The sequence below is a fragment of the Dromaius novaehollandiae genome, chromosome 1 (genome assembly GCF_036370855.1).
Source record: "Dromaius novaehollandiae isolate bDroNov1 chromosome 1, bDroNov1.hap1, whole genome shotgun sequence".
Lineage (NCBI taxonomy): Eukaryota > Metazoa > Chordata > Aves > Casuariiformes > Dromaiidae > Dromaius > Dromaius novaehollandiae.
Window position 1 is genome coordinate 229,185 of NC_088098.1, and position 137,644 is coordinate 366,828.

Here is a 137,644-nt window from a genome sequence, read left to right on the forward strand (position 1 = left end):
CGTGCTGCAAGAAACATTTTGCCTTCCAGGCAGAACTTTCTGCTCCCCGGGGGTTAAAAGGAAACCTTTTAGTCATTCACTACTGTCTGTCAAAACGTACCGGAAGCCCTTGAGTACAGGACAAGACACCTTCTCTAAGGAAACCGACTACTAGGTTTCCTTCGCTGCAGGTTTTTCTTAGTATCACGGTCCATTCAATAAACAAAACAGTACGATAAATGTTTTAATCTGCTCTTAAGTGCTTTTGTATAAGAGAACAACATCAAAATGAGTTATTATTGGATCTAGTCTCCACTACATGTGCTACCCCACCAGTGCCATGCACTTGCTTTAAAAGATCAGTAACACATGCATTCCGGCAGTAATACTCACGGAATGAATATGCACTTGATCAAGTATGATTGTTCATAAAGAACTTTGACAATGTGTTGTCTAGGTAACAAACCTGGACAAGCAGCTATTTACTTTGATCCTTCGGCTTACATTTCTTCGGCTGGATGTAGTTAAAGGTGTCTTTCTCATGTCCCATGGTCAGGGCCCCCCCAGCAATTCATGCAGCAACTGCTCCCTCAGAAGAAACAACTGAAGAACACAGATAATCTTGTTAAAAGAATGGGGAAACCAACGCATGCTGTGCATGACACTTGGAGACCCAATTTTTAGGTCAAAACCAAAACTCTCTAAAGCAGATTGTGGCACAAAGAAGTTACCTCTTTGGCCCACCTAATGTTCCTTGCACATATGTAGGCTGTCTCTCCCTGCTATAATGGCATCCAGTACCAGCAAGGACACAGTGAAAAATGTAGGAAACTACAGTATTTACCAGAAGCATTTCCAGTACCTTGAGAAAACAGCTGAGGGAGAGGCTCACGCTGGGCATGTAATTAGAAAGAATACTCTGCACGAAGGCCTAAAATGACCAGCCCAGAGCATGGATCCTGTGGTTATTGATTATGAAGCCCACTGCAGAGCAGGAGTTCTCATGCCCTCATTGAATATATCGCTGCCTGTGAAACACAATACGCCATAGTAATACTGATCGTTGGAGGTAAGCCTGGAATAAGAGTGAAAGAAAAGTATACATTGAAGACGAATACGAAGTTACAAGCCACTTGGAATTCAGACACGCCTCTAGATTTACCGCCTATTTAAAGGCGCACCTTCTGGAATTCTGTACCATTTATTTTCCCAGAAGCCTGATACAAAGATGAAATGCATATCAAAGAAAGGTGCAGCATAACTCCTCTGGCCTATAAATTACTGGTGTCAACCACTGCACAGTTAAAGCGCTAGCATTCCTGCTAAGAAATAACGTCAAAGCAGATTGATGAAGTAGATCGTAATTCTGAAACTGGACATAAAGGAGCCTGTTTTGCAGTCATGAGTTGAAATGCAGCATTTTCATTCTCTCTGATAACCTGTTGTAGAGATCGGCAGCTGTACGCAGTGGCTTCTACACTACACAAAGGAATTAGATACTTGGGCAAACGCCACGTTCCGAATGTGGAACTATAAATTTGAATGCACAGATTTAAACAAACGCCTGGGACGTACCAGAGGTCTAGCGTATTTACATTAACTGTATGTCAGTCCTCCTATGTGGAATGTGGATAGGCTGCTCCATCTTCTTTATTTGTTAGCTGACAGACGCCCCACGAGAAAGCAAAGGAAGGAAGAAATTCACAGTGAAATTAAACAGAGTAGAGGTAGCCTCAAAAGGTTGGACTGATCTCCCCCAACCCAGCCAAACCACCCTTGGAAAGGCACATCTCAAAATACACATAGTTCTGTGATCACTGCATTCCTGAGAGCCTAACAGTAGATGATGGTTGATAAACATCTATTTTACAATTTCATTGCTGTTTAACAGTCTCAAAGAGACTGTTTATGGCATGTACATATTATGATAAACCAAAAAGGAAAAAAAAGATACTTTGAAAAAAAATCCTTAAAGCTTTCAACAACAGCATCTTAATATGGCTTATCTGCACCTTAATTCTGTCCTGTGGGCTTTGAGCGGAAGGCTGCATTTCACAAGTTACTGAAATCACACATCCATTGCTCACGATAACTGTGCTAAGAAGAGTTCAAGGGAATACAGGTGTCCACCACCACATGCCCCCTGGCAGAGAGAACTCTGCGACAGACAGAACCAAGAAAAGTAATTAATAACACCTTTAGTTTACACACGCAAAAAACCTGTTTTAGAAACAGCAGGACCTGGAGACTTTGTACAGCAGATTATGGAGAAGATACACAATTAAAACTCAAAGAAATAAAAGAAATGGTTCATAAAAGAAATGGTTCAGGCTTTTGTAAAAGATGAATGTAGCTGTAAGTCATCTCAGATGAAATTGCTTCATCAGTCACAGTTAAAGCTCAGGAAAAGTCCTTCAAAAATATAACCACCTCGTGGTGGTTATATTGCCTTTCTAAATTGAGTTCCTTGTCTTTTTAAATTAAGTTTCAGGGATGGCGTAAGGATGACAGAGGAGAGCAACTCAAAGAGAAGCTGCTAGATCTAGTGATAGCACTATTGCTTGCGATTTTCACATGACTGTGTAAGCATAGCTGGAATCTGGGGGAAGTGAATAATGAACAGTAGAATATTATGATTGCACCAGAATAAAAGTCATGTTGAAGGAAGACAGCAAGAGACGAGTACTGGAGAACACTGAGTATTGGAAATACATTTCATAGACAAAGCTTAACCAGTGTGTTTTATGTTTCCAAAAGGTAACCCTACACTGCACGAATTTTACTCAGACATTGCACCCAGCATTTCTTTTAAAAGTAACAAAGAAAAAGAGGATGAAAATCTATACCTCCATGTAGCAATTCTTAAGTCTGTCAGTTTCTTTTAAGGAGTGGATGGAATTGATCAGTAACATGCACAGATGGAGAACTGCCAAATTACTGATTAAGAATAATGAGATAGGTTAAAAAATTAAAAAGAAAAGGAAAAATGCTACCAGTTGGGACCCTTAAAATCAACAAAAGTAGGAGGAGACGTTCTAACAGGAATCGCAAAGTCACTATTAATAGCAATTGCTAGTTATTTTTGCCTCCCAGGAGTAGCATGGAAGTAATCCATTCCAGCACTGTGGATACTGTTAGCTGTATTTTGCTTTGGTTTGCTTTTGTTGGGTTTTGCTCTATTTTGTTACCATATACACATACATGAAAAGGGAAAGATGCAATACTTTCTTTGAAGATTAATTTCCCTAGCTGAAGTTAGAGAGAGGTGCAAAATGTAAACAAACTGAGAGCAAAAGCAAGAAATGGATCCAATTTAAAGCCGCCTCCCCCTCCAAATCAGAGAAACTCCACTTCTCTCCCTAAGGACAGATGTCCCTCCCATTATTGGCTACGGTGATGAACAGATTACTAACATACAAAGCATGGAATCAAGAATCATATACACACACACAGAGACAGAACTCAGCTTTCTGAGAGCTATGAGAAACCCGGGTGAATCTGTTACGCTTCAAAAAGCTTTCTGCAGCACACTGTACTTTAACGTATCGTATGCCATTAAACACAGCTTTACAGCACTGGGACTGGGAGGACTGCACCTGCGTACAGCCTTGCTCTGCAAGGAGCAGATTTATTCACACACAGCTATAAATTACAAACAGCAGAAGCCGAGTTCCTTGATTACAGGCACTGCAAAACACAGCACATGTATGGTATGTATTCATGCATCAAGTTGATGACAAAGGGATTTTTGGTACTGATGAGATGACCTGAATTGTAAAAATGTGCAACTACAGCATTCCTGTCTTGGGAAAACAGCACTAGATATCCATCACTGCAAAGAAGTTGTCTGATCTGAGGACCATCTTTTTAAGTATGGAAAAATCATAGGCAGTATGCAGTATCTTTGCAAAAAGGAACACGCTTTGAGTTTGAAAGTCCCTCTTTACCAAAAGGAACTTGGTGTTTGTTTGCACACCCAGTCAGAAAGACCCGGGTGCATATTGGCCTATTTCAAAAATTATATTTTGCAATTTTTAATGCAGCCAACTAATTCTCAGTCCTACAACACCAAAGTTGTTACTGTTCTTCCAATTAGCAGGCTACCAGTACTGTAGCTTATGTTTTTACTGTGTACTATGGTGCTGTTGCTCATATAGGCATAACCCCATTTCTCTGCTACAGCAAAGTTACAGTTTCTTTCAGGAGCCAGCTACAAAAGTAACTTGCAAAAGCAAAAATCCAGGGTAAAACAGTTGCACACTTAAGACATCAGCACTGAAGGACCTTTACTCTCAAAGTAAAAACAACACTGGAGCCCCTGGAACCCCTTGACTCAAAGAAGGAAGCTCTGGAAGGTTTACGGCCCAACTAGAAGCAGAAATTGTTTGGAGAGACCAGAATAGCAAAGAGAAAGGACTTCCAAGAAAGAAAGGAGCCAGATTCTATGTAAACTATCGCACTTGCTAAGATAAACTCAAAGCGTTCTTCGCCAGGAAGCGGTGGGGGGGGGTGGTGGCGTTGGCAGCACAGCATGGCCCCTCAGGAGGCACTAAATCAACGACACAGGTTGAGCTGTAGACGTAGGGAAGACACCACTTTGCATAAAGGCAGACCTGACAGAAAAGGGGGCTCGATACCAGGGTCGCGATCGTGAGTCAAGCTGCACCACGTGACAGCCCTGGCTGCGCGCAGGCAGACAAGAGGCAGTGACTGCAGACCGCGCTGACGAGCAGGACAGACAGCAGCAGCAGCTCCAGACCGCCCTACTGCGAGCGCCTGTCCTAACGCCCGAGGACTCGGAGCCTCTGCTGCTCTCTGCCTCCGCGACACCTTTCCCGGGAGCCTCTTCGCTGTCGACTACACACCCCACGGCATCTCTAGCCCACTAGCGCTCCCCCGCTGCACACCCGCAGCCCCGCGCCTCCGCAGCCAGAACCACCGCGGAGGTGTCTGACGTGACCCGAACCAGGCCGATCGATGGCACCCTCCGGGCACTGCCAATCACCATCTCTGCTGAGCGCCGACCGCCTCTCGCCACCCGCCGCACCAGCCAAAACACACAGCAAAGACGGACCTCCAGCTGGACACGGGGACAGGGGGCAGAACAGAAGAAAAGAGGGGTAGAGAGCTTGGCAGAGGGATGGAGAAAGAAAGAGAAGGACAGAGACCTGGCCCCAGGGTCAGGGCGCTGGACAAAGGAATAGGAAGAGAGGGATAGAGAACCAGACAGATGGATGAAGGGCTGCACAGAAGACCGAGGAGCAGAAGAGAGAAAAAGAGGGAAGGGGAGGCGGGCAGAGGGAGAGGGAGCAAAAGAGAAGGAGGGAGAACCAGACAGAGGAATGGGGTGTTAGCAGATACTAGCACCCTGGACCGCGGTTCAAAAGTTTCTGCTCCACCCTATACGCCTGATGATCTGTCATTACTTCTCCTCCTCCTCCACCTTCTCCCTCTACTCTACCAGCTGCCAGACTCTATCCTACGATCTCCAATGTGCTGAGTAACCCTGCCGCTTTACAGCCCGGAGGGATGGGAGGGGTCGACCCCCCACTGCAGGTCTTTACTAATCAACCTTACAATGGAACCCTAGCCATCTTGCCTTATGGGGTAGTAAAATGTCAAGATTAAGAGAAGATGCAGAGCAATATGTCCAGTTATTTTCTAATATATGCACCGGGCACAACCCAAACTGGAGTGACACCCAAATTCTTTTGAGGGAATTATTTTGACCAAATGAACGGGATAAGATAATTAACAAAGATGTGGAAGTAGTGCAGCAAGCTGGGGGAAACAGAAACCCCTGGCTAGCAAATGATCCAAATTGGGATTATAATAATGCAGGAGATAGAGCCGTGTGTCAAACAGGACTTTGAAACTTAGTAGAAGCAATTAGAGCATGCAGAGAGTTAGGAGTAAATTGGACTAAAGTGCAAGAATGCAGACAGTAATTAGATGAACACCCCTGTGACTTTTGGAGGCGGCTCTGGTAAGCCCTGCTAAAATATGGAGGAATGACCCCAAAAAAGTTCAGTGATGCACTCGCAATTAGTGTTTTTAAAGATCAAACAGCCCCTGATACACAAAAGTATTTTAAAGAGCATATACCAGGCTGACAAGGGGAGACTTTACAAAAGATTTTAAGTGTAGTAGTATTTGTATATTTAGTATGTAGATGATTTACTGATAGCAAGTAAAAATGAACATACCTGTATAACAGACTCCGTACATCTATGTACTACTTTAGCAGAAAAAGGGTCACCGGGCATCTCTGTCTAAACTCCAGCTGTGTCAAAAAGAGGTAAAATACCTGGGGTTCATTCTAAGAGAAGGGTAATGACTAGTAAATCCAGAAAGAGTAGATGCTATAATAAAACTCCCCCGTCGAGTAACACAGAAACAATTACAAGGATTCCTTGGAGCTGTGGGATTTTTCAGACCATGAATTCCTGGGCTGGGAGAATTAACAAAACCACTGAGACAGGCAACTAGAAATGAAAAAGCAGAACCCATTGCATGGGGCCCTGAAAGAGAACAAGCTTTTAGAAGCATAAAAAGAGCTTTGGCATCTGCACCTACTCTCAGGCTCCCAGATTATACAAAGCCCTTCGATTTGTATGTACACGAACGTAAGGGGATTGCCAGCGGAGTAATAATGCAAAAATTAGGACCCCACCAGAAACCAGTGGCATATTATTCTGCTCAACTAAATTCGATTGCAGCAGGGGCACCAGCCTGCATCAAATCGGTGGCAGCAGCAGCGGCAATAGTAGAAAGAAGCCGCCCTCTCATTCTGGGACACCCTGTAACAGTTTATGTGCTGCATGAAGTGGAGATACTGCTAAAGCAATATGCAATCCAAACATTATCGCCACAACAGGCACACAGATACAAACTGATCCTCCTAATGGCAGATAATGCAGTCCTGAAAAGATGCAATACCTTGAATCCAACCACTCTAATACCTCTGCCTGAGGATGGAGAAAAACATCACCAATGTGAGCCAGTAATGCACACTTCAAGAAAGCTGAGAACTGATTTAATTGATGTTCCTTAGCAAAACCTAGATCTAATTCTATTTGTAAACAACTCATCCTAATACCTGCAGGGACAACGATGAACTAGGTATGCTGTAGTCAGCCAAAACGAGTAATAGAGACCGAACTGCTTCCCACACGAATGAATGCGCAAGGAACAGAACTAGTAGCCTTGACAAGTGCAGCGCACCTAGGAAAAGGAAAGCGAGTTAACATCTACACTGACTCTCAATATGCCTTTGGGGTATGGCATGCAACTGGGATGTGATGGAAAGAACGAGGATTTTTTACGTCACCAGGAAAGAAAATAGCTAATGGAGAAGAAATATGTAGTTTGCTGGAAGCAGTCCAACTGCCCAAAGAAATTGCTGTAATACACTGCCCAGCCCATGCTAAAGACATTACAGAAATTGGTAAAGGAAATGCTTTAGCTGATGCCGCTGTGAAGGCTGCAGCCCGGCAACCTCTGGGAGAATGTATGGGGGCAGTTCCAAGGATGAACCAAAGTGAGCGGCCAAATTTAATAGACCCCGAAACCTTGTATAAAAAGGACTGCTCCATGGAAAAGCAAAAATGATGGGAACAGTGCAAAGCAAAACAAAATGATGATGAAATATGGACAATTGGGGGAAAACCAATTCTACCAAAAAATACCTAATTACTATAGCTAGGTGGTTTCATGATAAAGCTCATGGGGGGGCCGAGGTGGTAGCTAACCAAGTACAGAAAGTATGGGCTGCTCCAGTAATTTATATGGCTGCAAAAAGAATAACGAATAACTGTCTGACCTTCCAAAAGTTTACAAGCAGCAAACCAAGCTCAGGGTTAGGGGGACGACCATGGGCCCACTTCCTTTTCCAAAGGCTACAAATACATTATGCAGATATGCCATCCGCCCATGGCCCCCAGCGTTTTCAGTTACCTCCAGACCATTCAGAAAGCAGCGTCCAGCCAAGATAAGACAAAGACTAAGGCCTCCAAAAACTCCAAACAGTAGAGTGGCTGAGCTACTGGGAAACTGACTCTGTCCTGAACGACGATGGAAGCAGGGTTTTGTTTTACTTGCTTAGACTGCCTAACAGACAACACAAGTGGCCCAAGTTACACAGACCCTGCTGGAAAGCCCTGTGACACGACAGCACACCAGAAAGCAGTTGAGAGCAGGCTGCTACTAGACAGGAGGTGGAAGAGCAGAGTGAGGCCAATGCAGGAAAGACACCAGTTTATGCAAAGACAAATCAGACACCAAATTGCGCTCAAAGCCAGTGTCACCATCTTGACTCAAGCTGCACTGTTCAGCAGCCCTGTCTGTGCACAGGTGGACAAGACACAGCAGTGGATGTGCTGACGAGGACAGACCACAGCAGCAGCTCCAGACTGCCTTAGCACAAGCACCTGCCCTAACACCCGGGTACTCGGAGCCTCTGCTGATCTGCGCCTCCACGACACCTTCCCCAGGAGCCTCTTCACTGTCAGCCACATCCCCAGCAGTGTCTTTGGCCCATCAGTGCTCCCCGACTGCACATCCACAGCCCCGCGCCTCAGCGTGCAGTTACTGCAGAGGCGTCTGACGTGACCTGAACCAGGCAGACTGAAGGGACCCTCTGGGTGCTGCTGGTCATCTCTGCTGAGTGCCAACCACCTCCTGCCACCTGCAAAACCAGACAAAGCACAAGGAATGACAGACCTTCAGCTGCACAGAGGGCCAAGGAGCCAGACAAAGGAGGGGGAGCAGAAGAAAGGAAAAGAGGGATAGAGAAACTGACAGAGGGATGAAGAAAGAAAGAAAAAGTTGAGACCTGGACACAGCAGCAGAGGAAAAGAGGGGTGAAAAAGTGGACAGAAGAATAAAGAGGAAAAGAGGGAGACAGAGCTTGACAGATGAATGGGGAGCTAGAAGGATGGGGAGACGGACGGATGGAAAAGAAAAAGAAAGAAGTAGAGAGAGGGACGGGGAGACAAACAGATGCACAGCGAGAGGGACAGAGTGACAGGGAGTGAAAGAGAAGGATGGAAAATGGGATAGAAGGACAGGGAGCAGAGGAGAAGGATGGGGAGGTAGACAGAGGGATGGAAAGGAAAAGAGAGGGAGGTAGAGGCAGATAAAGGGATGGGCAAAAGAAGAGAGGAATGGAAAAAGAAATAAAAGACTGGAGAGTGGATAGAGAGATGGAAAGGGAAAGAGAGACATGGAGAAGCAACAGAGGGATGGTGAAAGAAACAGGGAGACAGCAGGCTGGGTAGTGTGACAGGGAGAGACCGGAGGATGGAGAGCCAGATACAGTGATAGGAAGCCAGTCAGAGGAATGGGGAGCGGATGTGAAAAGAGGGCTGGGGAAGCAGACAGAGGGAAGTACAGATGGACAGGGGGTACAGACAGACAGGGGGATGGAAAAAAGTAAAAGATGGACAGAGGGCCAGACAGAGCGATGGGGAGAGAAAGAGAAGGATGAAAAGCTGGACAGAGGAACAAGGAGTGGAAGAGAAGGCTGCAGACGCAGACAGAGAGATGGGGAGCTGGACAAAGGGAAAGAAAGAGGAGAGGCATGGCAGGCCAGACAGATGAGCAGACGGACAGACAGGGAGACAAGGAGTGGGAGAGCGTAAGCGAGGGATGGAGAGCTGGGCAGCTCGGTGACTTGACTACCAGGCTTTCAGCATGACTGATAGAACCATTTCTCTTCGGGCTACTGAAAGCTACATTCAACTATTAGTTAAGTCTAAACTGTTTTTTTTTAACTCGGTTTTATTTTGTTGTTCTGTTATTTTTATTTTGTTTTTCTAACTTTACATATGCCGTATAATCTGCCGTGCCACACTGCTAGTCCCTTCTGCTTTTATAACAGTTTTGACAACTAAAGGTAGTAATTAAAACATCCATTGTCCTATGGGCTGGAGTAACACATTTGTCTTTCCCCAACGACTTGCCTAAAACCTGTGCTGTTTCCTGCAGCATGGTTGGGGTTTCTCATAGCCCATCAGTATTCTCTTTGGCTTTTCCTGAACCTCCCTTTTTTAGCCTACTCTTTACCTTCAATTTTTTTTTCTTAATATTCTGCTTAAGCTTTGTGCACAGTGCTATTATCCAAGACTGGCCACATTTAGAGAGTTGTTTTGCACATACAGATGGCTCTGAAAGGTGGCTCAGAAGAAAAGGCAAAGAAATATGGGTGTCCTTGATGCAATCATCCACCACATTCTTCACCAAAAGACAGAGAAAATTCCTTTTTCTCTAAAAGAGGACTAAGTCAAGGTGGAGACGAAGATCAAACCTCATATTTATCAGAATACCTTTTTATAAATTCATCTGCTATCACAAATAAAATCAAGCTGCTATTAACAATAGCAGATGACTGCTTACACAATGCTTCAGGTCAGGTGGAGCTCTGAGACCAGATCTGGGAACCCTAGCACAGGGTTTATGGGTGTTTCACATCTGTGGGGTTGCTGCAGCCTTATTTCAGGTGGCAAGGAGGATCCCAGTGTTAGGACAGAGTCTGGAAGCATTCTGGGGTCTGCTGCATCAGGGTTTAGGGGCTCTGGAGCAGGATTTGTGGGTCATTAGGGGGCTTTTGGGGGGCTGGTTTTGGGGAGCATTCAACAGGGCTCTAAGTAGGGGAGCAGGTTTGTGCAGTGGAAGAAGGGGGGTTGCAGGCAGGGGACAGGATGGGGGTCCCATCCTAAAGAGCTTCTGAGTGTGCCTGGGTGCTATGCATAGCTGTTGGCATAACAGGAGGAGCCATGAGTGACCACAGAGAAGGAGCCAGAGAAGGTCTGGGGGGACTCCAGAGAAGTCTTGCATCAGGCTCCTGCGCCAGAACTGGAGACATTCAGGTCCTGGTGTAGTGCATGGGTGCCTGGGGAGAAGCTGAAGGCGATGTGGGACCCGGCACCATGTATGGGATCGGGGAACCCCATGGCTTTGCGGCAGCTGAACAGCATGAGCAGGACGCGGGGAGGCTTAGTCAGCCAAACTGTTGTTGCTCTTGCTGGGTGGCCCCCACAGTCAGTGCCTGGGGGCAGAGGTGGCCTCAGCAGGCCCGGGGGGTGTCTTTTTTCCATCATCTTCTTGTTTCCTCAGCTATAGTTCTCAAGTAATTTACTTGGCACCGCACTAATTGCGCCTTACTCAAAACAGTCTCAAGTCCGTATGGTTCGCAGGTTTTAAACCTACCAGCAGCGCCAGGCATGCGCCCCAGCTGTCCTCCCAGGGACGCCGTGCCAAAACCCTGCTCCAGGGCCGGTCTGCCTCCCCGCAGCTCCAGGGTCTCCGCATCCGCAGAAACGAGCGCAAGCACCGGCCCACGCTGAGAAGGAGCCTGGGACCTAACGGCGCGACGCGGAAACGGGGGAAGTCAAACGCGGCTCCCGGCACGGAGCAGGCAGCCGCGAGCCACCTCCCCCCTTTCCCCGCTCCTCCGCCTCCAGGCAGCGGCACGCTGCGACACGAAGGACACACTCACCTCACCGATAACCTCCAGCCCTCAGCGCCGGGCAGCCCTGGCCTTCACCCGCCGCCGGCCCCCGCCATGCTGCTCTACTCACAGCGCATGCGCCACGCACGGGGAGCCACGCCGGGGAGGGGGGGCGCGCGGGAGGAAGGGGCGCGGGGCAATGGCGCCCCCGCGTGCTCACGGACCGGTGCTGCACTCGGCCGCACCCTGCCGCCCCCGGGTGAGCGCCGCACTGAGGCGGCAGCTCCCGGCGATACCGAGGGGGACAAACGTCAAAGACACGCTGTGCTCACAGGAAGCTGCGGCTTTGCTCACCTGCGACAGAAACACCGGAGAACAACCCCGAACGCGACGAGCAGCAGTCCCCATGCGCAAGCCAGCTGCCGGCAGTACGGCGGGGTGCAGGGCGCACGGCAGGAAGCACTGCGCATGCGCGATCTGGCTCGTTCTGCGGGGTAGTCAACAGCAGGAAGGCGTGAGGCACACCGGTGCACTGCGCATGCGTCAGCGGCCTCCCTGCTTCGGCGTGATCAAACGAGCGCCGCAGTGATCGTGGCGTGTCACTGCGCATGCGTAGGGTGGCTTCTTGCAGTATTGCGGTGTGACCACGGGGGCAGCACTGAGCCAGCAGTTCCGCACTGCGCATGCGCAGACCCCCGGTTCAGCCCGGGCGGGGAGCTGTGCCCTGTGCTGCGAGCTGGGGCTTCGGTCTCCCGGGGTTGTGGGGCTGCCCTCCTGCCTGTGCTGCTGCCCTCCTGCCTGTGCTGCTGCCCTCCTGCCTGTGCTGCTGCCCGGCCGTGGTTCAGGCTTCAGCACAGCAGTGAGGGTGAACAGCCACTGGGGTCAGCGGTGACCTTTCTGTCTTCTGCCGTTCCCACAGGAAGAAAACGCTGCTAAGAGTTGGGCTGCCTGGCGGGACTGCAGGGCCCTCTGGACTGCGACTTGCTGCCCACATCCTGCCAGCGAGCAGGAGCCGGCCTCAGCCACCTTCTCCAAATACAACATGAGGAGAGCAGGCACTTCCCAGCCTTGGTCAGCCTGATATTCCCTCCCTTTTCTGCCCAGCGACACCAGGACATGCAGGGCCTGGGCTCCATCCCCAGAAGAGAAAGGGATAAACATCAAGCTTGTCTGGTCTCTTACACAAATCCTTTTAATCTTCTCCTTTCTCTTCCATGTCTCAAGGGAACTCTGGGAGAAGGTTGTTGAGTCCCACCTCCCTGGGGATATTTCCTGCTGTGGTGGGGAGTCAGGGCTGTTCGCTGCTGCTCTCTGAGAGCAGGACACTGTAACGAGCGTCAGGGATTGTTAGTGCTAGTGGAGGATGTCTCCTGCAAAGGACAAGAGAGGAAATCCATTCAGTGCTCAAGCAGTTAGAAGGAATCTGAGCTGAAGATCCAGATCTTGATTTGAAGGATTTTTAAAGCCCATTTCCAGGGAATGTACATTGGCTTGGGCTGGGGCTGGGGAATGTGGGTCAGCATCACCCTGCCTGTGGCTGGATGCGAGGCAGATTTTTTCCATGATCCTTCAGGATGGGGCCAGTCCTCCATGCTGGGTTCTTCCACCATCGCCCACATGGTGATCTGAGGAAGGGGACACAGGCAAAAGAATTCAAAGGCTCACAGGACACCCCCTCACTCCACCAACCCACAATCGCAGGGCATGTCCCCAATCCATTACAAGAGCAGGAGGCCGCCTCTCCCACCCTCGCTGCACAAGTCCTTGCCCACCTGCAGCTCCCATGTGCCAACACCTGGCCCTTGGCCAGGGCCATGGCCTTGGCACAGGTCCCAGCGCTGCACCTCCTGAGACAGGATGCTCAAGAACTGCTCCAGCACCATCAGCTCTTTGGTGTGGCTCTCAGGCTCCAACCAGTACTGGCACAGCTCCTACGGGACAGCTGTCATTTCCTAAGTCCCCTCTGCCTCCTGGTACTTTAACCCCTAACCTAACCCCTAGCCCTTAACCCTAACTTCAAATCCTAATCCTAACTCTATAAATCCTAATCCTAACTCTAACCCCCACCCCCCAAACCAAATTCCTAAACCCTAATCTGAACTCTAATTCCTAACCCCTAACTACCAACTCTAACCCAAATCCCAAACCTGAACGCCATCCCAAACCCAAGCTCCTAAACCTAACCCAACCTGAACCCTAACCCTTGACCCAGTTCCAAATGCTGACTTCAGCCCCCACCATCCCAGCCCTGTTCCCTAATTTTAAGCCCCTAGCTCCAAACCTTACCCTAACCCTAATCCGAATCCAAGCCATATTCTCCTCCTCATAATTCTCCTAGTAAAGGGAACACTCCCAAGATAGGTTTATTTAACATATTTTATTCTTAACTGTACAAAGAAAGCCAAATAGTTCAGAAAAAAATGATCTTCCCATTTTGCAGGGATTTCCTACTCACCCACTCCCCACAGTCTCCCTTCCCAAAGCTCGTGATGAAGGCACATACACTATCAGCTTGGTCTCTCAAAGAACGCTCTGGCTGCAGAGCCAGAAAGCAGTGAAATTGTCCAATAGTAGAAGAACAGAAACATTAAGAACAAAACAGCACCTCACTGTAGCGACAGCATAATGCATTTTTTGGCCATTACAAGTGTCATGACTGCATTTTAGCTGGGGCATGTTCCAGCATCATCAGCAATGATGGCGAAGGAAGTAGCAGTTTGCTATAGCATGTATTAAAAAAAACCCCAAACCTACCTTACACATACTCGGGATTGCTGTTGAGGATGTAGTGTGTACGTGCCCTTCTGCTCTGATTTACATCAAAAAGATTCATGCAGCATGTATAGCAGCTTGTCACAGCACTGCAGGCAGCTGCAACTACTTGGTGACTTCCTTAGTACATCAGCTGCACTTAGGAAAATTCTTTACTTTCCCAAAAGCTAAAATTACATTTTTCTCTGTATGTTGCATGATATCACAAATGCTGTTTTACATTTAGCTGATCCACAAAGCTGCAAGAGAGTCATGACTTGTAACAGGCACAGAACAGGTTCAGCAGAGTCTAAAACAGAAACCTCTGCCTTCCCCAGTCCCAAGGGACAGCAGAATCTGTCAGCATCGCCGGTAATAATCCTCTGGAGAACTGAGCAATATTTGCCAATACCCAATGACTCTTCTCAGCAACTTTAAGATTGCAGATGTGTAAAATGTGTATTTGGTGTTTAAGCTTAAGTTACAGTCCATGGAGATCTAGCCAGCACAGTCAGTGGGACCTAGAGTGATTCCTCTGGCAAAGTGTTGGCATCTACTCTAAATAAGATCAACCACTCTCTCAAGTGCCAGTGACCACGCTGACTAGATCTCCCCTGACTTTAATGAAAGCCTAGACACTTTGCTCAAAATATATGCTTCCATCACTGAAGCCTAAATATAAATGAGATTAATCCCACTCCTAATGTCTAAAGTCATCTTTTTTTAGGTCCCCAAGTTCTTCCTCCTGCACAGGAAAAACATGCCCAACTATGGTATAAGCACTCTGCTGAACTTTTCCTGCATTCTTACTCTCTGGTGCTCTCTTTCCAGTTTCACAAGAGCCTCTGATTCTTGGGACCTGAGCTACAGATAGTGAACAAGACACAGTTTTCCTAGTTTATATCCATGCTATGTCGCTCTTTCCATCAAGTACAAAGACACACAGCCATTTGTGGCAGGACTGATCTAGAGTACCAGCTTCACTTCAGAAATCATATGATCAACAGAATTCACAAATTACCTCGCTGAGTTGTTTCTTTTGCTTCTTAGCTTTTCTTCTGAAGAATAAAAAAGAGAGACCAATGGAGAATGTGTGAAACAGTAATACTTAAGGTCATCTCCACATAGGTCATTTATTCAGTTGTATGAGAGCAGAGCAGTAGGACAAGGAGTGTTAAAAAGACTTGATGTTTCAGATAATTGTTCTGCCTTAGGAAATAGTAGCATATTTTCTGTAGCTACTGAAGCTGCTCCTAAACTGCTTATTTGGTAAAGAGTTCTTTGATCACAGAAAACTGAAACAGGAGCATTGGTGATGAGTGTAGCAGGGAACAGAATAGTCACTGTCAGCCTTACGAACTGATATTTCTTTCAGCTCTTTGAGATCTTATGAATAAAGCTGCTTCTGTACGGGCTGCCAAATCTGAGCACATCAGGAACAAACAAGCCCACTGGTGTTTATGATCTAATACTATGACAAAAGCAGTGGAAGTTACATTCTGTTGGCAGCTCTCTACATTGATAACAATTTGAAGCTCTTTTCCACATCAAAGATTTTTCACATTCCATCATCCAGTTCTCCTAGCACTCTTCATAAAGTTACCCTCAGTCCATGACAAACTGATTATCTGGGGCACAGAATAAGCAAGAAATTTGTGCCTTGAAACTTGGCCTTTGCATTTTAGGAAGTTAAATCAAATAGTGCCACACAGATCCAGTTTTTCTGAACCAATTCTGCATGTATATGTCCGAGCGTCAGCATTTGTGCAGGACCACACACTCAGATACACACATGCAGTAATATCTTTCTGTTCCTACTTTCATATACGAATTTTTGGAAAATTTGTATGTTTGTAAGAACATTGTCCTTTCTTTTTTTGTGTGCGCACATTCTTCTGTCTGTTGGCACACCATTTTCTCCTGGCTTGATTTACACGCTGTGCCGGCGGTTGTTGATCATGGCCACAATGTGGGACAGGTCCAAACTTTTCATCATAACCTCCATGAACTCCTCGTCTTTCCTGGCTCCTTCCACAAATTCATCCAGAGAAAGTTCACCTGTGTCAGACACAGACAGACGATATCAGAGCAGGAAAAGGAGTACCGTAATCCAATTTTAGAGACGGTTCACTAAAGATTCACTGCTCTGAATTACCAAAAGGCCTCAGATAGTTTTTTTTTACATTATCTGAAACTTTCCTGATATCTCTTCAACTCTGGCTTCCTTATTTTTCCCAGGCAAGGGTTAAATCACAGGAGTCTAGCTATTCTGAAGATGGGTTTCTCACAGGTCCATTGCAAAGGGTATATCACAAAGAATAGAGGAAATATGTGGCTAAGGAGCAAGATCATAACTTCCTACTTAATAAGGCTGGATTAACCTGCTTCTTTTTCGCCTAGCCTGTCCTACTGGTAGGCCTCCTCTGTAACTGCTGGTTTTCCTTAAACTGCTGCTTTTAACAGTTTAAACTGTTGAAAGAAGTAACAGAAGGAAACTATGCCAGGCAGAGCAAGGTTTTCTGTCCTGGGCCAAAAAGGCTCCATGAGAACAAAAAGCAGAAAACACAGGCATGGAGTGCAGAAAACCACGATTGCGGCTAGCCCTTGTGCAGGGAAGCAGCTCAGCAGAGAGCTGCTGGAATAACAAAAGAGCACAACAGAGGGTAATGAGCACGTGAAGTAATCGGGAAAGAAGTATCTTGCAGGGACGTACAGTAACTACAGTGGCATCCAGCAGCTTTTGCCTGACCGGTCCACAGCACCTAATGGGGTGCCATACACCCGGGAGCAGGCTCGGTGCAGTAACTCAGAACTTCAACACGAAATGTGAATTCCTCCTTTCCTAGTTGCTGAAGGATTTAGCAGCAGCTGAGGCCACCTGAGAAACTGTTTGTCATTCCCACTTCTAACCCTGACATAAGCTACATAGAAACATCCAAAAAGGAAAAAAAAAATCCTACAAAACTCATATGGACAAAATATAGCTGAGAGTTAGCGCCGGGGTACAAATCCTATGGTTATGTACTATGCAAGGAGAAAAGTGTCTCAGCAAAATTAAAGGAGAATGGATTGCTGGGAGGGACTTCATTTCACCAACAAATAAAAAACGAAGAGGCATAAAGTTCAAGCAGGAAAGGAAAACATGGGTATTCTTCTGTAGCACTGAGTGCTCAAGTGAATTGGGTGACATAGATAGGAATCTTACCATCTCCATTCACATCAATTTTATTAAAGACTCGATTGGTGAACTCTTCTGCACTAGTTTCATGGTCACCACCATTGATAGCTCGAATAGCCTAAAAAAAAGAACAAGGATGGGAAGGTGACCTGGAACAACAGACTGATGCTACTGCAGCCTGTCAGAGGAGATCCAGCGCATGGGAGTCCTGCCTGGCACCCTCCTCACGCAAAAACGCACCAGCACCACGGGAAAACAGAGCAGAAATCCTGAGGCCTTACAGTTGGCACCGAAGGGTACAAAGGGAGCACGGTTCTGAAGCCAGGAATGGACAATAAAACCCAGAGGACTCCCCTAAATCTGCTCAGGTGGTGCTTATGTACTATAGAAATAGCAGAATCCAGGCCAGTTTCCCAGATCAAACTCGTCTGACTTCAGCCATCTGCAAGCTGGATCCACAAGTCTAAGCTGACCATCTGTGTTTCCTTTAAACTGAATGAGCAGACACGTTTCCAGAGAGCAATTTGCTCCATCCTGAGAACTGTCAGAGAGGTATCATGAACGTCTCTCCACAGGTGCCCATTTTTATCCACGTTCTGCAGTGGAACCTCGCCAACTCTAAAACTGGACTATCATCTTGCAGGCGTGAAGTGGAGAAAGGATAAATCACACCTTCAGAAACCAACAGGTTAAAGGTAAAAGCTTCAGTTTTACCTGTGAAGCACTGGGTACAAAAGACAAAGCCCTGTGAGATCTCATGCTCCACACAGAAAATCTTGTTGAATAACAATTCATGTTACTTAGTGTAATCGCTAATGTTAATCCATTTTTACAGTGGTCTGCGCATGAACTGGTTAACAAAGGAAAATGGAAAACTAGACTTTCTGTGTGTATCTTCCCAGATTCCTCTGTAGCTAAACATAATACAAAGACACGATTTAACTTCCTTACTTGCCTTGTTCTTTTGATGGCTTCTAGTACCCTATGGTCCACCGAGCCCCATAATCCCATCAAACGCTCTCTCCATTTGACATCCTGATAATCCCTTCGTTATATGTTGTAGTCATTTATTTCTCACATCTCTGCTTGCTTTCCCTGTTTTCAACTTAAATGCTGCTCCCTGTGTGTCCTGCCTCTCCCTAAAGCTCCTTGGAGATTCATTTTCAACTTAAGAACATTTAAGTATTATTCACTACCATTTGTCCTATTCATTACTATATAGACAGGGTTTTCTTTTCTTTTCCATGCCCAATTCTTTCGTTTGTTTAAGGATGGCCATGAAATATGTGATTCCAGAGCCATCATATTGATTCTAAGACTATTAACTTTTTAGCTTTTATCTTTGGATATTTAATAAGTTTGTTTATTCTTTCTCAAATGTCCTTCTACTAAAACTCAGTATTGCCTCAGCACCCTCCTAAGGCCCCCAGCAAAGAGACTGAACTGTACCTACAGAATGTGAAGGGCAGTAAATTGACCACCACCAATTATCACCCACAGGACTAGTTTCCCAAGAGTTGTGTGTGTTGAACAGTTACTACCTGTTGCTGCACTGTGATGTCTGACTATTTCTTTCACAAGTCATTTGTCGGAGGCTGCATATTATTACAGTTATTATTGACTTTTTTTGTCTCTGATCTCTTTCAATGTCCTGCACTAAAACTCATATCCACATGAGGAATCCATTACTACAGTCTTATAAGTGGCTTTATTTGTGGACAACCCTGATTTCCAATCCTATCAAATCCATTTTCTGACCGTCCTTATTCAGAAATGCAAATTATTTAGGGTCATTGAATCTTTCCTGCGTTCTTGTAGTTTCCCAATCTCTGTGGAGTAATCTGACCTTCCAGAATAAGTCATTCTGAGATATTCATGTGGTCCTATTTATGTCTGTAATTCCAACATCTCCCATAACAGCTATTTGCACTCAGTCTTTTCTACTGGCAGTCATACTTCTGCCACCTATTTAGCAGAGTCAGAAATGTATTATTACATTGCAGAGACTGCAGCTGACAGTCACGGAGTGTGAAATCTGGGAAAGTTCAGGGTAGGTCCTGGACGAGTAAAACAATTTTACAGAATTATCTGTGCTGTAGCATATGTTATGGTGGTAGCGAAAAGTCTATCAAGCCTGCTGACTGAACCATGTGGCTGTGGGGAAACCTGCTAAAAGAAAAAAATGCTGTTATGGCAGGTATCATCCATGATCATCCACGCGGGAAATAGTGGAAGTCTCAGCCGTGAGGTGGGATTTGTCTTTAAGGAAAGAGGAAGGAACACAGACCCCTGGAGACTCACCTTAATGATGTTGAGTAATTCGTGTCGATCGATGCAGCCGTTGCCATCCACATCATAGAGTTTGAAATACCACCGCAGTTTCTGTTCCATCTTCCCACGGAGAACGAGGCTGAGGGCAGCCACGTATTCCATGAAGTCAATATATCCATCCTGTGGGAAAACGAAAACCAAATTGTGACAGGAACAAAGCGAGGGAGTTATGGCTCTAGAAGTGCTTTACCTTTTTGCTCTTTAGATCCACAGCTGAAGGAGATATAACCAGTCCTCCTTCGAAATGCATGGCACAGAGGCTTGGCTTTAGGGAAAAGCTTGGAAATGGCATGTTCAGCTGTTTAGCGAGCACACACTGTATTTTGGCTACCTTTAAGATCTCCAAAATTCCTGGATTTCTGCAGTTCTGATTTTAGAGCACTCTGTTCGCCACTCGCAGAAATGAAACCTGTCCCTCCTCACGGCCAGCGTGAATGAACCCTCCCGCTCTGCCCACCCGAGCTGACTGACTAGGGCCTGTTCGGGAAGAAAACTGATCCAGAGCCCTGGCTTGGAAGAAGAGTGGACGATAACTCCACCTTAGGTTTTCTGTGCTAGCCTGTTCTGTCTCTGTGGGAAAGTACTGCTCTTTCAATAAGCCATAGATCTGTTCTCCATTCTCTAAAAAAGGAGTAACTGAACATATTTTTAAAAGGCATGCAATATGACATGACAGCTGGAGAAAGTGTTCTGTATTTGTTTTTTTAAACCTTTAATTTATTGAATTTATGAAGAAACTCGAGAAGCTCTTGGTTCCTTTGCAAGAAAAATGCTAGATACTAAAGACTCATAATGTAGGGGAAAAGACTTAATATTGACTAAAATCTAAAGCAGATAAATAGAAACAACAAATAAAGTACATATGTCCACTGATGATTCTGAATAACTACTTCAACACCTTACAAAGGGAAACAAACTTCCATTTACTGAGGAATTCAAACAAGATCAGATGCCTTTCTGAAACATATGTAAAAGGCAAAGGTAGCTGGACTAGCAGAGCACTACTGTTGGACAGCGAGGATCACAGTATTTTAAAATATTTTTTTCAGGATCATGGCAGTACTCCCACTATGTGAGATTTTTCATTATTAGGGTGAGCGAAGTACCAGGAAATACAGACGAACAGTGTTAAACATGGGAAGGAGGGGCATGACGGCAATGTATAAAATAACTATTGAAAAATTGTCCTCTTTGCCCTCAGCAGAGTTCTCAGAATCTGAAGGTCCAGAGGACAGATGATCCCATCCGTCTTAGACACCTGTATTACTGCAGGGTGACTCTTCCTCCTGGTGCTCTCGTTCCTTGCCATTGATTATGAAAGGAGCTGAGATTAAGTGGCTAACTATTAACAGGCTAAAATTAACTGATGTAGGTCCACCTCCCCTGGCTGCCATACTCTTACTTCATTCCTCTTGAGATTACTCCTGCTTTATTTGATAGATCAGCTTTTTGTCTTAGTGTGAACAGATCTGAATATTATAGATCAGCTTTTTATCTTAGTGTGAACAAATCTGAATTTGAGAGTTGCCTTAAAGCATTTACTGCATAACCTGGAGCTCACACAAGCACTTTGAAATGCATAACAGCCCTTAACAATTTTTAAAGTCCTTAAATATCTCAAAAAATGACAGAGAGAAAGAAAAAGCTTCTCCAAGCAATGTAAACATTTTGGTTTAACTGGTAAAACTTTGCTTCTTATGACTATCATCATCCTGGGCAAAGTTGTGGACTGAGAGCTTTAGGGAGAGGAAGAAGATTTTTTGAGATTTGCAGCCATTACATCCATCACGAGACCTCGGCTACCCTAACGGAGCCTGGGTGCTCCTGTCTTACCATTAAACATTCCGTAATATTCCTTAGCACTCCTTAACTCTTCACACCTTCTCACGTGTTGTCCCAGTGACCTGTGATTTCCCACCCATATCACTTGTCCTCCCTGACTCACAGACATGTGCTGCTTCTCGTTTCAGAACCCTGGAGCAGAGATCAAAGCTGAATTTTCCTAGGCTGCCACAAGACCAAATTTATCTGCCGTTCATATTACAGACCAGCAAGCACAGGCTTACATATATATGGAAAAAAACAGGCAGAAGTGAGAGGCATGTCCTCCTTAAAGGTACTAAGGGGGTTACTGTTGCTTACACTAGAGACAGCAAGGGGCTGCCTGTCACAGTGAATGATACTACCTGCTTCCTAACCTCTGCCATATGCTATACCTCCCGCTTCTGAGGAGAGCCATATGGATTGTCTGCCCAAGCAAGATTAATTTCAGCTACCAACTACCTGGAAATCGCTTCCTCTGCACATGTTATAAATATTTCTATTTAATTTGGTTTCTGTATTCTCTAATACCTAATACAGATAAATTTTTGAAGAATAATAAAAGCCTTAAAAAAGCTCTAGATTCCAACCTCATCTTCTTTCACTAGCATTTTGCTGGCCAAGCAAGGCCAAGTCAATTAATACATAATAAAGGATTCTCAAAATTCAACGGTGAACTTGCAGAAAGCATTTAGATGATGAAGTGTTATTGCCTACGGTTGTGTTATCTATGTTATTGTCTATGCACATTAATTTGTCCCTGCATTTAGCTACTTTATATTGGTGTCCCTCAACAGCTTCCCACACCAGCGCTTGTAAGAGAAAACCAAGGACTCCAGAAGTTGCAGGAGCTGGTTTCCTCTTAATCCACACAAGGCAGCTAATTTCCTTGCTGGAGAACTCACCTTATTCATGTCAAACGTGCGGAACATCTGCTCGATGTACTCATTGGCCTCTGGATCCAGCCCTCGAAGCCCGAAGAACTGTTTGAATTCGTGCTCCGTCAGCTGTCCGGAAGGACATTCCGTCATGAACTTTTTGTACCAGTGGTGGATCTCAACAGTCTGCAGATCATCCACCGTGGAGCTGCTGTTGTTCCCCATGCGTACGGCCGGTCGGAAGGAGGAACACGCCAGGACTCACCCTCTTCCCCCTGCGGCTCTCGCAGGACTGCCCATCTGTTCCCCTCCACATTCAGCCTTAGTCTCGGTCGAGTGAGGGATCTAACTTTCCAGAAGCCAATTATAAATTTTAATCTGCTTAGGGGCTGATTTAGAAACCTGAAAGTTTCAATGATATAAACAGCTTCCTTAAAATGGAAAGAAGGTACAAGATAATCTACCAAATCACTGCTATTTCAGGAGCCAAATCAGAAAGGGTGAGAAGGTTAGTCAGATGCTGGCATCAGGGACTACGCTGGTTTTACACACTACTCTGTTTTTAACTTTGATGTAGTTATGCATGAAGATGCGGGGAAAAGGCTACAAGCTGTGGGATTTAAGGTGGAATAAAATTATGATCTACTCCTCTAATCGTATTTGAGAGTCTGTCTTCTCAGGCAGAGATCATTTTGCGTCCAGGACCAGACCATATCGCAGAAATTACACAGGACTGTAGATATCAGGTAATGCAATAAAAAGCTTGTCTCCACTCACACAAAGGAGCACGGAAGAACAACGGCAGGTGGGGAAACTGAACAATGCCCTGCCCTGGCTGCTGCCAGGCCATCGCAGGAGAGCGACCAGCCCCGGAGAGGCTCATCTGCACATGCACAAGGAGCAGAGACACGCGCGGGCCGGCGGCAGATCCCCAATAACCCGGTCAGGGAAAGGGGGCCCCTGGCCTGGCCCCTCAGGAGACCATCAGCCCCATGGGCCCTGTGAGACCCCCATTACGGCGAGTCAAGGGGAGAGGATCTCCAGGGGAAAGGGAGGGATCACGGTGGTTTTGGTAGTAATAAACGTGGGAAAATAGAGGGATAAGGGGATAAAAGGGGCTGGTTGCCTGTAAACAGGTTGCTGGTCAGTATGCGTGCCTGGCCATGCTCTGCACCTGATCAGCACGGTCTGTCTCTTCTTCTCATTAAACTCCGTTTCTAACTGTTTTCTGGGGTGAGGAGCTCTCTGTTCTGTGTGCATACGTACGGAGGTCTGAGTGCCAGCAGCTGCAGAGGGACCACGGCTCACGTGGACCCGCGCGTCCAGGGTGCCGGCAGCTGGAGCGAGGGAGCGAGGGAGCGTGCACGTGTCAGTGTGCGATCGCTAGCGAGTATCAAGCCAAACTAGCCAGCAAGCAGGTTAAGCGGCTTGGGAGCCAGGTGTGTCTGTGTGTCTTGGAGTGAGACGACTGGAAGAACCGACCACTGGAGGGACCGGAGGGTCCCAGGCAGCTGCTCCAGAGACCCTAAGTTCTGGGGATGAGCTGACAGACCCGCTTGTGTGCATGGTCTGCGCAGGAGGCAACTGGGGAGAGCAGGGATCCAGGGCCAGCTACCGGAGGGACTGAGAATCTGATCCCAGTTACTGGAGGGACCCACAGTGTGTGTGCTGGTGTGTGCAAGGGGATCTGCACCAGCAAACGGAGAGGGGCCGCTGGCTTGGGGGCTCACAGGCAGCTGAGGAGACCGAGGATCCAGGGGCAGGCACTGGACAGACTGAGGGTCCAAGCCCAGCTACAGGAGGGATCCACATTGCACATATATACATATATATATGTGTGTGTATATATATATATATATATATATATATATGTTTCCTACTAGCAGACATTCATCCTGATCAGAGAGAGAACAAAAATGAGGCTGTCAGTGCTGCTTGTGTTGGGTGAGTTCTCAGTGTTTCTGTATCTGTGGATGTGTGTGGCTGGCCATGTGTATACTGCAGAATCACGGAAGGGTTGAGGTTGGCAGGGACCTCGGGAGATCATCCAGTCCATCCCCCCTGCTCAAGCAGGGTCCCCTAGAGCAGGTTGCCCAGAACTGTGTCCAGTCATATTTTGAATATCTCCAAGGATGGAGACTCCACATCCTCTCTGGGCAGCCTGTTCCGGTGCTCTGTCACCCTCATAGTGGAAAAAGTGTTTTCTTACGTTCAGATGGAATTGCCTGTGTTTCGGTGTGTGCCCATTGCCTCTCATCTATCACTGGGCACCGCTGAAAAGAGCCTGGCTCCCTTGTCTCTGCGCTGCCCTTTCAGATATTAACACACACAGATAAGGTCCCCTCCCGAGCCTTCTCCTCTCTGGGCTGAACAGGCCCAGTTCTCCCAGTCTCCCCTCACACGACAGATGCTCCAGTCCCTTCATCATCTCGGTGGCTCTTCGCTGGACTCCCTCCAGCAGCTCCATCTCTCCCTGGCTCTGCCGAGCCCAGCGCCGCACCCAGCACTGCTGATGCGGCCTCCCCAGGGCTGCGCAGAGGGGAAGGATCACCTCCCTCGACCTGCTGCCAACGCGCTGCCCGGCGCAGCCCCGAGCACCGTGGCCGCCTCGGCCACCAGGGCACGTTGCCGGCTCGCGGTCGGCTTCTCGTCCGCCGGGACTCCCAGGTCCTTCTCTGCAGAGCTGCTCCCCAGCCCGTGGCCCCAGCCTGTGCCGGTGCGTGCGGCTGTTCCTGCCCGGCTGCAGCACTCTGCGCTTCCCTGTGCTGAACTCCATGAGGTTCCTCTCTGCCCGTCCGTCTCTCCAGCCTGTCCGGGTCCCTCTGAAGGGCAGCACGGCCCTCCGGGGTGTCAGCCGCTCTGCCCAGCCTGCCATCACCAGCAGACTTGCTGCGGGCGCCCTGTCCCATCAGCCGCGTCACTGATGAAGAGATTGAACAGGACTGGACCCAGTATTGACCCCTGGGGTATATCACTAGTTACTGGCCTCCAAATGGACTTTGGCCCCCAATTCACACATTTTCATCTGAAATAAAAGTGTTTTAGTGCGCCCGGGGGCGGGGCGTCCAGATAAGGGGCGGGACGGTCCTGCCCGGGGGCGGGGCGGGGCGGGGAGGCCACGCCCCCTGCCACCTGGTCAGGAGCACGGTCCCGCCCCCCGTCTCATCACCCACCCCCCCCCTTGGGGGACCTTTGCTGATTGGCTGCTTGCATGTTATTGGGCGGGTCCCGACGTCCTACTCGAGATTGGTGATTTCGCGCCATGTGTCAGCGTGACCGTGGTGCCCAGACAGCTGCCGCGCGGCGATTAGCTCGGTGCCGCGTCTATCTCCTGGGCGCTGTAGCTGATTGGCTATTCCCCGCAAGGAGGCGGGAGCGGCGCGGAAGGCGGAAGCTGTGGCGGCGTGTTCCGGTGCTGAGGTGGCTGGGGGCGGGGCCGGCTCCGCGGTGCCGGAGCCCTGGCCGGGGCTGGAGGGCGCGGGGTGCCGGCAGGTCAGTGCCTCCTTCCCGCCTCCCCCCGGTCCGGTCCGGTCCGGTCCGGTCCGGTCCCGTCCCGTCCCTCGGCTGCGCGGCTCGCGGCCCTGGCTCTGCCGCCCGGCTGTCGGCGGCGCGGGCTCGGTCGGCAGCCGCGGCGGGAGCGGGCCTGGCGGGCGGGGGCAGGCGCGGCAGCGCGGCCGGCCAGCAGGGCGCTGGGAGCCGGGGCGGGCTCGCGGCGCTGGGCGGCAGGGAGCCGGCGGGGTCGCCCCCTCGCCCGGCCTTGGCGGTGCCGCCTGGCCCCGCTGGTGCCTGCGCTGCGCCGGGGCCGCCGCGTCGCTTGTGCCGACGGTCCGAGCGCGGTGCCGGGGCGGCGTCCGGGGTGGGGAGCGCGGCCCGGCCGGGCGGAGCTGTGCCCCGTGAGGGCCCCGGCGGCGCCGGGGTGCGCGGACTCCCCCCTCGCCGGGCGGAGGCTGCTCCGCGCTCTCTGGGGCCGGGATTGCGGGGGGGCCGCGCGGTAGAGGCCTGTGGGTCTCCCGCAGCCCCTGCGGCTTTCGCAGCCCCTCTGCTTCGTGCGAGGGGTTCGGCCCTGGGCTTCTCCGCAGCGACAGTGCCTTCAGCGCCTGTTTGCCTCCCAAGGAAAGGAAATGCAGGGTTAAGTGAGATGGTGGGAAAGAAATGCTATGGTAGAGCTGGTATCCGAGAGGTAGGGCTGCTGCCTAGAGATAAAAGCACATCAATTTATGCTCCTCTTGTTTGCTGTGTGCAGACTGTCCTGTAACTAGCAACAGACTTAGACTTTTTGGATCAATAAAGGGAAATCTATTTCCACGTAAAGGAGACACTGCTAGGAACGCTGCTTGGACTGCAGCCTGAGTACTTACTGAAGTTAAGGTCTGATGAGCAAAAGCCCGTTAATCATGGGAATGTCTGGCAAAACTTTATTTTAAAGTACAATTAGAGTACAAACTATACTGACTTAAAACATGGGCAGAACACTGTTCCTTGTGTGTTCTGCTATTAATTACAAAAATGGAAGTCCGTCCCAAAGTCACACTGACTTGGGTATAACCTTGGAAGTGCAATGTGCCTGTCTCTGCCAGCTGTACTGTGTATTTATTTGGGTGAGGCAGGAGAGCGCAGAATAACCCCTGTCCTTTCGTGTTTGCCTACTTGTGTTTATAAGGAAGTTGGCCAATGTTGTAGAATGCTTTCCTGACCTAAGCTCAGAAGTAAATGCAAAATGCAAGTTTCAGGGTAACCCTGCAACAAGTCCCTGAGGCTAGTGGAGAAGACAGATATCACCTTGTGTCCCGACTGTTAGCTTTGTAACAGTATTTAAGCTATGTTATGTTTGTTCCTGGGATTCAATATAACAGTGATAAAGTTGCAGTGAGATCTGTAAATGGAATCTTTATGTTGGAAAGGGTAACTTCAGTGGTTGTGTTGCTAATGGAGAAGAAAACGGAGGGATAAAAACATGCTGTGTCCCCAAATCACTGACAAAAGTGACTTCCTCCCTTTTTTATGGAGGAAGGCATCTCCAAACTATCTAGGTGCTTCTGCCAAACAAATTGCTTGATTCATCTGGATTCGGTCTTAGATGAGTGACCTTGCTGCAAGTCAGGCTGCGTTTGGCATGGGGGGGGTGGTGTGGGGGGAGTTTCAGATGTCTTGATCTGATAAGAGGCCTGAAGTGGTGTGTCATCTGTGCATTTTTGGTACAAGTTTCCAATCAATTTCCTAAGATTTTTTTTTCTGCTGTCTCTCCAACCCAAAGAGCTTTTTGTTGACCGATAAATAAACCGTCTGCAGTCCCAAATGAGAATATCATATATGTGAAATAACAGCTCGGTATGTTCTCTGTGTGACTTTGGACAAATCACTGGATTTTTCCTCTTTCCGTTTTTTTTGTAAAACAGAATTTCAGAGTAATGTTTTCTCCCTCATTTGTCTGTCATCTCTCTTTCAGACTGAGAGATCTTGCTGCGAAGAGTATCTCTTCCTGTTAGCTTGTACTGTGCTACAAGGCCTTGATCTTAATTGCGATCTCTAAGCTTATTCTTTTATATAGTATTAAGGAGATCAAAATATAACTATTGTGAAAATTACAGACTCACATGAGAGCATGATTTTTTTTGACTCACTTTAACAGACTATAAAAGACTTGAGTTCAGGTTATTAAAGTCCATGTCTGTGCAAACAGATGCAGGCAGGCCTAAGTTCCTCTAAGCCCAGCAATGCATATTAGTTTGAGTTCAGTATCAGGTTAATGAAGCCAGCCTGGACAAAGGCCAGGGAATCTTAGGTTTCTCCACATAGTCCGTGTATACCTGCCTGAAATGGCAGTGCCTGTAGATATGCAGATATGTGCTGACCCCCATGATATTTTTTGGTTACACCGGATGTCTGTAATGGCTAGATTCTGCTTTTTCCCATATTGCGAATGTTATCTTGTTATGTCATGTTATCATGTTGTCTCACTTCATCTCTCAACCACGTATTGTGTGTTTGTACCTTTGAGAAGCTATGGGCTAACGCATAATAAGATCAGATGCATCTTGTTCGAATATTGGTGACGGGCAGAAAGAGGCATTTTTGCCTTTTGACTGGTTGGTTTCTAAAATGTGTTTTTACCACTGTCAAGGCAGCAGGGCCTGGTCTTCACTAGAGCATTGTGGGTGGGTGGCTTACAAAACTATAAACACTTTATTACTCTTATATAATGATTCCAGGTCTTGAAATCAGTCTTTCAGTATTACCAACTTCATGAATAGTTAATCATGGAAAAATAAACTTCTCTGGTAATTGTAAAGCCTGTATTAGAGTTCTGTGCCTCAGGCTGACCCAGGGCCAGCGGAGAAGTAAGATAAGTACTGGTACTTTTTCACTGTCCATTATATGGATATAGAACATGCACGATTTCAGCTTTGTGACAGTGTGCTTCTCCGGTAGCTTCATCCTCTAGAATACTTTGTAAGAGAAACTGCCTGAGGCCTGGCTTCTTGCCTCATGTCTTCTCACTTCACGAAGAGCTTCTCAAGCATTTTATTCTGTAAGCTGCAGAGACCAAGAGTTCCTGCAGGTATCGTATCATGAGAAGTCAGGGCATGTCCCTGCAAGAACAGAAGAAATCAAGCTTCCCAAATAGGAAAGACTTCACTTTTTGTATTTATTGCAAATAACTGATTGTAGCAATCAATCCCAGAGAGTGGTGTGTAGACTGGAGAATGGTTTTATTCTTCCTTTCCTGTTGGATAAATCGTTTCCCTCTCCCTCCCTCCTTCCCCCCCTTCTTTTTTTTTTTTTTTTTTTTTTTTTTTTTTTTTTTTTTTCATTTCGTGCCACCTGTCAGTACTCAAGAGATGAACGAGAAGGACCTGCGTGTGGCCAAGAGCACTGCCTTGCAGACCTCTGTACTACTGAGCAAGCAGACCTATGAGCCACTCGGTGCATAGAAGAGGTTGGCATTCGTATGAATTAATGACCTTTTCTGCTATTGATATTATGTGCATTATGACATTTTCTACTTCTGTAAAATTGGGTGGCTGAAAGGCGTGGCTATTAGACAATCAAAAATAACGCACTGCTGTTCTCTCCATAGCTAATATTTGCAGGCGTGAACTGGAGGTGTCGGAGGAAAGGTTTGCTTACTAAGATAAAGGAGGTCAGGCGTGAGCTGATTGTTGTAGCCAGCTCTAGAAGCCTGCTTCCAACTGAACAGAGGCACCTTGTTTGTATCGAAAGATTTCATTTGATGGAGGTTTTTCTAGATAAATTAAACCATTAGTTAATTATTCTAACTTAAACTTGAGCTTGTATCTAGTATGAGTTTGTCTAGTTTCAGTTCGTACTGTTGGAGCTACTTTTACATTTGTACTAATTATTATGCCTTTTACAGATGTGGACTTACAGGTGGGACAAATAGATCTATAGCTGTTCTTTTAAGAGATATATCAAGTGTCATACTTCACCTCACCTTCTTACCATACTAGAATAATTCGGGTCATATAAGGGACCTGGGGAGTTCGTTTGGTCCAACCCTCTGCTCATAGCAGGGCTAACTTCAAAGTTTGATTGGGTTACTATGGGCTTCATGCACTTCAGTTTTGAATATCTCTAAGGATGAAGAATATCACAACTGCTCTGGGCAATCTGTTCCAGTATTTTTATCACTTTCCTTTTGCATTATCTTTTTCTCTGATTGAAGTGTCTTATGCTGCAACTCGTATCAGTTGCCCCTTATCCTTCTGCTGTGCACCTCCAAGAAGAATCTGGCTTTGCTTTTTAACTGCCTAACAGGGGGCTATAGTGAAGATACCACTTATATCCCCCTCCTTATCTTTCTGTTCTCAAAACTGAACAAACCCAGCATTCTCAGCCTCTCCTTATGTCCAGACATATATTGGGCATATCTCTGTATATCCAGCCTCTGTTTATCTTGGGGGCTTTCTGCTGGACTTGCTCTAGTTTGTCCCTGTCTTGTGCACCAGGGAGCCTGGAAGTGGACACTGTAGTTCAAATGTGGCTTACAAGTGCTAAATGGAAGGGAATGATCAATTCTTTCAACCTGACGGCTACAGTCTTGCTAATGCAATACAGTATGTAGTGGGCTGTCTCTGCTGTGAGAGCATGCTGCTGACTTGTGTTCAGCTTGCCCATGAGAATCCCTAGGTCTGCTGCAAAGCTGTTTCCCAGCCCGTTGGTCCTGTGTGCATTTGTTCCATTGCAGGTGCAGGGCTCTCTGCTGAACTCCAGAAGGTTTCTGTCCATCCATTTATCTGGCTTGTTGAGATCCCTCTGATTGACAGCTCTATCCTCTGGCAAATCAGCAGCTCCTCATAATTTGGTGAACTTGCTGAGGGCGCATTGCATCCCACTGTCCAGAGGGTTAATGAAGAATTTAGTCTGCTACTCTTCCCCAAATGGAAAGTACTGCTGGCCAGTATTGCTGGGTTTTTTCCTCCTCTTTCTTGAGCTCTCTATGCTGGTTCAGTTTGGCTTCTGAGTTTCAAGAAAAGGAGAAGAAGGTCTGCTAAGGAGCAAAAGGTCTGCTAAGCAGCCAGGGAATGTCTGCCATCTCCAGACTGCATCCCAAAGTTGAGGTCCTGTCTTGTCACGCGTGTAGCATGCAGGGGTCTCCTAACCTCATATAATGTACTTCTGTTTAGTGCACAGCAGTGCTGAGTCCGCCACCCCCGCTGCTTATTACCAGAAGTCTTCTTTTGTAGGTATTTACAGGCCCTGTTTGGGTGTATATTCTTTTCAGTAAGCTGAACAGATCGCAGTTCTGCAATCTCATTGTTAAGGAGGTGGCAAATGAACTATGAGAGTGGCTTGAAATCTAGTATAAATGTCTGTTTTGCAATCATACATATACAGTGGTAAAGGTATCTCCTTGTTTCTTACAAATACATCCTCTGCTCGTGTGTTCAAAGAGTCTGTCTATTTTAAGATGATCATGTATTTATTTGTGAGATTTTTCTTTGTCAGCAGAGGAGATGTGTTCCCTCTAAGCCTGGTCTCCTCCATAACATTAGAGGTCAGCATGAAGGATAACTTATTTTTCCTGGCAGTTTTGACTCTAACTGTATTGTGATTCTTTGTTTTGTTTCAGGCCCAAGATGCTGAGCCGTTTGTCGGGTTTAGCAAATACTGTTTTACAAGAGCTGTCAGGTGATGGTGCAGATGGAGTTACTGAATCCTCTACCACAGTAAGTACATTATGGAAAGACTTTCAGATCTTACTGAGAGAGTGTTTGGGGGGGTGTCAGTCATTTGACTGCAGTGACAACTGTTTTCTGATTCTTCATGGCTGAGCATCAGACTGAACTATCATTCCACTTGCTTTTCCTGTATTCCTGACCGCTTTCTTAAGCCAGCGCTTTTGCGGGACAGACCGTAATCTGCTTAGTTTCCACATCTCAAGGTGATTTGAGAAAGGAAATTAGAGTTATAGTGAGGAAAACTAATGATTCCATTTATTAGAAAGGGAAGTTCTGAGTGATTGGGGAACATGAGGAAGCTTGATCTGCATGTTGCCCTTTGGTGCTTAGGGCAGTGGATAGTCTGTGAGCAGTGGCATCTCCTTTATGCCATTCACTTTAGAATTACTGATGTTGTGTTACTGCAAAGGTACTTTTTTTCTGTAATTTTTTTCAAAGGTATCTTGAACTTTCCTCTTGATTTCAGCTAAATGTGAGTAGCTCTATAGGCTAGATGAAATGCTTGCCAGGAGCAAGAGCATAGCACTTAAGAGTGGAGCTGAAGATACCTTTGAACACTATGCTGCAGTCTGTTCAGACTTTTTCCTCCAGAGGACTCATTTCACTATTTCAGGTACAAGCTTTAGAACCAGGAACAGAAAGCATGGAGGAGACACCTGAGGACGTGCTAGAGCGCCTAGCTCAGACAGAAAAACTAGTTGTCCATCTGAAGGATTTGGTACGAGAAAAGGATTCCCTGCTCCAGCAAAAAGAAACTGTACTCAAGGTATCATTTTCTTGCTCCTGGGCCCCTGGTGAAAGAGTGAAATGATCATGCAGCTTTCTATGCAATCGGGTTGCCGGTTTCTTTTGAGCCTTACAGACAGCTACACTACTAAATGCATCAGTTCTGGAGAAGAATTATTGCATCCTAAGCCAAGAGATGTAGGATGGCTTCTGTCCACTCTGCTTATGGGTAGTTCCCCCTAGTTACTAGCACTAGTTCCCTCTAGTGCGTCTAGTACTACTCTACTGTGTTACATCCGTGTTGCATAGTATTTTTGTCTTGGAGCTCCTCTAGGCCCAGGCAGATTCCAGCAGCTCTGAGACATACTAGCATCTTCTGTGGGCTCTTTCTTTCCCTGGTTCAGAGTGTCTGAGATAAGTGGGGCTGTGCTGTAGCCACCGAGCAGTCCAGTGGTTTTCTGGCAGGTAATCAAAGATAGGTACTGCATACCCTGAGGCATGACATGAGAGAATGTGCAGTTAATTGAGGATGCAATGCCTTCTGAGATAGTGTTGGGGGGGTCTGCATATAGTAAGGAAAATCAAGCTTAGTTTGTACTAACTACTAGGAAAGGTCACTTGCATGAGCTATCCCCTGAAATACACTCAGTTTCTCTTTAGAAGAGAAACAGCCGGAGCAAAAGAAGCTAACTATTTTGCTGTGTATAGTGGTTCGGAGCAAATCTGTTTCCTGGACATCTTTTGCTTAGCACTCTTAGTTGGGGGACAGGTTCTGACAAAAAAGAAGTGGACTGTTTCACGAAGTTTTTAACTTTTCCTAGTGGTGTTTTCGGGGAGATGGATAGCACTGGAATCTTAAGTATATCTGTTTGTCTCCTTTCACAGAAAGAGCGGGAGGCTGCAGATGCTAAACTGATGAAGCTGAAACTTCAGGCCAAAGCCAAACTGGCATCTCTGAACAAACGCATTGAGGAGTTGACAGAGAAAGGATCGCCACTGTCTGCACAGACACTGTCGGAAGAGGAGATCTGTCCCAAGGTAGGGAGAACAAGGCTATGTGAAAGGTGTTAGCCTATACTGAAAGTCTGGTGCCACCTTACATTTTAGGTCCCAGTGAGCTAGTAGCTCCTGTCTGTCTTATGAGCAGGACATCTATAGTTCCAGCAAGGATGTCTATGCACAAGTAAGCCCGTCTGTCCAGCTTCTTTGTGCTGCAGAGGCCCTTAGAGTGCACAGCTTAATCTCCTGAGGGTGTGGGCCAATTTCACTTTGCATATCTTCAGTTATTTGTAGTAAAGTTCTTTCCTGCAGAATTCACATGTCTGTCAGAGCTTTGTTTCAGTATGTAATCTGTGATGTGAGTACAGCAGAGGAAAGGGAAGGCTGACTGGAATACAAGAACAAGGAGGTAAGGAGTTCATTAAAATTGAAAGGCAGTAACTTAGTAAACATTTGCAAGCATGTATTTTCTAGACATGTAGCTTCCTGTGCCACCACATGTGATCAAGACCAAAGTTTTATTGCTAAGAAGCTATATTTCTGTAAAATCAGATAAAAATAAGGGGAAAATGTCCTATATTGCGTCATTAAGAAACTGTTAGCTGCTAGGTAGAAACTTCCATGGTAGTTGCTGATTTCTGAAATTGTTCTCAGTTATTATTCTGCTGGCGATAAGCTCTGATGTTCTCCCCCACCCTTTTTCTTTTTTTAAGTTAAATTAGGCAAGGTATTAGTGATCAAAGTCCAAACAGATCAAGTGATCAAGCTCTGCTTTTTAAAAAAGAGCTGATATCAGGACATCAGATGATATTCATTAAACCAAAAAAGATAAGGTATGTTAGAAGCATTAAGGAAAAGATTAAAAGATCATAGGAAACATTAAAAGATTAAATGTGAGTGATGTTTAAAGGTGAAGTGTCAGATGAGAAGTGCTACTAATGGAGTGAAGATTAGTCTTATGACTCTTAATATTTTGATTGGCATCACAAAATCATGGAAACTTGCTACTGTAATTCACCTTACTTATATTCCTTATCTTGGGAATAGTTTTCAATGCAAAGGAGAACTTGATTTTCATACTAGAAGAACTGCATGATCTTGAGGACAGACACAATGTAAAAATGAGACAAAACTTACTAAGTGCAAGGTCAAGCCCTTGTAGTATGCTGCCATCCATTATGTTATGCAAGGCCAGGAAAAAATACCCAAGGTATTTTGTCTGCAGAGGCTGTGAAGGCCCTGGAGGCTGTGTAGCTGTGTCACTCAGCGTTGCTCTCCGGCTGCTGAGGCTTTGTGTAGCTTATTCAGACATAGCACGTATAGGTCTGTTACATTACTTCGTAGGCTCACTTTTATGGACTAATGAGCATTCTTGCTGCAAAATTCAAGTTAAAAGAAAAATCGAGAGCTTTTGTATTAGTTGATCACTGGATTAGTGCAATGTAGGTTTAAAAAGGCCTGCTTTTTTAATTTAAGGTAAACAGTTGTCCTTCCAACTATTGTACCAAGAGTGGCAAGGCCTCGTGTGGATTGTTGTCATGTTCTGCTTGCCTGGAGTCAGGAAAGATGAATTCTGAGCAGCAAAATACCTTCCATTCCCCAGTCCCTTTAGTAACTGCTTTTACTAGTCACTCAAAATAGCTTGGCTGTTTAGCCAACAAAGGCTGAGAGGAAACATAACTTTCTTCTGAAATTATATGAGGTAAGTAAACATCAAGAAAGTGGAAAAACTGTGGAAGTAAAAGGGCAGTATGTCAGGTGAATGAATGGGTGTAAGTTATCCATTAAGGAAAATGGTTTAGAAAAAGTTTAATCAGAGGAACTCTTGGTATGGCCTCCAGTGGGAACGGTGTGGACAAGAGCCTTGCTAGTTTTAGGGTAGAACAGCAGTTCAGAGAAATGATTTTTAGGATGATTACACACAACATTATGTGATTGTGTTTGACCTGGAAAGCACTTAGATATATTCTTGTAAGGTTGGACCCTCTGAGGATCTATGGATTCCTTTGCTTGTTTTTTATTTATTTCCCCAAGTAGATGCTGCCTTGAGTAATGGTGATATTTCCTAGACAGATATCCTATCATTTGAAGAAAAAAAGATTTGGATTAGGGTTAGATGTTGTGCTGAGATATTGGCCATTACTGGTTCCTTTTGGTAATCATGAGGAATAAATATAGCAAATGGATTTTTCTTCTCTCTTATGATGGGGGCCCCATGGGAAGGCTGTATTTTGAATATCTTGTTGGCACCATTACTTTCTGGGCTTAAGAGGGTGCCTCATTTTCAGGAGAATCCATATATTGGTCTACATCTGGTAAGTAACTAATAGGTATTTGTATGCGGAATGATTAAGATTCCTCTTAAGTGGGTAAACACAAATTACATTTGAGATATAATAGTTTATACCTCATGGGAAAACATGACATTTGAAAGCTTGAGCGCTGGGAACCCTGGGGCTGTGCTCCCGTCCTTAATTGTGGTATTCCCTGTAGTGACTAGGGTGCAAAGAGTTGATCTTGATCAGAAGCTTTTCCAAATCCTACTGTAAATATAAATCCTGAAAACTAATCCCAAGTAAACACACTAATCCACCCTTCTTTCCCACCCAGAACCTGCTTTGCCCCTGCCTTAGAAATGATTTATATGCCTGGCTTCTGAAAAGCTTCCTGGACTTTGTTTGATCCTTACCCCCGCCCCCTTCTACCTCTGAATTCAAGTGCAGTTAAAACCATTTCCATGTCTATTTACTCTGCCAGCTTCTAAAGCCCCTTTCTGTAGGTGACACATCTCTGAGGAACAGCAGCTGCTTACTCATCGTATTACACTGACATACAAATCCTTATAAATGCCCTCATAAATTTTCAGAATGGGTTTACAGCACCTCAATACTCTCTACATTCATATGCCATTAGTGATCTTCATCCAGTACCTGTAGCAAGGAATAGGAATGATACATTTTATATACATTTAGCCAAAAGTCCTCAGCACTAAGGGCTTGAGAAAGTTAGGAGTGCTGATATAGTAACAATAGAAGACTGTTTTTCCTGCTTCTCAGTGACAATGTTGGTTTGCTGGACTTGGTATGTGACGGTGTGTTAAGTAGGTGTAAAACCGTGGTATTAGAGAATTGCCTGCCATACGTATGGCCTTTATAGGAGAGAAAAAAGGGTGCAGGTTCAGTGTGCTGATATGTCCGAGTAGACATAGTTTGAGCCCATGTTTTATGAGAAATGTTGTCTGAATTTGGATTTCATAGCCATAGGCAGAGAATTTTAGTACCTCAGAGTAGAGCAGAACCGATGCTTACTTGTCGTGCTTCCTTTTTCTATCTGGTTCATTGCTATAAATCCCTTTATTCTAAACAGATATTTTATGTAGGCATTTTCTCCCTTGGTGGATATTCTGTTACTAACTAACAAATGTTTTATTTCTGGTATCAGAGAAATTAGTGAAATTCAACAGCCTCACAAATCAAGCCAGTCATATCTTAGGTTATGTTGTTCTATTTGCTTGAGTAATATGATTTAGCATAGGTTATATGATAAAAGGAACTATCATGGGTAATTAGCCATTCCAAAATGATTGAATAAATACTGGTGAATCACTTCCATATTAGTGAGGTCATCTTGTACATATCTAGACAGAAATAGGGAAATTAGGTAGTTAGGCTAACTTCATTTTTAAGAAACAAAATTATAGTTAAGAAATTAGGTAGTCTAGAAATAAACATATGGTGAGGAGTCAAGAGCATGACAAGATTCTACGGTGCTGTGCCCCCTGACACCCCAACGGCAGGTAATACTGATCAGTTTATTTTCTTCTGTTACTTCCTCCCCTTCTTTCCTTTTGCAGTGTCAGAACAACCAGAATACAGATGAAGGACTTAAAGAGGAAACTGAAACACTGAAACAACAGCTCAGGGAGCAAGAGAAGACTGTTAAGGATCTGAAGGAACAGCTGGCTCTAGCCAAAGTGAATCTGAAAGATGTTGAAATCAAGTATGCAACACAGGTATGGAAGATGATTTCCAGTCATCCATTTGTGTATGTGTCTGTATTTCCCACCGCGTACCTCTACTGACACAGTTTAAGACAGACAGTCATTCTGCAGGATATACTGCTGTGTTATGTTACATTGGCTTTATTAATGGAATGTTTTTTGTTAATATTACAGAAGTCAATTTTAGATGTTGATCTTTGGGTGGGGCTATATGCTGTGCAACTATAGAACCAGAAGTTTGTGAATTTGTGATTATATGGTAACTATATCTTTTATCATTCTGCATATTTGTAAATGAAATTTCTATACCTTCTACTTTCTGGTGTCTGAAATGGTGTCAGTTAATACGTAGGTATTAGTAGAATACAGATATCATTTTGACCTAAGTGACACAGAGGATTACCATGCAGAAGATGGTCCGGTGTGCTGTTGCATATTGAAAGCAGGCCTGCATGTAGGCCAGGCTCATAACCTTCTCAGTTCTTCTATTTTCTGGCTTACGTTTTCAGCTGAGCTCCCTGCAGGAGGTGATTCAGGAGAAAGAAGCTCTCCTAGAGGAGCAGGTTCACCACCAAGCTGAATTGCTCAAGACAGTGGCCCAGTCAGATCTGGAAGTGGAGATGCAGCAGGTAGGTTTGGAATATAATCTTGTGGAGCGTGCGGAAGGAGAGAGGCAAGTTTACTTTTCTGAAGACACTCTGAGAGAGCAGTTCTCAGAAAAGTATTTCAAAAAGGGTAAGAAGAGAGATGATTTGATTTCTTTGGTTTTTGGTTTTTTGTTTTGTTATTTTTTCAGGTTGCTAGTTTAGACTTCCAGATCCCCACTTCAATCTGCTGACCTGCTATAGACTTTTTATGTGACAGTTAAAACAGTGTTAATTTAGTGTGCTCTTGCTCCCTATTTGTGAGACAGTGGTGAGCTTTTCCTAGTGCACAGGGGCTCCAGAATAGATATCAACAAAAATCATGTTATTTAGGCTGTTAAAGTAAATGCATTATGAAAAGTAGGTGCATGGATGAAAATAGGGAAAGTAGACCTCTTATGTTAGCCTCTTGGATACTGATATACCACGGTGTGTCTCACAGAACCTGCGTACGCTTCAGAGGAAGCTAGAGGAACAGGAAGCAGCGTTGCTAGGAAGGACTCAGGTGATAGAATTGCTGGAGCAGGAATTGCATAATGCTGAACAACAAAAGCAGGTATCTGTTCTTGATTTGCTTATTGCCTTACTGTCATGTATCTTCACTGCTAGAAGTTGACCTTGTCAGTAGCCCAGAAGCACAGCTGCTAATTTCTAGAACCAAGTTTCCAGCACGAAATCAGCTAGAGACTCCCTCAGCTCAGAGATGAAAACTGTAAATTCTTTAATAGAGGGTAATTTAGCCTGAATGGGGAATCCGATAATTCATGGGGTTTTATCTCAAATGTAAGGTAATCCTACCTTTCAAAGAAGAGAAAGTAAGCTTAAAAAAACCAAAAAACAAAAAACACCACCACCCAAAAAAAAACCCCTAAAACATTAAACTTGACTGTCTTTCCACTGTTTGATATGTGGCCATCCAAAGTCCTACTTTCTCTAACCCCTGACATGTCTCCCCATAGCTGTTACACTCAAAATCTTATTATGGGGACCCCCCCTTATATGTAAAGCCAAGAATTTATTAGTATAATTGAAGTCTTAACAGTTTTAATTAAAGAATTCTTATTAGACCAGATGTAGAAAAGGGAGGGGGGAAGACTACTACTATACAGAAGAGATTTCAATAACAAGAATATAGCTAACGTTGTTATACCTACGCTTTCTAGTATCTATCTGTTTTTCTGCTATGGCCTCTCAAAGTCAATGGCCTCGGGCAGGGAAGCGGGTACAGTGAATTGTCAGCATTGCAAGTCTTTAGACGAGGAATTTGATGTTCACATTGATGGCTTCTTCCTCACCCCAGGATGCACTCAGAGTCATTTTTATGCTTTTATCCCTTGCATTTTCTTCATTGATCTGCAAGTTCACATTATATCTGATTTTACGATATATGGTGTGTTTAATGTCTGTTAGATACTGTTTCTTTGTTCACTTTTTTAGCCCTACCTCTTTTTCTCTAGCTCCAGGACTGTATTTTTTAACTAACTTTTGGTGAATTGTTTATAGCCTTTGGGTCTCTGGTGCCAGTGTGTGCCCTATCTCTTATCCCCTACCTCCATGTATTTCCTCACGCCACATCCTGGGTCCCCATTTCAAGGCCTTTGCTATTATAACAGACCTGTATTTCTCTATGCTGCATCATTATACTGGTCCTAAACGTTTAGGATTGTGATCAGTGGCACAGAGTCTAGTTGGAGGCCAGTAACTAGTGATATACCCCAGGGGTCAATACTGGGTCCAGTCCTGTTCAATCTCTTCATCAGTGACGTGGCTGATGGGACAGGGCGCCCGCAGCAAGTCTGCTGGTGATGGCAGGCTGGGCAGAGCGGCTGATACCCCGGAGGGCCGTGCTGCCCTTCAGAGGGACCCGGACAGGCTGGAGAGACGGACGGGCAGAGAGGAACCTCATGGAGTTCAGCACAGGGAAGCGCAGAGTGCTGCAGCCGGGCAGGAACAGCCGCACGCACCGGCACAGGCTGGGGCCACGGGCTGGGGAGCAGCTCTGCAGAGAAGGACCTGGGAGTCCCGGCGGACGAGAAGCCGACCGCGAGCCGGCAACGTGCCCTGGTGGCCGAGGCGGCCACGGTGCTCGGGGCTGCGCCGGGCAGCGCGTTGGCAGCAGGTCGAGGGAGGTGATCCTTCCCCTCTGCGCAGCCCTGGGGAGGCCGCATCAGCAGTGCTGGGTGCGGCGCTGGGCTCGGCAGAGCCAGGGAGAGATGGAGCTGCTGGAGTGAGTCCAGCGAAGAGCCACCGAGATGATGAAGGGACTGGAGCATCTGTCGTGTGAGGGGAGACTGGGAGAACTGGGCCTGTTCAGCCCAGAGAGGAGAAGGCTCGGGAGGGGACCTTATCTGTGTGTGTTAATATCTGAAAGGGCAGCGCAGAGACAAGGGAGCCAGGCTCTTTTCAGCGGTGCCCAGTGATAGATGAGAGGCAATGGGCACACACCGAAACACAGGCAATTCCATCTGAACGTAAGAAAACACTTTTTTTTTTTCCCCCCACTGTTGCTTTTAAAGCCAAACAACAGAGATAGGGATGCTGCAGCAGCCATCTCTAGTGACCCAGGTTCTGGACAGGTGCAGGGGGACAAAATCCATCCATTCTCCACACTGCTGACAGGTGTATTCAAAGCAGTTAAATACAAAGTGCTTGACTGAAGCCAAAAGTGCCTAACACCATGCCAACACAGTTAAACTGTTTTTGGAGTACAGTGTCAGAGCACAGGCAATATGCTTTGATGTGCTTTACTGAGAACTTGCTAATGTGATGACACAGCTTCTGGAGTGGTATTTGCTCTCAAACATTTTGGAGCACGAACAGAATGAGATCAAGGCTGTGCATGCATGACTGTATATATCCCCTCGGGGTTTTAGCATGCAGTATCTAACAGGCTTGCTTGCAAATATGTGATGAATGCATTTTAATTTTTCCTAATTTCACAACTTCTGAAAAAAAAATTCTCCATTCCTTTCAAAGAGACTCATACTCTAACATTCTCGTGGACAGTGGTCCAACCCAGCAGCTAGGCTTTTGTTCAGTCATCCAAGCAGTTGTACTGCCAGCTCACTTTTATGCTCAAATCATCATCGTTCCTATTCCCAAGCAAAATGGACCTCTACTGCAATTGCTAGTTGTCCTGTCCTCCAGTGTCCCTGGTTTGTTCAGGATGCAAACACCAAGGCTCTTCTTCCTAGAGAAGTGCTAGCTCTAAATACTACCACCTTGATTTTTTTTTTAATGTACTTTTTCAGAACAGAACAGATCTACATTCAGGTTTGTTGGTCAGGCTTTGAAAGACTTGAGGGTATTTGTAGGGAGCAAATGTGACCTCATCACTATCTTATAAGATTGGAGATGAGCAGAAGGAAACTGATTTCTGGCTGAACTGCTGGAAACTACTTGCATATCTGTGAAATGAACCAGTTTCACCTTGTTTATAGCTTCAGGACAAGGAACAGAGCAGCATATCTTCATTTTTGGGGACTCTTGCTGATAATATGCAAGTATTTCATTATTGTCATTATTATGAAAGTTTTATAAGATGTTGTTTAGTGGACAACGTTTAATTTTGAGGAGGCAAAAGCTGCTTTTTGTTCATTTCATATATATTGTTTGAAAAGCTCTGATTCTTTTTTTTTTTTTTTCTTCAATAGCTTTTGTAATCAAAATTTGGAGCTTTTTCATGATAGCTGTCCCCCTTCCCCTGGTGATAGAGTAAGGCTAGGTTACGCTGTGGGTTACAAGTAAGCAAAACTCTAGAGGCCTCTTCTTGTAAGAGGATCCATCCTGGGTTAGGTCAGAGTTTCACCCTAGCCAGTACTTTCTGCAGCAATGGCAATGAGTCCTGTCTTGCCTCAGGCATGTGCTGGGAGAAAATCTCCCCCATCTGGACTCAGAGAACCCCTCCTTGGACATCTATTCTGCCAGTCTCCCCAGTTTCTCCACACGCACCATGTTAGGCTGCACAATATCCAGCCAGTCCAGTGCTGAATCTTGCTTTGGAAACTTTCTTACGCACTTATTTCCATGTCCCAACCAAGCACGGTGGTGGAATCTTTTACTGTCGAGAAGAGGAGAGGAACCTCAGTGAGCCAACTCGTACTCAGTGCTGACTATATTGCCCACGAGGGTGTTTACTGGAGTGGGAGCATGAGTATCCTCATGGCTCCCTTGGCTCCTCTGTGCTGTTGACTCCCCTCATGCCTATTCTGTGGTCAGAGGGAGAGCCTAGTACACACAGACACTGAGATCATGGGGTTGAAGCATCTCTTCCAGCTCCAAACTCCCTCATAGAGATTCTGGCTGTGCTTTTCCACTCACCCTTCTTATTTACACCCTCTGCACAGAATAATGGGGTCTCCTTCTCAACCTGCTCCTGACCGCAGCCAGGCTGGCTGTCCACAGCTGCAGGAGGAAGAAGCTTGGCAAGGGGAATTCTGGCAACTGTGGGATCTGTTTCTGTTCCCTGGTTGTCTTGCGTCCCTGGTCCGTGTCCCTCAGCTTTTGGGGTTTCTCATGGAGCAGCGGGCATTGTGTGGGACATTCTTTGTGCCCTTTGGTTCCCTATTTCTGCTTTTTTTTTCCTTTTTTTTCCCCTTTTTTTCTTTTTTTGACTCCTTTCTCATATACATACTTCTGTTGTTTGCTTGTTAATTGTCCCCTGTAATTGTTCGAGTTTTCCCTATTTTCTTTTGTTGTAGTGCTTCCTCCCTTTTTTGGGAGGAAAGTTTTCTCTTTCCTCCAAAAAAGAACTCATGGCCACTGTTCTGTTGTTTCCTTCCTTTCTGTTCCCTGCTCTAAACTTAAGATTTCTCTTTTTCTTAATCAAATTGAGAATTCTTGTTTCTCCCAGCATTGTTCCTTGCAAGTTGCAAATAACAGGGCAATTTCTAATTAATTGGTATTTCTGCCACATTTATTTCCTCCCTTCTACTACTCAGATATTTGAAAAGGCACGTTTAAGATACGATTCAGATATTTTGCTTGGTATGGTGTTGCTGTTGATGAGACTTAAACTCATTTCCCTATCCTTCTACAGGCACTCCTAGAACAGTGCCAGAAGATGGAAGTGGATCTAAGCTCCCTGAAGGATGTGCTAGATGCAGAGAGACAAGAGTCGCAGAACCTCAAGGAGAAGATGGAGCTGGAACTAGCTGAGAGGAAGCTGTCCTCCCATCGCTTGCAGGAGGAGGTGCAGAGTCTCTCAGGAGAGCTGGAACAGGCAAGAGGAGTGCAAGCTGAATTAGAGATGAAGTATAGAGACCTAGAGCAGAAACAGAGGCTGGAAGTAGAAGAGAAAAACCTGCAGATCAGTTGTCTTCGGGTGGCTGAGCAAGAGCTGCAGTCTAGCCATGCTGCCCTTGTAGCTGAAAATGATCAGCTGAAACAAGATGTTGACCGGTTGCTGGTTCTTTCTGCTGAAAACTGTACTACAATACAGAAACTGCAAGGTGAGTAAGTGCGGATGTTGGGTGTAGCAGGTTCTCAGGAGCCGAAGGATCACTGGGTTGCTTTCTGCTTGGCTTTGTTTTTATGATAGCTCATAAGAAAGTCTTGTTGTAACTCTTCCTAATTCCATAGCAACATAAGAGTGGTTCTACTGTATCAAGCTAATGGCCTCTCTGGTGTGACTGTACCTTTCTGTCTTTAGCAGTGACCAAAACCAGGAAAAAGAGCCTAAGGATATGGCAGAGTATCTGCAGATTTCCTTGTGTACCAACCCAGTTTATAAGCTTACGGGGCTTGTAGATTTCCTGAGCCATCTGTATTTTTTTAATGAACTTTAATAACTTACTGGATTTTTTTCTTCCATGAACTTACGTAAGCTTTTTTAGATGCGTCATATTGTGGGGCAAGGAGATCTGCATCTTAACTGCTTGTTAGATGAAGAACCACCTTTTGTTTTGAGCCTTTCTCCTGCAGGTCTCTCTTATGGGGATAGACAATTTATAGTAATTGTAGTTAACATCAAATTTTAGCGTTGTTCTCTTCTACAAAAGGAAAAAAAAAGGCGTATTTAATCTACCAACCTTTCTTCTTGTAATGACTTCTTTTCCCTGTGCTAAAAATACCGCTATAGCTGCATTAATTTCTCTTTTTCCAGTGTTCTTATTCTTGTGTAATCTGGTTTACAGTTCTCAAAAGTTGAGTTTCCTGTGTTGGAAAAATGAGATATTAGGACTGCAAAATCTCAGAGGCATTATCTGATCTACAGACTCCCTAAGATGAAGATTTTCGCATTTCTTTTTAATGACTCTTCTACCGAAACTTAAAATAAAAGAACCAAGGGAAGCAAGCTGTTTGTACTGTTTTCTCTGTAGATTTATACTGAATTAGACCCAATAACATTGACCTTACCTAAAGCTGTTATTTCAAAAAGACATTCTTCTAGCTACTTAAAGGACCCAAAATTGAAGTGGAGACTGAGAGAAAAAGGATTTCATATACTAGTGTGTATACATGTAAACTGCATATATTTCAGCAGAAAAGGTAAGAACCCCTTTTAACTGCTTTTCTTTCTGCTCCCCAGATGAACTGATACAAAAATCTGAGGAATTTGTCTGCTGTCAGAATAAGCTAAAATCCCAGCCAGTAGTGCAGGTCTCCGAGTTGCAGAAACAGGTATGGTCTTTGTATATGAGTCTTCTAAAGCTTTTTAATATGTTGAGGAACTGAAACAGAATGGAGCCTTTTGAAATCCTTTCTTTTACTGAATTGATTAAGAAAGGCTGTTTCAGGTTCTCTCAGTTTAAGTCTGGGCAGACATGTTATAACACTGGGAGCCTGAAAAGAATAGGAGTCAACTTGAGTAGTTTAGAAGTTGTCAACTGATTTGTTAAAAAGGTTAATGGAAAGATCAAAGGCTAATGCTTATGTAAAAAAAATGTATGTAAACTTATCTTTCTACCTGCCATCCTATTTTTAAACAGGATGGAACAACCTCACAGGGAAAAATGATAGAGCAGAAAGATGAGGTTGGGACTTCGCTTCTACCCACAGAAACTTTGGAAAGACAGAAATCTGAAGGTGGTATAGTTATCCTTCTTCTTACCCTTTTTTAGGTAGTAAATATGTCCACAGTTACTGGATCATTATGCATTCCTTGTCAAGAGCTTCAAAAATATTCTCTAGTTCTTTCCAGTAGTTAAAAGGAGAATTTAAAGGGAAAAGGAAAAGCAAACCATCTGAAATTATTCAAAAGACTGGGTTGCGGATCGTAGGTCTGCCTGCATAGTAGTGTTATCTTGTGATGTAAAGCAATGGTTGATGTTTTGGCCCTGGGAATCGGTGGGTAGCGTTTGTCATTGCCTGTACAGTGCACATGTGTTGTATTCCTGCTCTTATGATCTATGGCAGTAGGGGCAAAGAATGTGGAGGAGACATGAAAAAACTAAGACAAAGGCAAGGATGGTAATATTATGTGATTGCTGACTTTTTGAGAAAAGGGATGCCAGAGTTAATTAGATAGTGATAGGGCATATTTAGTTCAATTAATAGTTCTGTTTTATTAGGTTTTTTGTTCTGTTAATATAAATTATGCCTAAGGATAGAAGAATAAATTTTGTATTCCAATACAATGTGCACTCGTGCCCTCTTGAGAGGTACAAAGTAATATATAGCTGAAGCAGTAGCTTCTCCCTCATACAGAGTGCTGACAATCTGTAGATGATACTTCCGGGGAGTTATTTTTGATAGCTCTTACTGAAAGAGTAAAGGACCCATACACCTCTCTCACAAAAATGGAACAATAAATTTGGTTTTGAGTGTCTAAGAATGTAGACTAGTAGAAGTAATAATTCTGACAGAGTGGTGATGTAGTATAAAAAGATGGGTTCCAACAGCTTTTGACTTTAAGGTATGGTTGACTGGATTAAAAAAAAAAAAAAAAGTAAACTTGGATTGAGAGCTAGAGATGCCCCCCCCACCCTGAGTCACTGTATAGATAACTAACAGTATGTGTAGGCTTTCTCTGGTTCACTTAATGGAACAAAAAACTTGCTGAAAGACCACAGTATGATATGAATCAGTGAAAGAAAGCCATTAACATGCTTTCCAGATGTTAGATTTCACAAATACTATTCATCTCAGCATCCTCAAGATATATACTACTTTTCAACTTGGCAAATACTGCTTTGTAAATACAATTCTGTATAGAGAAAAGGTTTAAAGGGGGACTAGAGGAAAACCCTGTTTCATATGTTAATGCTATGTCAAGTCTGCATGTTCAGAATTGGAAAGTAGAAAAAGCCGTGCCCCTAACAGAACTACTTAACTTGGTCCCGAATTTGATTTTGTGTCTGTGTTAATATTTGTTTTATATCATTGATAGCTATGTGTTTGCAAAAATGGAGCCTGTTTTTTAATGCATCTAGGCTGATGTCGCTGGGCAAGAAAAAAATCTTGTATAAGTTGTTTTACTGGCTCTTATACTAAAACATTGAGGTAGCATCTCTAGAACTAGCTAGAACTGAAATGAATCATGGAATCACAGAATAATTTAGGTTGGAAGGGATCTCAGGAGGTGTCTTGTTCAACCTCCTGCTCAAAGCAGAATCAGCTGTGAGATCAGACCAGGTTTATCCAGTCTGGTCTTGAAAACCTCCAAGATTGGTGACTATACAGCCTCCCTGGGTAGCCTGTTCTAAATGTTTATCTTCATAGCTTGACTGTCTTCATAGCGAAAAATTGTTTTCCTTTCATCAAGCTGGAACCTCTTCTGTTTCAGTATATGCCTGTTGCCTTTTGTCTTCTCACCATGCACCACTGTAAAGAGCCTGGCTCTGTCTTCTTGATAACTTCCTTGCATTAGAAGTGTTAGAAGGCTGGTTTTTAGGTCTCCAAGGCCTTCTCTTCTCCAGGCTGAACACGTGCTGTTTCCTCAAGTCTTTCCTTATGGGGCAAGTACTTCAGCCCCGTGACCATCTTGGTGGCCTTTTGCTGATCTTGCTTCAGTTTCTCAGTGTATTTCCTGTACTCAGTCCAAAACTGAATGCATTAGTCTAGATGTAATCTTAGTGAGTGCCCAGTAGAGGTGGATAATCACTTTTTTGATCAGCTGTCTACATTGTTCATACAACCCAGGATGCTGTTGGCCTTCTTTGCTGCCAGGCATACTGCTGGCTCACGTTTAGCCTGTTGTCCACCAGGACCTCCTGGATCCTTTCTGCAGAGCTAGTGCCCATGTTCCCAGGGCAGGACTCTGCATTTGTCCTTGTTGGATGTCGTGAGGTTCCCATTGACCCATTCTTCCACGCTGACTGGGTCACTCTGAACAGCAGCCCTGCCCATATCAATTGCTTCCCCCCCCCCCCCCCCCCCCCCCAAGTTTGGTGTCATCTGCAAACTTGATGAGTGTGTGCTCTGCCACCTCCAGGTCATTGATAAAGATGTTAAACAGGAGAGGTGACAGGATAGACCCCTGTGATGCTCCACTAGTTAAGAGCTTCCAGATAGAGTACAACCCATTAATTGCTACTCTTTGAGCCTGATCATATCCAATCAGTTTTTTTTACCTATTGAGGTGTCCTCCAATCCAGACCATAGCTTTGTGTCTTGCATACAAGAATATGGGAGACACTGTCAACAGCCTCGCTGAAGTCAAGGCAGCTGACACCCACTGCTCTCCCCTCGCCCACAAATCCAGTCGTTTTATCACAGAAGGCAATTGGGTAGGTCAGGAATGATTTACCCTTGGTAAATCCATGCTGACTGTTTCTCAGTCACAACCTCCTCTTCCAAGTACCTAGAAATGTGTTCCAGGAGGACTCTGCAATTTTCCTGGGGACCGAAGGTGAGGCAGACCCTCCTGCAGTTTCTCGGATTGTCCTTTTAGCCTTTTTCTGAAGATGGACACAATGTTTGTCTTTCTGCAGTCATCACAGGCTTCCTCCAATTCATAACCTTTCAAGTATGGTAGCAGCCTTGCAAGGACGTTGGCCAGCTCTCTTGGAACTCTTGGATGCGGGGCAACCCATCTGCTCCCATGAATTTTTATTGGTCAAGTTCTCACAAGTAATCCCTGACTTGGTCCTCATCCACTGCTGGTGGTAGATCTCCTTGAATACTGTCTCTAAGCACAGGCTTGGAAGATCTTGTTAGTGGATACTGAGTCAGAGAAGGAGCTGAACCTCAGCCTTACCTGCTTCTGCTGTCAATGAATCTCACACTCCATTCAGTCCCACATTTTCCTTGTTCAGCCTTCTATTACTAACGTAGTGGTAGAAGCTATTCTTGTTGCCCTTTACATCCCTTGTATGCCTCCACCCTAGTTGAGTTCTGGCTTTTCTAACATTGTCCCTAAATGTTGCTAAATTCTTTCTTTGTTGGCTGTCCCTGTTTCCATTTCCTGCACAGTGCTTTTTTGCATCAGAGCTCTGTCATGGGCTGCTTAGCCAAGCCAACCTCCTGATATGTCTGCTTGTTTTCCTCAATATTGTGACGAATTGTTCTTGTGCTTAGAGGGTGCTATCTTTACACACCTGCCAGCTTTCCTGAGCTCCTTTGCCCTTCAGAGCTGTTTCCCATGGGATCCCACCTACTCAGGTCCCTGAATAAGGTGAAGTTTTCTGTCCTGATGTCCAGAATCTGTATGTTGCTCCCCAAGGCTGCTATTATCCCATACCCAGCCAGTTCCTCCTTGCTCGTGAATAGCAGATCCAGCTGTGTGTCACCTTTGGTTGGTGCATCTAGTACCTGTAGCAAGAATTTATCCCTGACACTTTACAGAAATCTGGATTTCTTGCATTCTGCCATGTTGCCCTTCCAGCAGAAGTCAGGGAGATTAAAGTCTTCCATGAGATTGTAAGATCCGGGGTCTGTGACACAGAGACTTCCTCAAGGTGTTTAAAGAAAGATGCTTGCTGACAAATAGCCAGCCTGGTAAGGAACAAGTTCAGTATTTGTTTTCTCAGGTAGTTAGTAGCTCTGATAGAATGTAATGCTAAAGATACACATTTAAAATTAGGTCATGATTGATATGGTATCTGTTGGTATCAAATCTGAATGGAATTATATTTCTTGTAATAATCAGGAAGCTAACTAACTGAAATTACTACTTTCAAACATGAAAGTCTAGATGTGGTACAGGACACTTCTTTTGCCTATCTGCTGCGTTTGCCTGTCTACAGTAACATACCTATCATAAATGTTATTTATACCGGTTTACAGAAGTACAAATGTAAAGAAAAATATACTGAGCCAAACAGCAACTGAATTCTTTTAGCATTCTTGACTTAGACTGTAGCCCTTGGACTCCTGTTTTTATACAGTCTTAACGATTTCTCATTCCATTTTTATACAAATGAAATTTGAAGCCTTATGCCACAATGACTCCTCTCTTTTCTTTTTCTCTCCTTTATAAGTGTTTCTCAAAAATTGATGCTCTGTCAGCTGTCCTTTAACTTCAGTCTGAGTAACAGTAATTGTTCTGTTCTGAAGGGTGCTTATACCAGTACTTTGTTTTGGTGGTTTGACTCTTTTAGGAAAAATGATTGAATGAACACATCATCCAAAGGCAATATTATATATCTTCACTACAAAAGTGTTGCTAAATGCCATGTACCCTGTTCTCTAAAGTGTCTAGAAGAGAATCCTGTTAGTCTCTAAATCAGAGTTTTAATTTTAGAAGAAATCATTTCACATTTATGTGGTTTTGAATGTTTCAGAGATGCTACACTTGCAACTTGTTCCACTGGAACCTCAGCAGGAAGCTGTGTTTAATGCAGAAAACTCAAAACAGGTAATGAATAATTAAGCAGCTGAAATAAGCCAGAACTAAAACAGGTCAAGGACTAGCCTTAAAACTGCTAAGCTGTTGTGGCCTTTTTTAGCAATCCTCTTTAGAAGGTTATTATTAACTGGATTAATGATGAAAGACAGAAATAGCTTGCAAATACTGCTTGTAGTGTGTTCTTATCAGACTGTATTTCCCTTTGTTGCTTGTGTGGAATTCTTGTCCTTCATTCGCCCAATCCATGTTCATGCTATTTTTTCTCTTGTGAGTTAGTTCTTCAGCAAAGCCACAAGCTACTCTGAGGCAAGTCTCAGGAAATGTGGCTCCAAAGGCTTGGCTGTTGTTACAGGATGCCTTTCAAGCTCTGTTCATTCCCACTGTCCTGATGGGGAGTCTTGCAGACTGCCTGGAGGAAGCTGAGTTCTCTCTGTCAAGCAGGGGACAAGTAGGCTCTGTTTTTTATGCTTTTCCACTATGAACAGCTGCAGGTACAACTTCCATGCAAACTGTAGATGTTAAGAATGCAGGTTTAGACACCTGTTGCTTTGCTTTTTACTCAGTTGGCAAGGAGATTGAGAACCATTGCCTCTGCGTCTCTGCCTCTGTATCTATACAAGAATTCATTGTAGAATTGTTCTTTAGCTTACGGCAAGCCTCTTTCCGGACTTCTCTGCTCTATTTCAGCCTGCCAGCAGGGGAAAGAGGATGATGCAGTGTTTCCCTCTCACACTTACTGATTTCTGAATTGGCTATTAATTTTAAAATGAGGGTGGGGAGTGATACATAATAATGTGCCAAAGCCAGTTTTTAAGGTTTTTTGTTACTGCTAAGTCGTCATAGCAAAGGCTGAAGTTTGGGACTCATGATGGAGATGGAGGAGGCATTTCAAATGAGTTCATCTTGTTTGACTTGAGGCCTTTACATTCCAAGCTAGTGGATCAACAGGTAGACATGCACTCAGACACACGTGTGCACGCACAGATTCTTTTCAAGGACAGGTATAACCACTGAGCCATTGTCTAGAGCCCCAGTGTAGACAATGGAGAGGAACAGGTGCTTTAGCATATGATTCACCTTGACCAAGGTAGGTGTTTAAAATGGATCAATGAATCCAGCCCCAGAAGCATCCATTTTTATCACTTAATTATAAAAGGAGTCCAGATAAATAACCTTTATGTAAGCATTTACGTTTGGGCAAGTGAATGTTGCTGCTTATGCATCTGACCCATTACTTCAGGTGACGATATGTATGAATCCAAACCCAGTACAGGGGTTTGGGTCATGTGCAGGGATTATTTGGATACATCCTGTCCATCTCACGTGAGTGCTTGGAGCTTGTTAAGGCAAAAGAGCTCTATAACTTGGAGCTGGAGATTGTTTCTGTGTGGTTGGGTGACCTGCTAGTGGTCTGTGCTTCCATCCTAGGTAGTGACAACACACACGAATTCTATTCGCCTAATTTTATTTTCATTCTCTCCATTGTTCCTATTCGCCTAATTTTATTTTCATTCTCTCTATTGTTGGGCAGATTTTGGTGGTTTTTTTTGGCTGGGGGTAGCTTTCTTTAAAGGCTTTTTACTCTGTTGTCTTAGTTCTGACTCATTGTTCCTTTATACTCCAGTTCAAACCCTTTTGCTTCCCAGAAGTAGTACTAACAGTGCTAGTTGTTTGTTGTGGTAGATGTATTTTGGGAGCTAGTCTGGGATACTGCAAATCGTTATGGGTGCATGTTAACTTGTATGTGGACTTTCTAGAATGAAAAATCCAGGAGATGAAGGCCTAATTCTTTTAGGGATGTCAACAGCAAACAAAGCAATTTTCTGGGTTTTATTCAGCATCTTTGTGTGTGAGGGGAAAAGAGTTTGTGTCTGTGAAATGGCAAAATCTGCTTTTGCTTTCCATAGCACATTCCATCTTCTTCTGCAGTCAGTTTTTTTCCTGTCTGACAGAGCAGCAGGAGAGGTGTAACAGTTAATAGAGTGTATGTGGTTTCTTTGTTTGTTTGTTTTGTTTTATGGAGCTTAGTGAAACTTTCCTACAGAGAGTGCAGGCGCTTTAGCTGGAGCGGGGGGCATGGGATAATGATGCGCACACAACTTCTCACCTTCTCTGCTTGGGTGATTCAGTGGGAAGTTATTAAGCTGTAGTTAGTCCCTTTGAAGCAGTGAAGATGGAAAAATAAGCATCTTGAGGTGGAAAAGAAGTTACTAGAATAGCTGCATTCCTTGATATCCTACAACTAATCTGATCTGAGATCTGTCTTAATCTCTTTGTTAATATCATAACCTTTTTACATTTTCATTAGGCATTTGAGCTGGGTCTAAAGCAGGGAGTGACAGTTCTTACTAAAAGTTTGGCAGGCGAGCACATAGCTAGGATAACCGTCTTCTAATGCAGAGATCATGGCTCAAAACTAAGTATGTTTTCTTCAACCAACAGACTCAGAATGCTGGATCGGAGGTGGAATTGCAAGACTTCCAGACTCTGGAAGATTCAGCCTCTTCTGTAGACTGCTCTTCTAGATCTAGAGGTAAGGACTCAGAATGAGGCATGTTAACCACGAAATTGTGGGAGTTTGAGAACCTTCGGAGAAAAATCTGAGGTGGTATGGAGATTTGGAAAGAGGAGCTTTGAGGTCAGAAACTGAAGATGTACAGGAGGTAGTAAAGATGTACGGGAGGTAGAAGAGAAGATTCTAACATGTGATAGCGAGGTCATCAGAAGAGAAAAGAGAAGAAGCGGTTCCTGAGATGATAAGGGGAGAAGAGTTTGAAGGGGAGATGAACACTTGTTTAATTACTGAAATGCTTATGCTCTTGCCATTAAAAAAGAGTGAAACTAAGACTGAGTGGGCAACTATAAACTGGTGTTTCCTAACGTTTAAGAGCTTAACTTTGTAACCTTGATTTTCTTAATGTATTTATTTATAATTTTCTAAAAAGTAGAAAACAAAGTTTCAGGCAATTTGTTTTAATGACAGGTATAGCTCCCCAGTCTATCTTGTATCACCTGTAGGTTTTGAACTTCAATCTTTTAGCACTGCAACAGAGTTAGGTGTTAGTTCTCAGAAAAAGGTTATTTTCTTACCAAAGAGGTAAAGGTACCCTTACTAAAGGGTACCTATGTTCAATCCTGTTTGTTTGGAAGGGGATAAGCATCCTAGTTCTCTTATCTCTTCACTCTTCTGTGGAGGTTAGATATAGTATGGACTTAAGTGGGGCCAGCATGCAGTAGATGGAGAAAGCTTCTGCATCTGCAGGGCTATTGGGGATGTTTGGGCCCCACGCGTAAGCTCAAACTCTTGATCTTGTGCCTTTCCCACTTTGGAAACTGGAGAAGCTCCAGTGCCATGTGTTGTCCCTCCTCTTGCTTACCGACTTTGTGTGACTGGTTATGTTGATGCTGACAAGTGTGTGTTTTATCACTAGGTGTGTCAGGAGAGCCAGTGAATTCTGAAGCGCCGAAGCCTTTTGATGACACTTTGCTCCCTCAGGTACAAACCTGGTCCAGTATTTGTTTCCTTACAGTATTGCATACATCTGTGGATATAGTAACTTTAGTTTAAAAGGCCCAAAGAATAGGTCTTTTAACATCCCATAACTTAAAGTGACTGTTGCAACACTGAGATAGGCTCTTTAACAGTTCATCATACATTGGTTCTGCCCTCCAACCTGGTGAATGTACAGCCTTTGCAACACAGAAAGCTGACTTCTTGTTGAACTGGTGACCCATGGTCTCTTCTCCTTTCACCTGTATTGGGGGGTGGGAGGAAACCTTAGGACTGACACTTGGAAAAAGCTGAGCACTTTGGTCCAGATGTTTTGTCTGGTCTTCTCACTTTGGAGTCAGACAGACTGGAATGTGGTCTTCTATACTATCTCTTTGCCACGTTAAATTAGTCAGATAAAATAGTGGACAAAACCTCCTTATTCAGAGACTATGGATAGGAGGCCAGGAAAATGTGTCTGGAAGTCTAGTAGAAGGCTTGTGAGAATCACAGGAAAAAGAAGACACTTCAGAATCATACTGTACTGTAATCAAGAGACAATGGGAAATAAGAGAACAAGCACTTACATTTGTGATGTAATTCTAAAGCCAGTCCTTTATGCTACAACTTTAGAAACTGGAATGAACTGAAGTGACCTGGGGAGTTCTTCCTTTGTTAGTAAAGTTACTATCTATTGCAATAGGCAGCACAAGTAAAGGGTAACTTTATTAGACTACGAAATGTGGAAAACAGATACTTCAGGGACAGTGAAAAACGACCCTTTGACAGGATCTAAAGGAAAATTGAAACCTCTTATTTTGTTTTAGACAACAGATGGATTTGGAAGCAAGCAGTTTGCTGAGGAAAATGGTCCATCTGGAATTCTGGGTTATCTTGCTGCACAGAAACACAAAGAGCTGTCAGTTTTGCTTCTGGAACTGAATGAAGCCCAGGAAGAAATAGCATTTCTGAAAGGACAGCTCAAGGGCCCAGAAAGCCAAACTCCTGCAGTTCTCCAAAAAACAGAAGAAACTAACCAGCTGGAAGATGGATCCCAGACATTGTTCCTTGAGAGGGAGGAGCAAAAGGCTTCAGATATACAAAGTGAGTTGGGCAATAGCTCATTATTGACAGAAACAGAAATGCTGCAAATTGGTGTACTTCAGGAAAACAGGACCAGTCTTAAAGAAATTCCCCAGGGGAGCACTGTCCCCTCCAGACGGGAGATGGAGGTGATGCGAGAAGTCCTTGCAGCAGATCTAGAGCCTGGCAGCTCTCAATCTCCAGAGCTGATAAGGTTGCAAAACCAAATTATGGAACTGCAAATAATTCTGCAGAGATCAGAAGAATCCCATAAGAAAGATCTGGAAGAAAAAGTTGCAGAAATAAATAGGCTAAACTGCTTGGCAGAGGAATACAGAAAAAAGGTAGAGGATTCTGATGGTGCCTTTTGTGCTTTGGCTGAAGAAAGAGATCAGCTTCTGTTTCAGATGAAGGAGCTTTCTACCATAACAGAACTGAAAGATCAAGTGAAGCAACTGGAGGAAAATCTAGCTCTTTCAGAAAAGCAGAGGCTATCAGACAGTCAGAGCAGTCTTCTGAGAGAACAAATCCAGAGCCTTAAAAATGAATTTAAATCCAAAGAGATAAAAATTGAAGCTTTGCAAAAAGACTTGGATGAAGCACAACTTCAGCTTTCTGAGCAGGACACTCAACTAAAAGGGCTAAGAAGCCAGATTCAGAAGAAGGAATGTGAAGTACTTGGTCTGGAACAACTTCTGACGAAGAACACAGCTGAGATAGAGGAGCTTTCCCAAAGCTTAGCCTCAAAGGGACTCGAAGCAGCAAGCCTAGAACAGCTTGTTGCTGAACACAAGAGGTGTATTGAGAACCTGCAACAAACCTTGCTGGAGAAAGACCAACAAATGACAGAGATCAGTGTCAGCATGTCTGAGAAAATGGTCCTGCTGAATGAAGAGAAGTTTTGTCTAGGAAACGAGCTCAAGAGTCTTAAAGAGCAAATGAGTCTGTTAAAAGCCAAAGAGGAAAAAGACCAAAACATAGAAGAAGCAAAGGATGCGTATCTGAAATGTGGGGAATCTGAGCAGCAGTATGACATGCAGGTAGCATGTAAGGAGAGAGAGTTGTCAGGAAGTGAACTTGAACTTCTGAAAAAAGAAAATGAGCAAGTCAAGCGGAAGCTGCAAGCGGCACTTATCAACAGGAAGGAGCTTCTGAAGAAGGTTAGCAAATTGGAGAATGAATTAGTACAATTGAGAAGGGAGCCTGAATCGGAGACCTCAGTGGCTCAAGAACCTGAAGGGGAAGAAAATATAACAAGCAGGATAAGTGGAGAAGTGAATCCTGAAAGCCAGCCCAGGGAGGAGTATCTGATTCAACTGCTTTCTGAAAAGGAATCTGAGTTGCAGAGCATCCGGAGGGACTTGCTGGATAAAGAAACAAATGAAGCACAGTTACAGGCAGTGATTGAGGAAATGAGGCAAAGCTTGCAAGATAAGACAAACATTACTGATTCAATGAAAGCTGAAATCATGGAAAGTCAGACAGTTGCTGACAGACTAACTAAAACCAGTAAGAGCCTAAATGATTATGAAGAAAATGAAAAAACTAGTTTAGCAGCTACAAATCATGAAGAAAAACAGAAAACTGCTCTGAAAGAGAGAATTTCAACTCTTGAACAAGAAAAAGAACAACTTCAAAAAAAACTCCAGGAAGCCCTGGTATCTCGCAAAGACACTATAAAAAAGGCTCAAGAAAAAGATAGGCATCACAGAGAACAGCTTAAACAGCAGAAAGATGATTACAACATCCTACAAGAACAGTTTGATAAGCAAAGCAAAGAGAAGGAAAGCATCCAAGCTCAGCTCAGACAACTCCAAGAACAGAGAGGGTCAACAGAGAGTATCCCTTGTGGGAGTCAAGGTTGGCTGGATTCTTCATGCTCGGAAGCGGAAAATACTGCAAACAGCAAGCTTGTACAAGTTACAGATGTTTCTGAGGAAGAGTTAAAGTTTGAGAAATTGCAGACAAAGAAAGAAGAATTGGAATATAAGGTCAGCCATAGGGAAAATGAACTTGCTTGCAAATCAGAAGAGCACGTGGCACAGTTGCTTCTGGAGATAGAACAGCTGAAGAGAACCTGTGACCAAGCTGAAGCTAAGGCAGCAAGCCTTCAGATAGAATTGGAAGAAAGCCAAGCAGAAGTTTCTAGAAAAAGCAGTCTGGAAGACCTTATGCACCAAAAAGATGAAGAAGTTGAATTCCTTAAGTTGCAGCTAAGCGAGAAAAGTGAAGCTCTCATTACTGTTCAGGCACAGTTGCTGGAAAAAGAAGATTCTGTCAAGACACTGTGTAGTCAGTTGGAAGCTCAAGCTCGGGTACATGAGGAACAAAGCAAGCGACTGCAAACTGAACTGCTTGATATTCAGCAGAAACACGATGATGGTGCAGAAGAAACTAAACAAAAGAATCAAATGCAGAGGAAGTTGCAGGCTGCACTTATCTCTAGAAAAGAGGCAATGAAGGAGAGCAAATCTCTAAAAGAGGAACTGGCTAACGCTAAAGCAACTATCGAAGATCTTTCTGTCAAGCTGATGAACATGGAAAGCCAAATATGTGGCCATGCTAAAGAAACAGATAATTTAACAGAGAAGTTAGCAAGTCTCACAAAAGAGCGAGAAAAACTTATTTCAGAAGTTGAAAAGGCACTTACAGATAATCAAAATCTTGATGGATGTTGTAAAAACCTGAGGCTGACTCTAGAAGGAGTTGCTCAAGAGAAGGAGCACCTGGAGAAGGAGATGGAATTGTTGAAATGTTCTCAGGCTGCCGAGAGTTCCGAGTGGCATGAGAAACACATGGAACTTCAGAAAGAATATGAAACTCTGCTGCAGTCCTATGAGAATGTAAGTAATGAGGCTGAGCGGATTCAGCGTGTTTTGGAAACTGTTAGGCAGGAAAAGCAGGAAATTTTCATTAAGCTGAAAAGTGTTGAAGCAAAAAAAGAAGAAACAGATAAGCAGCTGCAGGAGGCTGGACAGGAGATAGACGGAATGAAGGAGAAAATGAGAAAATTTGCAAAATCAAAGCAACAAAAGATCCTGGAGCTAGAGGAAGAGAATGAGAAGCTCAGAGCAGAGATGCATTTTACAGATGGAGACCTACGCAGGACTGGAAATGTAGCTTTCTTGACAGATGCTAGCCTGAAAGAAGATTTGGAGAGTTCTAGAAGAGATTACCAGTCTCTTTCTACTCAGCTTGAGACAGTAATGGCAGAAAAGGAATCTCTTGCTCAAGAGATCAAAGACTTAAAGGATCACTTGCAGTTCACAGAATCTAAGCTGAAGGAAAGCAGAGAAATGGTAGACAAGTATGTTGCCCGAAAGACAGCAGAGGAAGAAAACAATCAGGCAATTGCCATGACATCAGCAGTGGAAGGGACTGAAAATCAGGTGGACTTAAGTGTTAGTCTGGAGTCCCATACTGCAGAGCTAGAGCAAAAAGCATTTGAAGGTAGCAGCCCATATGGAGATCTCGATACTTGCATACAACAGATAGCGCAGCTCACAGAGCAAATTGCAGAACTGGAAGAGAACAGGAGGGCTTCAGAGCAACAGCTCAGCAGCATTCACATGAGTGTTGAGACTTTAGCAGATGAGAAAAGGGCTTTAGAGGCCCAAATGGAAGTCAAAGTCCATGAACTGAATGCTCTCCAGGACACAGTAGCAAAGATGGAACAAACACTACAAAAAACCAAAGAGGAGCTCCTCAGAATGACAGAACAGAAGAATACCTTAGAGGCGGAGAAGGATGACTTGGAAGAAAGACTCATGAATCAGCTAGCAGAACTTAATGGAAGCATTGGAAACTATCAACAAGATGCAACAGACTTCCAGATCAAAAATGAGCAATTGAAACAGGAGCTCCAGAGTCTGCAGAGAATGATGCATGAACTGGAGGAGGAGAAATGTCAGATGGCAAAGGAGGAAAGTAAAGCTAGTTCAGAAAAGCAAAAGGAATTTATAGAAAAGCTAAAATGCACTTGGAAGGGAGACAACAGCACACATGTAAAGGAGCTTCAGGAACTGCTGAAACAGAAACAGCAGGAGATCAAGCAGCTGCAAAAGGACTGTATTAAAAGCCAGGAAAAGATCAGTAGTCTAGAAAGAACTGTTAAAGCTCTGGAATTTGTCCAAAGTGAGTCTCAGAAAGAGTTAGAAGCAGCCAAAGAGAATTTAGCTAAAGCAGTTGAAGACACCAAGAAAGCCCAAGCAGAGCTTGCTTTCTGCAAAGTAGTACTGGATGACACTCAGAGCGAGGCAGCAAGGGTTCTAGCAGAGAATGTCAAAATGAAAGAGGAGTTGCAGGCAAACAAAGAGAATATCAAAATTCAAATAAAGAAGAAGGATGAGGACTTTGAGAGAAGACTGGAACAGGAGAAAGACAAGCACTCAAAGGAAATTAAAAACCTGGAAGAAAAGCTGTCAACTTTGCAGAGGGAGAAAGACTATCTGGAAAAAACTGTTCGTGATGTTCAAGACTCCTTGCAGACAAAGGATCAAGAAGCCAAAAAATTGGAAGGCAGCCTAACCAAAACACTAGCCCAGCTTGCAGCCTTCACCAGGAGCATGTCTTCTCTTCAGGATGATAGGGATAGAGTGATAGATGAATCCAAAACATGGGAGAAGAAATTCACTGAGACTATTCAAAAGAAAGAAGAAGAAATACGTTCAAAAGAAGAGACTTGTGTTGTTCTAAAGGACCAGATGAAGCAGATGACCATACATGTCGAAGAACTTCAGATTCATATATCCAGGTAAAGGGAAGAAGGTGATGATGATTAAGCTGGTATTATTGTATGTCCTTTGGACAAGGCAGCAGCTAGTGGTGAGACGGGACAGAATCGCAGAATAGCTGAAGGTAGAAGAGACCTCTGGAGCTAATCTAGTCCAACGCCCCTGCTCAGGTAGGGTCCCCTAGAGCAGGTTGCCCAGAACTGTGTCCAGTCATATTTTGAATATCTCCAAGGATGGAGACTCCACATCCTCTCTGGGCAACCTGTTCCGGTGCTCTGTCACCCTCGTAGTGAAAAGAAGTGTTTTCTTACGTTCAGATGGAATTGCCTGTGTTTCGGTGTGTGCCCATTGCCTCTCATCTATCACTGGGCACTGCTGAAAAGAGCCTGGCTCCCTTGTCTCTGCGCTACCCTTTCAGATATTAACACACACAGATAAGGTCCCCTCCCGAGCCTTCTCCTCTCTGGGCTGAACAGGCCCAGTTCTCCCAGTCTCCCCTCACACGACAGATGCTCCAGTCCCTTCATCATCTCGGTGGCTCTTCGCTGGACTCCCTCCAGCAGCTCCATCTCTCCCTGGCTCTGCCGAGCCCAGCGCCGCACCCAGCACTGCTGATGCGGCCTCCCCAGGGCTGCGCAGAGGGGAAGGATCACCTCCCTCGACCTGCTGCCAACGCGCTGCCCGGCGCAGCCCCGAGCACCGTGGCCGCCTCGGCCACCAGGGCACGTTGCCGGCTCGCGGTCGGCTTCTCGTCCGCCGGGACTCCCAGGTCCTTCTCTGCAGAGCTGCTCCCCAGCCCGTGGCCCCAGCCTGTGCCGGTGCGTGCGGCTGTTCCTGCCCGGCTGCAGCACTCTGCGCTTCCCTGTGCTGAACTCCATGAGGTTCCTCTCTGCCCGTCCGTCTCTCCAGCCTGTCCGGGTCCCTCTGAAGGGCAGAGCAAGCATCTTCCCCCTTCCTTTCTCAATATATCAGAAAGAAAGAATTTTGAGTATGTAATAACCAAATGTGATTTGTGATTGGTAAAGCTAACATTTGTCTAACATGGAGTACAGAATCAGTCTTCCTAATAAAGCCATAAACATAAGACTCATCTCCTGCATCCCTTATGCTTGGGTAGAAAAGAGCTCTGGAGTTACGTTGTAGGGAATTACTGCTGAATGCACAAGGATACGGAGAGATTAACACTGTAACATATTTCTCCTTATTGTTAGCATACTCCCATTAAATCAGTTCTGTGTAACAGGCAGTAGCCAGCTGAATGCTACCTAGAGTCTTTTAGTCTGAAATTTAAAAAAGATTTGTTGGTATAGAGCTGTTACATGTAGAGATTAAACCTGGCAGGCCAAGAGAGCACTGAGATACAAAATTCTGATTTAATCCCAAATTAAACTTTGAGGGAAAGATGAAACTATGGAAATGTACCAAAATGTACATCTTAATTTCAAAAATTCAAAACCAAAGTGTTCTCACATGAATAAAATTGTTCTATAAAGCTTATGATCAAATGCCGCATCTTTGCAAACTGGAAAGTAAAATGAGCATCAAACATGTAAGAACAGTGACTTTACTGTTTTTTTTTTTTTATTAGTTAAGGTGGGTGAGAGAAAATATGTATTCAACATTCAACTTCTAACCTTCTCCAGTTTTTCAGTACTGACACTTAACATTTATAAAAAGATTTATCTTGCTAAACATCTTTTTTAAAATGTTGCTGTTCCCTGCCCTCCCTCTTGAGACAATAGCAGAGTTGGAACTTTAAAAGATGCTTTGAATTTTAAATTGAGGGGAACTAATCATGTGGATGCTCCTATTTTCCTCTTTTTTTGTTTTTTGCAAAACTAATTCTGTGGAGTTTTTTCTAAATTAATAGCATCAGTGAAAACTTACCAGTGTGGATTTGGATACTGAGCTACTTCATTGATTTGTCTGACTTTTTCTTTTCTGTTTTCAGGCTGGAACGCAACAAGCAAGACTGTGAGTCTGATTCCAAGAGGGAGATTCAGCATTATCAGAAGACATGTGAAATATTGCAGGAGGAAAAAAAAGAGCTTTTGACTCAGCTAGAAGGGTCTCAGAAACTGTACAAAGAGTCGCAGAATGAACAGCAGAAACTGGAGTCAGAAATCAGGACCCTGAGAGAGCAGCTTGCTGACTTACAGAATTCCTTCGCCAAATGTGATTTAGTCAGAGAAGAGCTGGAGAGTATGGTCAAGCAGCAAGAGAGTTGTATCCAAAATTTTAAATTCAGCTGTGAACAGCTTAAGACTGATCTGCAGGCTTCCAAGGACCTGACAAACAAGCTGCATGAAGAAATTAGTGCCAAGGATCAAAAGATCATTAGTTTGCTGTCTGCCAAGGAAGAAGCAGTTATGGCTGCCCTATCTGAATTACAGCAGCAACATTCTGAAGAGGTGAAAGAATTGGAGCAGAGGCTAAGCAAGGAAGAAGAAGATAAAAAAGCCTTGGAAAATGAGAAGAAAACATTCCTGGACAAGCTTGATCAAATCACTGAAAAGATGAAAAAAAGTAGAGAGGAATGTAAGCAGCAGAAGGCACAACTGGACTCCTTCACCAAGTCCATGTCATCTTTGCAAGATGATAGGGACCGTGTACTGAGAGACTACAAGCAACTTGAGGAACGTCATCTTGTTATAATCTTGGAGAAAGATCAGCTAATTCAAGAGGCTGCTTCTGAAAACAATAAGCTCAAGGAAGAAATTAGAAGTTTTCATAGTCAGATGGATGACCTCCACTCAGAGAATGCCAAGCTGGATGCAGAGTTGGTGCGCTATAGAGAAGACCTGAACCAAGTGATTTCAATAAAGGACTCTCAGCAGAAACAGCTTCTTAAAACACAGCTTCAGCGGATCCAAACTCTGGAAAAGGAGAAGGCAATTGTAGAAGCACAGCTGAAAGAGTCTGAGCATACTCAGGACAATCTCAGGAAGTGCATGGAAGTCTTGAAAGAGGATAAAGCCAGTATGTCTCAAAAGGTTGAGACTCTTACATCCTCTCTATCTCAGGTGCAGAGTGAGATGACAGCGTTATGTGAGGGGGGTCCTATCCTGGAGTGTCAAGCACAGCTGAAGGACCGAGAGGAAGAGGCACAAGAACTGAGTCATAAGCTTGCTCTCTCGCAGAAAAGGATAACAGAACTTGAGGGGGAACTAGCATGTGTTCAAAGGGATGCAACAAGAAGGGTGGAAGAGGCTGAGGACAGGCTTAGAAAGGAACTGAAGCACCTACATCATGATGCAGGGATAATGAGGAATGAAACAGAAACAGCAGAAGAGAGGGTAGCAGAACTGGCACGAGACCTAATGGAAATGGAACAGAAACTTCTTGCAGTCACAGAGGAAAATAAAGATCTCAGAGGCCAAATTCAGTCTTTTGGGAAGTCCATGAGCTCTCTTCAGGATAGCTGGGACCAGGCAAATGAAGAGCTTCAAGTTTTGAAACAGAAATACTCTGCAGACTTAGAGGAACACCAGAATCTAGTGCAGAATCTTCAGAAACAGGTGGTTCAGCTACAGGAGGAGCAAAACTCCACTGCCAGGGACCGAGATGCAGCAAGGTCTGAGCTGACAGAACTGCAGAAAGCTGCTGATGAAAGAGGTCTCTTGACCCAGGTTGAGAAACTTAATCAGAAGCTCAGAGCTAAAGACGATGAGCTTCTCCATTTGTCTTCGGAACTGGAAAGCTCTTCCAACCAAGTCAAATCTTTCTCTAAGGCTATGGTGAGCCTGCAGGATGAGAGAGACCGTCTGCTGAACGAACTGGACAAAACACGTAAAACTGAAGAAGTGAAGCAGCAAGCAGCGGGGAGCACTTTCACCAGTCCTTCAGAAGTACAGAGTCTTAAGAAGGCCCTGTCCTCCTTGCAGAATGACAGAGACAGATTAGTAAGTCCTTGTTCTCTCTCTCTCTGCTCTTATATAAAGCCCCAATGGAAAATTGGGGCGATTTCCTTGAGACCTCTATTGAATCTTCAGATTTCCTTAAAATTCAGTAGATCTAGATCTGGTATGTACAATGTGAAACGTAAATCATTGTCTTTTCTGACACATGAAAGCTTAACTGTGATTCTATTGTTAATTTTGCAAGATAGTTTTCTGTTGTAAGCTTAATTTTAAAATAGGGAATCATAGGAATAAGATGTGGGTTCCTTGTTAACCTGCTTAGTCCACATCTGTGGAAGCTCATATGTATTTGGTTTGTTTGCTCTAGTCTTTTAAAAATTTGAGACCATTCTCTTCCCCCGCCCCGATTGGTAAGGGAGGTACATGGCATTGCAGCTTTGTTTTGGCATCCTTGCTCGCGTATTTAGCGTGTCTGTGTGTGTATACTCTCTGGAACAATGTGGCTAAACAAATTTCAGAGCTTTAGTTGCTGGTCTGATGACAGTGACTTTTACCGTCATTTTCCATGGTTACTTGGTCTTAGTTTTCCCTTCATTCCCTTAATCCACAGCAGACTTTATGTACCATCTTAAACGCTTCCTTTTTGTCAGTTTAATATCTTTGAGATATTTGTGGATTTGCCTCTTCTGTTGCTATTTAGTTGAACTTAGATATCTGTGTAGCATTTCTAATGCTAAGATAGATCCTCAGTAGAGGACTCTCATGGTTCATTAAATACTCCCCTGTCCCCGGTCAGTCACATCATCTAGTCTTCTTCAATAAAACTGTGATGGCAGTGATGATATGGAATGGCAACTTTCTAATTCCAGTCTGTGAAGACAGTCAAAAGGATTTTTAGTTCCTCAATTCCCTGATTTATTTATTTATTTATTTATTTATTTTTAAACTTTTGACTCTTAGAACACTAAGTACCAACTTCAGGAGCTGTTCTTATTCAGCTCCTTCTCTCTTGCTTTATCACTCCCTCTGAATATGGAGACTAATATTCTAGTCCAGAGGCTTTTCTGTTAATGTACATCAAATCTTAATGGAATGTTTCAAACCCCCCTGCTCTCTCATTTGCAATAGCATTTTCAGAGTTTTTTTTAGCAGCTTTTAGTAGACTGCTGTAGTCACTGATGACAATTTCTAGATTCTCTGTCATCTGAATGTGACTTTTTTTTCTCCAGATGCCATAGTGAGAAATGCTTTTAAATGCTTATAAATAATAACCCTAGCTGCTTGCTCAGTGGTTGTCACGCGTTCTGATACGTCCCTTTAATTAAAGGTGAGAGAGCTTAAGAATCTACAGCAGCAATACATACAAGTTGGCGTGGAAACGGCTGAAAATTCTCGTTTAAAAGCTCAACTGCAGGAATATCAGCAAGAGGCAGATAAACAGCACCGTCTCCAAGAACAGCTGAAGCAAGAAAGTATTTTCTACCAGCAGGAGCTCCAGCAGCTTAGGTGAGAATTGCCTTTCCTCTTCACTGCCTCAAGAGATGCAAATATGCCTCTTTAAAAATTATTTTTTTCTTTCTTTCTTTCTTTTAAATAATGCAGAGTGCCATTGTGCATAGGCGACCAAGTATTGAATACCCTTACCTGTGTCTGCTGTCACTAAATTATCTGCCCTGTTCAGGAGTGGGTGTGCATTTTCCTTGTTTGTCCTTTTGCCTCAGGCTTTGGGTAAAGATTTACAAAATGACACATTGGAGGAAAATGGCTATGTGAAACAGGTCAATTGCCTTTTAATTTTTGTTTCCTTCCTCCAGTGGTGGCCAATGTCCTCTCTATCAGAGGAAAATTAGGCAGGTTCTTGTATTGGAGCTTATTTATACAATTATGGACCTCTCCACTCCAAGCTGATGATTGAGAGAACACCTTTGATTATCTGACTGATATCACTGTATAGACAACACTCGTGTCATGAGACTCTAATACGTTGTTTTACTTGCTTTGTCTTCCATAAAAACAGTCTGTAATTTTAGTTTAGTAAATTGTTATGCTCTGCTGGACTAAAATTAGCCAAAATGCTACACTCTGTTCTAAAAGTGGGAAAAATTCCTCTGAGATTACTTCAGAGATCCACCTAAGTATGACAGAACCTGGAGAGAGAGGGGTTTTTCTTTTGTGGAAATGACATGTGGTTTATCTTTGGACAAAGATGTAAACACTTGTAATGCTCTTCCCCTCCAGTCCCCCGCAAATCTGACCCCAAAACTAAATAGATATTGTAAGGTTTTAAGTAGCTTACAAGTTTTATTTATCTCCCGATAAAAGAAAAGGAGACTTATTTCTTGGACATCTACAGTGCAAGTGAAGTGAAGGACTCATATTCGTACTGGGATCAATGCTATGGCTTTGGTGTGTATGACTGAGACGGTGCTAAACTTACGGTGAAAAGTTGCATTGTCAATGATGTTCTAGCCAAAACTGTGTGTACAGCAAGAACGTAAAATGGTTCAGGACTACCAAACGTAAGCAGTGAACAATCTGCAGTGTTGAGCCAAATAAAAAATACTTCCTTAAACTTGCTCTTAAGCTACCTGTAGTTAAGAAGTTTTATTACCATAAAGCCCACTTAGCTGGTGCAGGGTAATAATGGGAAATAGTGAGCATCTTCCTTGGTTCATTCTGAGCTGGATGCCTGTGTATCATAAGTGTTACTTGTAATTTCCTGGTAATTTGCTTTGCATGATGCTTTGCAGACAAGAGAAGACTACCTGGGAAAAGCAGAACAGCAGCATAAAGGAGCAGTACCTGATGGTCATAGCAGACAAAGACCAGCAGCTGAGCCATTTACAAAGGACCATGCAAGAAATGAGGCTGCCCCTCAGCAGGTCTCAAATTGTAGAGGAGCAGTACCAGAAGAAGGTGAGTGGAAACAGAGCAGCTTCTGCATAGCATGGAAATCTTAGGCTTGAAATTCAGCCAAAATAGTGTGTTACCTGTCTTCAGGCAGGTCAAACATCTCACAGACTGCAGTATCAGATTTTGTTGCATGGTTTTCAGGGGGTAGACCAACAAAGCAACTTGGATGATCGAAAACCTGTGGAGGACCCTGGCATACCCTTAATACCCTCTTCCCTTAGTTCATAGCTCCCAACTTTGAGAGAGATTAAAAGAGACTGGGCTTGCCAGGCATTTTAGTTCCATCCAACCAGTGTGGACCTTCTCAGGTCTTTCCATCTGGCTGTTTTAGAACTGCCTCTTGCACTGTTTTTGAATCTAAAATCTTCTCTTCTGTTTTAGTTCTCCTTAAAAATTAGAATGTGACGTTAAAAGCCTCTTGCTGAGGGTTTCTATTGCTGTTTGTACTGTGCTGTTTTTTCAGGTATTGTACAGGTTTTGAGAAGGACCAGTGCTATGTGCAAGTTGAGCGATCTTTCCTAATTGGGCTTTTCAGCTGCCTTTTGGGATATTTGTTTTACTCCATGTTTGATGTTTTGTTTGGGCAGGTCAAGTTCCAGGCCTAGGAATAATGCAGGGCTTTGAGCCTGGAATACTAAAGAAAGGAGGGCTAATGTTGAAGTGGATTGTCATATGTGATATATTTTTGATTGTTCTTACTCTGGTAGGTTTCTCCAGAAGTTCTGAGAGGAGACTTCTCAAGCCTAGAAGCAGAGACAAAACTTCTTCAGGCCCAGCTAAATGACACCCTGAAAGAACTGCACCAAAAAGAGCTGAGGATTCAGCAGTTAAACAGCAAGGTAAAGACTCTATCTTTTGCTTTCATGTGGAGTCTGGCCTGAGCAACATGGGGAAGAGGACAGGCTTGAAGAGGGCTCAGGGAGCAGGATCAGATCTTTCTGTTCTCGTGGGCATTTCATGAAACATCACAGAACTGGAAATATGGGTTAGAAAAGACCTCTGAGGATCATCTAGAATGACCTGCTTGAAGCAGCACTGTCACCAACACCAGATCAGGTCAGCCATCACTCTGTCTAGCTGAGTGGTGAAAGGCTGCAATAACAGATTCTAAAACCTCTCTGGACCCCTGACCAATGCTGCTCTGCACTCCTAATGAAAAGGCTTTTTAGAGTGTCCAACCTGACTCTTCTAAGCCACAGTCAGTTATATTGTCTACCACTACCAAAGAGAGTTTGGCTTTGTCTGCTTTGTAACTCCCTTTCAGGTAACTGTAGGCTGCTGTAGGATTGCCTTTTAGCTTCCTCTTTGCCGGACTAAACAAGCCCAGCTCTCTCAGCCATGTGCTGTAATCCCTTGACCATCTTGGTAGCCCTTTCCTGGACTCTTTTCTATTTCTCTTTGTCTCTTTTGAGCTGGGGAGCCTGAAACTGGTCACAGTATTCCAGTTACAGTCTTACTGGTACCAGGTAGAGGGGATAATAACTCTTTTCAGTCTGCTCTCTTACTCCTCCTAACGTAGCGCAGTGTACAATTTGCCTTATTTACTCTTGGTTTGTATTCAGCTGGGCTGCCTCTGTAATTTCCAGGTTCTTTTCAGGAGAGCTGCTACTTGGGCAGTCTCTTTCCCTCTTGTACTGATGTGTGGGTTCTTTCTCAGGTGCAGCACTTCACACTTCCCCTCGCTGAATTTAAGGTTTCTGTTGGCCCAGTCCTCAAGTTTCTCAAGTCCATCAAAACTGAAGACCCTAGGGGTACTCAGCTCATTGCTGGCTGTCAACCCACCTTTAAGTCCAGTGGTCCAGCCAATTTGAAGCCTATGCAACAGTCCGTTTGTCCAGTTCCTAGTTCCTCGGTCTCCTGATGTGAATGCCTTGAGAGATGATGTTAAAAGCCCTGCCAAAGCAAAATATATTACATTCAGTTCTCTCTCCTTTTTCATATAGTCAGCCATTTGGTTGTAGGACAAAATAAGCTTGGTCAAGCATGGTCTGCCCTTGATAAATCAGTGTTGACTATTCTCAATTACCTTTCGAGGAGCATTCATTGAAATTAATCTTGTTAACCTTGGTATAATAATTAGCATTCTAAAGATATTTTATTCAAGTGCTATTTAGGAAATTCCAGTATTATTGTTGCCTTCTAGACTTGCAACCCTGTTCCTTGTTTGTATGGGTTATGGTTCACTGTGATGAAGCAAGGCATTGTATCTCCCAGCTTCTGTGGCAAATTTCAGATAACCTCTTTCATGGCATCGTTCTGCCTCATTCAACTTATTCCTTAGCTGTGAAAGAAGTGTGATTTCCAGACTTGTTAAAATTTGATACATGAAAATATTTCTGGTCTTTAGACTTCTTTTGAGAGCTTTACTTGACAAAATTTTGCTGTTTGTGGACTACGGAATTGTTTTTTCTTTTCTTAACACTACCTAATCCCTGGTTGGATTACATAGATCACAGTCAGCAGGATCAGTACCAGTGGTGTATGAAACAACAGCTTTTTGCCATTGTATTCTAGTGCCGTTTCTCTAAAATGACCATCCTGACTGACGGTAGTGGAGTTCTGATGATGTCTGTCCAACTTCTCATGTCATAGAAAAGTCTGTTTTTTAGCTCTCCTAATCCTGTTGTCTGATCCTGCTATCAACAGTTTCACTTCTCCCTTGCTAAATGCCATGGCCCAGACAAATTCCCTCCTTCTGCTGGCATTTTTATTGGCAGCAGGGAGACCAGAGAGAGAGATTATATGAAGAAAATTGTTTCAAGGTTCAGTTTCTGTTAGTTGACAGGACTTTATTCTGTACTCTTGCCTTCTAGACTCCTGAAGGAAGTCCCTTCAGAAGGCACAGTTATGATCTTTAGTGCTCTCTGCTGTCTTTAAAGAGCTGCTCTATTTCAGTGCAGAATCACAAGCAGTCCGATTCCTACAGAGAAACACAAGGCTGAAAATTTAGCAAGCTTCTCGAAGAGATTTGCAGTCAAGGAGACAACAAGAATATAAAATCATAATTTATTAATGATGTTTTTGGAAGGCTCAGGTCAATCTCAACACTTGAAACCTTGTTTTGGAAGCATGTGCCATGCCATATGCCATGTTGACATTTCAGGGCCCCTATTCTGAAATCATAGCCACGAGCCACTGTTGGAAGCTATCACTGATGTTTGGACCTTAGAGATGAACAGTGCGGCAGTTTCTATGTTCTCAGTACAATCCTTACCCTCAGTTGCACAGAAAACTGCTTTGCTTTCAGAAGAATGTCTGAGGAGTTCTTTACTCAGCAGTTTTGTTCTCTTCTCAGCTGTCTCAGGTCTTTGAGGAGAAAAATGCCCTTTCCCTCCAGCTGCGAGGTAGCAGTCGGAACATCAGTGAGAGCCATCAGCACTACAATGAGGTTCTGAACCGCTGCTTGGTGCTTGAGAGGCAGCTTCAGGAGCTACAGCCTCCAGACAAGGGCATGGTAAGGGTCTTCCTCTGGGTGCAAGCGAGAGAAAAGCTTACTGCAGACGGCCCCACTAACTGTGCAGCATTGTAGCTAGCTTCTACCCTGTTCATTCAGTACCTTCTGCCACACATTCATGGTTGTGTGGGGTTTTTTTTGTTTTTTTTTTTGTTTTTTTTTTGTGTAGGAATTGTTTGCAACAGATGCTGCTCCAGGAGCACCCCAAGAAAAGAATGAGCCTCAGAGGGAGGGTTACACACCAGAACTACAGGAGTTGCAGCTGAGGTAAAGAAAGTGTGAGAATAGGGGTGGGAGGTATTAGTCCTGATGGAGGGCCTCAGGCTGAGGTGCTGGGAAAAGCCTGGTTCTGCTTTTGGAGCTCTGAGGAACTCAGTTCCACAGTAGGATCTCATGGAAGTCGAGGAACCATCAGATGTGCTTGATGGCTATAATTAGTTAACATCTTTGCACAGAGCTTCAAACAGTAAAGAAACAACATGCAGGAGCAGTTATGGTTGACTGTCACCAGCCAGACTAGTATCTTTGGTTTAGTGGGCTGGGTCCCCAGTAATTACTGAAGTATGTTGATGGTCCTGGTCTCGAGGCTCTCGGTGCCCTAAGCCTAGGGTGTATCTGGAATTGAGACTTAGCAGGCAGTTCCTTGTACCCTTTGGAAATAGTTTTCTGAAAGGGGGCATGGGTAACAGAGGCAAGGAGCTGCTTCCTGATGTGACACAGAAGCTTCAAGAGACTCATCTCCTCACTTTGGTTTTTTGAATAATTTAAATGTTTAAAGGAAATTTAAATTTAAAGAAATTTTGAAGTTTAAAGAAAATAACTGTCTTCTGTGTGAGGTAGAAGGAAATTGGAACCTGTTCACCTACTATATTAGTGAATGTAACAGAAACAATACTCCAGGAATGAGCCCTTTTTAGCATATACTTGTTTACTTTTTGGTAGGTTGTCTGAGACTGAACGTTTGCATAGCAGCACAAAGCAGGATCTGAGGTATTTAGAAGAGCAGCTGGAGGAAGAACGGGACCGGCGTCTTGCTGTGGAGGAGGCGCTCTCAGCAGCACAGGATCAGATCAGGAGGTGAGGGAACTAGGGCAAACAGGCAGTGTTACAATAAAAGCATGACGATCCTAGCTGTCTGTTCATCTCTGCACTTCATGCATCCTTATGCCCAATGCCACTTTGGGTGTAGAAACAGCTGTGCCATGTCTATCTTTAATCTCGCAGACAATGACAGAATGAGGTAATTGAACAGAAACTCAAGTGAGATAAATTCTGACTAGGAATAAGTTGCCAACTTTCTCAGTGAGGAAAGTTAACTACTGGAAAGTATGGTTTGGAGCCTGGGAATTGGATGAAGGGAAGGGAGGAGTTCTCAGATGCTTCCCAAGCATTTTTCTCCTCCGTAAGCACCTGCATATCTCAGGTTAGTTGACAGATGCCCTTATAACCAGCAGGGAAAAGGAGGCTGACCTAGACTAGGCATTAAGACGAGGTGAGGCATGTGGTAGAAATGCCTGTTTCTCCTCATTGACTATGTGTTTTTTGCCACCTGACTTGATTGTAGGCACTTCTGTGTGCATCTCTTGGTAGGTAAGGTAAATACCACTGCTGTAGTCTTTTACATCAGAACAGTGACTTTCTTCCTGACACCCATGCTTATTGAGCAAAAAAATATGGGCCGGATGCAAGAATTCTGGATGAAGTTCTCTGGTAGTTGCTACACAACTCGGCATTATCCCCTTCTAGCATTAAAGTCTACAGAGGCCTCCTACAGCTGAGCCACTTCACTAACTAATGTTAGCCCAAAGATTTGACAGTGCCTATGTATCTTACACTGTAATAGTAACTTACCAATCTTGAAGATCTGGCACTGGGAAATAGTTTGCAAGAGCCATTACCATTGCGGCCAGAGCTGGCTTCCAGAATAATTTCACAGAATTTAAAGTAGACAGTTGAAAGAAGCTAGAACGGCTGATATAAAGTCACAAGCTGTGAAATTTCGCATGTAAGCTGCTGTGTAGAACACACAGACCTTAGTTAAGTTAAAGCATTTAAAAATCCTGAAAGACAAAGGAAATAACAGTACAAAAAATCAAGAGTTTTGAAGGGACAAGATATAAATTAGGTAAGAGAAGACTCGACTGCCAGCAACTGAATTGTTCCCACTGGAAAAGAATGGAAATCCCCACATCATGCGATATGAAAGTTTTTCTTTTCTCTCTGACTAGCAGGCACGGGAAGTGGCTAGCACTGCAACTATATCTTTTAGAGAGCACAGTATGCCTACTCTGTTATGGTTTCAGCAACTTCCAGATAATTTGGGAATAATTTAATTTTGAAACAGTATTTGAGGACAGGAAAGATGGTTATTGTTACTTGGATCACCCAATCATTCTGTTCAGCCTGGGCTCAGGAGGCACTACAGTTGCACAAATAAAACCAGTTTTTGTCAAGCAAGGCCACTGCTGTTTTGCAGTGGTTGCCCATTTTTTGAAGAAGTACCTCCTTTCATAAGCTTGTCTGCAGTGTTTGCTTGGGGCATCATAACAAACTGAAACTGATTTAATTTTTTTTTGCTGCAGGCTGGAGTCAAGCGAGTGGACGTCTTCCTTAAGTGCCAGCATTAATATGACTCCAAGTCACGAGCATTCCTTGCTCATTGACTCCATGGATAATACTTCAAACAAAGTAAGAATTTTCATTCACAGTTGCCAATGATGTGAGCCCTGGTTGTTGCAGGAAAATGTGAACTGAAAACTGTGAACCTATAGCAGGCTAAATCCTGCCTTAGGCATATCTAGGTCTGTATGGGTTTCTGTGGTTTTCTACCCTTGGCTTGCTCTGCTTTCCCTGTGAGAAGTTGCTTATTGTTCTGAGTGTGGCTTTGCTACAGTCTGCATGACTGCAGTGTATTTCCATGACTGGAGTGTATTTCAGAGGCCACTAAAACGTAGATCAGCATTGCCTGCGCTTGAGATGTGGTCCCAGGTCCCTTGTGGGACCGAGGTCTCAGTGGTGAGCAGATAAGCAAAAGTCTGTGCAGATCTGTAATTTCTTGCATAAGAAGCATACGTGTTAATGGCCCCAGCATCTGTGGTGTCTGGAGAGCCTGCCCTTTGGCAACCATCTCAGTACTGAGTGACTGCCTGGCAGCCACTTGTCCTGTTTTGATAAGAATGATGCCGTGCTGAAGAGTTTGTCCTCTGCCCCCCCCCCCACAGAAGAAAGGGGGCAGGACTCCCAAGAACAGCATAAGCAGAACCAGGGCAACAGACATAACTGGATGCTACCCTGTGTTCACACCTGGAGAATGTTAGTAGAAAATACTGTTTTCTGTTTGTACTGGAACTTTGCCAGTTGATGTTACATTGTTTGAAGATACCTTGAGGAGGGCCCTGTAGTGTAAAATCATGATACCTGGCTTGTTGAGCAGGATATGAAATCTCTGCAGCTGACGGGGTGAAGGGAACTCAACTAACAAATAAGCATTTTCATCTTCCAACCCAGTGGGATGATTTGGGGTTAGGTGGATTCTCCAGCAGAAAAATGCCATTGATCCATTTGCTTATATGTCACTTGGAGGGGCTAGAAATTTGTAGGGAGCAAATGTTAGGGGGAGATGTTTTGCATCTTGTTGGCCTTTCTCAAGCAGAACTGGAGAGTGCTGGTTCGTGGCTAACCTTCAGAGAGCAGGTTCTGTCTGATGGGATTGGGAACGTTTCATTGAGGATTGGTGCTAGTGGCAGAATCTGACAGTGGAAAGGTTTTGGAAGGTTGATGCTCATTAGCTTAGATGAAACTATCTTCATGGCCTGGAGAGCTCTGGGTGAAGGCGAATGGGGATTTGGTTGTTCCTGGCACTAACTGGTGTCTCTCTTTTACTCTTCCAGACTCGGCATATCCCTGGACTGTGGCGCCTGTTACGATCCCTCTTCTGTTCCCGAACGCGCTTGCCTCTGCTGGTGGCCGTGTATCTGCTCGCTCTTCATGTCTTGCTCTTTTTGTGCTTCACAGGCCACCTGTGAACAGGAACAACAGCCTTTCCTTGAGCCCCAGCCCGTTGTGTAATCCCTGGGCCCGCAATGCCTAACTGCAGGGTAGCTGGACCCACCGTTTCACCCAGCTGCCTTCTTGTACTGAATCAAGTCAGCCCTTAAGAGGCAGCTGAACCCAGTAACTTGCATCCAGGTTGCTTGCACTCATCGAAGATGCAGCAGCCAGTGCTGATGCTTGGACTCTGTTTCCAGGACATCTGCCATACCATTTAGTGTTTTTAAGTCTGCAAGTGGTACATTTTATAAGCCAGAGTCCTCATGCTACAAGCTCCAAGGAAGTATCTGTTTCTGCAGCTTCTACCTGGAGCTGGTACCACTCATTTTAGAGTGTTGTACTGTGGTAGGAATAAGTAAAATATTTTTGAGTTGCTGCAGTACATCAACACTTCTAGCAACTTCAGGATCCTCCCCCTCTTAGACTCGATCAATGAGTTGGGTTGGGGGAACCCTGTAGCTAGTTATAAGAAAGGGAAATTTCTTTCTTCCCTCTGGCCCTTAGGTCTGCTCTGTGCCTCGCTGGTATTTAAAATGTGTATCTTAAGGACACTGCAGAGTCTTTTAAGGACCGTGAACCAAATTTCAGAATCATGTTTCCTGCTCAGTTGTGCCTCCTGTCAAAGAAGGGCCAAAATCACTGTGTCTGGACCTGCTGAGCATTCCATTTAAAGACATCTGCTCTGATGAGCCTGTAAAATAATGTCAGTAATTTAAATATTGAAAAGGAATAGGAAACAAGAAACTTTTTATCTCCAAGCTAATTACCTTGCTGTTTATAGCATTTGTGCACCTCTCCCTGAAGAGAGCAGGTGCTTGCACGTCTCTTGAAATGAGGGGAGCTGTGCTCCTGCATTCTGGTCCGCTGATTACTTGTCACAAGGTTAAACCTGTATATGCTGAAGGGTTCCATTATGTGGCATGTGGGCCCAAGTCAAAGGCACAAGTCCCAAAAATAAACTGTTCCTCCAAGGCTGGGGATGGGGATGCCTGTTTTGGCATCTCTGCTTTAGGAAAAGCCTGTTGTGGAAGCTAGTGCTGGGCATTGGACTTGTGCAAGTCTAAAGCAAACTTGATGCAAATGGACCTGTTCCTATATGACACATAGAAAGCTATGTTTTCTAAAGAATTCCTGAAAATGTCCTGGAAGTGAGACAGTGCCTTCTCCCAACAGGAGGATGCTGAATGCAAACAAGCTTGTTCCAGTCAAGTTCCCTGTCAGGGACCAAGTTGTCCTGCCTTCTGTTCTGAGCACTTGCAAAATGGCTTGTATCTGCCGCTGGCTTGGGTAGCCACACACATTTTTCACAGGTGAAAGAGGTAGCTCTTTTAATATTGCTGGTAAACAAAGATTCTTTAGTCGCTGAACAAAGCCTATTTGAGGATGGATTGATTTCATCACTGTGCCTAAAGTCATTGGCTCTCTGGCAGGCCCAGAACACTGGCACTACATCTCCGTTTGCACACTGCCCTTGAGTATCTGTCCTGTATCCCTCAACCACATAAAATTCAGTGACCAACTACTTTGCCTATAGTTTCTTGGGGTATGTGCTCCTGTATATAATAAAGATTATTTTTCAGATGGAAGTTGTTTTAATGTCATTGGCTAAATGTCAGGGGTTCCTTGAAGGTGTAGTGCTGTTGTATCATACTTTTTATGGGTGTGCTGTGAGACTGTAGCTCACTTCAGTGTACTCTTCCTGGTGTGCTGGTTGGAGAAGATCTGTTCCCTTCATATTATTTGAAGGGCCATGGTTATGGCCTGTTTTCCCATCTCACCCCTCTCTCAGCCTTTTTCAGCTTCTGCTGCAATAACAGAAGAAGGAAATAGCACTTTACTTTCCAAAGCAATTCTAATAAAACTGAAGACTACTTGTTTTCGCTTGTAATTGTGTTTAGGCAGAATGAACTAAATTCTGGACCCCATTACTGTCGTAACATTCTGTAGCCAAACTTTCGTTCATTTTAATAGAGAGCTCTACTGCAACTGAACAACGCTATTAGAACAAAAGCTGAACAATAGGCTACTGTTAGACTGTGAATGGTGTTCCTACTGCTTTTAATAGGAAGAATTAGAAGCCAAGTATGTTTCCTTGGAGTTCATGATACCAGTTTACTGCACAGGACCCAAAGTTAGCACCTGCCTTGCTTGTAAGACAAGCTTCTGCTGGTTCAGAGGTGTTTAAATATCTTACACCTTTGGAAGAAGGGGCTAGAGCTTTGGTTAAAAGGGGAAGGAGGGGGGCCAAAACCCAGAAGGCACTCCTGATCTCATAATCATAGTCTCACTTAACAGTTTTGTGGTTCGATCTAACGAGATCAAGAAAGGTGTGGAATTTTTACCTGGCAATCACTGCTTCAAAAATTTCAACTTCTTGTTACGTCTCTGTTTCCTGTGCTGGCTGCTTTTTTGATCAATGTCCAGAAAAGCCCTGTATATTTTGCCATCCTGTCAAATAGAGATGGTTACTCTAGAAGCTTTTTGTGTTTCACTTATTCAGAATGGAGGTTATTTTGGTTTGAGATTTATTTAGCACCAAACTAGTGCAAGTCATGCTACTTATTCAAAAACTCTGCACTTTCTACCAGTGAGCAATGTACCAAAGAGTTTGGTCTCTAAGTGCTTAGGATTCTTTGACCACATCCTTGCTGTCATCCCAGTTCAGGCTATTTACTTTTTTTGTACTAGAAGATCTTTTATATATATGTGTGTGTGTGTATATGTATTTATATAAAAATTGTGTGCATATGTGTTTATGCATATATTGTGCTGTAAGGTATTGAGCCAGATTTTTTAACAGCTTCATAAACAGCAGCTTTCTTGCTCAAGATCTCTTTGTAAATGTCAAATTCAGGGGCTTTAGGCAGTTAAGTTTTCTGTATTTGTATGGCACTGCTTTCTGGAGCAGATGAAGGTGTGGAGATCGTGAGCTGTTTTGTACGTTAAGAAATGCAGTTGTACCCCATCGATCCCTACGAATGGGCTCGAAGCGACTCGTGCCCGGGGCTCGCTCCCCATCGGCTCCCCGGAGCCCCTGGGGAGGCACCGCGCCGGCGCAGGTGCTGGTGCTCGTAGCTTGGGCAGAGCTGGGGGCTGGGACGGAGGAAGTGAAGTTGGCTGAAGCTAAAACAGGAACTGGGAGGGTGCAGGAAGCCCAAAGCTGGGGCTAGCAACAGGTGCTTGGGCCAAAAGCAGCAAGTTTGCCAGCGGGAGTCGTGGTGGAGCTTTCAAGGTAGGAAAGCTGGGTGGGTTTGAGCGGGAAGTGAGCAGCAGCACCAGGGGTGGTTGCTTGGTGGGCAGGCAAGGAGAGCTCCTTCCTGAGCCGGCATGTGCTGCCTGATGGCACTTGGCATTTACTTTTCAGTCTGTATTTTGGTCGTTGCTGCTGCTTTTGTGTTTAAGGCTCTAAAGAACCAAATTTCCAAATTAATGAGCACAGTTGTGCTAAGCAGTGTCGGATGCTCGTGCTGCAGTGGAGTGTTACGTGCTGGGTGCTGTCAGGAGGAAGAAGGGGGCAAATCCAAGGGTCGAGGTGCTGCTGTGTCTGATGTTTCTCGTTATAGCAGGTACTTGGAGTCCTGAGGTGTGGTAGGAGGCTGCGGTTTGTCGCGGTGCCCAGGACGCGTGGTGTCCTGGCTGGCTTTGGAAAGTAGCTGGCCAAGAGCCATCGGCAGCAGAATTTAACAGCCTAAACCCACTTGCACTTCAGGTCACTGCAGGGGAAGGGGAGATGAAAGGTATTTTTAGATAGTGCTATTTTGTCTGTATTAGCCTTCCTGCTTCCCCTGCTTTTATTTGCAATTAGCTGTATTCTGTCTGTCCCAGGATTACTGTCAGCGTGTGCAAGCACAGTGGTTTGCAGCACAGGCACGGTGCGTTCTGGAGTATGACACCATTTTCTTCTCGTGCAGCCCGGAGAAAGCCTAAAGCCACATCTTTACTGTAAATCTGCCTTGGTCCTACATCCTCTCCTTCAGCTTGCTGACTTGCTTTTGTTTAACGGAAGAAAGACTGGTCCCTGCTGGGCTTTCGGTTCCTGTTGTCTGTGCTCGCTGCTTAGGCGGTGCTGGTTCTCGTGAGAATCGTTAATGGCAGCTTGCGGCTCGGGGCAGTGAACTGGCTCGAGGTTTATTGCTTCAGACAGCGGTGGCTGCAGGATTCCCTGTTCAGCGTGAACATTTTGCTTGCGCAGCAGGCAGCCGTCCTGGCTGCTCGGGGTCGGTCTGGAGGCTGGTGTACGGTCTGTCCTGCCGTGGGATCGAGGGGTCGGTGCTGTTGAGACACACGCAAAGAAAACCTGCTGCTGTACGAGGACCTGTCACAGCCCTGTTCCCACCTGTGGTGTTCATGGATTGTGTGCAGGCTGCAGTGACGTGGACCTGGGCTCGGTGCCCTGCTGTGCCGCCTCCGGTCTTTGCTGCACACGCGGTTCAGCCTTTCTCTCTGCCCCGGTGAAAAGCTCCTTTGGGCTACAGGGATGAAGATTTTGGGGCTTCTCAATGGCGCAGGCAGTAATAGGAAGCGGGACGTGAGAGCTCTGCTGAGAACGATTAATCCATTTTGTGTAGGGAGGCAGCGCATGTAACACGACTTCCTCGTTTCTCATTTTGCAGAAGTTGTGTTGTTTGGGAGGGGCTTTTTCATCACCTTTTTTTCCAAGGGTCGCCTTGAAGATGAAATGCAGGAGCTTTAGATTTCACATTAGTTTCATTTAACTTCCTCTTCCCGAGCCCATCGCTTCCTCCGGGCCTCTCTGGACCGCTTGTGCAAGCTGTGCGGTGGCAGCTTCAGTCCTTTCCACCTTGCACACTTAATGGTTTTAGCCCCATTTCCTATTTTTACTGTAACACCATAGAGCATGTTGTACTGATATTGTGAGAGCAGCATACAGCTTTTCTCTGAATCTTCTCTAGTCTGCCAGGCAGCGATTAAAAGTTTGGAAAGCAGACAAGGAGTTCAACCTGGGATAAATCAGCGTTGTACCATGGTGTCAGAGCAAGCCGTGGTCTCTGACAGCGTGCTGTGACTGTGCTTAACAAAAGGCAAGATAAAGCACCGAGCAGCCTCCCAGAGCCCGGAAAATTAATGACACGTTGGAAAACCATAGCCTGGTGGTTGGATGCTAGCACTAATTTACATTAAAATAAGGTGTACGTTTTAACCATCAGATCAGTGTGCATCAGGGCTGTGGTTTACCCTTAAAAATCCCATGTTCTTTCCTGAAAGATGTGTGGGTACTCAGGAGTGATTATTTTGGGATGCTTGGTGCTGTTTGAGAGACACGCAGAGATCGATGGGGCTGGCGGCCTCCAAAGGGTCCTTCCAGCCTGAGTTACGCCCCGAGCGCTGCGGTCTGACGTGCCCGTGGCATCTTGGTGCCCGTGCGCTGGGCCCCGGCTGATGCTGTGTCTTGCCTGCACAGATGTGGAAAGCGGTCGTGGGACACAACGTGTCGGTGAAGGTTGAGTCCCAGGGAGACGACTGGGACACGGACCCTGATTTTGTGGTGAGTGCCTGCTGTGGTAACTGGTGGTTCACTGAGAGGAGGGTGGTGGTGTGATGGGCTCGCTGGCCCCCAGGGCTGTGCAGGGTTGGCCATGTCCCACCAACCCCTCGCGTGGCCTCTGCAGAGCTCAGGGAAACCCGCAAGAAACAGGAGAACGTCCCTGGGCACCCGCCCGGCTCCCAGGTGCTGCCAGTTCGGTGACTCCCCGAATATCCGCTCCATCGCGCTTGTTAGGCCCCAGCGGGGTTGCTGTCAGGCCGTCTGCCAAAGCTGTTTTTGACCCCTGTTTATACGTCTTCTTCGGAACTTCCAACCCCAGCGTCTCCCGCGTCTGACTACAAGTAACATCACCAAAGGAGCAGAGAGTGCTTAAACCTGCTGCCTGGCAATGTCACTAGGTCCTACCCGCAGCCGTCGTTACAGGAAACTGCTTTTGTTTTTCCCGCACTGTTCATAATTTTACAGGATTCCAAAATCGTCCTTATTTGCCTCTTCCAAATGGAAGACTCCCATGTTATTTAGGGTCACCCCGTAGAGATGCCGCTCCGTGCCTCTGGATTGCCTTGTTTTCTGTTTATATCTTCTATTTTCTAGGCGAGATGGTGAGAGTGTAAAAGTGCTCAGCCTGCGGGAACCCCCTGGATTAAGACAATGTCATGATTTCTGTTTTCTGTTTAGTTCTCTATTCCTTTCCTAATAATTCACTCATAGTTCAGCTTTTTGGCCAATTATGCAATTCTTACCCTTTCCTGAATGATGATAATTATTTTGGAACTGTCATTGTGTAGATATAATTAGGATTTTTTCCCCATATGCCTTGCTTTTGCACTTACTAACCTTCATTTGCAGTTTTACCACCTATTCACTTGGTATTAAAAGATTTTTCTTCACTGCTTTGTCACCTTGTATTTGGTTAACCTAAACGAATTTTTACTCTCTCAAGACACTGGTATCTCGTTCTTCATATCCTTTTCTAAACCTCTTGGGAGCACGTGGGACTCATGCAGCCCATGTCCTGCTCTTGCTGGCTCCAGGGAGCGCCAGGCGTGCGCTATGGCCCGGGTCCCTGTGAGCTCTGCAGAGATTTTGTTTTCCTTCCCAGGAAAATTTATTGCTGAGCAGCCCCTGTAGTGACACAGCTGGAGTCCTGTGGGTTGGAGGCTAGACCTTGCCTACTACAGGAATTCTAACAAATTTTAGTTTGGGAGGGAAAGAAAAGTCTCCTTCATAAAGTCCTCAAATTGCTAATGTTCAAAAAAGTGCAGTCAAAATCCCCCCCCCTTTTTTTTACTTCGTTTAATACTTCTAATTGTGGTAGTATTTAAAAACAAGGCTGAACAGAATAAAACTGAGTATTTTTTATTATATTTTGTATATATAGTTTTACCTTATATGAAGACTTTATTGATAGTTCAATTTGCCAAATACATTTTCAGACCTAAAGAAAAAAAAAAGTGCAGTCAGTCATAGCAAAATCGAAGCAGAACAGTTGACCTTGACTGAAACGTTAATTTCGGTGTTTTTCTCGTATTTTTCTAAGGCAGTTAATTTTTACAACGTTTTCATGTGCCGGCCCTTCCCCGAGGGAGAGGGACGGAGCTTCCCAGCCGCCGCGGTGGCCCGGCCGTGGCCAGGGTGGTGGCGGGAGGCTTGGCAGGGGGCCGGGTCCCTCCCGGGGGGGTGGCGGTGGCGTCCCGGGGGCCGGGGTGTCGCGGGCCGGTTCCTGCCGCCCCCAACGCCGGCGGCCGCCGCTGGGACGGGGGTGGCTCACGGCTCGGGTTTGCTTTGCAGAACGACATCTCGGAGAAGGAGCAGCGATGGGGAGCCAAGACCATCGAGGGCTCCGGCCGTGCCGAGCACATCGAGTGAGTGCAGCCGCTGGGCCAGGGGCAGCTCGGCTCGGTCCGGCCCGGCGGCACCGTGGGCGAGCGGGACCAGGCCCGGGACCAGGCCCAGGTCGCGAGCGGGACCAGGCCCAGGTCACGAGCGGGACCAGGCCCAGGCCCAGGCCCAGGTCGCGAGCGGGACCAGGCCCAGGTCACGAGCAGGCCCAGGCCCAGGCCCAGGCCCAGGTCACGAGCGGGACCAGGCCCAGGTCGCGGGCGCCTGCGGCTCTGAGGCCTGTGGCTCGGGGAGTGCGGACGTGCCGGTGGGCTGTCGCCGAGGCGACATCTAATTACAGGAAATGGAAGTGGCGGTTTCGCTCGCAAACTGAAATCAGCCAAATAAGGGCTTTTGCGAAGCGGAGTCAGGGCCGGGGCCGGGCGGTGCCTGGAGGGGCTCCTTGCCCCTGCCCCTGCCCCTGCCCGCTCTCCCCCAGGCTCCCGCGGGTCCCTGGGGCGCGGCGAGGCCGTCGGTGCTGCCTGGCTGCGCGGTGCGGGCTGCGCGGTGGCTGCCTGCGGCTCCTCTTCGGGGACGTCTCCGGCCCGGGAAGGTGGAGGCTTCACCCCGTGGCGGGGGGCCCACGGCGGCTGTGCTGCGGCTCTGTGCCTGGCTGCCCTGGTCCGCAGCCCCCCGCCCGCCCTGGCTCTGCCAGCTGCGGCCCGCGCTGGACGGCTACTGCCGTGTTGGCTTTTGGTTCAAAATGCTGGTTTTGCACTGAAAGCCAAAATTCACAGACGGCCTGTGATGCCGCAGGGGGTTAACTTTGAAGGACCTCCAGGGAGTGGCCAACAGGAGGGGATGGGCCTGTTCTGCCACGGCAAGGACTTTCTGCTCCTTCCCTGTCCAAAGCTGCCCCTATCCGGCAGCTGCCTGCGAACATCCCCGTGCTGCCCTGGGCAGCGTTTCTGTAGCACACAGAGAAGGGAAAACATAGGCCCCCGTGAAAGAGAGGGTGTAGCCGTGAATGGAGGCTGTGGGGTGGAGACAGGCTGCGCCCGCTGAGCAGATCTCTGCGTGCCTTTCCCCAGGCCCTGGGGGAGCATCGTCCCCACCACGGTGCAGCAGCTGCAGGTGTGGGACTGCCCCAGAGAGGGGCCCAGCTGTGGGCAGGTGCTGGCTGCTCGTGGCGGGTCTACATCCTGCTCTGCACGGGGCTCTGGCCATCGTTGCGGCTCAGGGGCGCTCTAGCCAGCGACGCAGGTCTGCAGAGCCCCGCGGTGACTTGCCCTGGTCCTCTCTGTCTTGCCAGCATCCACCAGCTGAGGAACAAGGTGTCAGAGGAACATGAGGTCATCAAGAAGAAGGAGCTGGAAACTGGCCCTAAGGCCTCATATGGCTATGGGGGCAAATTTGGAACAGAGCAGGACCGGATGGACAAGGTAACAGTTGTAGAGGGCTTCCCTGGACTCAGTGGGGAAGTTTTGGTTTCATAAAGGAGAGAGCATCCCTGTCTTCTGGTCTGATCCTGCCAGCAAGGAGTGGAGAGCTAGCGTGGCTCCGCAGATTTGTACGCCTAGCTCACCCATAGTACGTCTCCAGGATCTCTTTGAACCCATTTGTGCAGTTTACCTCTACAGCTTCCTTGCAACGCTCTTCTTAGCTGAATTAAGCACTGTGGAGAAGGACTTTCTGCTGCTTGTTTCAAATATGCTGCATAGCAATTAAACATGGTGCCCCCCCTACTTGTACTCGGAGAAATGATGAATAATAATTCCATACTCACCTTCTTCATTACAGATCTCTGTCCTCTCTCCCTGAGACGATGCCCTAGTCCACATATTCTGTTCTCATATGGAATCTGTTTTATATTCTCTGATAATCTTGATCACGCTTCTGTCTGTACCTTTCTGCTTTTAATGCCTCTTTTCAAAGGTGCGGTAATAAGACTGCAGTAGTGTTCAGCGTGGGGGGGCACGATGCGTATGCGTGATACCAGGACGGCAAGGGGAGGAAGAGAGACTTCTAGGAGGTCAAAGTGGAGGAGCCATGGTCAGGCTCTTCTGCAGGAGCAGAGCAAGGATGCTTTTGCTGAGCAGCTTCTAGGCCTTCGTCCAGTCTTACCACAGGTGTTGCAATCATTTAGCCTCTGGCCTTTCTCCTAAGGAGCATGGCTGAATTCCTGGCCGTGCCATCTCCTGCCAAGGAGCGTGGGACCCCGGCCTGTCCCCGGCAGGGTAAAGGGTGATCCCAGCCAGGTCTATTCTCTGTGTCTGAGAGTGAGGATCAACGAACTGCTCCTGGGTAGTGTGTGCCAAACCAGGGGCCTGTGGGTTTTTGGCTGTGTGTCTGTCTGCACTTTTCTCCTCAGGTTCCCCTGTGATTATGCTTAGCTCTAATTCACTGGCATTTGGGAGCAGTAGATATTCCGCAGCCTGATGTCCTCTTGGTGAGCTGGCAGGGGGGCCGTAGGGATGCTCGTGTGGCATGACTGTCCTCGAAGCTGCCTCTCGGGTCTCGGACCAGAGCTGGTGCTGGCCGCGGCAGCCTGGCTGGTTCGGAGCTGTCTGCTGGTGGCTGCAAGTGTCTGGAAGCGGGGCAGGTGCCTGCGTGGTGCCCGTGTCTCTGTCCACGCTGCTGGTGCAAGCGTGGGGGCTCGCGTCATCTTTCTGTCTCTTCAGTGTGCGGTGGGCCACGAGTACGTCGCTGATGTCGGGAAGCATTCCTCGCAGACGGATGCAGCCCAGGGATTTGGGGGGAAGTACGGAGTCCAGCGGGACCGAGCTGACAAGGTGGGTTGGACGGGGTGGTGGAAGCGCGTCCCTGTGGCCTGTGCTCAGTGCTGTCCCTGAAACGCTGTGCTATGTTTAGGACCGTGACTGCAGTTTTCAAAGCGCTGATGAGCGCAGGTCTAGACAGGCCACACATTGTGGTCAACGCTGAGACACGCAGCTCACCCCTTGTGTGCAGGACGATGGCCGATGGTGAATTGTGGTGAGCTCATGCAGATGAGCTCTCTGGTTTGCATGTGCTGCTGTGCACGGTGCAGCCCAGCTGCGCTTGCTCTGTGCTACGCAGACGGTGCTGCGTTTCTGTCCTGGACGCCACCGTCCTTGAGGTTGTGGTGAGTCTCATCTCCAAAACCACACGTCACGTCATGTGCAGTGGCTGCCTGCGGTAGGACCGGACGGGGACTGCTGGGGACTGCAGAGCTCCCTTCTCCCGAGCACTGCCTGGTTCCTCATGCTGCCTCGCCTGCAGCTAGGGCTGCCGGACTGGTGGGCAGGGTTTAGCGTTGGGACTGTGGACCCCTTTCCTGGGGTGCGTGGTGTGCAGAGGGCCTGTTCCTGGGCGTGCTGCCATGGGGAGAGCAGGGGATGGCGGGGGGGGAACTGCCAGCCAAGAGGTAGCCACGTACCTGCATATTGCCGCTCCGGGTGTGGAGCGGGGTCCTAGCCAGGCCCCAGGGCGCTGGAGGAGGATGGGTGAGCCCCAGCTTGGCTGTCAGGGTGACTGGTGTTCCTCCCCTTCTTGTTCCAGTCAGCGCTGGGGTTTGAATACAAGAGTGAGGTGGAGAAACACTCGTCCCAGAAAGGCAAGTCCATGGACACGTGTCATCCCTGAACACTTTGCCCATCTTCATCTTTGCTCACCTTCTCCCTGTGTCCTGCGCTATCTGCTGCAGCGCAGCCTCCTGCATTGTCCCCCTCCTGCTCATCACTTACTCCAGGTTTGTGCTCCTGGTGAGTCACCCTCCGGGCCCCGTTCCCTGCTGTTCTGTCACCACGTTTCTGCTGTGGGTTCCTCCTGCCTCTGTTCTGCCTTGCTGGGAGCTGGGTGGAGAGAACTGCCTTCCCTTGGCAGATGGCAGAGAAAGGAGGAGAGAGCTGGGTCTGGTGCTCCCTTTCCTCTGCAAGTCCTGCTGAGCAACTGCTCCACAGAAAACCCAAGCACGGTATGATCTTAGAAGGGTTTTCTGAAAAAACAGCAAGTAAGAAAAGGCTGAACAACGGATATGGAAACAAAAGCCTCTACAGCACCAGACCTTTTGCAGAATACTGGAGAAGATTCAACCAGACTTTCACATGTACATACAAGCAGCTATATTCAGCAAGAAAAGAGGTTCAAAATACTATTTTCTGGAATATTGCAAGAACTGAAACTAAGGTTAGTTTAAATATTCCACAGCAAAGACAGGATGAGTGGACAAGGTCTATTACTCTTTTAGATGAATGTGAGGCATGCAGCATTCCCAAGAAGAAAATTGGATCATGTTCATTTCAGAGGGAGCTATAAAACAAGGGAGAGTTTTTGAGACATGCTAGGTTGATCTTAACATAATGGATCATGTGCAATTATGATACATTAACACATTCCTGTATAAGAGATCAGATAGGAGATTGTAGACGTGGAAATAGGAATTTATCAGGCTGTGTAAATCTCAGAAATCACTCAGGACAAAATTAAATTTTTACAAGTAAGGCAAGATGCAGTTACATTGAACAGCTTCAATAGAAATCGAAGCCATTTCTAGAAATTAGCGATTTTAACAATTACTGTCTTATTCATCCTCAGCTGACTGAGCTGGAGTGAATGGAGTGAATATTATTCTGAGAGCCATTCTTGAGTCCAAAATGATTTTGTGCTGATTTCTCAAGAGCAAAATCTTCATGGATCGATAAGGCTGAATTTACTAGAGGAGCCACAACTCCTGTGAAAGGCAGACCTGTAAGAACAGGGCTGGGGAGCGAAAGGAGGTGACTGACTTACTCCTGCTGAAGAGTGGGATTTGGAAATGGAGCTGGAAGAGCAGGTCTCTGAAAGGAAAGAGGCCCTGTACAGGACAGAGGCTGAAATTTCTTAGGACATTGGCCAAAAATAACTTGGTAATCCTTAGAGGCTAACTGCATAGAGCTGAAGTAGTTAATACACTGCTACTTTAGAGGACGTGAGAAGGGGAGGCGTCACGAAGACGTGCTGTGCTTCTATCGTGAGAGTCGAGCAGGCCAGGGATGGACTGGGGGGAACTGGAGAATGTCTCCAGAAATGTGGCTTTGAGCCTGTGCTTCAACATCCAGAGTCAGCATTTGCCCTGTAAGTGCCGAGATTCCATCGTAGCAGATGGAAGCCATGCAACAGAAGTTTGCCGTTTCTTCTGTGCTTTCGAGGGCTCAGTACACTTATTCAGAGACCTTTCAGAGTCTGGCAGATCACAGGTTGAAATCCTTGCTCTGGAGGTGCGTGGATGGGCAGATACCGGACCCTCAGCGCCCACGTCTTGCCTTGGCTTTGCCTCTTCAGATGGCCGAGCTCCCACCGCCTCCCCGACCGCCCTTGGCGGGTCGCCTGCCCGCCTTGCCCTCCCCGGCTGTGTCTCCTGCCGCCACAGCCCGCGCTCGCCCTGCGCACCCCTTCCCACGGACCCTCCTCCTGGATGGCCCTCAGGGTACTCCCTGCCCTCCGCGCCGTCCCCTCCAAACTCCCGTTGATTCCAGTGGCATCCATCATCCCTCCTCCTCCTCCCTGGGGCGCCTCCCCGGTGCTGCCCCCTCCTCTGTCTCTGTCCCCCCCCAGCCTCGTGACTGAGGTAACACCTCGTTCCCTGCACCCCTCAGATTACTCCAAGGGCTTCGGCGGCCGTTACGGCGTGGAGAGGGACAAGGTAGACAAAGCGGCGGTGGGGTTTGACTACCAGAGCCAGGCGGAGAAGCACGACTCTCAGAGAGGTGAGCCGGGAGCACTGTCGGGACCGGGGGCTGGGACTGTGCCCCCCCGGGGCACGGGGTGCTGCGCTGCGCTTGCAGCCTGCTGCGCGGGTGGCAAAAATGCCGTGGGAGGTGCTGGGCGCCCAGTGCTTGCAAGGCGATCAGGGCGGGCACGGAGAGCGCGGAGCAGCCGTGGGCAGCGGGCTGATGCCCCTGCCAGATTGCTGGAGAAGTTTGGGCTGAGCAAAGAGGAGCAACGGTTTCTGTGGGCACGGGGATCTCCGGGCAGCACATCTCTAAAGGAGGAGTGCGTGGGGAGCCAAGGCGGGTGTGGAGGGCAGATGATGTGCTCCAAGGAGGAGGGAGGCCTGTTGCTGCAGCCGCTGTTGGGGGAGTCCGTCTTCTCTCTGTGTCCATTCCTCACCTCCCCCCGAGTCCTGGGCAGGAATAACCATCTCCTCTGTGAAAATGGCCCGACCTCATGGTATTGCTGATTTTTGTTTCTCTCCCTTGTCCATCCTTCGTGCTGTGATCTGGATCCCCGTGGCTGCAGACTATTCTGTGGGCTTTGGTGGGAAGTTTGGAGTCCAGCGGGATCGTCAGGACAAGAGTGCCCTTGGCTGGGAGCACCAGGAAGACGTGCAGCCCCATGCATCTCAGACAGGTAGGGAACGCTGCCGGTCTCCTTGGAGCAGGCACAGCCCTCGAGCTGCCAGCGGTGCCTGATAGATACACATCTGCGGAAAGACAGGCGTGAACAGTGTGTTGCGGAGGTGCAGGCAGCCGAAGCGCTGTGAACCCCCAAACGCAGGGGTGAACTCTGCCAAAGAGGAGGAGGGCTCGGGTACAGCATTCCTGGATCAATGTCTGTGTGGGGATATTGAATGCAAGTCCCTGAACCAGGCTGCCCGGGCTGTGCTGCACCTTCTCTGTCAGGCACATTCCTGACCATAAACTCAGGCAAAAAGCAAGCACGTGGGAAGGAGGCAAATCAGGTTCCAGGAATGGCTTGAATACTCTTAGCACTGTTTGTCCAGCTTTAGTGAAAAAGGCCACTTTCCATTCAAGTGGCCTGACGGGCTTCTTACCCCAGTGCCTTGAAAGCAGCTGTGCCAGGGCGCAGCACCACACACCCTGCACTTCACTCGGCGGTTTGGAGGATTAGTCCTAACAGCTGCTTTGCAGAGCATCTTGCCTCCGTTATCTCTACTTTATTTAGTTCAACATGTGACACTCCACTGCCGATGGAGTGGTAAAACGCAGCTAGCCCACAGACCTGCCTTTCAATCCAAGGCAAAGCTAAGCCACGTCACCAGTCACAGCACACTGAAGCCAGGTGCATATAAATAATATGCAGAATATAAAATACTATACAATAGTCTCACTTTTTCCTTACAGACTATGCTAAAGGGTTTGGAGGCCGTTATGGGGTCCAGAAGGACAGAGTGGATAAGGTAAGTCTCTGTATGCAGTAGCCTGCAGTTTCCTCCTGATGGCCACTGATCGTGGCATGGCTGCAAGAGCAAAGACTTCCCGAAGAGAGAGAGACAGACAGACAGACACACACACACACACACACACACACACACGCACGCACACCCCTCAGTGCACAGCTATTGCAGGGACGAGGGAACCGGTCCGGTGTAACACTAGAGGGTGCAGAGCGGTGCAGCTTGGGGAGACCGGGATGCAACGAAGAAAGACTTTTTTCTGTTCTCAGCTGCTTTTGCTCAGACTGAACAGTCATAGACCTGCTTTGCCCTGGGGCTGGATTTGCTAGTTTGACTACGAGCAGAGCCAGATTAGTGAAGTGCTTTCTGCTGTACTCAGACAGGTGAACTGATCAACAATTTGCATATGTCTGGCTGGTCCTTTTTATCCCTGCTCTGCCATCTCTCAGTTTCCCCATGCTTATGCTTCTCCCTCATCTGCCTTGCCTCCTCCCTTTCTTTACCCTTGCCTCCTCCCAAATAAACCACCCCCAGTTGCTTTTTCCCCATTGCTCCTGGTTTTGCTCTATCTGTACACAAATTTGATATTTGTGTCACCTTGGACTTCTGTGTTATTACTGGTGTAGTGCCGGCTTTGCCAGATTTCACTCCGCAAAAGGACCCCAGCAATCCCTTCAGTTATCTGTGAGGCTTGGCCCTCTCTCGTCACCCCCCCTTAACCAGCTGTGAAATCTGCCGTTCCTCACGGCACTGTCTGTAGCTCTCGTCAGCTTCCCACTCCTATTTGTCGTATTCAGCATGTCCAGGAGTTTCTCAGGGTCTGTGCTGTTGGCGAGATCTCAGGTCAGGGCTTCGTCACCCGCCTGCATACCTCGACCAACCCCAGCGCGGTTGGGGCTGGCAGGCCGAACCTTGCATGAGAGGAACTCGTCCAGTTTGCTGCTGTGTTTCCTGTCTGGGCTGAATCCAGGCACAGGCTCATCTACCGTCTAAATGCAGACTGTCTCGGGCACGTGAGTTAACTTTTTGCTTTGGCAAGCTACCCCGCAAGTTTGCTTAGGAAAGAGGGGAGCAGGTCTTGCCAGTGGAAGATGATCTGCAAAGATGGGCATAGCCTAGAGGAGAGTCCGGCGTGGTGGGGAGGCTTTGGGGCGTTTGAAGGAGGAAGAAACGGTTCCTTCCCTGAACCGTGCTTTGGCTGTCGTTGGGCACAGTGTTGTGCCTGCTGCAGTGCAAATATCCCTGACCCACACAACGTACAGTTAGGAGCTGGACGAAGTGGGTGAGGACCTTTCCTCAGGGCCCTGAGCCAGGAAAGGAGATAAACACATACCTGCAGCAATCCAGCATGTTCCCTTCAGTGCTGCACGTGTGGGCTGTGCCACAGCAGAGTGGGAATAGCGTCCTGCCCACGGACAGTTACCCATCAGGGGGGAGATTAGGATGGTCTGTGGATTTAACAACAGCTGGTGGAGGTGCAATGCCAAAAGCCAAGGCACTGTGTATGTGACAGAAAAAGCATATCGAATTAGATGAGCACTTGTGCACAGGTCAGTAGCTGCGGGCCATTTTGAGGAGCAGGCTGCACCTGGATGCCAAGGCAGGGTAAGGATCCTGATCAACTCAGAGTGGAACATGAGTTTATTTTGGGAGTATTGAAGCAAAATCAAAGATGGCAATATTAAGGCTAGTCAGGCAGGTACCTGAGTTCTTGGTTGCCTGGTTTTCAGGCACTGGAGTAATGCTGAATTCCTTGCTCCAGCTTAGGGCATAATCTACCCTAGGCAATTTGAACTCCCCATTGTCAAATTTTTGAACACTAAGCGTGAGATTCGGCTCTCACGCTTCAACACCTAATTTTAAATGCTGTCATGTAAACACGTTTCTGCTATGGTTTGTGGAGACCTGGTCCAAGTGTTCAGCAGAGCCTGAAGTGCCGTTTGCCTGCTCAGGTCGGTTTACTTTAAGGCGCGCTGAGCTGCTCTCTGGGCTCCACAGACTGTAGCAAGAGCTCGGACACCCGGTCCATGTGGTGACACCTGCATGTACAGACATAAATATAGCTATATGCATCTGCAAGTTGCATCCCGCCTGCAGTTTCCTTTTACTGCTTCTACGAGAAGTAGAAACAGCATTTTGTCATCTAAGTTCATGCCTGAGGCAGTGCAGTGGTAGGTAAAGACTATTCTTGGAGTTTTTGTCTTTCTTCCTCTCTCTGCATGGCTAGAATAGGATTTGTGAGTGCGCTTTGAAAAATGTGTGCTAGTAGAGCCTGCGGGAAAAGTCACAGATATAATTTAGGGTGGGAAGGCAAAAAACTCCCAAATAGCTCACCCTGAAGTTCAATGTCTAGTAGCAACTGCAAATATGTATGGGAAAAAAACACCCTCAATCTCACCCTCTTTTTGCTACGACCACCCCCATCGATGCCATTGCCAGTTCAGACATCCCTTCACACCCCCCTAAGGCCAGCGATACCTCAGATGTTCGTGCACGCAATCTCTCCTTGAAGTGTTCCAGCCTCTGCTCTGTGCACACATACTGCAGGCAGTGGCCCGCTGCAGGGCCGTATGGTTTCATGGTTACACAGCCACAGCTTTTCCCCTGGTGGGACTGTGCTCCCACACTCCATGCCTCCGGGAACGCAGGGGATGGATCTGGCCCAGCTGGCACATCAGGTCCCCGGACCTCAGGAAAAGGTGGACTGGCCGGCACATCCCCAGCCCCTCGCCGCGCTCCCTGTGAGCTCTCTTGCCCCCAGCCTCCCTGCCTCATGCAGCAATCCTCTTACCACCGTCCAGCCGCCTCCGCTCAGCTCCATGTGGCCTGTTTGGCCCTTGGAATAGCTCCTCTTTACAGGAACAGCCTTTGTCTTCAGCTGGAGGTCCGGAAGGGAGAGCAGGACTGCAGCCAGCAGCCTCCCTTCCCGCGGGACTGTGGCAGTCTTACCATCGAGGACACACCTGGGAACAAAGCTGTGACTTGCTTGCAGGCAGCAGCAGCCGAACTGCCCTGAGGTTCAGCACCAGCCTCGCCTAACAGGCTGCACGCTTTGTTTGCTTCCTCTTGCAGAGTGCTGCTGGGTTTAATGAAATGGCAGCTCCAACCTCCTCGTACGAGAAGACAAGACCAGTGGAGGCAGGTGAGATGCTTGGGTACCAGCCTTGGGCCGGGTGGGAAATTATAGGGCTCACATCCCCGGCTTAGCGGCACGCTGGTGGGCATGTGCTATGGGGCGGGGGGATGGAGAAAGTGGCTGGAGGCCGGAGAAGGGGGTTGTACCGCAGGTTTGTCTGGGAGAGGCGGAGGTCTGGGTTTGCCCTGGACAGGTCGAGGTGGGATGGGGCGGTGGACGTGAGCCACCGGGGAGGCTTGGGCAGCTCCCTTCTCCACGGCAGCTTCCAGTGGTGCCAGCAGCCTGCGGTCGCGGTTTGAAAACATGGCTAAACTGGCGGATGAGGAGAGCAGGAGGCTGGTGGAAGAGGAGCGGACGAGGCGGCAGGCTCGAGAGCGCCAGGCGGTTCGGCAGCAGGTGAGCCGCAGGCGCCTTCCCATGCCCCCAGGCTTGCAGAGCAGACCTTTCCTCGGGGTCCATCTCCTTCTGTTCAGTCTGGTTCTGCCTGCCCGTACCTGCCAGGGACTGGCCTTGAACTCCCCCGCTGGCACTGGATTTTGCCCCTTTTGGCCTGCAGACCAGAACCTGTCTGTGTCTAACGATGACCCTCTGTGGCTTAGCCTAGGCTCCTTCTTGCCTTGAGTGCTTGGTAAATGCAGGGCAAGCACAATATCCCCGATATCCCCATTCCAGCAGTCTGTGTTCAGGGTTTTCCAAACTACTATCCAGACCCTCAGCTTTACAAGACCTCCTTCTGCTGTGTGGTGCCGCATTGGATGTGTGGACAGGATTTCTCCCGTAAAACACTCCCTCATACATCCCCTTCTTGAGGCTCTTTCCTGCAGACCATGTAGCAGTTACCGTCCGGTCAGTGTCCGGCTCCTAGGGCAGGTTTGTGGGCGCTAGAACAGGCTTCAGCAGGAAGAGCTGTCGGCTTGTCTCGGAATCGCCCCATCAGGACTGGGAGTGGGCATTGCTCTGGGTGTTGTTCAGTGGGACTGAGGGTCTCCCGATGACTTTTCTCCAGCAGGAAATCCAACGGAGAGAGGACAAGGACCACACAGAAGCAGCCCCTGCCACCGTTTCGGCAAGGGTCCCCGGGAGAGCTGACAGAGAAGGGCCCGTGTCACGGGGAGAGCAGGTGCTGAGGCAGGCGAGGTTGGCTGGGAAGAGGAGCGGGCAGAGGGACTGGATCCTCCTGGGGAGGAGGGGGCTGTGGGGCTGCACGGGCAGGAACAGGGCACGGCCACAGTGGGGAGGGGGTTGGGAAGGAATGGGGTGGGGGAAAGTTTTGGGGTGGGCATGGGACACATGCACAGCACCTTACACTGTGCAGACGGGCTCGGGGGGGGTCAGTGGGGGTGGTGCAGTGAGCTGCAGCTCAGCACGTGGGCTACGTCTAAACACGAGTGATGAACAGCAGCGATGGTGCACGTGTGCTGTGCTGGTAGAGACGTCAGTGTAGAGGTTTTGTCATCTATTGACTTTGGTAGGGGTTTTAAATGCCACCAGTGTCTACATACTAATTGCATAAAAGCCCCTCTGGGCTTCTAGTTTTCTAGTTTCAGGAACTCCCAGCTTCCGAGCTGGTCTGTGGTTTTGCTTGCTGGGAGAGGGCAGTGGCAGTAGCAGTGAGCTGCAAAGGCAGAGACAGGAGGGTCTCCTTTCCCCCCATGGCTGCACAGTGCTCCCAGGTGCCAGTTCAGCCCAGAACTCGTGACTGAGCTGTCTCTCCGTTGTGCAGAGAACGATACTCCGTTCGTTTCGTGGTAGCACTAAAGGCATCTGCAAGGAAGCAGGCTGCCTCGCACGGGCACTGTGCAGCCGTGGGAGAGCTGCCTGCAGTGGATGCGTTGTGGGTGACTTTCCTGTCACTTCCTCACTTCACAGCAGAAGACAGAAGCGGTGGGTGACGAAACACCGCCCACACTGCCACCAAGGCCAGCAGATCTGGGTGAGGAGCTGTGCAAGGCCCCCAGCCAGGACCAGCCCATCTACAGCGTGAGTTTGGATGGCGGGGACTACGAGGAGCTGCCAGAGTCCTCTGACTACTGTGACAGCACCAGCATGGGTGCTGACTACGAGGAGCTGCCAGAGCCTTTGGGAAAGCCGGCTGCCATCTGTGACCACGGAGAGGACGGAGAGGAGGACTACGAGGAGATCCCCACGGAGGAGCCCAGCCAGAGCCAGCCCTGCCCGGGTGAGTACTGAGGGAAGAGCCTCTGTCTTGGGGAGGGAGCTCATTTTCTGTCTGCTCTGCACCAGCTGTGTCGGACAGACTGCAGAGGATTTTGTATCCTGACGTCTACCGTTGTCAGGGTAGCAGGCGGCGCTGGTGGGGACTGTTCCTCTTCCACCCCTTGCCCCGCTCTGAGGTGCGATACCAGCTGCCCTGAGTCCTGGGCCAGGCTCCGGATATCTCTGCTGGAGCGAGATTCGGGCAGTCGGACAGGAGGGCTCTGAAGAAGCTGCACTTGGACTGATGCTCTTTCCCTTGGTGCAGTTTCCTAGGAAGGAACTGCCAGTCCTGCACTGGGGTCTGGGCGTGCCCTGTTAGCTCTGCCTGTTGCTCAAAGCCCTGCTGTGAGACCTGGTCTGGCAGTGTCCCCTGGGACCAGCGAGGTGCGGGGATTAGGGCAGGCATCCTACCTGTTGTTGAGGTTTCCATCACAGCCTCACTGGCACTGTGGGTGGAAAAGGGGGAGGCTGGAGATAAGTACAGCCTCTTTCTTGGGAGGAGGAACACGAAGTATCAGGACAGCCTCTCCCATCCTCTCCCTGAAGAAGTGGAGACAAGTCACGCCTTGCTTTGAGCCATGATACACCTCTCCCCGCTGGCAGGGCTTGGATGTGGTCCACCCCGGGACTGACAGCTGACAGGAGGGTGGCACAGACCAGATCTACGTGATTGCTGCCAGCCTCTTTCTCACCTGTTGTCCTGTCTTCTGCAGGGAAAACGGACAACGTTTACGAGGTGGAGAGCCCTGGGACGTGTGCAGTGGCTCTCTACGATTACCAAGGAGGTGGGTCTGTCATCCGGGGTGTAGGAAGACCTGCCAAACCTGCCGAGAGAGGCACTGGGAGCTGGCCGCAGGGTGGGAGAGGCAGTGACGCCATCAGTGGTGGTGGAAGGATTTCAGCCTGGTTGTTTAAACCAAGGTTGTTCTTCCTCTTGGAAGGCAGAATGAGGCATAGCTCGGCAACATCGAAGTTTCATCTTTCATCTGTGAAGTCTTAATCCTTCCTCTGCTCTATCTGTGCCGGTTTCAGGGAGAGGGGTTGGATGAGATGAACTTTGAGTCCTGTCAGCCTGGCTGTTCTGTATTCCCCTCCTGTGTGTGTGTGTGTGTGTGTATGTATGTGTGTGTGTATGTGTGTGTGTGTATGTATGTGTGTGTGCACGCACGTGAGTGTGCACCAAACCAGCTCTCTCAGGAGTTATTCTTGCCCCTTCTCTTGCTTATGTATCTTTGGACTATGACTGTTCTTCTGATCAATTTTGCAGATGGAGATGATGAGATTTCTTTTGATCCCGATGACACAATCACACACATCGAAATGGTAGATGAAGGCTGGTGGCGGGGACAGTGCCGAGGCAAAGTAGGCCTCTTTCCAGCAAATTATGTGAAGCTTCTGCAATGAGACCAGCATTGCCAGAGCGGCCTCCTTTCAAACTTCTGCTTCTCTCTGCTTCATCATTTTACGTGTTATTAGCTTAATTTGGCTCATCCTGGTGTTTCTACATGGGAGAAGTACCAACGAGAAAACTGGCAGTGTTTGAAGGAATGTTTTGGCCTGTGCCTCAGATGGGTTCTGGTTCCCATCCAGTCCCGGATGGGGAAGATGGGATGGTTGAAGAGTGTGTGGGTGAGGTACATGACATCTTTTCTCTCTAGACTATTCCAGTTTTTCTGTTTCCACATGCCAACCAGCAGGTTTGCAGGGGAAGTGTGTTCATTCCTGTTCACAACAGGGCAATTCGCAGACTAGGAACACCAGCTCTGATCTAGTCAAAGCAAAAGGGACATGCGTATGGGACCTTTTCCTTTTAAGCTGTCATTTGCCACCTGCCTCCGAGAACCCCTCTTTGCTCTTGGGGCTCAGTCCAGAACTTACAGCTGTAGAATAAGAGATGCTGTCCCAGGCCATGGCCCTGGACCTGCTCTTACCCAGGGGCCAAGGGAAAAGAGCAGAGTGAAGGCTGAACTCATCTCTGATTCTAACCAGGATTTCCACAAGCAGGATGAACCATGTTTGCAGTGTGGGGTAGGGAAACAGGAGCCTTGTCTATCTGGGCACATTTCAGGGCTGGGACCTGGGCACATCTCACCCTCACAGGGAACGTTGCTCTGTTTTCCTGCATACAGACACAAGCTTGGCTGTATTGAGCTGTCCCATAAAACAGGAGAGGTGTGTGTTGGCTCACTGAAAATAAAGGACAATCTTGCTAAAGTAGCAGATGACTTGTTTGGTTTTCCTCTGTGGGCCAAGAACATTGTTGAGGGGGATGTGTCATTTCTGGGGTGAAGTTCAAAAAAAGGGGGAGGGTGCAAAATTATTTTTTGAGAAGAACGATCCTGGAAAATCTGTCTTGGAGCAAGATAAAGTTGTCAAAAGGCTTTACTTAACAAGGAGTATGTTAAAAGCCATCCTGGTCCCTGTCCAGGGATCCCATCCTAGAGGAATATTCTGCTAGTGAAATCCTTTCAATCTAGCAAACGAACCTGAGCAGCTGCCACTGGACATGGGCAATAGCATATTTTCAAGAGGGCTCTGTTATTGCTATTAACTGCTCCAATAAATAGTACAAATAAGCATACGTGTGCAGGTGGAGCAGGAAGAGCTGTCCTACAGCTTGTCTCTAGCCGAAGGACTCCCGCGTGCCCTGGACTGTCTCCTGCACTCGGTAGATGATGCGTGCGAGTTAGGCTTCTGCTCTTGCAGAGGAGCCCGTCTCGCTCTGTTGGGTGCTTTGACTCCTGTGCTGAAGCACGGCCTCCCCCTCTCCTGTGCCCCTCCTGCATCAGTTGTAGGCTCGGTTCCCGGTGCAGTGGGGAAGTTCCCTATTTCCAGCCTTTCTCCACAGCAGATGGGGTGTGGGGGGGGGGGGAAGGCTGAGCAGGTGGGGAGCAGGGCAAGAGGAAATAGGTGTGTAATTTTTCACTTTTAATGTTTAAAGCAGAATTCAGTAGAAATCCCATGCAAACTGAAGCCCTCCCCTAAACCAGTAGATCCCAGGCCACATGCTCGACCTCCCACTGCAGGAGTTGGTTGTTTTAATTTGGGGTGTGCAAATACCGTCATGGTAGGAATAAATCAACTACATGCTGAGCTAGCAACGACGAGTAACTGCAGCGTGTGAGGCTGCAGGAGCACTTCCAGCCCAGCGGCCGCTTGCCGACGGCCGGGCTGCACAGGGCCCTGCTGTGGTGCCTTCTGCTTTCACGGGTCAGGGCTGCTCAGGGGTTGTTCTGGACCATCCCGACCTGGGCAAGCCCAACCTCACAGGAGCTCCTGGAGGGCAGCACAGCATCGGCTCGCGGTGCTGGAGACAGAAAAATCCCTCCACAATCCGTAGCTGTATGATCACGGTAAAGGTACATTCTCGTTCAGGTAAGAAATTGGCATTTTTAATATGAGTTTTGTGGAGGGTTTTTCTAGCAATGACTTTCCCAGTATCTTATCATGCAGTTCACCCTTTGTGTCCTGGCTTTCCTTCCCTGGGGCTCTCCAGAACAGGCCTTATTGGGGGGGGGGGGGGTCTGTTATGTGTCCTAGTGAGACTCTGAAGAAAGGGCATTTCCATACATTTTTACGATCAGAAAAAAGGTATGTGAAAAGTAGAGCTGGGTGAAGGGTCTGCAACCTGTTTGGGTAGATGTAACGGGCCAGCCCAACACAGGGATTGCAGATTTTTGTTTTTTCCTCCTGAGGAATAAAATTGCTCTGTGCTGAGCACTAACGAGAGCTGGTGAACTGCTCCCAAAGAGCCATGTACCTCCAGTCCCACTGTTTGCCTCTGCTCGAGGTCTCTCTGGGAACAGGCTGGGCTTCGCTGGGTGCTGCTTGGGAAGTGGGTTAGGGTTGAGCGTGTGTTGGCCCCTTCCAGCCAACGCGCCCCTCTGAAGCCCAGCCAGGGTTTCTGCTGCAGAAACTTCCCTCCTCGTGCGGACCCTTGCGCTGAAGGGCGGCACGGACCTGGCGCTGCCGTGACATTGGGATCTGCTGGCTGTCGCATGCCGAGCCGGTGGGCTTGGCCAGCCGCGGTATTGCCACGACTCCCCTGCAAACATCTGAGCGGAGCCCCTGTTGCAAAGCCCTTGCTTGTGGCCCCCCTCGCCCCCTCCCAGCTCCCCAGGGGAGAGGTTGAGCCGAGACAGTGGCATCGGGACCGGGGTGGCTGTCCTGCGCGACCAGCCACCCCTCTGTGCCGCTGGTGTCCGCAGCTGCGCTGCTCCGAACAACGTCCTTTGCAGTTCACGCAGCTATACAGCAAAGCAAGCGTTTCTGGCGAGACGCTAAGCGATGCCAGCTCACAGCTCAGCGCCCATAACCCACCGTGTGACCAAAGCGCTGGGAGCAGCGGGAGGTCTGCGTACGCTGCCAGCTGCCGTGCTAACGCACAAAACACTGCAGAGCTTTTGTGGCAGCCTGGAGAAACCCGGCAGAATTGGTGCCAAAGCCTGTGTGGAAGGAGCCTGGACTGACAGCGCCTGTGCTAAAGCCAGACTTTGCACTCTGAACCATTGCCTCTTGCCCCGTGCAGGGCCCAGCTCAGTGCTATGAGCAACATCAAGGCAGAGCTCAGGGTCTTGCTTGGGGTCGGGACATGGCTGGTGCCACGTGAAGCTGCCTTTTGCAGAGCAGCTGATGGTGTGTTGCAGTGCTCGTGTCCAAACAGCTCTTCCAGAGGTACCACCAACAGCAGTGTCTAAGTTACAGAAAAGGTGAACTTTAAAGATTGGGAATGTTCAAAATGTGTCTAAACACCCGTTCTGGAAGGGGGGGGGGGGGGGCAGAGGCCAAGGCAGACGGTGCTGCAGCCGGCTGCTCTCCTTCCCTGGCGAGGAGCTCCCTCCCTCTCTCTGCGCTGCTGCAGCTCTAGGGCTTGAGCTGCTCTGCCCCGGCAGTGGTGCTGCGGCAGCAAGTCCTGTGCCGAGCTCAGCATATGATACACGCAAAATGAAGAATGAGCCTAGGATTATACGCTTGTTAGCTTGATTTTTGCCATTCTGCCATCGGTGATGTGCCAAAGGCCGGATGAGTGATGGGGGTGTGCTGCCAGCGTCCCCTCCCCAAACAGGGGGCCCTGAACCCGCTTCTTCCTGCAAGGACTTCCCACAGCCGTGTGATCCTGAGTTGCTGCCGTGCCGGTGGAGCCAACACCTCGTCCCAGCCCTCGCGTTGCTCATGAGCCGCTGCCCAGGGAGCCCCGTCCCCCGCGTCCCCACAGCACCCTGCTCAGGGCACCCCGCACCTCCCGGTTGCGGAGGCTGTAGATGAGGGGGTTCAGCATGGGGATGACGACGCAGTACAGCACGGAGACCAGGGCGTCCGCCCCGGGCGAGCAGCCGGCGCTGGGGCGGTTGTAGTTCAGGGTGGCCGTGCCGAAATCGAGGGCGACCACCAGCAGGTGGGCGGCGCACGTGGAGAAGGCCTTGCGCCGTCGGCATCCTGAGGACGCAGAGGTAGGAGAGGACAACGAAGAGGAAGGGGCTGAGGCCCACGAAGACGCTGGCGGCGGGGAGCGCCACTTCGCCGGGGCGGGCGTTGCCGCACGCGACGCTCAGCAGCGGGGGGACGTCGCGGAAGATGTGCCGGAGCCGGGCGGCCCCGCAGAAGGACAGCGTGGAGGCCAGGAAGGTGTGCACGGCCGAGCCCAGCATGCCCCAGAGCCAGCAGCCCGCCGCCGCGTCTCATGGCCGGGCGTAGCGCAGGGGGTGGCAGACGGCGGCGTAGCGGTCGTAGGCCGTGAGAGCCAGGAGCGCGCACTCGGCCCCCGCGCACCCCGTCAGGAAGAACGCCTGAGCCAGGCAGCCGCGGTAGGAGATGGCTGCCCGCGGGCGCAGGGCGTTCGCCAGGATCTTGGGCACCGTCACCGACGAGTAGCAGATATCCAGGCAGGACAGGTGGCCGACGAAGAAGTACATGGGGCTGTGGAGACGGGGATCCAGGCAGATGAGAGCCAGGGTGGCGGAGTTCCCCAGCAGCGTGGCCAGGTAAATGGCCAGGAAGATGAGGAAGAGGAAGGGCTGCCCCTGGGAAAAGCCCAGAAGCACGAACTCTGTCACCTGAGTCTGGTTCTCCTCCTCCATGGGCCCTGTTGGGTCTGTCTGCAGTTAGAAACGAGCACTGCAAAGAGGTGGTGAATGTGAGACAGCCACGGTTTCACTGACGGGATGGCTTGGGTCCCATTGCCACCGTGGCCGAAAGCCTCCCTTGACAGGGTCTCTCAGACGCTGCGGTTTTGGAGCCCGGAGAGCTGCCGGTCAGCACTGGAGACTGGACGGCGAGAGAATCACACAGTAGAAATAAAGACCGGCATGTGTCTGGACTTACGCAAACCTCCTGGCCTCGAAGGAGGTGTTTTCTCCAGCCAGCCCACCCCCCTTCCTGGTGAGCACCCGGCAGGTCTCCCGTGGCCTCCCGTTAGATCTGCTTACGGTGCCTAATGCTTCACCGCCTCCAGTCACGGCAGCATCCTTCCCCGATGCCACAGCCCCGCTCGTCCCTGGCCATCGGGCTGGGGATGCGGCATCGCCCTGCACCAGTTGCAGGAGGTTTTTTTTTTTTTTAACCTCCCTCTCTGCCATTTTTGGGTTTTTTGCTCTGTGCTAACCAACCCCTAAGAAAACTTGTTTTAGCTGAGGGTGACTCACCACCTTGTCCTCACAGAGCCGCAGAGGATGGCAGATCATAGACCAGGCAGAGATGTCCCCTGGCCTGGTCCCCCTGCCCTGCTCGCTGTCACCCTGTTTCCCGTACCGAGGGCTTTGCTGACCGGCGTGTGAAGCCGTGCTGCCTGCTTCCCCAGGACGCAAGGGACGTGGGGAAGTGGTTTTTCCCCCGTAAACCTCAGCCGAGGGCCTCGCCCTCGCCCACAGTGCCGGTTCCCTGTGACCTGCAGACGTTTGCTGCAGCTCCCTTGGCCGGGCCGGTCTGTCCCTCCGTGTGCTCATCCAGCCTGGGCCAGCACGCAGCCCTCTGCAAGGCTGCTGAAGAAGCAGGACTGCGAGAGAGGGTAAAACCACCTTGTCCTGGGGTGCAGACCGGCTCCAGGCGCTGCCCAGCGCAGGAGCACCCCCGTGCTCGGCCTGTCCAAAACCGGGTTCTTGGCCCGGCAAGCAAAAGGATCCAGACGATCTTTAGCACACAGATACGAAGCTCTCAGATACGAACAGCTTTGGACGGCACCAGTGCACGTCGTGGCTGCATGACGGTACAGGGCGCCTTGGGGAACCACACGTGATCTTGGCACTGTGTATGGAGAAATCCTGTTCTCCTTAGTTTTACAGAGCTTTTCCTTCGGCCTCAGTAGATGTCAGCACTTTAAACTCTCTCTGAAGCTCACATCAGAGAACAAGCTATGGAAAAAAAAGGCTGGTGTGAAAAAGAAGCATCACCGAGCAGGGTGTTTGCAAGGGGCTGCGGTGGGGCCAGCGCCGGGCTCTGACCTGGTTTTCTCGCGGGGCCGAGGTGCAGCTCAGGTGCAGGAAGGGCTGCACACCGCTGAACTCGCGGCAGTAGCTCTCTGCTAGTCTGACCTGGAAACTGCACGCTCGAAAACCGGAGGGCATTGCATCTGCTTGCCTGCCTCGGTGCAGGGCAGCTGTGAGCTGCCTCTCCTCGCAGGTAGCTGTCCAGGCGTCTCTCACAAACCCCCAGTGATCGGGAGTCAACAGTGTCCCCAGACAAGCTATTAATTCATTTCACTCTCCTTCCATTAGAGATATCTGCTGATATCTATGTGGGGGTCCATCGCCTTTATTTAAGGCTGAAGTGAATAGGACAAAAAAGTATTCCTTTCCTCTTTGTAGATGTGTTTTTAACAGCTGAGGCCAGTTGCCATGTCTCAGTAGGTTCTTCACCAGATTAAACAACATGATTAAATCTCAGGTTAGTACTCTTGCTTTGCACCCATTAATCTGTTTTTAATTTCTCTGTCCAAAGCACGTTCCCATGTCTCAGTCCTGATTTTAAAGCATTGTGCAATGGAGAAGTCACTGCTTCTGTTGGGAGGTTTTTTTTCTTATGACTGGTTACTAAAGTAAAGGCACTATTTAAAACTGTGCCTTATTTTGTGTTGGAATTGCTTGAATGTCAGCTCTGTCTCATCCAGCCTCACTAAGTCTTTCTCTTCCAGGTTACGGAGCCGCTGTTCTCGTAGCACTTTCCCCTTGAAGAAGTGCTCACGCACTGTGATCAGTCTCAGTCTTTGTTTCAATGTAGATTAAGAACTTTAATCCTTTCACTGCGAAGCACATCACTGTTAGTTCTGATTTGTTTCCCTCTTCCTCTCCAAAGTTTCAACCTTTTTTCTTTTTTTTTTAATATTGGAAGGAGAACTTTCCGTCAAAAGATTCACTCCTCTTTGTCTCGCACACTGACAGCCGAACTTGTTACTGCATCTTGGATGTGGCTGCTACCAGATTCAGCCAGCACTGCTGGCCAAGCTCTCCGGTAGCCTCCCAGATCAATATATCCTTTAACAAGGGGGTTTTACTTATTTTTCCTACATTTGACAGTTGCCTAATGATTATATCATCCAATTTTCTGGAAATCTGAGGCCACCTCTCTTCCTGCAATCGGCCCATCCAAAGCCCCGTGCCTTTCGGCGCAGGAGCAGCCCGCCGCGTCCGGAGCCGCGTTGCTCCGGCCTGGGAGAGGCCGGGAGGCAGCTGGGGCGCAACGAGACCCAGGAGGGCGCTCAGCAGTGTCACCCGCGAGTTAGCTCCTGTCTCCAGCTCTCCCCGGCTGCAGGGCTGTGTGAGGTGCTGCTTGAGCTGCACAGGTGCAAAATTCTGTGTGTGTGAGAGCTTCTGCTGGAGGTGGGTTTGTTAGGGCTGAGCACCGCCACGGCAGAGGGTCGGGGGAGGCTCTGCCCGGGACCCCGCTGGATCGCTGCTGAGCTGGTAGCCAGAGGCAGGAGCCTGCTAACAAGTTAGGGCAGAGCCAGCACCAGCGCAGGCAGGGACCTCTGCTTTACACAGGAAGGACTGAGAAACCTCAAGAAGCAGAGTGATAAAACTAAGAAGAAATTTAATAGTAGGAGGCTGGTGTGCAAGGGCTAGTCCCAGGTTTGTGCTCTGAACTGGGGCTTAGCGCTTGGAAATAATAGCTGGTGAGAAAGAAGTGAGCAAAGCAGCCCATCACACGCTACCAACAAACCCTTGGTTTGATGTCGGTGTGCAGAGAGGACAAGCAAGCCATGGCACTTGCAGCAGCAGCAGCAGGGAATGGATAACTCCACTGCAGGAGGGCTGGAGAGGGCTGCAGAGCTGCAGCTGCTCCCACCGTGCTGGGGAATTCAGGCTGGATCAGGCACAGGGCTACAGCGCAGCCACGGCGGGCACCCAGAGGAACGACTCTATTTTTTTTGCCATAGTCTGGGGCAACGTAGCAGCCAGTGACCCAGCCCCATGATGAAAAACGCCAGATTTAAACCCTTTGCTCAGACATCCTGCACCCAACGAGACATGGGGATGTGGCAGCAAAACCTCTCTCCCTCCTTCCCACCGCCCATGGGCGATCCTTGAGACAGTCCCCACCTTGCCCTGCTTCTTTCCTCTCTCCCACGTGCACTGACGGTGACTTCTCACAGTAACTAATGGCTCGTCAATGTTCCCCAGTGCAGCTGCGCCTGTGCCCGCTGCTGGATGGGGCAGCAGAGCTGCTCGCTGATGACAGCGGTATCTGCAGAGGGTTCCCGTCGCTCCTGCGGGGAGGAGGAAGGTGCTCCTGACCGGCGTGACGGTGATGCGCGGGTCCGAGCCCCAGCAACCCCGCCGTGCTGCCCCCGAAGCAGGCTGCCGAGCCGAGCCGAGCCGAGCCGAGCCGCCCGTCCTCCTACGGGAGACCGCGTCCGCGCGGCACCCGCCCGGGAAGCCACCGCTTCTGCAGGCAGAGCTGCCTCTCCTCTCCGCAGTGCCACATCCCGATGGCTAGGGTAGGTAGCCCGGAGCACGCAGCCGTGGGACATAAGTCCCTGAGCCTTGGTCCGGTCCAGACCCAGTCCGAGGTGACGGCTGGCCTGGGGGAGCTGGCAACAACGCAGGACGCACTTCCCCTGCAAGGGGCGGTTTTGCTTGGAGCATCACCAGCAGCCGCAACCTGCCTGCGTGCCTGACTCATCCAGGAGCCCTGGTGCCGGTGCAGATGTCGCCCCGAGCAGCGCTGACAGGGATCCCTGCCAAGGTCCTGCCGTGAGGAAGCCCTGCCCCACCTTGCAAGACTGTGTCCCAGCACCGCAGCGAGCTGAGGCAGCTGTAACAGCTCGCACAGACCCCAGAAAGCACAGTCCTGGCACCAGCCCTGGGGATGGTTTCCTTCCTGTCCAGCTCGTGCTCGGAAAAGGACAAGGAAAGTCTCTCCTGCCCCACTGACCATCACGCTTGCCCAGAGACACCGGCCTGGAGCAGGTGCTTCCTTCCCCGCAGCCGCAGCACCCGCCTCCCCGTCCCGTTCCCCCTCTTCCCGTGGCTGCCTCCGTCCTGCTCCAGCCGGGAAGAGCCAGTCCCAAGGCCGCTCATCCAGGCCTTTCCCGTGCCCCCCAGCTTGATACCAAGCCTGCCAGTTAGTGCACTTTTAATAAGATGCTTTAAATAGAAAGCTGAAGTTTGAGAGAGAAGTTTTCTTGCTTCTAGTTTGTCCTCTTGGGACATGCTGCCCAGAGGCTTCTCTCCGTGGAGAGAGCACACCGCTGCGGTTTTAGTGCTAATTACCAGAAGCGAAGTGCTGCGGGCTTCGTCACCTACCACGGTTTTGTGTGACCTGCAAACAAGGCACAAAGGGAGCTGTTAAAAGTTTGTTTGAGGCATTCACTTATGCAAAACTTTGAATCTTTTTACATCTGCTGTAATCAATTGCATCATAATGTGGGAGATGCAGAATGAGAAATGGGGAAAGCATATGTCTTTTTTATACCTAGCCTTTCCATCTTTGACACATTCACACTCTAGATTAAAAAAAAGTATGCACTAAGTTGTTAAAGTATTAAAGGAAAACAAGTTAAATAATTTAACAGTGCTTTAGCAATCCATATGAAATAGCTGAAAGACAATAAACTTTGTAGAAAATATAAATTATTCCAATGGGAAATACAAAGGTGAACTTCCACAATCATTTGTATATAGATTTGGCCTCCCTGCCCAAATTCCTGCTCTGCTCCGAGGCAATATATCCACGTTACGTGTGCACACCGCAGCTGTGTCTGACACACCGGTTGTTGCAGGTGTGAAGGACGGGTTGATATTCCTGCCCCGTGCTGGCAGTGGGTGCGCGAGGCGGTGCAGGGCTGTGTCTAGCCTGAGACTCCCTGCGCGGCTGACGCAAGCCAGGCTGCAGCCGCACGTCTGCGGCGGGTGCTGCGGCGAAGGTGCCTTGCCCAGGGCTGCAGCTGTCGAAGCATCTGGACAGGGCTCTCACAGTGTGACGCTGGGCCAGAGCTCTGCATAGAAATGTGTGTTTTACAGCTTTAGATAAGGACTTGTTTCATTACTGGAGGAATTCAGCAAGGGCGTTGTGGCAAAGCTGGAGGCCAGCATCTAGCAAACCCCAAGCAAAAGGACAGAGGGAGGTTTTAAAGCGAAAGGCTGCACTTCTGGTCTGATAACCAGAATTCAACAGAGACCAGCACTGAGTTATTGACCTGTTGAGAGTAATAACATGATGTAACACAAAGATGACACAAACTCACCTGCACCAGTCATCTTGTGCTCTCTGTTCATCACTGGCAAGAAGCTGCTGTTTTCGGGCCACTTGCCCAACTTCTCTGCCGGGCTGGGACAGCTCAGACTCGCTTTTCCCCTGGACACCGGGGCTGTGGCAGAACAGCTGGAGTGTCTCGAGAGCCTCCTTCCAACACCCTTCACTTCCGACCTTTGGTGTTTTCAAGGCTACGTTGGAGCTGCAGGGCTCTTCCGATGCCAAACAGCACGAGATATCCAGGCTTCTGGGACGCCTTGACGACAGCTTCCCGAAACGGAAGGCCAGGGAGCTGGTGAGGGCCGATGCTCTGGTGGACGTGATACTCACGAGCAACGGAGAACCGGCCGGGCGTGCAAAGGTCGGGGCACGGCTGCAGGGACCACGCGAAGGCCGAATTTAGGATCCTGGGATGAGAGAGCAAGACAACGCCAGGCCCTTGAGGGCACTGACAGGCCTTACCGCCCCGACCAGCCTCACCTGGGGCCTGCACCCCCCCCCCTCCATAGGCCCAGGGTCACCCGCAAGCTCAGTCGTGGGCCTTGATCCGTGCCTGAGCTGTGCTGCAGGAGAGGTGGTTGCTGGCGGGGTTTGGCCGTGCCTCTGCCTTGCCGCGGACCCCGACGTGCAGGCTGCTTTGTCACCGCGAACTTGATGCTGACCCTGGCTGTGGAACGGCGTTCTGACCCGGCCCTGGACCTTCCCCGTCGCCCTGACTTTGCCTGGCAGCCTTGACCCCGGGCTGAACGCGGCCAGGCTCGCCGGGTCTGCCCTCTTCGCCCCGCGTCGGTACTAGGGGGCCGGGTCCTGGCTGGCGAGGGCCCTGCAGAGGTGGAGTTAGGAGCCCCGCAGCCCGCTCAGAGGGGCCTGCCAGCGTGTGCAGATGCCTGGCGGGAGGCAGCGGAGAGGACAGAGCCACTCCCAGCAGTTGTATCCAGTGAATGGAAAAAAGGCAATAGGCATAAACTGAAATATGGGAAATCTCACTTAAACATAAGAACCTTTTTACCGTAAGGGTGATAAAACAAGGCCCTGGGCCACCTGCTTTAGCTGATCCCGCTTTGAGCGGGGGGTTGGACTAGACAAACCCTGGAGGTCCCTTCCAACCTCCAACCTTCTGTGACCGCCATTGGGGAGCCTGTGTCACGCGTGGGGCGGCCTGCACGTCTCCGGCTGGGACTGCAGAGCACGGCCGCGGCAGGGCACGGCCGCAGAGGAAGGCGCCGGGAGGGCACGTGGCAGCGAGGTGACACGAGCTGCAGGTCGTCCTCTCCCTCTGACAGCGGTTTGGATGATGCCGCCTCAGGGGCTCTGCTGCTATTTCGTGTTTCCCTTTGTGTATCTGACCTATCCTCATCCAGTGACTAGTGTCCAGCTCTTGCCAAGACTGTGGAACAAGAAAACGTTGATTACAGTAGAAACAAGATTTGTCTCGTTACATCTGACTACACGAAGCACTCGCCTTTCTCATAAAGATGCATTTACTTTGCAGTGCTGAACAGAAAAGTCGTAAGATAAAAAATATTCATTGGCTTTGGTATTACCACAGGTTTATCCTTTTAATATATAAAGACAAGAACCAGCAAAGATAGCTGTCTGAGAAAGAAGCCATAGAATAAAGTCGCAGGTAAAACAGCAGTAGTGCTGTTCACGGAGGGCAGCAGGCTCAAGAGCTCCAGCAGGAATCAGTACTGAAAGCACCAAGGTACTAATGAAAATGCAGTCACAGAATTTAGAGGGTAACAAATGTGCCTTCGGTGAGCCTTCCTGCAACGCCAGCTACGTTAGTTAAAACGCCAGACTTAACCTAAACTACCCATTGCCCATATCCACATATCTTCCGTGAAGGAAATTGCATCTCACTGGTCTAATGTTTTTCAAATCTATCAGTAAAATAACAGAAAAGGGATAAAATCCAGAGCAAGAAGCTAAGAAGCCAAGTCCTTATGTGGCTAAAAATGAGATGATGCCGGGTGTCAGAAGGCAGGTGGGAATACCCGTCCAGCTGCTGCCGCGGTGAGAGAGCTGAGGGGTGCCGGGATGTGTGAGAGCATCTGCAGTTTGTGCTCGGTCCCTTTCCTCGTCACTACTAGTGCTTGATTTCCTTTTGAACGCTGCCAGCTCTTTTACTGAGACACGTCACACACCAGATGTGCATGTTGCAGGGGGGCAGCAGTCTGAAATGCCGTATGAAAACTGCCAACAGAACACAAAGTTGATCGAATCCGGTTGTCCTTCTGTAAGTGGACCCGCAAACGTCCCTGTGCTGGTCGGAGAATCAAGGCAGGAGCACACCAGCTTCATTCAGTCTGAACCGAAGAGGGGGCAGAACGGGCTCTGCTGACAGTGGAGAAGGAAGAGCGGTCCCACTGCCTAAAACAAAATAATCCCAAGAGATTAGGAATTTTTTTTTAAACAAAAAAAGCTTCCCATAAGAAAGGGAGAATAAGCACAGTGGAAGCTGGCAGATACTCCACTTTCCACAGCGGATGCTTCATTTATGTCCTGGCAGGTGCCTCTAGGAAAGAAAATGCTCTTATTTGTACAGTTTTAACAGGCTCCCTGAGAATAAATGCATTGGCAAGGCACCGCTGGACCTGAGCTCCCCACCTGCAACATTTCATGTAAAAAGACAACAAAAACCTGGTGATACGGCAGCGTAATTTACGCAGGCGGTGTTCCGACATGGACAAGGCCGGGGTGTAACCGCGGGCTCAGAAAGCCACGTCCTGCAGACGAAATGGATGGCGGACGGTCTGCGGTTGTTGCAGCCTGTCCCGGTGTGCGCGTCAGCCGGGCGACGCCGGTGCCCTTCGGCGAGCGGGGTCCCTGCAAGGGGCACGTCTGCTCCCGGGCGCTGGGTGCCGAGCCGGGAGCCGGCCCCGGTGCTGCGCGTGCGCCGTGCGGGAGGGGAGCCACGAGACAGGATTTTTACTGCTACGGAGTCGTGTTGTGAAGGGACCCGCCATCCCCAGGGTGAGAGCTGCCCCTGCTGTCACCTAGCTGAGCAAAGGCCGAGGGCTGCAGCCTGGTCCGCAGGGGACGATCCTGGCAATTTATGTCCCACCATTACTTGTGGACATTTAAGAAGAGAAATTTCAGGGGCTGGAGACAAGATTTCTGTGTCTTTCTGTCAGCTTGCCCCAGCTCACTACGTTTTCTCCTTCTCCCCTCGCCAGGTAAGGAGAAAAGGGGGAGAAGTGGAGCTTGGGGAACGGTTTGAGAAGGGGATCCCTGGCTGAGCCCAGCTCACGAGGTGGGGAGGTGGCAGCTGCTCGACTGAGCCTGATCTAAACTTGTATCATGGTGCAACTATGTTTTTGGAGCATAAGAGCATGAGAATCACTGCTTGAAAGTGGAGGTGGGGTGGAGTTCGACCGAAGTTTACAAATCATCAAGGCGGCGGATGCAGTGAACGCAGAATTGCTGTGCACCAAATCCTGCAGCACTAGAGGAGGGGGAACTCCATGAAAGTAGTGGCAGATACGACTAAAACAGGCCAAAGCAGGTTCTTTATGAAGCAGTGAACCTCTGGACCTCAGCGCCACGTGAGCCTGCAGAGGCAGCCGCTGCCGAGAGACTCAGAACGCGAGGCAGATGCGTGCTTGAACTGCAGGGTCATGCACAGACGGAACAGGCCTGGGCAGGGCTGTGCCTGCTGATGTCCCGGTACGACAGCTCCGGATGCTGGGGGGCCTGGGGAGAACGGACCACCCAAAGCGGCCAGGTGTGGGTGCTCCCCCCGCTCGCACCCCCTCGTGCTGCTGTCCTCACCGGCTTCTCCCTTCAGAGCCAGGCATCAGCCCACCTCTAACAAAACCTCGTGGGTCCTTCTTGAACGTGGGGGGGGGGGGGGGCAGGGAAGGGGGGGGGCTGAGGAAAATAGAAGAAAGACAGAAAAAGCAACTCTCTCTGGGAAACAGCAGCGGGGATGAAAGTTGCAAAGACAGGACCAGGGCTGTGGACAGAGCAGGCACCGACGGCAGCACCAGCCCCCGAGGGGCATGCGGGAGGCAGGTAACGCTGCCTGCAGACGTGAGCGGTCCCTATGTCCCCGGCGGGATGGACAGGAGCCCTTCGGTCAGCACGAAACTGCCCCTCCGTTGAGCTCCCTTGTCCTGATGGCCGTGCTGGCCAGGGCCAGGAGGAGGTTGGTGAAGGGACCCCTGAACCGGTGCGACCCGGGATGAAAAGGTTAGAGAACTGGCACCAGAGCCTCAGCAAGAGGGTCTGGAGGCGCCAGATAAACCTCCGCTCCGAGCAGGGGGTTGGCCCAGAGACCGCCGGAGGTCCTTTCCAGCCTTATTCCATGAGCATGCAGAAGCGTCTCCTTGGTGCCGTTTGCAGCTTCACGATGTCCAACCTGCCTCGGCAGGGCGTGGGAGAAGCCCCCGCGAGAGCAGCCTTAGCAGGTGGAGATGCGCGGGAGCTGCACTCCCGCACAACCCGCCCAAGACAGGAGACCGCTGCGGGACTTCAGGCAGCCCTTCCTGGAGGGAACGGTAGTGAACGCGACGGCAAGACACCCCAAGTGCTGGGGGAGCTGCATGGGCTCTACCCCGTCTCTCTGTCCACAGTCCGAGGCAGACTACGAGTCTGACCAAGCGGGTCCCTTTGATTCTCGTACCTCCGGCACCAAACACCCTTCTCACTGCTGGAGAAGCGACCCTACCTTTCTTTCACTGCCGACATCAGCTCCAGGACGGAGGAGTCACCATGGCATCATCCCGCGAGGCAGAGAGGCCACGCGTCAGGCCTGGAGTGCTGTGACGTTTAGACCCGGAGGATCCAAGCAGACGGGCTTGAGGTCTGCTCCGCTCTGGAGGCTGCCCAGCTCAGGCGGGGAGTGACACAGAGGTGCTGAGGAAGCAAACAGTGTCTTGCAAAACTTCAGGTGTCACTGAGCCAGGACAAGTCAAAGGCACTGGTTTGAAATGGGCAGCTCATGTGGTTCTACTAAAATTCACTAGGCAGAATCACAAACTCAGAGTTGAAGAAATTACCTTTCTTAGGAAGAGGATGGATAAAATAGATTCTAGAAAGGTTCAAGTGACTGACAGTACAGCTTCACCCACAGACAGAGAAAGTGCATAAAGGCTTATGGAAAAATGTTGGAAAATGTAAAACCAATCTAAATTGCTCAACTAAAATTGCTCAGTGGAGAGTTTTAAGGTATTAAACTAACCTATAGGTGTACGAACACACTTAACAACAACACAAACAAAACAAGGTAATCACTTTTAGATTTCATGATATCAGATAACAAAGCTTTTGATGGAAGCTTCTAAACAAGGGCTTGGAGTAGCATTCCTGGAAAAATATGTGCTCACGTACTAGTAGAACCTAAACTGCAGCTGAATAACAGTGCGCACAGATTGAAATGGTCTCTCTAATCAAGCCACATCTTTCTTCAAGTATAGTGTCCAAGGCTGGACAACGTGCCAGCGAGGCTGTCCCAGTGCTACATAGAGCAAGATTGCTTTGCACGTACTGAGGCTACCTGTCTGCACACCCCAGCACAGCAGTCGCCTGTTTTGCAGCAGCATGCCTTCGTGGCTCATACACAGCTTGTGCGCCTTTGTAACTTGGATCCTTTTCTGCAGAATGGCTAATTCTGTAGAATTCTGTTTTTTCAGATCATATATCCAGGATGCTCCGATCATTTCAAATTCTCATCCTTGTCTGGAGCGTAAACTGCAGCCTTTCCTGGTTTGTTATAATGCAGTAACTCTATTCCCTATTGCTGTCATCAGCAAACCAGATGAAGAACAAACACCACAGATCCCCGTTCAAGATATTCTGATAGCAAAACATTGACAATGACTCCTGGAGGATGAAACACTGTTTAAGAGAAAGCTTAAACCTATTTCATTATGACCCACTGATATTAAAAATAGTTGTATGTAAAATGTTTATAAACATAATGAAAAAGTAACATTTTATAAAAAGTACTGTAATCAGAAAATCCAACAGAGCAACAAGGATAAAGCCTTCGTGACCACAAGACTGGACAATTCTATATAGTGGTAAAATACTGGTACAAAAAACAAGTCACTTCTTCTGGCCAAGTCTAACTGACTCACCTCGTAACTCACATTTCATCTCAGGCAGTAAAAATCATTCTTGTTTCCTAGTCTTTGGGCAGGGTCATTTGATAGCACCTGCCATCGTGTTCAGGCCACGCAGGAGCAACAGCAAACCAAGCACACCCTTAGAAAAGCACAGCTGGCTGAAAGAGATGTCCACGAGAGGGATCTCACCCTGGGCTCCAAGCCATTAAGGGCCATGGTACGGCCTGATGCTAGATCCTGACTGGAGGCAGCACAGGGTACATAGTAGCATGGAGGTGTTTGATGTATTTTCTTGGAGGCCTGCTTGAACCTTCCCACCACTGTGACAAGCAATCACTTTGTCTAGAGCAAAAGCACAGATTGCCAAGGATTACCCCTCTTATCACTGGGGCACTGCTCCTCCTTTTTCATTGGGGCATTGATCTTTTCAGGCTATTAGGGCTATAGGCCTTTCTCCTGGAGAGAAGTATGTCACTAGCAAGATGCCAGTGCAAAGGTCCTCCAGGATCTGCTGCTGCATCCAAAGTGCCTCAGGCAAACAAGCAGCTGCACGTCACCTGGCATGCTACGGCAAGATGCAGCTCCCATCCCTGCCCTCCAGCTGCTGTTTCTAAACGCCTCCTGCAAGGTGATGCAAGTCTTCTGGAAGCAAGGACTTGAGACAGACAATTGTTGAGGCATTTTTATTACCCGTGTCACAAAATTGGCTTGCACGGAGCAACAAGTCCAGCGTGTCAGTGGAAGTCATGTGCAGCTCCACTCTCAACAGTGCAGAAAGCGTCATGCCAGCACACACTGTTACACTTCGCAGTCTGTCTGTGCTCCTATCACAGCCCATTGACAGCTCCAGCTTAGGTACTGAGCCTAAAGCCTTCCATTAGGATGACAACTCAGTAGCTCCGTAAGGAAGCAGTTTGCTTAGCAGGTTTATTCCCTCAGAATGTCGGGCCAGCCAGGCTGGACTCAGGACCATGCTTTGCCCTGTTGATGGAGGCCTAGCTAAGTTAAACCCATGCGGTCAAATGGTAGTGTGCAGAAGGAAATAACCCTCCTAGAATCTGCAGTGACAGACAGCCAGAACACCAATCAGCCCTAGTAGTAACATCTCCAGGGTATGAGGTGGCCCTTGTATTCAAACATCTCTGTGTTCTGTTCCCCAGGGCCTAGGTCGTACTTTTATTACCCAGATTTTCTCTTTATTTGCTCTTCTTCCTCACAAAACATCCCAGATAATCAAACCCTGTCTTTGACATTTTCATGCAACACCTAGAAAATGAGAAGTCAGTTCTGCAAGCTGTTGTTGAAGCTGAGAACTTAAATTTAAAATGGAACTTGCTTATTATTTTCAGAGAAGGAAATTCCAGCAAAATTCTTTAGAAGTCTGCCCAACTCTGCAAATGCAGGTGAGCTATGGGAGCTAAGCAACTGATTGGATAAATTATGTTCACAGGACTGTGGTGTTTCTAAAAAATACTGGAGGACCTCCTCTGGAGAGCAGAAACCGTATGGTTCAACATCCTGGAGTCTAAGATTTGGGTACCATCTTTCTGTGTGATAAAACACCAGCACAAGGCATTTAAGCCTTAGCAATAAGGGGAGAGCAATCAAAATACAAATGCCAAATATGCATGTGAACCTTGCAACATCAGACATAACAAATTCAAGCTCAACTGGCAACCAGATAACTTACTTTTATTATTTACATCATGATGTTTGGAACCCAAATGGTAAGCAAGTGGTATTGAAAAATCCTTATGAAGGAGAAGAAACAGCATATGCCAGGCATTAATTACCAAGACTTCCTAAGAAGGGTTTGACTCAAGTGTTGAAAAACAAACCAAAACACTCCCCCCCATGCCCTTCCCCCCAGAAAACCCCACCAATGGTTTCAGCTTGTTCCATAAGAACAGACTGGGGACAGGCGAGGGTGGAGCAAGAAGAGAAAAGAGAAAAAGGGTGCAAGAAGTTGCTTTAAATGAAAGGCACTGGAAGTTACAAAATCAAAGGTGATTCATCATCACAGGACTGAGAGACACATGTACAAAACAGATGCCGAGAGTCACTACAGAAGAAGTTTAAAAACAAAACAAAACAAAACCATTTCTTGAGCTCTTACAAGGAAAAAAAGACTACTTTCAGGAGAGTTCTCAAAATAGAGAACATCTGCTGTCATCTCATAAAACCAGAGACCTCCTTAGACATTAAAAAGTACTTTTTGACACAGTGACTCCTGCATCTCACACCAAATATTTCAATATTAGATTCCCTGATGAAGTTCACAGAACATCTTTTGTTTTGTGAAACAACCACCTTGTCTGGGGAAATGGGACTGCATGGTTGTGAGGACCTCTACTACGGTACAGTCTTGGTGGACCAAAAAAATAATAACTGACTTAACTACTGACAGCCACATAAGTAATGGTGACTGACCCGATAACAAGTATTCTGTGAAAACGCTGTGCCATCAGCCAATGTTATTTATATTTGGAAATTTAAATGGGCCAGTTTCCCTGAATATAATAACTGTAAGTGACCAGGAAGATAAGCATTTAAAATGAAAAATGTAAAGCAGGAATTATCATTTAAGGAAGGACATCCCAAATTAATATCCAAAAAAGAAAGAAAACAAATAAAATACAAAGTAGAAAGAAGAAATAGTAAGGATTACTAATTAGAAGAAAAACACACATAACTTAAGAGAAACTCAGGAAGCAATAAAATATCAATCACCAGTAGCATTAAGGACAGCAAGATGTCAGATCCATATTAATGCACACTAGGTCATGCACAGATCTACCATTAGATGCTGCTAGTGCGAAAAAAAAAAAAAAGGAGCAATGAATGCAAAAATGCAGAAATATTCACCAGATCTGTTTGATTCGTATCTGGAACAAAATAAGGGCTGCATTTAATCTTGTATAATGATAAGGAAGGAACAAAAATGTTAATACATTTACTAAAGGAAGATATATGGCAGCACTTCCTACAATTTTTCAATCCAAACGTTTTTTCAATCAAGATGTCCAACCTTCTACACAGTTGTCTTAAAGGAACTAGTTGAGACTAACTTGCCTTTGGTCTGTGATAAAATAATGCACTGGTTAATTTGAGACTCAATCAACAAAGCTTTAGTGACTAGCATCATTGATGTCAGTCAAGCAAAACTTGAGAGAAGGCAGACAAACAAATTTCCTAAGTATGTTACAAATACTGATTTGTTACTGAATACAGCTACTTCACTTACACGGTGAATTTGAAATTATCCAAAAGAACTTCACTCAGTACAGCATGAAACCTCTTTTAAAAACTAGCATTGTAAGAAGCTACTATGGCACAGTTTAAATGGATTAAAAACCTCACACATGAGCAGACCTCAAAATGCAGCAAACAGGAAGACAAAAACAGGCATGGCAGAATTCTGCAGTGTCCCTTAAAACCAAGTTTTCATACAGCATATAACCATTTTATCAATTATCTGGATGATTAAAACACTTCATCAGTATAATTTGCAAAGGATATAAAAATCAGTGCTGTAATGCCCAGTCAGTCCATGTGCAATGAAGTCTTTGAGTTACCATTAGCTGTTTTGCTACACGGCTTAACGTAAAGAGCTCCTGTTGCAACTCCTACAGCCTCTGTGCAATGAGGTGCAACGCATCTTTTCTGGCCTTTTAATATTAATTTACAAGATCCATAGCCCTAATGACCACAGTAAACTTTCACAGGAACTACCGGATCTCATGCCCCAGGCAATCTGAAAGCACACAACATAAGACCCTTCACAGACAGTGGATTACCCTCTACCTACTACCACCAGGCCTTCTGCAACTTCTCTAGGAGATCTGTTGCAGGCCTGCCAGCCCAGACTAAACCAAACATAGGGTATGCCGCTTTCCCTCTGAGAATGGCTTCTAACTATGCCTTCCACCAGAAGCTTAAAATTTGAATCATGATACAACATTAAAGACAACCTTGTTTCTCAGCTTGGATCCAGGCAGGCAAGGACAGAAGAGCTAATATTGCCCTGCTCACTGCTGCACTTTTTCATTTTCTTTTTTCCTCTTTTCTCCTTAAGGGACTGTGGGAACAGAACAGATATTAAGAATTTGGGGTCTATTCTTATCAACAAAGCCACTCACCTCAACTGCCTATAACCAGAACTAGCAGCCCCTTTCCCACAGAGTCCTTTGAGGAAGTCACCTGCAGCACTCTCAGATGAATAAGCACACTAGGGACTAGTGAACTGCTGAACTGCACGCCTAAGTGTCTGTCAAATCGGAGTACTGCTAAGAGGTAAGGTTTGCTAAAGTGCCCCAGCATCTGTATGCTGCATGAATGGGATAATCCCAGGCAGCACAACGTAATGTGCATTACGTCTTTTTCCCCACACACTCCTCAAAACGTGTCATGGCTCTACGCCTTGTCATGAGGCCGACCCAGACAGCGCGGATAGCAGCTGCATCCTGCTCAGCAAACCATGCTGCCAGGTAGCTCAGGCCAACTCTGTTTCCTCATCCCTGAAGACACAGTGGACGCGTTCCTTTGCGTTGTAATACACCTGCCCACTGCGCAGACGTGGCTCGTCCTGCTGGTACCAGAGCTGTTCGTTGAACTCTGGGAAGAAGAAGGCAATTTCTCTGCTGGCTGATGCTGGTGAATCTGTTAGAACAGAGGAAAAGGAGACAGATACCAATGAGGTACCTCAAACACACTATGTCCCACAGGGAAGGGCAGACGCTGAGGATGTACAGGAAAGTAGCAGGCTTTGCGTCACGAGACAGGTGCAAACGGATTCTGTAGAAGTGAGCAATTCATTAATTCTGACTCCCAAAACAGGAAGTGAGCAAAGACAGGGAAAATACCATCATTCACCCCTTACTGAGCTCCAGGCCTTACCCAACCCTCAGACGAGAAGGACAGGCCTACCTGAGCCATGCGTGGTATTCCTGGTGTCCGTAAGGCCATAAGCTCCTCGGATGGAGTCCGGCATGCTGTTCCGGGCTCGGAATACTTTGGTGGGTCCCATAAGGGATCTCCAGAGGGGGATAGCGTTTTCATGAGCCAGGATATAAGCCCACATGGGGCCGCTGAGGAAAGGGCCAGGGAAGATCAGAAGCAGATAAGGTTACAGCGGGGCATAGCTTCTTTATAAACACAGCAAAATCAAAGCAGCAAGGAAGTGCGACTGCCGTGCAGCGCTCTGTGGGAGGAGATACAGGCCAGGCATGACACCAGGCAGCGAGGCCACAGCTTGGAAGCAAAGCCTTTGCTTTACGCACCCCCTCCCAGAGGACGGTACCCACAGCCGGGGGGGACGCTACCCCACCGGATGCTTCGCTGTCGCAGCAGAACTGGTGCCTGACATTTCCCCGCCCGTGAGCCCAGAGCCTTCGCTGTCAGTACGCCGCAAGTGCTGGCTGCTGGGGAGACACGTCCCACGCCGACGGCCCTGCCCGCAGAGCCCTCGGGACGCCGGGGCTTCCTCGAGGAGGACAACAGTCCGCCCGCCAAGGGAGCGAGCTCCCTCCGCCCGCCCAGCACCACCGCGGTACCTGGCCATGAACTCCACCAGCCGCTGGTAGAAGAACCGCCCTGCGGAGGGAACACAGCCCGAGTTACAGCCTGCCCGGCCCTGCTGCCGGGGGGCCAGGCCGGCCCGCTGCGGCCACCGCCCGCGGGCTCCCGAGGGGGGAGCGGCGGCCCTGCCCCGGCCCCCGGCCCCCCTGCCCGGCCCGGCCCGGCCCGGCCTACCCGCGTGCTCCCGGTAGAAGCGGCCCCCCTGCCCCCGGCCTACCCGCGTGCTCCCGGCAGAAGCGGCCCCCCTGCCCCCGGCCTACCCGCGTGCTCCCGGTAGAAGCGGCGGCCCTCCTCCCGCCCGCAGCGCAGCTCCTTGGCGCGCACGATGAGGAAGCGGTTGCTGAGGATGGTCTCGTGCACGGCCTGCGGGCAGAGGCGCAGCGCTGGGCGGGCGGCGGCGGCGGCACCGCCGGGGCCCCCCGAGCCGAGCCGGGCCGGGCCGAGCCGAGCCGGGACAAGCCGAGCCGAGCCGGGCCGAACCGGGCCGAAAGGGGCCGAACGGGGCCGAGCCGGGCCGGGCCGGGCGCTCACCTCCAGCACCAGCGGATGCGCCACCGCGTCCGGCTTCAGCAGCGCCAGCGTCAGCTGCAGCGGCCGCGCCGCCGCCATGGTGCCGTCGCGCGGGTGACGCCGCTGGGGCGGGGCCGTCGCCTGTCGCGTAGCAGCGCGGACGCGGCGCCATGGCGGGTGCGGGGGCGGCCGGGGAGGAGGCCGAGGCGGCGGCGGCCGGGGAGGAGGCCGTGAAGATCATCTGCCTGGGCGACAGCGCCGTGGGCAAGTCCAAGTGCGTGGCCGGCGCCGCGGGGGGGTCGGGGGGCGCGGCGCGGCCTGGCCTGGCCTGGCCTGGCCTAACCGCCGTGCGGTGCTTGCCCGCAGGCTGCTGGAGAGGTTCCTGCTCGACGGCTTGTATCCTTGCGCAGCGCCCCGGAGCCAGCGAGCGAGCGGGGGCGGCCGGGGAGCGGGGGCGGCCGGGCCGGGCCGGGCCGGGCCGGGGGAGCGGCGAGGGACGCGGTGCGGTGTCGGCTCCTTGACGCGGGCGCAGCCGCCCCCAGCAGCTCTCCACCTTCGCGCTGACGCTGTACCAGCACCGCGCCCGCGTGGGCGGCAGGCCGCTGCGCGTGGGTAAGCGGGGCCCGGCGGCGGGGGGCAGCGGCTGGGGGCGGGGGAGCGGGGAGCGAGGGGGTCGGCGCTCACTCGCGGGGTGGTAGCAGCCATCTCGTACCTCCAGGGACCTCCGGGCAGTACCGGGCCTGGGTCAGAAACGGTCTTCGTGGTGCTTTTTTGTGTTAGAAATGAAACACGTGTGAAAGCAGTTGCCGCAGGACTCCTGCTGCGGGTGCGGTAGCCGCTGGCTGCTCGGGACGCAGCGATACGGAGCGGAGCGCGCCGAGGTCTGCCCGTGGAAGCAGCCGTCCCGCTCCTCCATCCGCGTCCAGGGCCGTCCTGCCCGTTGTCAAACCAGCCCAGGAAGCCAACCACGCGTATTAGCCACGTGCAAAATAATTGGACGGTTTTCTGCTCGTTTTGGGCTCCTGAAGCGTTTCATTAACAAGCACTGGTGCTGGCGAAAGGGGGAGGTGGGAAAGCACAGGCAAGGAAAGCAGAGCAGGGAGTGGGCCTGCTCTTTTTTGAGGCCTTGGTATTATATTGGTTTAGCTGCAGTGCAAAACCATGCCCTCAGACTCCTTCACTCTGTCAATATAGCAAGCGAGAAGAGCAATGCCATATACTCACTACAAAACAGTCTGCGGTGGGATTTAACTGCCTACCAGCATGAAGTCTAAAAATCCATGTCATACATCTACTTTAGGTATTTTCAGTTAGGTTTTTTTACAACATTATGTTACAATTTTCCTATTACTGATCATCCTTTTATCAGGTATTTTTAACTGGTTAATTACTTCAGGTGTATGTGCCAATACTATATTTCAAGTTTGTAAAGTTTTTTAAGTCTCTTCTCTGAATATGTCCGGCCCGTATATTCTTATCACAAAATACCACATGTCTTATGTCAACCTTTGTTATTTTTTTGATGGACTACAAGCATCTTACCTCTTAGTCTGTTTATCCGTGATGGCACAGTATTATTTTCTGTGTTGTAGATAGAAGTTCAAGAAAAACATAATCCTATTCTGTGGTTGATACTCTGTACCACTGCTTGTATTGCAAGTATTTCTGCATTTTCAGACGTCACAGCTATGGAAGGGACTGAGAAAGGTCATCTAGCACATCACTCTGCACAGGAAAATTCTTTACTTTTGTCACTCCTGACAGATATTTATCTATTTTGTCTATTTAAAGACCTCCAATGACAGACTGCTTAGGCCATCTATTCCAACACATCATTGTCCTTACTATTAGAAAGTTTTTCTTGGTAGTTAATGTGAATTTTCTCTGTTCAAGGTAAAACTGTTATTTCCTATCTTTCCTGGACACTGAAAAAGTTTTTTCCCTTCCTGTTTGCACCAGCCTTCTACATGTCTGAACACTGAACATCTCTCCTTTATATCACCTCTTTCAGGGTAAACAACCTCACTTTTTACTCTGCCTTTTCTCATAGGGCGTGTTTTCTAGATCTCCTGTCAGTCTTGATTCTTCCTCTGAATTCTGTTCAGATGGTTCGTTTGAAATGCAGTTTGCAAAAACAGACATAGTTCTTCAACAGAGCCTTACCAGTGTGCATCATCACTTTGAGTCAGGAAATCCTGCAATTCTTAAACAACTAATGTCTTTAATATAGCAAAGCAGCGCCCGTTTATTTGGCAGTTTTATTGTTGCTAACTTGGTTAGAACCAATGGTTTCAGTAATAAACTGATGCAGATAACTGATGTGGTTTCTAATAGGGCTCTATGTAAGTTCATAAGTAGAATGAGAGACCATCCTGGGAGGCAAGAAGGGTGATGAACAGTGCTTAGCTGAATATCAGCTTCAAAACAGGACTGTATTGCAAACAGCTAATGTGGCCTTTGGAGGTAAAAACAGAACATTAATTAGAGAGACGATATAGCTGTCCCAAATTTGAAATGTTACCCTGAAACACCTCTTTGAAATCAGTACCGCAAGGCTGTGTTTAATTCTTATTTCTGTGATTCAGTAAAGGCATTGAAAAATGGTGAACTTTTCAGAGAAAAACCATGAGAACAATTAAAGGATGGGGGAGAAAGGGCCCAATGATGAGAGACTCAGGCTGGTTTGCTTCTCAAGGAGAAGTGATAAGGTGAAATAGGAGAGAACAGGAATTTGGTATGAGAAGATGCTTAGTGTAGCAAGCAGTGTTTAACAAGCTCCAGCTGACATTTGGAAAACTCAGGTAAAAAATAAGGTGCTTTTTATTAACCAGTCAGTGGAATTAACCATTGAGACAGCTTGCCACAGTATTAATTCATGTATCATAGCCTTCTTTTTAACTGCTTTATTAAGTAATCAGCTCTAGTTTAAGTACTTCATTTGGCCTATGCTATACATAGAGTCTACATGTCTTCTGGCTTTACCTTCTATGAACTTAAGTTCTGATCACCCAAGCTACCTTGCAGAGAAAACCTATCATAAGTCAGGATTCAGAGAGGCAGATAATTTGATTTGAAAACCCCAAATTGTGGAGAATTATCACTTACCTTGTTAGTTTAATTTTTCCTCTGCTGAGCTATTCCTAGTGTCCATTGTCCAAATCAGTATGGTGGAGTTAGGATTGCATTCAAATGTGGTGTATTTCTTTACTCTGTGAATCTCACTTTTTCAGGATTTTAGAGTCTGATAAAGTCTCATGTTCTGGAGTGATACGGGGTATCACAGGCCAGATTTGGAGCATTCACTAATGGAAAGAGCAGTGTTTTCCAGTAAGCCGTGGCAAGGGGTCTCATGACAGCTGCTACACTGGGGTGTTAATTTACGGACATTCAGTAGGGCATGGCCACTGGCCTCTATTTGTTCCCTGTGAGTGAGGATTCTGAAATGGCATGTTAAAAGGATCAGGCAATTTTAGAAGCTAAGCAAAACTACCCAGAATGAATGCAGGTGTGGTCTGATGAGTGCTCGCCTGTGTTTGGGCAGTTTAAGAAGTCATTATCCTGCAAGTCTGATATAGTATCCAGTCAGAAACTAATCCATTTCAGTGCAAAGTAAACCCTAAGGAAAGTGGCATAATTGGCTTTAGGTTGAGTGTGTGCTTCAGTCTAGCTGACTGAAGTATAACTACGTCTGGTAGTTCTTAGTTGAAGCTGTGTAAATTTATACAATAAATAAGACACAAATTTTAGCGCCGAGATCCAGTAAGAGGAAGGGGGAGGATCTCTACTTGAGGCACACAAGCAGAAATAGAACTAAAATGTTGATGACTGTTCAGGTATGCTTTATGATATGGGCATACCTACAAGGTATTTAATGGATTGGGACCTGTCTGTCTCAGGGGAACTTACTTATTCCTCCTGATTTTAGAACAAGTTGTGCTCCTGGGAAGGGCAGAGTTAGACTGTCTAGGAAAGGAGATGGAGCATTTCTCATGGCAGGCACCTGGCTATTTACCACTGTGTTAGAAATTAAGCTATCTCAAACTGTTTAGATACTGTGTCCTATTGTCATTTCTGGTGACTAAGTACCATACGTTGTTACCACTCTTTGCACATTTGTCTTACTGTCCTTTATAAGTCACATCTACTGATGATTTTTCTTTTGCTAGTGTGTTTATAGGAATGCTGAGTGTCCGTGTAACCAGTCAGCACAACTCAGAGCTAAGCCTAGCTAAGATGTTCTAGTTTTGCATGATCTCTTTCTCATGGAATATCTCAGATTAATAAGGTGAAACCTAATTTGTGACCCAGAGTAGATGGGCTGGGCTTTGCATCTTGGGTGTAGGTTGTGAGGAGAACAGACCTTGGAAAGTTGTGTCATTCTGAGCTTGTTTTTTGTCTTACAGACTTCTGGGACACAGCTGGACAAGAGAGGTTCCAGAGCATGCATGCGTCCTATTACCATAAGGCTCATGCCTGTATCATGGTAAGGGTAGTCTCTCAGCTGGGATTTGGTGGAATTTTGACTGAGAACAGTCCCAGTTGACATTGGCTTATATGTTACTTTTCACATTTATATCGTCTATTTTTTGTCCCTTCTAGTAGCTTAAAAAAACTTCTCTATATTGTTGCTTTTTCTCTCACCAGATAAAGCCAGTGTAGTTTGGAATGTTTAGCTCTTTTTATCTTCCTGATGGCACCCTTACTACGTTCCCTGAGTTTGTTTTCTTCTATATTTCCTTACACCGGTCACTGTGTTTCCAGTAAGGAGGTACCTAAAACTGAATGTACAACTTTAGATGCAGTCCTGTCAGACATGATGTGAGAGAAAGGACATCTCTTTCTCATTCTGTGATGTGACTTTTGGATTATGCAGTACAAAACTGTTCTGATGTGTTCTGCAGAGACACCACATAAGACATGCTTTTCTGATCTTCTGCTGTTTCTGTTTTCACATACTTTGCTGCTTCCCATATTTACAGCTCAAATGAGTCTTGTTTTTTTTCCTCCTAACCCACTAAGGTCTCTTGGTTTGTACTGCTGCTCTAACTATTCCCTATTTGTTGTCATTTGTTAACATCAGTCTACTTCACTGATATTTTAATGTAATGGTTAAATTAGGGGAGCCTCACATCTGGCCCTACTTAGCATAGCAGATTTTTCTCAGTGCTTGTTCATTGTCATGGGTGATAGAGTGCTTGTCATTGTACAAAATAAGAATGTAAAGGAAACCCGGGGACTGTTGCCAGCATAGTGCAAAGAAAGGGGTGGCTGCACGTTTAAAGGCTTGCTATATATTCTCCCTTTTATCTTTTATCCTTTCTAACAAAGGCCAGTTTCGGTTGTAATTGACTTTGTCAGGAGGCTCCAAGGAATGCTACCCCAAATCTTTTAATCCAATTGGAACCCTCCTGCAGATGTTCCTTTTAGTTGCTGTATTTGCAGTGTTATGTCTTTAAAGAAGGACTAGAAGAATATAGGACTGGGGCAAATTCTGGATTCCGTACAAGTGTTCGGTGCAGTGGGTTGATCAGGAGCTGTCCTGCTGGAGGCCCCACGATAGCTGGTTCTTTTTTGGAAGGTGTTTGATGTTCAGCGGAAAGTCACCTACAAGAACTTGAGCAGCTGGTACAAGGAGCTGAGAGAGTTCCGCCCGGAGATTCCTTGTATTGTAGTGGCCAACAAAATTGATGGTGAGTACGTATTTTCAGCTTTTCAGCGTTATGATGTGATTCTCCTCTGACCTGGCTGGTGAAAGAATGTTGTTTGTCTGTTTGGTCCAGACGAGTTCTTGAATGTTAGTCCCTTAGGGCTGTATTTTACTAAGCGAATAGCTGGATCCTCTACTGACCTTTCATGGTGTCTTATAGGCTCCTGTTGTTGTCCTACTAGCAGTTAACAGTACAAATTCAGTCCATTTACAGTTTATTCAAGTGATGTGCTTCCAGTTTTGTCCTTGCCATGCTGCCCATTTCATCCAGGAACCAAAAAGCTGGTTGGAGCAGTGCTTAGTCCAAAATTACGGGATGTCTCGCTGGAAAAGGAGTGCAACCTGTTCTGTGGTTTCCCCTGGTACAGACAGTAGCTGCCTTTGCATTGCTGATTCAGCCTGCAGGTCTCCAAGGGACTCCATGATAGGGTGTCTAAATATACCTGATGGCAAACTTGTTCAACTCCCTCTGCAGATGACTGGATGATTGCCTCCTCTTCTTAGGGATGCCAGCTAGGCATTCATTAATGCTGTCATTTGGGTTGTGATCTGTCTCCAGCATCTTGTGAGAGCACCTAGTTCTTCACCTTTGTGCTCAGCATCGAAGAGAGGACCACGTCCCCTTAGGTCCACAATCTCCCGCTGTTCCCTATCAATACAGTGTCAGAAATGGGCTTCCCTCCTGACGTTCATGGTAGGAGTCATTGCAACTGTGAATAGGTGTCTCTGTGTGAACAAGTTGTCTGGGTTCCCGCTGTAGTCTATGGAAGTTCATTTGGTTCAGTGGTGGGTTTTAGGGCATGATTGATCTTACCTAGTGGAAGACTTTCCTCTAAGATGAGTCAATGAAGCCTTGGATCCACTGACTGTACAGGGAGCCCAAGGCAAATTGACCTGGTGTTGGAACCCATGTTATAGACACTGCATCTGGGTAGGTGATTCCTGCCCTTAGTTTTCCATGTGACAGTACGGAGTGCTCCAGGAGACTCCTCTCTCCTGCTTTGTTTGTTGTATTCCACCAGCACAAGGAAAGGATCAGCCTACAGCTCTTAGCACAGGTCCGGCCTGCAGAGTCGTTTATCCAGCTTCCTGCTTTCTCCACGAAGGCAGGGAACAGCTCCCTGGGCAGTGCTCACTGGCACGCACTTGGAGCCTGAATTACTTCAGCTGTTGCTTCCATGAGAAAAGACCGATAGTCTGGAGTCATTCTCCTTCTGTGTTGGTGTACAGACTGTCTTTCTACCAAAACTTTGAGCTGTTACTGCTGTGCCAGCATGGCCTGTAGGTATGCTGTAGATTTGTTCCAAAACTGAAAAAAGGCCCCTTGCCTACTGAGGTGAGAGTAGCCGGACCTAACTGTCTGTTGAATGTATGTAACGATGTAGTTGTTTGTACGCTGTGAGCCTGTCCTTGATTCACAGGAATATCGATAATGTGGCATAAAGACAGTGGCCAGAAATGGCTGAAAGTGCAAAATGGAGGGAGAGGCATGGTTACTGTTGGCAGTGGTAATCAGGTCATGTGGACACATGGCAAAATTCACAGGGATGTACCTGGAAAACATTCACAGTTGCAGCACAGCAGGTGAACTGGGATGTTTTCTGCTGCAAAGCATTATTCATTTATAGCACATCAGGATCCATCTGCGTTTTAGTCAAGCACATGGACAAGCAACAAAAACTCTTTCCTTTGTGTGTCTTCTTGTCAACTCTTTGCTGATGCTGTCACTTTTAAAACCCTCTAGCTCTTGGGGAGCACTATCCTGGCCTTGCATTGCAGTGAGGAGGCCCTGACTGCTAGATCAGGCTGTAGTCTCCATATGTTCCACCAGCCCGTGCGTATGTTGGCATTCTGCCTACAGTGATGTCTCAGTGACCACTTCTTCTTTCTTCCCCCAGCGGATATGAAGGTGACCCAGAAAAGCTTCAACTTTGCCCGGAAGTTCAACTTGCCCTTTTACTTTGTGTCTGCTGCAGATGGCACCAACGTAGTGAAGGTAAAACATAGCTGTTTGGCTCAGTGTCCATGAGAGCCCAGTACAGTCCCAGGACATGGAGATTGCTGTAGGCACAGAGCGCGGAAAAGGGGCTAGCACTTCTGGTTGGTTACTTGTGATGGTCCTGGTAGCTATAGGTTGTTGCAAAGCTTTTTTCTTGGAGTGTGGAAATAGTTTCCCGATCTTGAAGAAACCCAGCGTCCTTTACTTTGAGTGACAAGCATTCTCCTTCTCATCAGCTCTTCAATGATGCTATCGAAATGGCAGTTGCTTACAAACAGAATTCAGGCGATTTCATGGATGAGGTCATGCGAGAGCTGGAGGTAAGAAAAGCTCTACTTCCTGCGCTCCTCCCTCGCCTAAGTGATTAGTAGCTCTGCCCTTTTTCCCCACAGGGAAAGCTGAGAGCATGCACCAAAGGGTGAAACTTTGCATGCTTGGAGAGAGTTGCTTTATGCTGGTGACACTATGGGGTTTGTGTGCTGCCCATGTCTAGTTTGGAATGGATGAAGTGGCGACGCTTGGGAGAGCTCGTGCTGCCCTAGGCAGAGTTTGAGAGTACCACAGCAAAGCAGAGTGTGGCTGTTGCTCTCATGCTTCTGAGAGTTTCTTGTCCTGCTCCTTTTCAGGGCTTTGACCTGCAGAAGAAGAGTGAGGACTTGTCGGAAACAGAGGAGAGCTGCGCTGAAGAGAAGCCCCCATCTGCCTAAAGCCTCGAATTCTGAGTTTGTTGTTTCCCATTTCCCTGGATTTCTGGGGTTAGTTAGGGCTGGCCTTCGCAGAGGAAAGTGATCTTCTCGTGCACTCAGTACTCTGGTGGTGAACAGCTGGGCCTTTCCCCTTCTTGCAAGTGTCTGGGCATGGCCTTCCTTGACCGGGCCCTGCCCCCTGCACACCATGGTCAGGGAGAGGGCGAGAATATCCGCATGGTTGCTGCATGTTCCTTAGAGGCTGCGCTTGCTGGGAGAGCTGAGTCACGCTTGGATCTGCAGGGAAGAGTCCTGCCCAGATGCTTTAGTAGTACCTACTGGAGAAAACAAACACTAAAGAATTTTTTTATAAAGCTTTGAGCTTGGGTCCTGCACTTTTGTTATAGTGCAGTCCAGTTACTGCAAAGCACAGGTCAAACTGCCAGTCCTCCCCATTGCTTTATAGCTTATCTAGTGCTGCCTCTCTCTCTACCCATTTGATCTCTGCTGCACCGTTTCTCTGGGTTTCCCTTCCCATTCTGTTCTGGAGCAGCCAAATCCAGTGGACTTCTGGACTCAGGGAAATTCTTTTTTCAGGCCTGCTAGAGCTGAATGGGGTGGACTCTCACACCCAGAAGGTTTCTCCCACCCCAGTCTGATTGATGGATGTGGCTGCTGCTGTTCCAGTGTATGGATCCAAAGGCTTAGTGCGTATTCCAGAGAGCCAGGTACATACTCAAACATGCACATGCGTACACGACTCACGTGACTCACAGAACCGATTAATGCAGGTAGTGGGTGCTGGTAAAGGCACAACTCTTAAAACAAACAGCACTCACATGAACATAGCCCATTCCTTTTCTTCTACAGCTGCTCACGATTGATGTTCACTAGTGAAGCACAAACATGCTTCCTTACTTAGACTCCGAAGCAGCTCACACCCATAGATCCCTTGAATATTAGCAGGGCATTAAGCCCATCTAATATCCATGCCCAGATGCCACGCTACTTAGTCATCGGCTGAGACCTTGGGCCTTTCCAGATGTGGGTCTCATCTTGTTTGTGTGCTAGTCCAACTTGACATTTGCTTGTGAATTGCGCGCACACGCACACACACACACGCGCGCGTGCAGAGTAGCTGGCCCTGGACACCTGGTGTTTCCAACTGCCGGCTCCCAGGCCAGTGGGCCCCGTGACCTGTGCTCCCTTCTCCCACTGCTAGCACTCAGGCCTCTCGACACACACAGGGAAGAGAGCAGGGTTGCACAGAGAATGGTTTGAAATAGCTTTTATAAAGAAGGTAACATAGCCTGTGGTGATTGGCTGCGAGGCTCGGTTAGATGAGCAGTCTGTTTATGTGTGACTGGTCCCTTTATTCCCCCTGCTCTCCATTTTCCCGTGCTTATACTTCTCCTTCATCTACCTTGACCCCTCCTTTTTTCCACCCTGGTCTCCTTCCAAATAAACAACCCACCCCCAGTTACTTTTACCCCATGGCTCTCAGTTTTGCTACATCAACACTCATATTTGATATTTCAGATGCTGTTACCTAGTTCATCCTAGACTTCCATGTTATTACTGATGCGGTTTTCTGTGTAGTGGCAGACTTGCCAGATTCCACTCCCCCAAAGGACCTCAGCAATCCCTTCAATTACCTGTGAAGCTTGGCCGTCTCTCACATGACACCCCCAAGCCATTGTGAAACCTGGCTGTGCCTTGTAATGCTGTCTGTAAGTCTTGTCGACTTCCCACTCTCATTTCTCATGTCAGGTGGCTCTCAGTCTACAGCAAATCCTTAAGCCTAGGCCTAGTCATCTGCTTGCCTGCCTTAACACGTCCCCCCAAGTCGTCTTCATGCCACATCGTTTCTCCCCAGCCTCAGCGTGCCAGCCCTCTCCGTCCCGTTGCTGCCGTGCGGCTCCGAGCACCCTCCTCTCCGAGCGGGCGGTTTCGGCCCGTTGGGTGACTCTCTGCCTTTGCGGCCAGCTGGCTGCACGCAGCCTCGTTTTTCAGGTGCCATCTATGGAAATCCCTGCATTGCCCCCAAGACGGAATTGGACCGAGGCATGGTTAGCTGTGAGAATAGGCAGTTTTATTTCTAGACTTGAGTAAACTCTCAGGGTTTGTGGGAAGTGAGGGGAGGGTGGGCTGGGCAGAGCAGGCCGTTGGCCCTGGGGTTGCCTCTGACTCAGTGGGCATTGCCCCAGAAGGAAACGGTCACGGCACGCTGCAGCCTGCCCTGGATCCCGTTTGGCTGCTCAAGTCTTGCTTCTCTTTAGGACCTGCAGCAGCTCCTGCACCCCAGTAAAGAATTCCATGAGTTTGTGGCGTGGATATGGGCAGGGCACAGGCCTGGCTGATTGCGTTGGTATTGGCCTTGGCTTCTGGAATGGGCCGGGGGCAGAGAATGAGTGACCCCATCTCCATGACGCTTCTTGCTGTGTGGTCATCTGCAGCAGGATCCAGCTGTAGTAGTGCTGGGTGGAGGTGTAGATCCCAGGCTGATGTATTCTCCCGCAGCCCTTTCCCCAGCTGGTGACACCCACAAGCCAGTAGTAGTCGGCAGTTCTGTCTTTGCATACGAGGGGGCCACCGCTGTCGCCCTGCAGCGCAGGAGAGAGGATTAAGGCGACGGTGTCAGCACCACAGCTGGGGCTGCTGCTTTCCAGCAGGGGAGGGGCCCATGGGCTGTAAGGGGGGGCTCTCTCCCGGGTCTGCACGGCGATCCCCATGTGTGGACAGGGCTGTGCCGGGGCAGCGGTCTGGACCTTCGGGGCACCGGGAGCCCTGGATGGTCTCTGGGGAGAGTCCGGGGCCCCTGGGGCAAGGGGACCACGGGTCAAGGACCTGTGGACGAGAAGGGGAGGTGAGCTCTGTCGCTGGTGGAGCAGAGGTGGGTGGGCAGCTGCCAGGGAACGAACATACGGGAGGTTGTGACAGGGCTGCACCCGCTGCCGCGGGCCGGCGGCTTGTGGCACCTTCCTACCTGGCAGGTGTCAATGCCGCCTTGCTGATAGCCAGCACACAAGTTGGTCTTCTTGATGGCCCCCGCGTACCACTGGCTGCTGTTGCAGATGTGGTTGTCGATGAGGTGGACAAGGGCTTCCTGCAGGACGGCAGGTCGTATCCTAGCTGTGGGCATATAAAGGAATTGGCACCTGGCAGCTTGTTGCCATTTCTCCCTCCCTGTGTGGGTGAACGCCTTCCCCAAGACCTGGCCTTGGATCCTGAGGGGCATCTTTACTGGTGCTTCCCGTCTGTCTCGCTTTGGGTGATGGGTCAGGGCCGTCTCTCTACAAGCACATGTCCCTTTGGCCTGGCCCTGGGTTTTGCCTCTGCCGTCCGGTCAGCCCAGCCCCGGTCCCGACAGCGCACTGAGCCTGCGCTCGGGGACTCCAGCCCTTGCTGGGAACTCACATCCTTCCTCCATGGCACCCCAGCCGCTGACGTAGCACGGCGACAGCTCTGACACTCGCAGCGAGCCGTCGGGCACACACGCGAGCTGTATGTAGTAGCTGCACTGCACAGGATGGTCCAGTTCCAGCAGTGCAATGTCATTCCTCTGCGAGCGATTATTATAGTATTCGTGCACCACTAGCCGCTTAATATTGCGCACTTCAGCCTCAGGGCCCAGCTGAAGCAAACTGGAGGCACCAACCACCACGCGCCACATCTCGACGTAGCTGGAAGGGAGATGGCGAGAGGGGTTAGAGCAGAGCCAGGGCCCCTGCCTGTGTTGTGGGGACGTCCCCGTTCCCTGAGCCCCCTTACCTGGCATTTATGAAGCAGTGAGCTGCTGTGAGGACCCACTGTGGGCTGATGAGGGACCCTCCGCATATGTGCCCGGTGCCTCGTCGCCAGGGGACCTGGATGCTGACGATCCAGGGCCAGGACCCCGGCTGGGCGTCTGTGCCACCCACGACGCGCATCATGCTACTGTAGTAAGAGGCCATGGGCCGCAGCCCGCAGCTCCCTCTGTAATCAGAAGCTCGTTAGTGCCAGGCTCGACTGCTCCCCGCTCCGCTGAGGCCGAAGTCATCCCTCCCCACGGGGCCGCGTGTGGACCTGCACCTGCGTGGTGCAGCGCGATGTGCCGGGAGCCCGGGTGCCGGGGAGGAGCGGCACCTCCCGCCCTGGGCCGGGAGCCTCCCGCGCGGCCGTGGCCAAGCAGCTCCCTGCCGGGCTCCCCAAACTGCCCCCCAAACGCCGGCCACTTACGCACAACTGTCGTAGGCGTCGCGCGCGGGCCAGCACGCGGCCAGCACCCAGAGCAGGGGCAGCAGCTCCATCCCCTCCCGCGGCACGAGGCAGCTGCGGCACCCAGACCCCGTCGCGGTGTCCGCGTTGGCCCGGTGCCGCGGCGCCGAGGCCGATGTCACAGAGCTGCGGGTTCTGGAGCGCTGGGCTCCGGCGTGGCCTGCGCCACCGGCGGGGCGGCGCGGGGGGGTCGGGAGCGGCAGCGGAGGCGGCGGCTGCGGGCGCCGGGGTGGGATGCTCGGGGAGCCCCGCTGAGCACGGCCGGCGGGAGGAGGTGTGCGGCCCCGGGGCCGGCAGCGCTGCCCGGCTCCCAGCACCACCTCGGCTGAGGTTGCCTATGGCTGTGGAGACGAGCAGTGACGTGCAAGTGGAATAGGTCCAGCACCCCGGCGATGTCAGCTCTCCTGCTCAAAACAGTTACGTGCACATGCAGTACAGTTCACCCTGGCCACGTTAAACTTACCAACAGCACGTGGCAGGATTAATGTCCTCACTGTTGACAAGCAAAGAGGAATTCTGGTTGAGCACAGCCTGGGGCTGCAGGGCAGCTGGGGCCCTTGGTACGTGTGGCCAAGTGCACGCGGTGTTGGGCACTGCACAGGGAAGGAGGCAATTTCCATGCTCTTCCCACTCTCCGCAGCTCCCTGGCTTGCACTGAAGCTGCCCCTTGCCATGCCACCCCGGCTGCCCCTTGCTGCAGCCTTGACTGTCTGCGTGCCATGCCCTAACAGCACCCCGTCACCGGGCCCCAGCACGGCTGGGCACGAGCTCGAGGTGCCACTGTGACCAACCACTGAACCTGGCATCGACACTCGCCAGGTAGGAAGCTGTTTGGAATACAGCCCTGTTTTGAAGCTGATATTCAGCTAAACACTGTTCATCACCCTTCTTGCCTCCCAGGATGGTCTCTCATTCTACTTATGGACTTACATAGAGCGCTATTAGAAACCACATCAGTTATCTGCATCAGTTTATTACTGAAACCATTGGTTCTAACCAAGTTAGCAACAATAAAACTGCCAAATAAACGGGGGCTGCTTTGCTATATTAAAGACATTAGTTGTTTAAGAATTGCAGGATTTCCTGACTCAAAGTGATGATGCACACTGGTAAGGCTCTGTTGAAGAGCTATGTCTTTGCAGGGGGCCATGATAGTGGTGTATGCGTGTGTGCTCAAGTCTGTGTCTGCTTCTTTGGAATATACACTAAGCCTCTTGGGCCTGCGGGCAGGAACGGCAGCAGCCACATCCATCACATCAGGACAGGAAAAACCTCCTGAATGCGAGAGTCCACCCGACTCAGCTCTAGCTCTTCTGAAATGAGAAGTTCCCTGGGAGGAACACGGGGCAGGTGGAGTATGCACAGAGTACACAAACACTCACACAGCCAGCCCCATGCAGTGTGCACAGAGCGCCTGCACACAAACGCTGCACGCACACACACAGACTGTGAACACACGCTGCACGTGCATGCACCGAATGCAATGCGCACACAGAGTGCACACAGAGCAGCGGACATACGGTGTGCACACACAGCGCATGCAAACACCCGTACACACACATGACGTGCATACAATGCAATGCACAGTGCACACACACTGTGCACACGCACGTTCACTGTGAACACACACACGGCATTCACCTGCAGAGTGCCGTGCAGGCAGCGTGCGTGCACATACACACTGTGAAACACACAGGTCTTGAACACAGCGTGACGCAGAGTACACATCTGCACAGCGCATGCACACACATACATGGCCAGCACACGGGGTGCAATGCAGACACACACAGACGGCTTGCAGACACATGCAATGCAGGCACACAGTACACATGCATGCAGAAAGCACCTAGCCCCACACACGGCATGCACCCCCACAGTGTGCCCCCCATGCACACTCAGAGTGTGCACTGGAAGCGGTGAACTTTGAGTTCATACACAGAGGGCAGCCCCACGCACGTGTACACGCATCCGCACATACCCATGCACACACACACGCATGCCTATGTACCCATAAAGCTATGGAGGCATACACACACGCAAGCACATGTGCATGCACCGCAGGCCAGTGTTACAGCTGCGTGAGCAGTCAGTGAACACCCCACACCCACGCGGCCTTCGCATGGACACAGCCTGTTGGATGCCCCTTGTCCATCCACACCCGTGCCTACGCGTGTCCTTGTACGAGTGTGCTCCCACACCCTGCTCGGCACCGCAGCGCTCACTGGGGCCTCTCCTGCCGAGCCTGGCCACGTGAACACCTCACCCGCGTGCCCTGCCCGTGCTCAAGGGCACCTCGGCGGGGTGCGGCAGTGACACCACGCAGTGCTCAGCTCCCTCACAGCCCCAGGGTGTCCTCCTGCTTCCGCACAGCCCCAGGGTGTCCTCCTGCTCCCTCACGGCCCCAGGGTGCCCTCCTGCTCCCTCACAGCCCCAGGGTGTCCTCCTGCTTCCTCACAGCCCCGCCGGGCCCTCCTGCTCCCTCACAGCCCCGCCATGCCCTCCTGCTCCCTCACGGCCCCTGGGTGCCCTCCTGCTCCCTCACGGCCCCTGGGTGCCCTCCTGCTCCCTCACAGCCCCAGGGTGTCCTCCTGCTTCCGCACAGCCCCAGGGTGCCCTCCTGCTTCCTCACGGCCCCAGGGTGTCCTCCTGCTTCCTCACAGCCCCGCCATGCCCTCCTGCTCCCTCACGGCCCCGCCATGCCCTCCTGCTTCCTCACAGACCCGCCATGCCCTCCTGCTTCCTCACAGACCCGCCATGCCCTCCTGCTCCCTCACGGCCCTGCCGGGCCCTCTTGCTCCCTCGCAACCCGCCATGCCCTCCCGCTTCCTCGCGGCCTGCCGGGCCCTCCTGCTCCCTCGCCAGCTGTGTGTTCTCCCGGCTGATGCCTGGGAAGCCCCTCTCCCTCCCCGCCGGCTGCACAACGGCCCCTTCTGTGCTCTGGGGTCCTGTCCAGCGCTGACTGCCACTGAGTCATGCAGCACACGCGGTCCCCAGCCTCCCTGTCCGGCCCCGACCCTCTGCCCCCGCGCTGCGCCCTCCCCACAGCCCCGGCCCTCCTGCTCCCCTCGGCGCTGTGACTCCCGCTCCCGGCACGGCGGGCGCTGCGGCCCGGGGCCTGCGGGGACCCCCGCTTCCCACAGCCCCTCGGAGCGAGCGCCACAGCCCAGGCGGCGCTGCGGGAGGCCCGGGCTCCAGAGGCCGCGTCCCCGCACGTCCATCGCCCGGGGCACCGCGGCGGCCCCTTTAAGGCGCTGCCCGCGGCGGACTACAGCTCCCGGCAGGCCCCGCGGCACCGCCGCGTCACGTGCCCCCTCGCCGCGTCACGTGGCGGCCCGCGGCGGTCAGGTGACGGCCGGCAGGGGCAGCGCCGCCGGCTCGGCCCGGTCCGTCTCGGTGCAGCCGGCGGGGGCGGTGCCCGGTGCGGCGGCGGGGGCGGGTCGGGTCGCCCCGAGCTAAGCGCGGTCTCGGCGGGCGGCGGGGCCATGCGGCCGCGTTGGCGGGGCCCGCTGTGGGCCCTGGGGCTGCTGGTGCTGCGCGCGGCGGCCGGCGGCCCGCCCAGCTTCGTGCTGCTCCTGGCCGACGACCTGGGCTTCGGGGACCTGGGCAGCTACGGGCACCCCTCCTCCGCCACGCCCCACCTGGACCGCATGGCCGCCCGCGGGCTGCGCTTCACCGACTTCTACAGCAGCTCCCCGGTGTGCAGCCCCTCGCGGTACGTCCGGGCCGCCGCCGCCCGGTGCGGGACTGGGGGCGCGGGCGGCGGAGCACAGCCACAGCCCGGGAGGCCCCAAGGTGCAGCCGCTGTCCGCGGGACTGCGTGTCCCTGCGGGCGGGAGAGGCAGCCATGGCAGCCGTGAGGCCGTGCAGCCGAGCAGGCGGGTCCTGAGACATGGGGACCCTCGGTGGAGGAGAGATGTGGGCTGTCGGGTGGCACAGGGTGCCCTTGCGCTGCGTCTGGGGCTGACGCCTGCCTCTCGTCCCCCTGCTCTCATCTGCAGGGCAGCCCTGCTGACGGGCCGGTTCCAGATGCGCTCCGGGGTCTACCCCGGCGTGTTCAACCCCGACTCCCGGGGAGGCCTGCCGCTGGCGGAGACCACCATCGCGGAGGTGCTGAAGGCTGAGGGCTATGCCACGGCCATGGTCGGCAAGTGGCACCTGGGGCTGGGGGTTAACGGCTCCTTCCTGCCCACCAAGCAGGGCTTTGACCACTTCTTGGGGGTGCCCTACTCCCACGACCAGGTGGGTGCTGGATCAAGTGCGCGAGGTTGTCCGAGAGCTGTGGGGGGTGCCCTGAGCGCGAGGCTCGTGTCTGAGAGTGTATCGGCTAGGCTGGTGCTTGCATAAGCAGGTGGGAGGCTGCAGGCCGAGGAGATGGATGCTGGTGGGGAAAGCCTGTCTCTGAGATGCTGCTCTGACAGGGCCCTGTCTCGGGCTGTGAGTGGCGGTTGCGTGTGGGGACATCAGCCCTTTGTCAAGGAAGAGCAGTTGCGTGCTGTGGTTTGCACGAGGGAGGGTCAGCTTCTGGTGTGCAAAGAAACACCTGAATTGCTGTCAGGAGAAAATTGTGTTGTGGCAGCGTGGTCCGTGGGCAGTTTTGGGGTGGGCTTAGTCCCTGGGCTTCTGGAGGGGTGCCTGAGGGCTGCCTGTGGGACCTGGTGGCAGGCTGCTTTCAGCCTCTTTGCACCCTTCTCCTCGCTGTCCTGCAAGGCAGATAAAGGACCAAGTGTTATTTTCTCTCTCCAGGGTCCGTGCCAGAATCTCACCTGCTTCCCGCCTGACATCAAGTGTTTTGGGACTTGTGACCAGGGCTTAGTGCCAGTCCCGCTGCTCTGGAACCAGAGCATTGTGCAGCAGCCCGTCTCCTTCCCTGATCTGGTGCCGCTCTACAACAAATTCTCCCGGGACTTCATCACTGACTGTGCCCAGCGAGGCCTCCCCTTCCTGCTCTACTACGCCTCCCATGTAGGAGAGGGGGAGGGCTGCTCGGGGTGCAAGGGTGAGGGGGGAGGCCTCTGCCCTATGGGGAGAGCAGGGAAGCACTTGGGCTCCTGCAGCCCCAGATGTGTGCTGAGAAGTCAGTGCCTGGAGGAAATCCCTGCCCCAGCTGACCTGGTGTTGGTGTCCTGTGCTCAGGCCTCCTGGCAGCGTGGTTGTGGTAACGTTCTTGGGCTGTTTCCGTCTGGAGCTTTGCCTGCTCCCCTGGGCTGGGAGTCCGTCTGGGGCAACTTCCCACCCGCTTTGAGACTCCACGTCCTCTGTTGGCGCTGAGCTCCTTTGTGCTGTTTCTGAGAGGTGTCTGTGAAGCCTGGGGACAAGACCCTGTCATCTCATGGGTCTTGTCACATATCTCCATGTCCTGCTAGGGTGTTTGCTGTCCCCAGGCGAGTACAGCAGCCAGGTGCAGCTCTGGCAGTTTGCGTAGCAGTCCTCTCTCTCTCTCTCTCTCCCTCCCCAGCATACACACTACCCCCAGTTTGCAAGCCAGGAGTACACAGGGCAGTCGCAGCGGGGGCCCTTTGGCGATGCCCTCATGGAGTTCGATGCCTCAGTGGGACACTTGCTGCAGGCGTTGCAGGACAATGGTCTCACAGACAGGACCCTGGTGTTTTTCACCTCTGACAACGGGTGAGTGGGCTCGGGGGGGACATCCCTGTTGGTGAGGTTCTGGTGTGGGGGAGCTGGAACGAGGCATCGGGTGGCTGGGGCACAAGTGGCCTGGTGTGGCATTGCCAGGTGAGATCCTAGTGACCTGGAGCGAGGCAGGGGGTGAATGCTCTCCTGGACAGGACCTATCGCATGAACCCTTCCTTGCCCCGGGAGTCAGCAGAAACCCCACAGGCCTGGGGCCAGGGCGTGCAGCTGAAGTACCTCCCAGTTCCCTCCTCGAGTGGGCGACTTTGGTCTCCAGTGCCTTGCCTGGCCCTCTCGCACGCCCCAGCCTCCTTGCCCAATGCTGCCTGTCTTGCAGGGCTGAGGACAGTGGCAGGGTCGCTCACCGGTGCCTCGCGTCTCACGCCGTGGCCCCACTGCCGGCATTAGGGAAGGGGTGGCGTGGAGCTGCGAGACTAACAGGCGGTGGTTCCTCTCTCGTCCCTCACAGCCCTTCCACCCTGCGGATGGCCCGTGGAGGCAGCTCTGGCCTTCTGAGGTGTGGGAAGGGAACGACGTATGAAGGTGGCATGCGGGAGCCAGCAGTGGCTTATTGGCCAGGCCGCATCGCTCCAGGTGAGACCTGGTGCCACTTGTCTCCTGCGTGCTGATGCCGGCTGAGGCAGGGCTGTTGTTGCACCTCAGCTTCCCTGGCACAGGCAGAGGAGGAGAGAGGAGTGGTGAGGAGGACAGGGATGGGAGTGGGATCAGGTGCTTGAACCTTTCCTTGTGCCTTGCTGTGGTGGCAGGAGTGACCCATGAGCTGGCGAGCACCCTGGACATCCTGCCAACACTGGCTGCTCTGGCTGGAGCAACTCTTCCCAGGACTGCCCTGGATGGCTATGACTTGAGTCCGGTGCTGTTTGGGTCGGGGAAGGTGAGTTCTGCGGGCCAGTTCTGGCCAGTGCGGCACGTGGAGGCTGGCTGTGGGGCGGGAGCTGTCTGCCTGGTGAGGAGCCCCAGCTGGGGGTCTGGGGAGAGCTGTGAGCTCAGAGATTTTGTGGCCCAGGCCCAGGCCCAGGCCATGCCATGGAGTTCCTGGGCTTCTCCAGGCTGCTCTGAGACATGCTCTAACAACTGCCACGTGTGGCCAAGCCAAACACCCGGGGCTGCAGTGCCTGGGCAGAGCCCCGATTCCTTTGAGTTGGGAGCAAGTAGGGTGCTGTTGCTCACTGCTGCCCCTGCCCTATCCTGGCTGCAGTATCGGGGCTCCTATGTGACTCCCCAGAGTCTCTAGCTGGTCCTGTCTCAGCCTCTCCTCCAGCCTCCCAGCTGTATAGGTGACCTCAGCTCTGTCGCTCCCCGCAGAGTCCCCGTCAGACGATGTTCTTCTACCCGCCGGCCCCCGATCAGCTGCACGGCGCCTTTGCTGTCAGGCTGGGGAGGTACAAGGCCCATTACTTCACACAAGGTCAGCACTGCCTCCTCTCCTCTGCGCAGGCGGCTTGGTGAAGTCCGCTCTGGTTTTGCTGTCCAAAGCTCAACGAGAGGAAACTGAGCTGCGCTCCGGGGCTTCTTTTGCAGGTTCCTTTCACAGTGATACCACCCCTGACCAGGCCTGCCACGGGCTGACCCTGCTGACCCCCCACGTGCCCCCGCTACTCTTTGACCTGGAGTCGGACCCTGCTGAGCACTACGATTTGGTGCAGAGCGGTGCAGGGCCAGAAGTTCTGCAAGTGCTGAAGGAGATCAAAGTGCAGAAGGTGCTTTTTGAGCAGCACATGGAGTTTGGAGAAAGCCAGATCAACAAGGGCAGAGATCCTGCCCTGCAGCCCTGCTGCATCCCAGATTGTACCCCCAAGCCCTCGTGCTGCTGCTGCTCCTAGCCTTCTGCTGCCCCAGTCCCTTCGATCGCTTCACAGTCGCACCCTATTCCAGACCCACCTACCAGAGTCCTCTGCTGATCGAGCTCAGCCACAGAGCTGCCTGGAGATTTGGCTCAGTGACGTCCCTGACTGTGGGGAACTGGTGTGGCGAGCTGTGAGCTGGGAAGGGTACCAGCCCTCCTGGACCCTGCGCTCCGCACTGGACCTGCAGACTGAGGTCTCTTTACAGAAACTGTGACCTGTGCAGGGAGGGACCATGATACGGCATCGTCTCCGGAGTCAGCACAGCTGCATTCAGACCATGATGAAGAGGAAGCAAAGGCCATGCCGTGGTATGCTCAGACCCCGACTCGCTGGAGGTGTGCTGTGCCACCCTGAGTGGGAACAGGCATGGGAGCTGCAGCACAGCCACCTGCCAGGGGCCATGAGCAGCCAGTTTTGCTACATCTGTACCCAAATTTGGTATTTCAGATACTGTTATCTGATTCATCTCAGGTTGCTGTGTTATTACTGATGTGACTTCCTAGATACCACCGCCCTTGCCAGATTCCACTCCCTAGCAATGCCTTCAGTC

General features: G+C 48.9%; 7 protein-coding genes and 1 pseudogene across 15 annotated transcripts in view; 4 read left to right on the top strand and 4 right to left on the bottom strand.

Annotated features, from left to right (window-relative positions):
* Positions 1-16,109: 16,109 nt before the first annotated feature.
* LOC112989981 (guanylyl cyclase-activating protein 1-like) lies at positions 16,110-22,612 on the bottom strand. Its single transcript, XM_026111441.1, has 4 exons — positions 22,415-22,612; positions 19,659-19,808; positions 17,385-17,475; positions 16,110-16,237 (listed from the first exon to the last, which is right to left on the bottom strand). The coding sequence occupies exons 1-4, from the start codon at positions 22,610-22,612 to the stop codon at positions 16,110-16,112; spliced, it is 567 nt and encodes a 188-aa protein (XP_025967226.1).
* A 3,152-nt stretch (positions 22,613-25,764) lies between these two features.
* On the top strand, positions 25,765-74,853 carry GOLGB1 (golgin B1). 3 transcript variants are annotated; one of them, XM_064497894.1, is made up of 24 exons: positions 25,765-25,879; positions 29,217-29,324; positions 31,479-31,575; positions 32,201-32,353; positions 33,199-33,351; positions 37,166-37,324; positions 37,822-37,941; positions 38,399-38,512; positions 42,995-43,406; positions 44,486-44,577; positions 44,886-44,982; positions 49,620-49,693; positions 52,127-52,217; positions 53,116-53,180; positions 54,002-59,010; positions 60,942-62,892; positions 64,178-64,356; positions 65,601-65,766; positions 66,471-66,602; positions 69,059-69,217; positions 69,387-69,484; positions 70,160-70,294; positions 71,800-71,905; positions 73,108-74,853. In XM_064497894.1, the coding sequence occupies exons 3-24, from the start codon at positions 31,486-31,488 to the stop codon at positions 73,240-73,242; spliced, it is 9,690 nt and encodes a 3,229-aa protein (XP_064353964.1). In that variant the 5' UTR covers positions 25,765-25,879; positions 29,217-29,324; positions 31,479-31,485; the 3' UTR covers positions 73,243-74,853. The 3 variants fall into 3 exon arrangements, with proteins under 3 accessions (XP_064353964.1, XP_064354017.1, XP_064353919.1); XM_064497947.1 differs by having other exon boundaries at positions 29,225-29,324; XM_064497849.1 differs by lacking the exon at positions 29,217-29,324.
* A 1,543-nt stretch (positions 74,854-76,396) lies between these two features.
* Positions 76,397-95,320, top strand: LOC112989973 (hematopoietic lineage cell-specific protein-like). 4 transcript variants are annotated; one of them, XM_026111434.2, is made up of 15 exons: positions 76,397-76,499; positions 78,690-78,773; positions 80,565-80,638; positions 81,907-82,036; positions 83,276-83,386; positions 84,135-84,189; positions 86,210-86,320; positions 86,853-86,963; positions 87,698-87,753; positions 90,823-90,892; positions 91,149-91,282; positions 91,896-92,006; positions 92,756-93,065; positions 93,817-93,888; positions 94,371-95,320. In XM_026111434.2, the coding sequence occupies exons 2-15, from the start codon at positions 78,690-78,692 to the stop codon at positions 94,505-94,507; spliced, it is 1,566 nt and encodes a 521-aa protein (XP_025967219.2). In that variant the 5' UTR covers positions 76,397-76,499; the 3' UTR covers positions 94,508-95,320. The 4 variants fall into 4 exon arrangements, with proteins under 4 accessions (XP_025967219.2, XP_064354226.1, XP_025967216.2 ...); XM_064498156.1 differs by having other exon boundaries at positions 92,759-93,065; XM_026111431.2 differs by having other exon boundaries at positions 76,398-76,499; positions 91,893-92,006.
* A 2,953-nt stretch (positions 95,321-98,273) lies between these two features.
* LOC112989975 (olfactory receptor 5V1-like) lies at positions 98,274-99,180 on the bottom strand (annotated as a pseudogene).
* Positions 99,181-112,530: 13,350 nt separating this feature from the next.
* On the bottom strand, positions 112,531-117,133 carry NME6 (NME/NM23 nucleoside diphosphate kinase 6). Of its 3 annotated transcripts, XM_064498351.1 has the most exons (5): positions 116,968-117,093; positions 116,697-116,799; positions 116,412-116,451; positions 115,786-115,946; positions 112,531-115,518 (listed from the first exon to the last, which is right to left on the bottom strand). In XM_064498351.1, exons 1-5 carry the CDS (start codon positions 117,043-117,045, stop codon positions 115,352-115,354), a joined length of 549 nt encoding a protein of 182 aa, XP_064354421.1. In that variant the 5' UTR covers positions 117,046-117,093; the 3' UTR covers positions 112,531-115,351. The 3 variants fall into 3 exon arrangements, with proteins under 3 accessions (XP_064354421.1, XP_064354384.1, XP_064354491.1); XM_064498314.1 differs by lacking the exon at positions 116,697-116,799 and having other exon boundaries at positions 116,968-117,133; XM_064498421.1 differs by lacking the exon at positions 116,412-116,451.
* RABL2B (RAB, member of RAS oncogene family like 2B) lies at positions 117,067-126,827 on the top strand. The gene is made up of 8 exons (XM_026111438.2): positions 117,067-117,220; positions 117,313-117,342; positions 117,479-117,558; positions 121,350-121,429; positions 122,525-122,636; positions 124,552-124,649; positions 124,889-124,972; positions 125,279-126,827. Exons 1-8 carry the CDS (start codon positions 117,117-117,119, stop codon positions 125,357-125,359), a joined length of 669 nt encoding a protein of 222 aa, XP_025967223.2. The 5' UTR covers positions 117,067-117,116; the 3' UTR covers positions 125,360-126,827.
* Positions 126,828-127,420: 593 nt separating this feature from the next.
* Positions 127,421-129,627, bottom strand: LOC112989979 (acrosin-like). Its single transcript, XM_064505369.1, has 5 exons — positions 129,557-129,627; positions 129,110-129,313; positions 128,752-129,021; positions 128,325-128,466; positions 127,421-127,941 (listed from the first exon to the last, which is right to left on the bottom strand). The coding sequence occupies exons 1-5, from the start codon at positions 129,625-129,627 to the stop codon at positions 127,597-127,599; spliced, it is 1,032 nt and encodes a 343-aa protein (XP_064361439.1). The 3' UTR covers positions 127,421-127,596.
* Positions 129,628-132,901: 3,274 nt separating this feature from the next.
* Positions 132,902-137,644, top strand: part of ARSA (arylsulfatase A) — a 4,900-nt gene continuing 157 nt past the window's right edge. Inside the window, exons 1-8 of one of the 2 annotated variants that reach the window (XM_026111443.2) lie at positions 132,902-133,307; positions 133,594-133,834; positions 134,339-134,557; positions 135,051-135,220; positions 135,696-135,820; positions 135,994-136,121; positions 136,553-136,655; positions 136,769-137,644. The exon at positions 136,769-137,644 is cut by the window's right edge and continues 157 nt beyond it. In XM_026111443.2, coding sequence (XP_025967228.2) covers positions 133,078-133,307; positions 133,594-133,834; positions 134,339-134,557; positions 135,051-135,220; positions 135,696-135,820; positions 135,994-136,121; positions 136,553-136,655; positions 136,769-137,070 — 1,518 coding nt within the window. In that variant the 5' untranslated portion in view covers positions 132,902-133,077 and the 3' untranslated portion in view covers positions 137,071-137,644. The remainder of the gene's footprint in view (positions 133,308-133,593; positions 133,835-134,338; positions 134,558-135,050; positions 135,221-135,695; positions 135,821-135,993; positions 136,122-136,552; positions 136,656-136,768) is intronic. The other variant, XM_064498600.1, reaches the window with a different exon arrangement.

Coding starts and splice junctions, on each gene's coding strand:
- LOC112989981 (XM_026111441.1), bottom strand. CDS start 22,612: ATGGGGAACAACAGCAGCTCCACGGTGGATGATCTGCAGACTGTTGAG. Junction 17,476..19,658: donor AATTACTCAACATCATTAAG/GTGAGTCTCCAG, acceptor TCTTTTTTTTAG/GCTATTCGAGCTATCAATGG. Junction 16,238..17,384: donor AATTGATGTGAATGGAGATG/GTAAGATTCCTA, acceptor TGTCTGACACAG/GTGAACTTTCTCTGGATGAA.
- GOLGB1 (XM_064497894.1), top strand. CDS start 31,486: ATGCTGAGCCGTTTGTCGGGTTTAGCAAATACTGTTTTACAAGAGCTG. Junction 43,407..44,485: donor TACAATACAGAAACTGCAAG/GTGAGTAAGTGC, acceptor TCTGCTCCCCAG/ATGAACTGATACAAAAATCT. Junction 69,485..70,159: donor CTACAGGAGTTGCAGCTGAG/GTAAAGAAAGTG, acceptor ACTTTTTGGTAG/GTTGTCTGAGACTGAACGTT.
- LOC112989973 (XM_026111431.2), top strand. CDS start 78,690: ATGTGGAAAGCGGTCGTGGGACACAACGTGTCGGTGAAGGTTGAGTCC. Junction 78,774..80,564: donor ACACGGACCCTGATTTTGTG/GTGAGTGCCTGC, acceptor TTTGCTTTGCAG/AACGACATCTCGGAGAAGGA. Junction 92,007..92,755: donor CCGTGTCACGGGGAGAGCAG/GTGCTGAGGCAG, acceptor CTCACTTCACAG/CAGAAGACAGAAGCGGTGGG.
- NME6 (XM_064498351.1), bottom strand. CDS start 117,045: ATGGCGGCGGCGCGGCCGCTGCAGCTGACGCTGGCGCTGCTGAAGCCG. Junction 116,800..116,967: donor CGCATCCGCTGGTGCTGGAG/GTGAGCGCCCGG, acceptor CTCTGCCCGCAG/GCCGTGCACGAGACCATCCT. Junction 115,519..115,785: donor GAATACCACGCATGGCTCAG/GTAGGCCTGTCC, acceptor CTGTTCTAACAG/ATTCACCAGCATCAGCCAGC.
- RABL2B (XM_026111438.2), top strand. CDS start 117,117: ATGGCGGGTGCGGGGGCGGCCGGGGAGGAGGCCGAGGCGGCGGCGGCC. Junction 117,221..117,312: donor AGCGCCGTGGGCAAGTCCAA/GTGCGTGGCCGG, acceptor GCTTGCCCGCAG/GCTGCTGGAGAGGTTCCTGC. Junction 124,973..125,278: donor AGGTCATGCGAGAGCTGGAG/GTAAGAAAAGCT, acceptor GCTCCTTTTCAG/GGCTTTGACCTGCAGAAGAA.
- LOC112989979 (XM_064505369.1), bottom strand. CDS start 129,627: ATGGAGCTGCTGCCCCTGCTCTGGGTGCTGGCCGCGTGCTGGCCCGCG. Junction 129,314..129,556: donor GACGCCTACGACAGTTGTGC/GTAAGTGGCCGG, acceptor TTCTGATTACAG/AGGGAGCTGCGGGCTGCGGC. Junction 128,467..128,751: donor GCCATGGAGGAAGGATGTGA/GTTCCCAGCAAG, acceptor GCCCACAGCTAG/GATACGACCTGCCGTCCTGC.